The following is a 121896-nucleotide window of genomic DNA, read 5'->3' as shown; positions in this document are numbered from 1 at the left end:
CAGCTGTTAAAGGTCCTACCTCCAAACAGTATCACCTTAGGTTTCAACATATAAATTCGGAGGATGGGGGCAAACACAAACATTTAGTCTACTTAGAAACAAACTTATCAAGAAATGTTTAAAAGCTTCAAGAGAAAACATTTATAACACTCTGAACAAACAGAACAGGCAGGAACAAATAGAAAGGCACCCCATTTTCTTAAGACTAAAAATCATAAAGATATAAAGTTAATTTCTAAATTTAGTATAAGCTAACTAAAAATACCATTTTTTCTTTCTCTGAAACTAGACAAGCTGATTTAGAGTTCAAATGGAAAAATAACAAACAAGCACAACCAGGATATCTCTGAAAAGGAAGAATAATGATGGGGGACTATTGCCACAATAATTCTCTGTAAAAAACCAAAATGAATATTTAGATACCCAAACTTAGACAGAGTCTATGGTCAGCTGAGAGGTTCTGTGCTCTGGGTCAGGCTCTGTTGATGTCACTGCTAGTTCATGTGTTTGCACTAAGTTGGTGGCTTGGCTAGAGGTTGGCTGCTATAGGATGCCTTGGCTGGGAGGCCCAGGTTCATTTCTAAATGTCCCTCACTCTAGTAGGCTAGCCTGGGTATGTTCTTATAGCAATGGTCGGGGGTCCAAGAGAGGAAGCAGAATATGCAAGGGCTTTCTCAGGTCTCTGCTTATATCAAATTTACTACTATTCTGTTGGTTGAAGTAAACTGTATGGCCAAACTCAGTCAGTATGGGAGGGTACTACCAAAGGGTATGGAGGGAGACACATGAAAAATTGGAGTCATTAATCCAATCTATCTCAGAAGTACAAATCAAAATCTAGAATCCATAAAAGAAAACATGGATAAATTTGTTTACATAAAAATAAAGTAAAATTTGCTTGGAAAAAATACAATGGAAAAATCAAAAGAACAACAAACAGGGAAAAAAATATTGACAACTGATATCATTCGCAAAAGTCTAACCTCTCTAATTTAATAAGCTTGTAGAAATCAAGAAAAGGCGAATAACCCAACAGAAAAAAACAGAGCATATAAACACACAACTCACAGAAAAAGACAAAAATGACCCTTAAACATATGAAAAGATGCTCAATGTCACTCATAAAAACTTGAAAATCTTTAACAATGTACACTTTTGAATGAGGTTGTGGTGAAACATAAACTCATACATGAATGGTAAGTGCAAAATGGTTCACCAATGGAGGGAAATTTTGGCAAAGTTACAAATGTGATTCTTACAGCTAATTCTATGGATATATATCTGCATACATATGAAATGTCTATTCATCATGTCACCATTTTTAATACCAAAGGACTAAAATACCCTGAACATCTATAAGTAGGATACTGCAGTCATTAAATGAACTATTATACATCCACATAATGTAATAGTTTGAGGAAGTACTCTATCTTTGCACTTCCATATAGTGTCTATGTACTGGAAACTTTCTAATGCTCTGATATATAAGGACCTGCAGGATGTATCAAGTGAAAAAAGCAACATGTATAACTCTCTCTCTATATATATATTTATATATATGGTATGTTAACTTTTGTGTAAGAAAGAGGGAATAGAACAGGATATATATTTATACTTGCTTGTAAGTACATAAAGAAACATAAAGAAATTGGAAGAATAAAAAAACTGGTAAAAAAAAAAAAAACAAAAAAAAACCTGGTAACCGTAGGCAGTGTGTATGGTGGCAACTGGGTAGAATGCAGAAAGGTTAAGTGACAATCCTCAAATTATAATTGTTACATGTTTGCTTTCAAAATGCATGTGCATTATCTATTCAAAAAGAAATACTCACAATAGTAACAAAAACCAGGGGATAAAGCTACTAGAAATTAAATTAGTAAAATACATAACAATTCTAAAGAAAAAACTTTAAACTCTTAATAAAGAGCACAGCTAAAAGGTGAACTGAACAAATGAGAACATTCCATACTCTTGGATGAGACAAGTAAATATTTTGATGGTATCAACTTCCCTAAATTAATCTATAAATTTAGTGCAATCCTAACAAAAATTACAGTTGATTTTTTGAAGAGCTCAATAAACTTTTTTAAAAATTTATGTGGATAGTTAAGACAACCCAAAAGAAGACTAAAGAGGAGGGACTTGCCCTATCAGATTTAAGATACATTATAAAATATTAAAAACAAGGTGGCATTAGTACAAGAACAGAAACAATCTATTTGTGTACATTTCATAATATATGAAAAAGGTGGTTTGGCAAATCAGTGAAAAGGGAAGGAATGCTTAGTATTTGGTGGTAGGAAATGTGATGTGGAAAAAATAAAATTGCATACCTACCTATCACCACATATGAGATGGATTCTAAATGGATTAAAACCATGGAAGGTAAAACTATAAAGTTAATAGAAAAAAACCAGGAGAATATCTTTGTAACTTAGGAGGAGGGAACTACTTTTTAAGTCCCCCCCGAACCCAAAACCATAAAGCAAAAATGTGATGAATTTGTAAAATTAACAGTTTCTGTTCAAAGATGTCTATTATGGGCAAAGTTAAAACAAGGGAAGAATATTAGCCATTAGCCCCCTGAAACTGACAGAGGACTCATAGCTAGACTATGTATGGAACTCTAGCAAATCAACAGGAAAGATAGGAACCCTAATAGAAAAATGGGCCAACAATACAAGCAGGCAATTTACAGAAGAGGTATTTAACATACATCTAAAGAGATGCTCAAAAATTAATTAGTGGGAATTCCCTAGTGGTATAGTGGTGAGGATTCTCTACTTTCACTGCTGAGGGTGCAGGTTCAATCCCTGGCCAGAAACTAAGATACCACAAGGCGCTCGACAGTAGCCACACCCAAATTAATTAGTAATCAGAGAAATGTAAACTAAAACAAGGTAAGACATTACTTTACACCTATTAGACCAGCAAAAACTAGAAAGGTGGAAAATGTCAAGTGTTAGCGAGGATGGAAGGGTCCAGGAATCTTTGTACACTGATGGTAAAACTGGACTGGTGTAGCCATCCCAGAGAACCATTTAGTAGTATTGGTATTCTTAGTTAAACTAAGTATATGCACACTATGATGCAATCATTCTGTTCCTGAATATATATTTCAAAAGAAATTCTTATACAGGCCAATAAGGAGACATGTACAAGGATGTGCATCACAGTATTATTTGTGGTGTCATGGAGCTGGAGGCAATCTTGCTGTCCATCATTGGGGTAATATTCAAGAAAAATGTGTTGAAGGCACAGTGTGGTTAGATGGTGGTGGTGGTTTAGTTTCAAAGTCACGTCCAGCTCTTTCAACGCCATGGACTGTAGTCTGCCAGGCTCCTCTGTTCATGAGATTCTCCAAGCAAGAATACTGGAGTGGGTTGCCATTTCCTTCTCCAGGGGATCTTCCCAATCCAGGGATTACTGGAGTCTCCTGAATTACAGGCAGATTCTTTACCAACTGAGCTATGAGGGAAGCATGAGCAGTTTCTAATTGTATTAGCATGAGCAGTGGTTAGCACGCACAGTTTCTAATTGCATTAGATGTATATACAGCAATATGGATATTTTAAAAACAAAGGCTGAATGAAAAAAAGTAAGAAACAGAATGAAATGCCATTTATATAAAACAAAAATACATAGACAGAAAGCAGTCTCCACAGTGGGACAACCTGATGCTATGTGCTCCTGAGAAGATACAACATGAAATAAATGAAACCCTCTATGTACTGTTATTGCTGAAATTATTGAACCTGAATCTAATCATGTGGAAAGAGGTGAATCCAGATATTCTGTGGGACACTCTATAAGAAACTGGCCTGAAATTCTGAAAAGTTATCAGTGTAATATCGAATGCACACAAAAAATAGGGGTACTATTCTAGATTAAAAGAGGCTAAAGTGTTACAATAACCAAAAGTAATGCACAAACCTTGATTAGATACTGGGATAAAAAAATCAGAGATGGAGAAGCTCTATACAATCAGCAAAAACAAGACCAGGAGCTGACTGTAGCTCAGATCAAGAACTCCTTATTGCCAAATTCAGACTTAAATTGAAGAAAGTAGGGAAAACCACTAAACCATTCAGGTATGACCTAAACCAAATCCCTTATGATTATACAGGGGAAGTGACAAATAGATCTAATCAAGGTATTAGATCTGATAGACAGAGTGCCTGAAGAACTATGGACGGAGGTTCGGGACAGGAGGCAGTGATCAAGACCATTCCCAAGAAAAAGAAATGCAAAAAGGCAAAATGGTTGTCTGATGAGGCCTTACAAATAGCTGAGAAAAGAAGAGAAGTGAAAGGCAAAGGACAAAAGGAAAGATACACCCATTTGAATACAGAGTTCCAAAGAATAGCAAGGAGAGATGTCCAGCGGCAGACAAATGGATAAGAAAGCTGTGGTACATATACACAATGGAATATTACTCAGCTATTAAAAAGAATGCATTTAAATCAGTTTTAATGAGGTGGATGAAACTGGAGCCTGTTATACAGAGTGAAGTAAGTCAGAGAGAAAAACACCAATACAGTATATTAATGCATATATATGGAACTTAGGAAGATGGTAATGATGATACTATAGGCGAGACAGCAAAAGAGACACAGATGTAAAGAACAGACTTCTGGACTATGTGGGAGAAGGTAAGGGTGGGATGATTTGACAGAACACCACTGGGATGACCCTGAGGGATCGGATGGGGAGGGAGGTGGGAGGGGGGTTCAGGATGGGGAACATATACACCCCTGGCTGATTCGTGTCAGTGTATGAGAAAAACCACCACAATAATGTAAAGTAATTAGCCTCCAATTAAAATAAATTAATTAATTAAAAAAAAGAAGAGGTGGCAAGAATACACAGAAGAACTATACAAAAAAGATCTTCATGACACAGATAACCATGATGGTGTGATCACTCACCTAGAGTCAGACATCCTGGAATGCAAAGTCAAGTGGGTCTTAGGAAGCATCACTACGAACAAAGCTAGTGGAGGTGATGGAATTGCAGTTGAGCTATTTCAAATCCTAAAAGATGATGCTGTGAGATATGCCGTGAATCTGGAAAATTCAGCAGTGGTCACGTAAGTGCTCATAGGTAAGTCAGTTCTCTGACCCTATTTTTTCATAAATGTCTGAAAGATGTCTTAAATGTTACTGCTATTGTGAAATGGATTTTCATGAATAAGCTTCAAGGTTGGTGAAGTACTCCAGAAAAGAAAGAAAGAAAGAAAGCCTTCCTCAGTGATCAATGCAAAGAAATAGAGGAAAACAATAGAATGGGAAAGACTAGGGATCTCTTCAGGGAACATTTCATGCAAAGATGGGCACAATAAAGGACAGAAATGATATGGACCAAACAGAAGCAGAAGATATTAAGAAGAGGTGGCAAGAATACACAGACAAACTAAACAAAAAAGATTTTCATGACCCAGATAATCATGATGGTGTGATCACTCACTTAGAGTCAGACATCCTGGAATGCAAAGTCAAGTGGGCCTTAGCAAGCATCACTATGAACAAAACTAGTAGAGGTGATGGAATTGCAGTTGAGCTATTTCAAATTCTGAAAGATGATGCTGTGCAAGTGCTGCACTCAATATGCCAGCAAATCTGGAAAACTCAGCAGTGGCCACAGGACTGGAAAAGGTCAGTTTTCATTCCAATCTCAAAGAAAGGCAATGCCAAAGAATGCTCAAACTACTGCACAATTGCATTCATCTCACACATTAGCAAAGTAATGCTCAAAATTCTCCAAGCCAGGCTTCAACAGTATGTGAACCAAGAACTTCCAGATGTTCAAGCTGGATTTAGAAAAGGCAGAGGAACCAGAGGTCAAATTGCCAACGTCCACTGGATGATCAAAAAAGCAAGAGAGTTCCAGAGAAACATCTACTTTTGCTTTACAGACTATGCCAAAGCCTTTGACTGTGTGGACCACAACAAACTGTGGAAAATTCTTAAAGAGATGGGAATTCCAGACCACTTGACCTGCCTCCTGAGAAATCTGTATGCAGGTCAGGAAGCAACAGTTAGAACTGGACATGGAAAAACAGACTGGTTCCAAATCCAGAAAGGAGTACGTCAAGGCTGTATATCATCACCTTGCTTATTTAACTTACATGTAGAGTTCATCTTGTGAAATACCAGGCTGGATGAAGCACAAGCTGGAATCAAGATTGCCAGGAAAGATATCAATAACCTCAGATACGCAAATGACACCACCCTTATGGCAGAAAGCGAAGAACTAAAGAGCCTTTTGATGAAAGTGAAAGAGGAGAGTGAAAAAGTTGGCTTAAAACTCAACATTCAGAAAACCAAGATCATGGCATCTGGTCCCATCACTTCATGGCAAATAGATGGGGAAATAGTGGAAACAGTGACAATTTTTTGGGGCTCCAAAATCACTGCAGATGGTGACTGCAGCCATAAAATTAAAAGACACTTGCTCCTGGAAAAGCTATGACCATCCTAGACAGCATATGAAAAAGCAGAGAAATTACATCACCAACATAGGTCTGTCTACTCATGTATGGATGTGAGAGTTGGACTATGAAGGAAGAATGCTGAGTGCTGAAGAATTGATGCTTTTGAACTGTGGTGTTGGAGAAAATTCTTGAGAGTCCCTTGGTGCAAGGAGATCCAACCAGTCACTCCTAAAGGAAATCAGTCCTGAATATTTATTGGAAGGACTGATGCTGAAGCTGAAACTCCAATACTTTGGCCACCTGATATGAAGAACTGACTTATTTGAAAAGACCCTGATGCTGGGAAAAATTGAAGGCAGGAGGAGACGGGTATGACAGAGGATGAGATGGTTGGATGGCATCACTGATATGATGGACAAGAGTTTGAGTAGGCTCCAGGAGTTGGTGATGGACAGAGAAGCCTGGTGTGCTGCAGTCCATGGGGTTACAAAGAGTCGGACACGACTGAGCAACTGAACTGAACTGAAGAATATTTTGGGCTTAACTGGAAAATCTGAGTATAGGGTATCATTTATGATATTATGGAATTAGTAAGTTTTCTTAGGTGTGATAATGGTACTGCAGTTATGTAGGAAAATGTGCTGATGTGCTGAAGTTTTTAGGGGTGAGGAAGTGTTATACTGCCTGCAAGAAAATGTATACATACACATATAAAGAAAAGTAGAGCAAATCTGGCAAAATATTAAGAGTATACTCTTTCACTTCATTCTACTTCTTCAACTGTTCTGAATTTTTAAAAATGGAAAAATGACAATTTGGAGGAAATACATGCATGTAAAACAATATGCATTTTGCAAGAACACATATAAAGAAAGAGATATGCATAAAAGACTTTCAAATGGTTGTCTACATGAGGGAAATAAGAGTGGGAAGTAGAGATGAAAAAGAATGTAAAAAAAACAACAAAACCTCTCCCTATAGTAACATATGCTCTTTGAATACATGAAAAACAGAGAAAAGCACAATGAAGAAAACTAAATTCATTGATAACTTCATTTTCCCTGTCAGTAGTTCTCAAAATGTGGTACCTGGGTTTGCAGCAGCAGCTTCATCATCATCATCATCATCGAGAACTTGTTAGAAATGTAAACTCCTGGACTCTACTACAGATTTAACTAAAATACTATTCTGGGTGTGGGGCCCAACAATTGGTATTTTAATAAGCTTTCCCATGTGATTCTGCTGCTGGCCAAATTTGAGAACCATTTAGACACCATTAATTTTGTTACTGATACAATCTTTCTTAAAAAATATGAACTACTTCAGGCATACAAATAAGTATGAAGAATAACACAACACACACCCACGTGCCTATTACTCAGATAAAATATTAGAGAAACAGTTGCTAAGTCCCTGTCAATTTCTCTCTCTCAAGTTGTTCCCTTGTTTTCTTCCCCAGAAGTAATCTCAGGGCTACTGAGATGCTGTCTCCTGGGCGGGGAGTCCTAAACATCCCTACCAAATAAAACACTCTCTACTTTTAGGTTGTGACAATTTTTTTTTAGTCAACATAATCACCATTCTGCATTTGGTGTTTAATTTCTTTGTTTTAAAAATATTGTTTATGTATCTATATAATAGATAAACAATATAGTGAATTGTTTTCTTGCTTAAAAAAATCCATATAAATGGTCTCACACTTCATGCATCCTTTCCCAACTTGCATTTTATCACAGAATTATGTTTTTGAGATTTATGTGGATTGGTATACCCAACTCTGCTTCGATTTTTTTCACTGCTGTATATAGTACTCTGCTGTGTGGGTGTACAATTATTTACTTATTCGCCTTTTGGTGAACTTTTAGATTGTTCAGTTTTTTTCTCTATTACTAACAGTTCTGCAATGAATACTCTTTTTTTTACTGCTTTAAAAATTTTTATTTTGCAATGAATATTCTTGCACATGCCTCCTTGTGTATATGTGTAAGAATTTCTCTAGGACTTAAGGTATATATGTGCACATTTGTAACAAAATTGTTGGGTTCCAGGGCCATCTTCAACTATTTGGATTACTTTTTATTTTTTTCTGATACTTAATTGTTTTCTGAAGTAGTAATACCAATTTTCTTATCAAAGACTTCATTAGTTTTCCCCCATGGTTTTGTGCATTTAGCACTTTGTTTAAAAAGTCCTTCTACCGTCCTAGGTCACAAAGATATTCTCTACCATCTCATGTGGAAATAAATAGGGATCCAGTTTACTTTTCTCGTTATGGTAAGCCAAATTTTCCAGTGCTATCTACTAAAATGTCCATTTCCCATTGATTTGTGGTGTAGGCCTGTAAACTTACCCATTTAACAAATATTTGCTGAAGCCTGCCTTGTCTTGTGCTGGGTCTTGCAGAGGGCTCAAAAATATAGGCCCCTAGTCTCAGGGAATTTGCTCTCCTGTGGAGATACAGCAACATCAATGATTACCATACTGAGATAAATGCAACAAGGTGCTGAGTTTTTAACCAAGCCGGGAAAGTTCAAAGAAGCGACAAGAGTTAAGTCTTAAAGAATTTGCTAATGCAATGGGGAAGGTGAAGGTGGTCAGGGCTGGTTTGGGGTCCAGAGTTGTGTTTCTCTAGGGAAAAGAGTTTAGATGCCTTCCATGGATATAGTGGCAGTGAGTCCTGGGCATGTAAGGGGTAGGAATAGGCAGAGGGAGTCAGGAACACATCCTTGGCATAGAGAAGGTTGGCCTCACCCCAAAGTTTAGGCTAGAGGAAGAGCCGTCACTCGAACTAAGTTATCAGGAAGGAGACATTTTCAGACTAATAATAACATTTTTACGGGGAGACTTTATTCTCTGGCCAGGTCAGGAGTTCCCCGAGATGGCTTCTTAAGAAACCCTCACTTGCCCCCACTCCAAAGATAAATCCATTCCCTCCAGCAGATGCCGCTCTGGAACCTGAGCGAAGGAGGGAGGAGGAGAAGAAAGCAAATGGGTGGGAGAGACTTCCAGTTGTCCGGTTCCTGGGCCTTGCCGTGGATCTTTGCTAATGCGGAAAGAGCTCCTAGTGGCTCCCTCAGGGTTTGTCTGGGGCTCTGCACGCCGGGATGGTTGCTGGGAGTAGCCAGTCATTTCAGGTGGGTATACGCTGCAAAACATGTGACCCAGGCAGCCATTTTCTCACACCCTGCCCGTCGCCATCTTCCATTGTAGACAAAGACACCGACCCCCACCCTTGTCTGATGCGGCCCTGGAGAAAGCTTGGTCACTAAGATTCGAGAACACACATATACAGGCCCGGGCAGAGGCCCGCAGACAAGAACTTGCCTTACAAGTAGGTTATATGGCCACATCAGCCGATGAAGAACTGCCCCCTCCCTCTTCCCCGCCTCCCCCTCAGCGATAACCTTACCTTACTGCGCAGCCGGGAGGCGGGGCCAGTGGGGCCGCGAGGAAGGGACGGGCGGGCGCGAACCGTCAATCCGAAGCTCCGCCCCCGGGGACGCTCCAAGTACTGAACCGGCTCCGCGAGACCGGGATCCGGAAGTCGAAGACTAGCGGGGCGAGCGCAGCACCTGGGCCAAGAGTGTTGTGCTGTCTTCTCTTCTCAGAGCTCCGCCGGAAGTGTAGGTAAGAAACTACTCTGTTTTTTCGTGATGAGAGCTCACCTAGCCGGCCGTGCGGAAAGGATCAACTGTTTGCGGTGAAACCAGAGGCTCCCTCAGCCCCGGAACAGAGAGGTAAAGAGTCAGGTTCCTTTCAGGGTAGAAGGGCCTGGATGAGAGACAGGGATTGCTCGGCACGTGGACATACGCCCAAACTCATTCTTGGCGTGTAGAGGGGCAAGGACCACGTTATCTAGATAGGCGTGGACCCTTCTGTGTGTGTTAGTCGCTCAGTCGTGTCCGACTCTTTGCGATCCCATAGACTGTAGCCCGCCAGGTTCCTCTGTCCATGGAATTTTCCAGGCAAGAATAGTGGAGTGGGTTGCTATTCCCTTTCCCAGTAGACCCCTGGACACCCTTTGTGGAGAGAGTTACAGACCCCACTTGTGTGGAGAAGCGTGGAGTGCCCTCCTCCTTTAGGGTAGTGAGGCTCCATTCCACACTTTTCCCGTGTAGACGGGCGTGGACACCCCAAAGGTGTGGCGACATCGACACTCCCCCGTAAAGAGATATATCTTCCCTCCTCACGAGGCTGAACCGCGCAGATTTCTACTGGCAGGTCCGCTTCGGCGCACCTTTTCCCTTATGACAGAAGCTTTGATGTATTTACCCCCACCCCTGCTCCACCACTAGAACAGAAGAGCTAATAAACAGTTGAGTGAACCTCTTTCCCTTAGCTTCAAGACCTAGAGACCTTCCTACCTTGCCCCTGTGTAACTAATTGACTGATGCCCTGCGACCATTCCTGCAGAAGTGCGAGACCACCCCTCCCTAAGTGTTTCAAGGCACAGGTCTCAGGCCACAGAGAACCACGCAGATGTACCCCTTCTAGGCTAGAGTGAGTCCCCATTGAGGAAAGTCAGGCCTGATCACCTTCTCCCCAGGCGCTGGCTTACTGAATTTGTTAAGGCTTGACCCACCAAAAATGCCCTGCAGCAAACAGCAGCAGGCCTTAACCAATGAAGAGAGAGAACTGCCTCTTCTGGGTCCCCCGGGGAAGAGGGACTCAGATTTTTTATTCTTTTTAGGTAGACGCAGATCATTCCTTCTTCCCTGCCCTACCAAGGATTTAGAATCACCAACTGTAGGAAAGGAGAGACCCCAAAGGAGCAGAGAGGTGCCTTGCAATATTGAGAGGCAGTGACATCACTGATCACCCCACAGTGCAGTGCATATGGGCTCCCCCTTATCCGAGGTAGAGGAGCTCAGACCTTTTTCTCTCCATCCAGGGGAAAAAAACCCGTAGGAAACCGACCCGCCCCCCAGTGTAAGGGCCATTCCATTGAATTTATAGCTGCATCCCCCCTCCCCATGTAGAGAACCAGAGGTCCTTTTCCTTCAGTATTACTACACTGCTGACTTCAACAGGTATGCAAGATAAGCAGATGATGCCCCTCCCACCTCCCTGGAAAGGTCTAGAATAGCCCACTGCAGGCAAGGTGCAGGCCCTGTTCATGGAAACCTGAATAATTACCCCCTTTGTTAGCATGGCACTAATGAACTAATGTCATCTTGTAGTGGAGGTAGGCATATCAGTCCCATCCCATGGCCCTCCCTAGGTTAAAGAGACTCAAGACACCCCCCCGCCTCGCCCTGCCACACACACAGATGTACAGACCTGTGCTCCTCTTCCATGCAGCAGAGATGCACACAGCCACTGTGCCAATTTTTCCAGTTCCTCTGTATCCTGGAGTAGAGTGACAAAAGGTATCCTGCTCTCCCTACAGTCAAGGAATCTGCCAAGGAACAGACCCTAGCCATATAAACAGGCGCAGATTTTTTCCCCCTCTCCCCCAAGGTTTTTCACTGACCTCAGTCCACATAGACATACAGAAAAGAAGCTCTATTCAGAGGTCCCTTATCCCCTAGGATATGTCTCCCCCCTCACCTCACTCCCAGGATAGATGAGACATAGAACTCCCTATTTGGGGAAAAGAGATGCAGTAAATACTGTGTGTAGAAACAGATGTCCTTGCATACCCCTCTTCCCTTAGAGTAGAGAAGTTTAGTGCTAGTCCCTTACCTAAGGTATATAACACTACAGGGTGGAGGATTGAGGACCCAGGATCCCATCTGATGCATTGAGGCACTGACTCCACCCAGGAAGAGAGGTTTACACCTACCTTCCCTATATTATTATTAATAATTATATTCAGCAATACCAGACACCAGCTCCAGTATAACCCCTTCACTCAAATTCCTCTAATTGTTAGGGCTTCCTTATCTTGTACTTTTGCCTTCAGGGGGCTTAGAAGGGAGCTTGTGGCACTGTGGTTCCCCTTTCTGTCTTCAAATTGGTTCTTCTCCCATTCCGACAGGAAACAAAAGCCTGCAGATTTGAATCTACCTGCTTTCAAGTTAGTCATCGTGATGAAACTTAGACACAGTGAGTTTCTTTTACTGCTCCTTCCCAGTCCTAAGCTTTAATAAATACAGTATTTTAAGGCAGCTTTAAAAATTGCCCAATATAAGCCAGATCATTTAGTCTGTCTTTTATGTATGGTATTATTGTTGTTTTCCCTCATGTTATCCCCCATACACATTTTACAGATAAGGAAACCAAGGCTCAGCAAGGTTAAGTGACTTGATCAAGAGACTGTGGGTGAATAGGGGTAAATACCATATTATACTGCCTATATCCCTAACACAGCTTAGCATTTTTCTTTATTATAAGTTTTACCTATAAGTCGGTATCATGGATTGTGCCAGTGGTTAAGAGTATGGACTCTGGAGCCAGACTGAGTTTGAATCTCAGTTCTTCCACTTACATGTGTGTGGCCTTGGGCAAGTTACTTAACTTCATTCTCCTTATCTACAAAATAGGTGGGAGTGGGGTGGGGGAAGAGGAGAATAATAATAGTTCCTACTTAATAAAGAAATAAAAAGAAATAGTATTTGCCGAATAGTGTTGTGAGGATTTTAGTTCAGTTCATTTGCTCATTCATGTCCGACTCTTTGTGACCCCATGGACTGCAGCACGCCAGGCCTCCCTGTCCATCACCAACTCCCAGAGTTTACTCAAACGCATTTTCATTGAGTCGGTGATGCCATCCAACCGTCTCATCATCTGTCGTCCCCTTCTCCTCCCACCTTCAATCTTTCCCAGCATCAGGGTCTTTTCAGATGAGTCAGCTCTTCACATCAGGTGGCAAAGGATTGGAGTTTCAGCTTCAGCATCAGTCCTTCCGATGAATATTCAGGACTGATTTCCTTTAGGATGGACTGGTTGGATCTTCTTGCAGTTCAAGGGACTCTCAAGAGTCTTCTCCAATACCACAGTTGAAAAGTTTCAATTCTTCAGTGCTCAGCTTTCTTTATAGTCCAACTCTCACACCCATACATGACTATTGGACAAACCAGAGCTTTGACTAGACGGACCTTTGTTGGCAAAGTAATGTCTCTGCTTTTTAATATGCTATCTAGGTTGGTCATAACTTTTCTTCCAAGGAGCAAGCATCTTTTAATTTCATGGCTTAGTCACCATTTGCAGTGATTTTGGAGCCCCAAAAAATAAAGTCTGTCTTTGTTTCCTCGGTTTCCCCGTCTATTTGCCATGAAGCGATAGGACCAGATGCTATGATCTTAGTTTTCTGGATGTTGAGTTTGAAGCGATAGGACCAGATGCCATGATCTTAGTTTTCTGAATGTTGAGTTTTAAGCCAGCTTTTTCAATCTCTTTCACTTTCATCAAGAGGCTCTTTAGTTCTTCACTTTCTGCCATAAGGGTGGTGTCATCTGTATATATGAGGTTATTGATATTTCTCTTGGCAATCTTTATTCCAGCTTGTGATTCATCGAGCCCAGCGCTTCTCATCATGTACTCTGCATATAAGTTAAATAAGCAGGGTGACAATATACAGCCTTGACGTACTCCTTTCCGGATTTGGAATCAGTTTGTTGTTCCCTGTCCAGTTCTAACTGTTGCTTCCTGACCTGCATACATGTTTCTCAAGAGGCACGTCAGGTGGTCTGGTATTCCCATCTCTTTAAGAATTTTACAGAGTTTGTTGTGGTCCACACAGTCAAAGACTTTGGCATAGTCAACAAAGCAGAAGTAGTTGTTTTTCTGGAACTCTCTTGCTTTTTTGATCATCCAGTGGATGTTGGCAATTTGACCTCTGGTTCCTCTGCCTTTTCTAAATCCAGTTTGAACATCTGGAAGTTCTTGGTTCACATACTGTTGAAGCCTGGCTTGGAGAATTTTGAGCATTACTTTACTAATGTGTGAAATGAGTGCAATTGTGCAGTAGTTTGAGCATTCTTTGGCATTGCCTTTCTTTGAGATTGGAGAATGAAAACTGACCTTTTCCAGTCCTGTGGCCACTGCTGAGTTTTCCAGATTTGCTGGCATATTGAGTGCAGCACTTGCACAGCATCATCTTTTAGGATTGAAATAGCTCAACGGCAATTCCATCATCTTAAGTAGCTTTGTTCATAGTGATGCTTGCTAAGGCCCACTTGACTTTGTATTCCAGGATGTCTGGCTCTAGGTGAGTGATCACACCATTATTTGAGTTGTTATCTGATTATCTGAGTCGTTATCTGGGTCGTGAAGATCTTTTTTGTGAGGATTTAATGCATTAAAATAGAAGAACACTTAGAAGGGTTCCTGGCACATAATAAGCACTCTATTAAGTATTGGCTTAAAAGATTCAGCCTTCATTTCTCTTTGGAATTTAACCCTTCAGAGGATGCATACAGTGTTCTGCCACTAAATTGTTCTCTTACATCTCTTGAGCTATGGATTTTTCTTACTGTGAAATAGACAGTGTGGATAAATTGCTGTTGTTTCTGCCTTCAGGACTCCTTTTCCTTCTCATCCTTTAATGGGATAACTCTTGCCTGTTTTTCAGATTTCACCTTATACATAACTTCCTCTGGAAATTGCTCCTGTTAACCTCCTCCCTTGGTTTACACTTGCCTGTGCACCCATAGGAACCAGGGCTATTAACTCTGTAGATTGTGTCTGTCTCTTCTGCTGCTGCTGAGTCACTTCAGTCATGTCCAACCCTTTGCGATCCCATGGACTATAGCCCACCAGGCTCCTCTGTCCATGGGATTCTCCAGGCAAGAATACTGGAGTGGGTTGCCTTGCCCTCCTCCAGGGGATCTTCTGGACTCAGGGATCGAATCCTTGTCTCCTGCGGCTCCTATGTTGCAGGCGGATTCTTTACCACTGAGCCACTGGGGAAGCCCCTGTCTCTTCAACTTCTCACTGACTCCTGGTTTATCTTTTTGTCCCAAGGGTGCAACCATGACCAGGCATAGCTATTGGGCACTTACTGTGTGTCAGGCACTAGAATGTCTCAGTAATGCTAACTCAATTCCCTCTCCTTCCCTCTCCTTCCACCATGATGTTTATAGTCTAGAAGGAGAAGACAAGTATGATACATGGACTTTTTCTTATAAGAGATAAGGCAAGGATGGTAGGACAGACTTTGTGCTTCCCTGCCTTTATCCTGCCATCACCCAAGGAGAAAATAGCATGTGGATAGCACACTGGATAGACTGGATGAAAATTGTGCAACCCAGTGGCCTTGTATTCTGTGTGAATGGTGGCCCTGCCTATGTAGGGCTTGGTTAAAAAAAATTCACTTACTTTATATAATGATAAAAATTTCATCAAGAGTCAGGTTTTGGTTATGTCAGTACCAAAAACGAATAATCATTTCTTCAAGCAACACAAGAAAAGTGAACAAAATTAGTTTATACTCTAAGAACATTAAATACAAGATGATAGAATTTCTATTTTATTTTTTTAAATTAATTTTTATTGGTAACAATTATTGATAGTGATGAAAAAGACAATAATTAGCTGGTTAAATAGAGTATATGCATACAAAGGAACCCTGGCAAGTGAAAGAAGTGAAGTAGTATGGAAAAACAGTTAGATGGAAAGATCTCCAGGATTTGTTAAGTGAAAAAAGCAAGTTACTGACAGGAGTACATAGTATATTACCTTCCTTGGGAGAAAATGGGAAAATAAGAATATATATTTATATTTGCACAAAGAAACTGAATGATGCGTGACAAACTAATAAAGTGGTTTATTGTGGTGAGAGGACTGCAGGGACTAGGGACAAATATGGGAGGGAGACCTCTGAGAATACATGTTTTTATTTATTTTTAATAATTTTTATTGGAGTATAGTTGATTTACAATGTGTTAGTTTCAGACGTATAGCAAAGTGAATCAGTTATACATATATCCACTCTTTTTTAGATTCTTTTCTGATATAGGACATGACAGAGTATTGAGTACAGTTCTTTGTGCTATACTGTTATTACTGTTGTTGAGTAGCTCAGTCATGTCCAACTCTTGTGACCCCATAGACTGTAGCCCACCAGGCTCCTCTGTCCACGGGATTTCCCAGGCAAAAATACTGAAGTGAGTTGCCATTTCTTTCTCCAGGGGATCTTCCTGACTCGGGGATCAGACCTGCATCTCCTGCATTGCAGGTGGATTCTTTATACCATCTGAGTCAGTAGGGAAGCCCTGTGCTATACTGTAGGTCCTTATTAGTTTTCTAGTTTATATCTGAAAGTGAAAGTGTTAGTCACTTAGTTGTGTCCAACTCTTTGCGACCCCATGGACCGTAGCCCGCCAGGATCCTCTGTCCATGGAATTCTCCAGGGTTGAATACTGGAGTGGGTAGCCATTCCCTTCTCCAGAGGATCTTCCTTACCCAGGGATCAAACCTGGGTCTCCTGCATTGCAGGCAGATGTATAGCAGACAGTAAAGACTGTCTGAGCCACCAGAGAAACCCCATTTTTTATAGCAGTGTGTATATGTCAGTCCCAATCTCCCAGTTTATCCCCCCACTTTCCTGCACTGGTGACCGTAAGTTTGTTTTCTGTATCTGACATGGTTTTATTTTGGAACTGTATGACTGTATTACCTGTTAAAGACATTTAAAACATTTACAGCCATCAGTGATTGGTTGCACAGCTATGTAATCCATCATAATGGCAGACTGTGTAAGGTGCACAGGAAGGGAAATGGGGTGGCCATTGAATGAAGAAGCAAGTGGCATCAGTGTTTTGGAAGTCTCTGGGAGGTTGAACAAATGTGCTTGAAGATAGTTGAGAAGGATGTCTTAAGACTACTTTTCTTTTAAACGATGAAACACACTCTCCTTTTTAATAGCCATTCAAAAATGTACAGCAGTTGAAATTGTATTTGAACACTCTCTCTAGGCTTGTCAGTAATCTTCCTAGATTTAATCATTATCATTACCATTTGGGTCCAGGGTATCTCTCTAGCTGAGGATATGGAGAGCTGCACCATGAAGCATCTCCCCTACCTTCTGCTGCTGAATGTCAGTGAGAGTTGGTATATGGCAATATTGGTGCTCAGATTTAGGAAAATTCTTCAAGGTCATATAGGTAGGTACTTATTGAACCAGAACAGGAACCTAGCTCTGGCTGGCTAAAAAATGGTAGCTGTTTTCTCTCTGAAACTATTAAAGAATGATAACAGGGGCTCCTGGGTGTTGCAGTGTTGTGAGTGGTGAATGCACCCCTACCTTCTTCCCTGTTTCTCCTCCCCCTCCTCTCTGAAGCAGATGTTTTTTCCTCTCTCTAAGTGATGTATTTTCTTTCATCGTGGCCCTCATTTTCCAGGGAAGTTAGGCCGATGGAAATTGTTGAGTAAAATGGCCAGACTTGGTTAATTCTAAGCCTCACATTCTTTTCATTGCATTGTGAATATTGTGGAAGAAAAGACTTGGGATCTGATTTTTTTGTTACAGGGAAATTCAGTTCATTTACTTTCATTGTAATAACTAATATGTTTGGTTTGATTTCTACCATCTTATTTTATATTTTTTGTTTGTTTCTTCTTATTCCCTTATTACTTCTAAAAAGTTTAACAAGTTAAAAAAATCCTCCATCAGTACTTAAAATTATGTTGGTAATTGCATTCATATTTAAATCAAGTGTAACTAAATTTCTGTATCACTTTATCAATGTTAAAAAATAACTATTTTTATCCTACTCTTCCAAAGTTGTGAGACCTTTAGCATGGTTTTATGTTTATTTTTTGCTGATATACTTCCTCAAGTCATTTTACCAGAAGGAGAATGCAGGTGGTAATCTTTCCACATCTGAAAATTTCCTTTACCTTCATACAAGAGTGATCTTATTGGTCAGTTGTAGAAATTTAACTTGGAATACTGTCCCTTGTCTCATTACTTTGTAATGATTATTCTTCTGTCTTAGGTGTTCAGAATTGTGGCTTTGAGAAGGCTGTCTGTTTCTCTCTCCTTTGCTGGGAATGTCTTCTATTTGGAAGTTTACAAGATTTTCTCTTTGTCTTTGGGGCTCAGAAATTTCATCAGTATATGTCCAGGGCATATATGTGTCTTTTTTTTGTTAATCTTGATGCTCCATGCACCTTTCTGGCCTGAAGCCTAAATCCTGTTTTCAACTTGGAAAATACTTATCTAGTATTTTAAAAAATAATTGCTTCTCCATTTGTATCTTTTCTCTTTCTGGAACTCTTCTTAATTTAGATACTAGCTGTCTTGAGTCCATTCTCCATTTTCTATTTTATACTTTTCTTTGTATTTTTGCTCTGTTTCAAAGAAGCTCTTCCCTTGATCTTCTGGCTTATTAATTTGGCTGTTAGTGATATTCATTCTGTTTTTCAGTACATTGAATTTTTACTCAATATCAAGTTTTGGGAATCTTTTTCTTATACAGTTCCTTTGAAGTATCTTCTTGAATCTCCTTAAGAATAAGTAATATTTAAATCCTCTGTTTCCTACAGTAACTCTGCTTTGATATGAACCATCTGATGTGATTGGGGAGCCTGTCCTCTGTCTGATAATCTCAAGCTGCTCCTATATTTTTTTGTATATCCTGACCTTCTAGAACCTCTTCTTGTAGGAATTCCTTTAGCCCCTTTGCAAATGGTGAGAATTATGGGACACCATTCTTTCTGAGAGGCCAGTTGTGAAGGAGGTGACAGAAGGGACTTCTAATTGAAGTGGGGAGAGGCCTTTTACTTTCCTAGGCTTGGTTAAGGTGTGATTGTAGAAGGTGAGCTCTCTTCTCCTTAAATCAAAGGGAGGCTACAGTTTGGCTGAGTAGTGTAATTCCCTTGGGAGGCAATGGCATGAACAGGGTCGGCAGGAAAGGACAGTTCTCTCCCCATGGGCTGAGGGCATCTACTCTGGTTTAGCTGTGTGGGACTCCTCAGATCACCTTCTCATGCTGCCAGTCCCCCACTTCAGCCTGGTGCCAAAATTGTTGAGCTGCCTCAGCTAGAAGTTGTAAGAGAGGAGTTATAAGTGCATGTTCCTGTTGCTCTCTTCACAGGATTCCCTTAAGAATTATTTCAGTTTGCACTGGGTATGATGTTTCAGGTATTCACTGAAATATCCAGTACCTCTTCTGACACTGCAGCTGCCAGCTCTATGTCTGTCTTGTGTGCCTAGAGAGACATGGTGTCTGAGGCTTCCTTAGATTCCCAGTATTGCCTGACCTCCATTAAGGTTCAAAGCATGTTGGGTAGGTGGATGATGGCTTTTTTTTTTTTTTTTAGAAAATAAAAAGCCAGGTAAAGGTTCCAAAGGCTACAAGAAGGTAAGTTGGTACCACTCTCAGGTAAGGTATACCCGTTGTTGGGGACAAGGTTGGGAACAGGTTGCCCACTCCAGAAGAGGCCCACAAAACCAAGTAGATATTGGTTGACTCCAAATAGAGCACCACATTGGAATCAGCAGATTTGGCTTTCCCAAAAGCCATTTGGGTGGCTTCAGCATAGAAGCAGCATTTATTAAGTTCCCACCACAAGCCATATACTGCTTTGTGCTTAGTTTACCTTGATATGGATTGTCATTATCTCATTTTTTTTTTAGATGAAGAAACTGACCCTCAATGAGAAAGTTCCTAGGTTCAAGTAGCTCAGCTGGGACTTGAGTCTTAATTCCCAAGCCTCTATTCTTCATGGAGAGGCAGGACTCAAACAGTCTTTGGCCCAGCTCCAGAATCTCCTGGTCCTCCTGGGAAAGTTGTGGACAAAAAAACTTGCATCAGAGCAGCAGTTCTTAAATTTTAGCATGGTTAAAGTTCTCAAACTTTAGCCCTCCAGAATCACCTGGAGAGTTGGTTAAAACACAGATTGCTTGAGTTTCTGATTTAGTGGGTCTGTCTCAGCATCTGATAAGTGCCCAGATGATGCTACTACTGTTCCAAGGGCTATACTTGGAGAGTTATTTAGTATTCCCTTGGCCTTTACTTGGGAAACCTTTCTACTTACTGCCCACCCGCCCCGCCCCGAACTTTCCTGGTATTCTTTACTTAGTCCCTGCCTAGCTAGGGGAAGAAGGGTCTCTCTAGTCATATGGGGACCTCTGGGGACAGAGCCCTTTTTGTTTGCTTCTCTCCTCTTTCCTCCCACAAATCTACTTATGAGCAGCTTTAACACCACCCCCCACCCCGGGAAGGGTGATTTCTATGGGTTCATTAAATCTTCATTTTTTTCTCTCTTGTTTGGTATCCAGCCTGCAAAGCAGAATAGAAAGAAAGCAGCCACCAAAGTGGCCTCCTCTCCCCAGTTTGTTCACTCCAATGATCATGCCAGTCGGAAGGCTGAGTTAAAGAAGAAGAGGGTAAGTCCTTTGCCTTGGGGAAAGAGAGGGCCTGACTTGACCGCCAGGTCCATGGAAATGTTGACAGGCAAAGGCCAGAATTGTTAGGGTTGTTGAGGCTGTTTGTGGAAAGGAAAGAAAGGGCAGTTGCTTTGATACTTGATTTAGTGTCTCCATTTGCTCACCTCCTAGTTCATGGCTGTCTGGTTTTTGTTCTCACTGCTCCACTGGAATGATCCTGCCAGTCTCACCAGCATGTTCTCTGACATCAGACTCATGGATCGCTTTCTTCCCTTATCTTATTCAATTCTCAGCATTTGAGACAATGCTTTTTTAAAAAAATTATTTATTTGTAATTGAAGGATAATTGCTTTACAGTGTTGTGTTGGTTTCTGCCACACATCAGCATGAATTAGCCATAGGTATACATATGTCCCCTCTCTCTTGAACTTCCCTCCCACCTCCCTCCCCATCCCACCCCTCTAGAGCCCTGGTTTGAGTTCCTGAGTCATACAGCGAATTCCCATTAGTTTTCTATTTTACATATGCAGGCTTTTTTTTTTTTTTTGAAGCACTGTCACTTTGGTTTTCCTGTTATCTCTCTCTCCTGGATGTCCTTCCTTTTCTCCAGTTTCTTTTGGTGTTCTTTAAATGATGGAATATCCCAGTCAGTTTAGTTCAGTTCAGTCACTCAGTCATGTGTGACTCTTTCCGACCCCATGGACTGCAGTATGGTAGGCTTCCCTGTCCATCACCAACTCCTGGAACTTGCTCAAACTCATATCCATCGAGTCGGTGATGCCATCCAACCATCTCATCCTCTGTCGTCCCAGGGTCTTGTTTTTTTCCCCCTCTCTGATCCTAAGTGGTTCCCACTGCCTAGGACAATCTCTCTCAGCTTTATATACTTTCCTTGTATTAGTGTCTGCCATGCTTTCCCCTCCTTCATCTCTTTGTCTTTCTTTCCCTCAAACCCCTTATCTCTTTATCTCTTGCTGTCTTGTCTTCTCCCTCCCTGTATCCCTGCTCCTCCCACTTGTGCCAAGTCACACTGTTTTCTCCCTCTGTCACCTACTACCTATTACTCTTGATCTTCCATCCCTCCCTTAGATTGCAGACCTCATCAGCTTCAGCCCTTTTGTATGGTCACTTATTAGGTTGAGGAGATGAGGGAGAAGCAGCAGGCTGCCCGGGAGCAAGAGAGACACCGACGTAGGACCATTGAAAGCTACTGCCAGGATGTCCTGCGACGCCAAGAGGAGTTTGAGCGCAAGGTGAGAGAGCAATCTTTGCCCCTCAGTAGAACTGGTGTGAGCTTGCTCAAAAGCATCTTTTGCCATTGCTCTGTGAAAAGGAAAGAGGAAGGGTGTGAGATTTTTGGAGGGGAAGTAGAAAACCAGTTCAGAGAAGATGGGAAATGGTAGGGACATGGAGGGAGGGTGAGAGGGAGGTGAAGAGCTGTATCTGTGGTTGGAGAGCCCTGATTAGGTCCTTTCTCCCAAGCTGAAACACAAAGACTGGGGATTGGGAGTCGGGAGGACTGGGGGACAGGAGGAGAGAAAGATTGAGAGTGTAAAGTGAAAGTTAAGAGAGCAGTCCACTTCTTTCTGGGACTTCTAACTGCATTTCTGGCATATAATCTCATCTCACAGAATTTACGCTTTCCAGTTCAAAGTTTCTTTTCTAGTATAAAGTACACATTTTGCTTCCTCCATCCCATGTTCCCCATAGATTGTTTTTCTCACTTACACCTCCCTCTTAAATTCCTCCCTTATATACTCAGGTGCATACCCAGTCCTCTAGCTGGTACTCAAACACAAACTTACAAATAGGCACACACATGGACCATGTGGGTCTGTCCTTCTTCTTGATTTTGTTGCTTGTGGTGGGCTGGAATTCACATGACTCTCCCAGTCTCCCATGGTTAACAAAGATGGCTCTCACTCTCCTCCCCTGGACCATCCTCTTTTTTTTCCTTTAGGAGGAAGTTTTGCAAGAATTAAATATGTTTCCTCAACTGGATGATGAGGCTACAAGGAAGGCTTATTACAAGGAGTTCCGTAAGGTATGGGGGCCCATTTCTTAAGGCCCTTTAGGGAGGGCACCAATCCAGTCGTGTCTCCTCTCTGTTTCTGTTTTTCCTAAGATGAAGACCTCTTTTATGGGCCTTTTGATTCCTGCCCAGTTCTTTCCTTGCCTTCTTACCCTCTTCCCTGCCCTGCAGGTGGTGGAATACTCTGATGTGATTCTGGAAGTCCTGGATTCCAGGGACCCATTGGGCTGCCGCTGCTTCCAAATGGAGGAGACTGTCCTACAGGCAGAAGGGAACAAGAAGCTGGTCCTGGTCTTGAACAAGATTGGTAGGTGTTGGACAGGATTGGGTAAGGCAGGGCAGGGGCCAAGCCTTCTTAAAAGACTAGCTTGGACCTAACCTTGAGACACAACAACTCAATGGTATTCAAAATAGTGCAAGGTAGGAATTCTTGTTTGAGTTTTTAAAGCTAGAGATTTGAGAGGTAAAGTCACTTGTTGAAACATACAAGCACACCACACAGTATAACAGAAGTTGAGAATGGTGTTAAAGTCTGTCTGCCTTTCAGTTCTCTGTTTTTGCCATTTTGAGCTTTATTTGTGCCTGGCCAGTGCTAGACAGTTCCTCTTCTCCCTCATGCTGGATCCCAGATGGTGGGGCAGAAGAGCACATGGATGTGCTCAGGAGTCACTCTGGTCTGGATTTCATCCCAGTTTTGATGTCTATTTTCTCTGGAATCTTTGACAAGTCATGTCACCTGAGAGCTTCCATTTTTCTAGGTGTGAAATGGGCTGTGATTGTCCCAATCTCATAGGATCATTGTGAGAATTAATGAAAAAGTGCTTGGTACATACATGGTCAGTACTTCATAAATGTTAGCCATTCTTTTCAAGGTTATTTTTGACATTTGGCCCAACCTAGAATAATCCAGGGAGGGAATGGAAAATAGTCTTTGGGAGGCCTCTGGTACTGGGCCCCAGGTCTGGGAGGAAGGCATCTAGAAATATAGCTGGTTACCCATTGTCCTTGAAGAAACAGGTCTACTTAGAGAGGGCCAACTTGTCCCTGAGACTAGATTGTCCTTTCTGACTAACCTGGGGACTGGACAGGGACTGGCAGGCTAGGGAGATATCTGTTGGCAGAAAGTGGGCTAAGCCTGGGTTGTGGGTGGCTGCATCTTTGGAGTGAGCCATGAGGTGATGTTCTTACCAGTCCTATCCATTCCTATTTTTCCTAGACCTGGTCCCCAAGGAGGTTGTGGAGAAGTGGCTGGAATACCTTCGGAATGAGCTGCCAACTGTGGCTTTCAAGGCCAGTACCCAGCATCAGGTCAAAAACCTGGTAAGCTGGGGCCAGAAACATCTAGCCTCTTACACAGTAGCCTGGGGCTATACTCTTTTTCTAATTATATTATTAACATAGAAATATGTCTTCAATGTCAGACTAAATTAAAATGTACAGAAACATTTGTTGCTTCTAGGGAGAGACAGTGGGTCCTGAGGCACATTTTTTTCAGTTTTGTAAGAAGTGTAAAACTTAATTATTAAAAAAAGTAGAAAAAGTAAAAGCAATTACAGTTGACCCTTGAACTAAACAGGGGTTAGGGACAACCACTTTCTGCACAGTGGAAAATCAATGTATAACTTATAGTTGGACCTCAGTATCTATGGTTCTGCATTTACACCCAACTGCAAATCATGTAGTACCATAGTATTTATTAGTGAAAAAAATTTGCATGTAAGTGGACCTGCACCATTCAAACCTATGTTGTTCAAGGGTCAACTGTATAGATGAAACTTGAATATCCTTTCACTGTTACCCCTGATTCCAATCTCCTTTATCCATACACCAGATTAACCACCATTGTTAGTTTGGTGTATATCCTTCCAGATGTTTTTCTGTGCTTTATATTATATGTGGATTTGTATATAGAGAAAATAGTGCTTGGGTGTATCATATATGTCATCCTGAGGTGTACTTTTTTTCCCTTGAAGATCTTTCTATAGAGTTCTACCTTTTTTACACTAAATAAAGATAGTTTTCAATTTTTTTAATCATTATAAGCAGTACTATAATATATACCCTTACACATCTTTTTGGCTAGTCAGCAAGTGTTTGTGTAGGTTGGGTACTGAGAGGTAGAGTGGCTGGGTCATAGGTACTTTGCATTTTAAATTTTCCTAGATACTGACAAATTGCTCCCCAGCCCCACCTCCCTTCTCTACCCTCCACCCAAGTGGCTATACCAATTTATCTTCCCACTACTGGGACAGATGAATGTGTGAGAGGGCCTAATTCCCTACACCCTTGCCAATATTTGATATCATTAAACATTTAAATCTCTGTTTATCTGGGAGAAACATGGTAGTTCCTTTATAATTTTTTACCTTTTAGATATCAAAAATTTGATAAGCATCCTTTTATAACAGGTTTTTCTTTGATCTGTATTCCACTTTAAGGATATAGCTCCTTAACCTATTTCTTATTAATGGATATTTAAGTCAGTTTCTATTTTGCAGTACTATGGTAGGTAAGTAAGGACAGAGGAAGAGATGAAAGGGCATTCTGGGCAGAGGAGGTGGCATCAGGAATAAAGAGATGGAGGTTGAAATGGTCTTGTCCTGTGTGAAGAATCAAGGGAAGGTAGGCTCTACGTGGGCCAGACAGTATCTCTTCTTTCCCTGGACAGGGAGGCAAATGTCCTCATCATGTAGACAGGGTTCACTGAAGCCCAGAGAATGGAATCAGAATTTGCTGGCAGAGTTGGAAATCAAACCTGGCCTGCTTAGAGGCGAGAAGGCTGTCCTGCTCCTGCTGAGGGAGGCAAGAGATATGTGTTTAGGCAGAGGCTGAGAAAGAAGACTGGAGGTGGAAAAACTGGAAAAAATAGGCCTTGTGGAAGCAGGGAAATGGCAGATGTTCGTTCAGGGCCTGTGTAAGAAGCCCTTTGCTTCATGCTGGCGATGTTGGTGATAACAGGGAGGCAGTCCTGAAATTTGCAAATCTGCGCTCAGACCACAGCTCTCATCTAATACCTCTTCTGTAATACCCCTCATTTTCCAGAATCGCTGCAGTGTGCCAGTGGATCAAGCCTCTGAGTCACTGCTGAAAAGCAAAGCCTGCTTTGGAGCTGAAAACCTCATGAGGGTTCTGGGGAACTATTGCCGCCTTGGTGAAGTGCGCACCCATATCCGTGTGGGCGTTGTGGGTAAGGCCTTGGGGGAGGTTATGAGGCCCAGATTTCTTCCTTGTGCAGGGGCTTCATTGGGGGAAAGGATTCTGGGAACTTCATGTTACTTTTGGCTAGGGAGGAGAGAAGCTGTTCAGGGAGGGTCCTTTTTTTTTTAAGGTATTTATTTTGGCAGCACTGGGTTTTTGTTGCTGCATGGGCTATCTCTCATTGTGGCAAGTGGGGGCTACTCACTAGTTGCAGTGCTTGGGTTTCTCATTATGGTGGGCTCTCTTATTGTGGAGCATGGGCTCTAGGGTGTGCAGGCTTCAGTAGTTGCAGCTCGTGTGGGCTGAGTTGCCATGAGGCATGTGGAATCTTCCTGGATTGGCAGGCAGATTCTTACGCACTGTGCCACCAAGGAAGTCCCAGGAAGGCTCTTGTGATTTGTAATTTGGATTGGTGGACATGGGGAGGCATACTCAGAATCACCACTGTAGTTGGAGTATTAGAACCATGGACTAAATGTGTGGGGCTGGGCTTAGAGTTGACCCATGTCATCCTACCACTCTGGGGAAGGGAATGGTTGCTTCATCCAGTATTCTTGCCTGGGAAATCCCATGGACAGAGGAGCCTGGTGGGCTATATTCCACGGGGTTGCAAAGAGTCAAGACATGACTGAACACATATGCATGCATCCCACCAGAACTGTGGGAGAAAGGGGTGAACATCTCCCTTTCATAGATAAGAACACTAGAGCTCAGAGAAAGGAAAGGGACTTGTAGGGTTCACCCCTGTCTGAGACAAGAGCTGAGGCTCAAACCTGGAACCCAGGGCGTTGAAGGAAAGCTGTTGGGAAAGGAACTGGGAAGTTGAGAGAGGCAGAGATAGACCAGCAGGGAAAAGGAATGAAGCCAAGAGAAAAAAACATTGGAGAAAAAGCTGGAAACAGAAAAAGGTAAAATACCTGAATAGATACAGAAAAATATCTGGAAAACCAAATGGTGGGATTGGTGGGGAGTGGAAAAGGAAGACAGAGTTGAATGACAGAGGCATGCAGACAGAGGGAGATATGATCGCAAAAATGTGTGTAGAGACCTGCAGAGAGAGACATGAGAGGGCTAGAGATCCTCTCATGTGAGTAGGGAGGGAGTCATGTATACCCAAGGAAAGAACAAGTGAGTCAAACTCAGGGATAAAGAGATTCAGAGGGAGATGCACATAGAAAGAAGCAGGAACAAAGTTGCAGACACTGAATAATGTACACCCAGACCTATACACACATATGGATCCACAGACACATGTACAGATCCATACATATGAAGACACATACAGATCCAGAGGCAAAATACATGCAGACCAAGTCCTTCCCACATACTTAGCCAACTCCCCTCCAAGCAGACAGCCATAGAGAGACACGTGTGCCCAGATGCATTCGACCCTCAGACACAATTATGTCAGAGACACAGATACACATCTATGATGAGACAGATATATATGTATATATAGAGAAATAGAGTCAGAGAGAGGACTAGGGAGACACAGAGAAAAAGAAGCACAGTGATTCATGTAGAGAGACAAGCCCACTGAGAGAAGGACCATATACAGAAAGAGCTGAGAGGAGTTGGCATAGAGGGAATTAACAAAGAGGCAGAATTGGTGGGGTGGGGAGAATTTGAGAGAAAGGATAATGGCCATAATGAGAGAAAGTGAGACAAACCGGCAGAGAAAGAGTTGCTTAGATACATAGAGAGAAAGACAGAAATGGGAAAAGCAATGGTATTTAGAATGAGAACAGCTAAGAGAAGATACACAGAGACTTCTACACACAAGGGATATACACACAGGCACATCTATTGGAATAAATAGTACACATGTAAGTTCTAGCACACAGAGAAAGAGAATGGTGGGAATGAGAGACCCAGTGAGTAAGAAATAGACAAGGACATCCATAGACCGAGAGGCGCTTACAGGTGCCCAAACAGAAAAACACACCACAGACAGAAAACTCCTCAAAGACTGACATCTCAAAGGAGCCCCACCTCCCACTCCCTATCCCCTGCCAGGTGAATTATACACCAGGATGGATGGTTCTGTTTTATGACACTTCCCAGTGCCCACCATCCGTTGGATTGTGTCACAGAGGCCTTGCATCCAGCACCTTTCCCAAGCTGGTTGTGAGTGGGAGGTGAGTGTCACATCTAGTGAGAGGAACACATCTAGCCAGGGTGCTCACATGTAGAGGAAAGGGATAGAAAGGCCATGGAGGGGCTTAGTCAGGGCCTTGGACAGAAAGGTAGGAGGCCAGGCTCTGTTTTTGGCTTCCCATGGCCTGGTCACACTGCCCCTGCCTGGGCCTCCCACATGCAGGCTGTCCCAAATATTTCTGAGGACCCTTCCTGCCCTGAGCTATCTGCTGTTTCTTTGTAGGCCTTCCCAATGTTGGGAAGAGCAGCCTGATCAATAGTCTGAAGCGCAGCCGTGCGTGTAGTGTGGGAGCTGTTCCTGGGGTCACCAAGTGAGTACCTGCTTGCTCCCCTACTTCACAGGTCCTTCACTCTACCATTTCCCAACTCCCATGCCTTTAACCCCTGTCCCTTATCTTGGATCACCTTCTGATTCTGCCGTAGGCATGGGAGTTTCATTAATAGCCCTCATTTACCTGGCACATCCTGGGTTTGGGCCAAGCACCCAGCTGGGTGTTCCCCCCCGCCACAGCTCCTTCAAGCCTCCTGACAGTCATGCAAGATTGGGCTCTGAGTAAGCAGTTCTGCTTCCTCGATGAAGCAACAGGCTCAGAGAGTCAGAGGCTTGCCTATGGTCCTGCAGCTCAGTCCCTGGTGGTAGAAGTGAATCAGACTAGAATCAGACCCCGAATTTCTCCACCTTCATCTGTGTGCCATTTGTCACACTCCTTCTCTTCACTGGGTGCTTGGTCTAGAGGATGCCAGACACATCTGGGCTCATCACTGTCCTACGTTCTCTCTTATCTCCCCTCTCCTGACCCAGGTTCATGCAGGAGGTCTACCTGGACAAGTTCATCAGGCTGCTGGATGCCCCGGGCATCGTCCCAGGACCCAACTCAGAGGTGGGCACTATCCTGCGCAATTGCATTCACATGCAGAAGCTGGCGGACCCTGTGACCCCGGTGGAGACCATCCTGCAACGCTGCAACCTGGAGGAGGTATGCAGGGCTCTCACTTATGCCCTGCCTTGCTCCAAGGGCCCTTCTTTATTACTCATGATTTCTTCCTCTCTTTACCAGATTTCCAGCTATTATGGTGTCTCTGGGTTTCAGACCACTGAGCACTTTCTGACTGCAGTGGCCCACCGCTTGGGGAAGAAGAAGAAGGGGGGCGTGTACAGTCAGGAGCAGGCAGCCAAAGCTGTCCTGGCTGACTGGGTGAGGTGAGTAGGGGTAAGGGTGAGGCCTTCTGGGAGTCAGGCTCCACAAGGGGGCCCATCTGTTTTCACTGCAGCAGAGGGGCAGCCTGACTTCCTGGGTAGGGAAGGCCAAGGCATCAGGTCACATCCTTCTCAGCAACTCATGCCTAGTGATTATCCAGCAATTCAACCTCTTGTTCAGAAGTTACTGTCTGGGCTTTCTAGTTGACTCTCACTGTTTCTGACTTGAAAACTCATTCTTTCTTTGACTGGTCATTTGCTTTTTAACATATAATTAAAATTTTTATTTATTCATTTATTTATGTTTGGTTGTGCTGGGTCTTTGTTGCTGTGTGTGGGCTTTCTCTAGTTGTGGTGAGTGGGGCTACTCTCTAGTTGCAGTGTGTGGGCTTCTTATTTCAGTATTTTATTGTGGAACACAGGCTCTAGAGTATATAGGCTTCAGTAGTTGCAGCATGTGAGGCTCAGCTGGTGTGGCGATGGGCTTAGTTGCCCTGTGGCATGTGGAATCTTCCTGGACCAGGGATCGAACCCGTGCCCCCTGAATTAGCAGGTGGATTCTTAACCACTGGACCACCAGCAAAGTCCTCATTTGTCATTTGTTGTCTTAATAACGTCAATTTCTTCCCACCTCCCAATGCAGCGGGAAGATCAGCTTCTATACACTCCCACCCTCCACCCACACTCTGCCTTCCCATCTCAGTGCTGAGATCGTTAAGGAGATGACTGAGGTCTTTGACATTGAGGATACCGAGCAAGCCAATGAAGACACCATGGAATGTAAGTAGGGTTGAGTGGGTTGGCCTGCCCAGCAACTGGTCCTGCCCTAGTGGAGCCACAAACACCTGACAACAGGTCCCATGTTTGACCTCCCCATGCTCTGGCCCTAGTCTGGCTTGGGGAGAACTATTTTAAACATCTTTAAGTTTAATGTCTTTTCCCACAAAGTGAGGAACTGTAATTTGGGTCACAGGAAGATAGGGTGGTGGTGGAGTGGAGAGGGGGGTTGGCTGGTTGTGGGCTCTTAGTAGATATGAAAAAAATCAACAAAGTACCTGGCACATGGTAAGGTGTTTAGGAAGGGTGAGTTTCCTTTCCCCATCTCTTGAGGCCTGGAGTGGACTGAGATACTTCTCTCAAAAACCCTTTCTCTCCACAGACATAGAGAACAGACTGGTGGGAAGGAGATATGGAGGGAAGGAGAGGGTGGGACGGATAGAGAGAGTAGCATTGAAACATATATATTACCATATGTAAAATAGATAGCCAGTGGGAATTTGCTGTATGATACAGGCAGCTGAATCTTGTGCTCTGTGACAATCTAGAGGGATGAGATGGGATGGGAAGTGGGAGGGAAGTTGAGGGAAGGGCATATATATATATACACCTATGACTGATTCACATTGATGTATGGCAGAAACCATCACAACATTGTAAAGCAATTATCCTCCAATTAAAAAAGGAAACAAAAAAGAAAACCCTTCTCATTGTCCCAGGTTTTGTCACAGCCATTGCATGTCCATTCCTGCATTTTTACTCTTGTCCCCATTGGTGGGTGAGGCATCTGAGACACAGAAAGGTGATACTTGCTAAATGGTACATGGTCAGTGACAGGTAGATGTGGCATTCAAACTAGCTCTCTTGCCCTGTTGTTGAAGACTTCCAACTCAGTGTATCTGAGTGGTTAGAAGAATGAACTGCCTGGATTAAAATCTGAGTTTTGTTTGCTGTGTAGTGCTACACAAGTTTCTTAACCTCTCCATGACCAATGACATCATCTGTACAATGGGATGATAGCACATACCTGATAAGACAGTTATGAAGACTTATTTAATATGTAAAACCTAGTGCCTGGCATATAGCACATGCTTGGTAAATATTAGCTGTTCTTAAGATGGTTATTTGTTGGAGTACAAAGGTATGACTTTCAGAAACTCCTGTGGAAAGTTAATTCTCTTCAGCTATTCTACCATCTGCAGCTCCTTCCTCTTCTACCCCACCCAAGAAAGGTACCCGGTGCTCTCTGGGTCTGTCTGTGGACACTCTGGGGTAGTGGAGAAAGTATTGGCTGGCCTGGCTTCCAGTTACTCTGTTTCTCTTGAGGGCCAGTAGTTTTCCTTCTCTGGGCCTTTTAGTGTGCTTGGATTACAAATGAGGACAAGACTCTTGCCTGCTTCAGGATATATTCCCCATGTGGGCTTTGGGCAAGTCAGCCCTCTTTCTGAACTTTACTTTTCTGTCAGGTGAACATTTGGGAGGAATTAGAGCTTACAGTTTTAGGGCTGTATGTGAGGGCAAGTGGGGCTCTGGCAGTGAGAATGCACTTTAGCAAATGATTGAGGTCCCAGAAATTGAGAAGAGGGAGTGGTTAATAATCAGAGTTTCCTAGTTGCCCTAGTGTTGAATCTTGAAGAGTGATTAGAAATTAGAGGCCCAGGGAAGGAGATGGGGCAAAGTTTAGAAGAGGTGCAAGGGTAGTATGGGCCCAGGGCAATGTACACATTTGTAGTCTGCAGTAGAGGCCAGCTCCAGACAAGGCACCAGTGAAATAGGGAGAGAGGCCTGGTCCTGGGAAGGGAATCCTAGTAGCTGCCATTTATAGAGCAGTGTCTCAGGCTAGTGCATTTCAGGCACCCATTGCTGTGATTCACAGCAGCCCTGTGTTACAGGGCTTGTGGCATTCTGCTTTTCAGATGAGGAAGCTAAGACTCTAAGACTCGCAGGCAAGTACCCTAGTGGAAAACCCACACCTTTAATCCTTTGTTATGTGGCCTTCCAGCAGGAATAAAAGAGCCTTCCTTCTTGACTCCCCTGGGCAGTATCCACATATCCTTTCCACTGAGGCCTGACTAGGGGACTGGTAGCAGAAAGGAGCCAGGGCCCTGACAGTGGTATTGATTGTGTTAAAGGCTTGGCCACTGGAGAATCGGATGAGCTGTTGGGTGACATGGACCCGCTCGAAATGGAGATCAAGTGGCTCCATTCTCCGATGGTGAAAATAGCAGATGCCATGGAAAATAAAACCACCGTGTATAAGGTACCTGTCTATTTCTTCATGGCAACCCTCTCGTCTACCCAAGGGCTCTGGGAAATGGTCAGTCCCTTCCACCTGGCTCCCACGAAGTCCACCTATAATAGTGGGGAGGTACAGGTCATTCATTCACTTCCTGTGGGCACTCTGGCTGTAGTCAGGGTATATCCTTTGCTAACCAATGGCAGATCCAAGGAGGAGGCATGCTCTCAGGCAGCTTTCCAAGCCCAGCTTTAGCCCTAGAGAACAGGATCCCCATCTATCCACCCAGCTGTTCAAGTTACAAACCTGGACATCCCTTACTTGTCCTTCCCTCTAACTGGTATCTTGGATCCTATACACAGTCACCAAGTCTGTCTTCTCCCTCCTAAATCTTAATAGATGCTCTTTTAGGTGTCTTTGTGGCCTACCATTCCTGTAACCCTAGCCTAAGCTTCCAGTTGTCTTTGACCTGGACATATGTCCCATATGGCAGGTCCCAAAGGTCACTTGCCCTTTCATGGCTCCCCAGCACCTACAGGATCAAGTTGATATGCTGTGCTGTGATCTCGGAGGCTTTTTCAGCCTTTTCATCTGCCAGTCCCCCCGTCTCTGCCCTTCAAGAGGTCACAGTGTAGTGGTTTAAGCCGTAGATATCCACACTGATGGGAGACACACAGGGATTCAGGGCAGATGGTGGGAAAGCATGAACTTAAGGGCCCTAACCTATACTACTTGTGAGCCAGGGAAGTCTTCCTGGGGGCTCTGATACTTTTGCCACATCTTGAAATTTGAGGAATTCTCTGGGCAAGAGGGGCAGTAGCCCTTGGGCAGGGGCTCAGCCTGTGCATGTGCCAAGACCTGAAAGGGTGAGAGCATGGTATTTTGCAGAAATCACTAGTGGTCTGAGGTGGCTGGAGTCAGGGTAGAGGTAGGGAAGGGTGAATCTGGTGTCAGATCCCTGAAGGCCTTGAGTTTGACTTTAAACCATGAGTAATAGGTAAACACTGAAAGTTGGCAATTTTGTGCAAGAGGAGGAAAGGCAAAGGGTTTAAATTTTTTCCCATTTTGTTTATTTAAAATATTTTGACTAGGTACATGGTATAAAACTGAAAAGGTAGGAAATTCTCTGGTAGTCCAATGGTTAGGACTCTATGCTTTCATTGCCAAGGTCTGGATTCAATCCCTGGGGAACTAAGATCCCACAAGCTGTGCAGGGTGCCCTCCACCCAAAAAAAGGTAGAGAGTATACAATAAAAGTAAATCTCTCCTGCTTCTCTCTTCCAGCCACCCTGCCCTCCTTGGAGGCAGTCACTATTAGACTTGAGTGTCCTTTCAGAGCTATTGCATCTTCAATGCACAAACACATAAAAGCAGATAGCTTTTTTAATCCAAATCTATTTTAATTGGATCTGTTTTAATCCAAATAGTCATATGCTGTTTGTATTTTTCTGCACATTCCTTATTTCACTTACAAATTCATAGTGTAGATTGTTTCATATGATCACTTAACTTCATTTTTGATGGCTCCATAATATCTGGAAGGGTTTCTTAAGCAGGGAAGTGATTTGGTCAAGTTTATATATTAGAACTACCACTCCAGTGACTGCAGTAAGAATCAAGTTTTAAAAAAAGGAGCCAGAGTAGAGGTAGGGAGTCTATGAAGGAAACTCTTGCCTGTGCTCTGTAAGAGATAAGACCTGCCTTAGGGCAGTGGTAGGAATTATGCCCATTCCCATTTTCACATAGTTTCAAAACTCCCCCTAGTGCTTATAGGAAAATCAGTTTAAAGTTGTGAGTTTAAGGCCATCCCCCAAGCACCCAGAACATACCATTTTTCCTCAAAGACCAGCAGTAGTTCCCTGCTCTGTATTACAAGTTCCAGGCTCAGGTTCAGGGCCATGAGAAGGGCCACTCTATTGTCCAACTCTGGGAGATACCATTAAGTGTGCTGTGTTGTGAATGGTGCCCGCCCCCTGTAACCCCAGAGTTGTAGGGTTTGTAGCATTGCTTTTCCCCCGCTGTAGTGTAGTAGGTAGTCATACATATAGAATTCTGATTGCTTGGGTTCTGATTTATTCCACTGCTTACTAGCTGTGTTACCTTGTTTGTCAAAGACATTGTTGCCAGTATTAAATGAGTTAATACATACGTGTGTGTGAGTACATGTATACATATTCATATGTATGTATATGACACACATACATGTATGTGCTTAGAAAGGTACCTGGCACATAGTGAGCTTTCTGTCAATATTATGTTTTACTGACCCTGTGTACCTTCTACTCCAGCCCAGTAGATACCCTTTTGGTTGCCCAGGTATGCTCTGTGCTTTCCAGTGTTCAGTCAGGAATGACCCTTCCATCCACAGTATGTTGACCACCACCATGCCCTCAGCCTCTGTCACTTAGGCTGCAAATCTTTGGTGGGCACTTACCGTATTCTAACTTGTGATGTGGTTGGGTTTTTTCTTCTTTAGCCTGGTTGCTTCCCAAAGATGGGTGTACATGCGAATCATTTCTCCAGCATTTCCCCGTACAGAACTGGGCACAAGATAGATGTTGGAACATATTTGTTAAATTGAGTAAGACCTTAAAAGGTCATTTGAACAAAGAATCATTGTAATACCAATTGTCATTGACAAGTAGTTCTACTTTTTCATTTTATTCTTGTAAAAGCCAGGCAAGCTACCCACTGCCTACCCTTACTTGACAGATGAACAAGTTGTGGCTGAAAGAATAACTAAGCACCTGCCAATCTGTGGTAGAGCCAGACTTGAAGATTAGTTCTTTGTAACTCCAGACTCCTGTTCTTAATGCAAGCCTGTCCCTACCTCCTTTGCAGAACTCTTTGGGGTTATTTTGGGGGCCCAGACCTCACTGTTGTCCTCACTTTCCCCAGATTGGAGATCTTACTGGGTATTGCACCAATCCAAACCGTCATCAGATGGGATGGGCTAAGCGCAATGTGAACCTTCAGCCTAGGAACAATAGCACAGTGGATGTTTGCTCAGTGGACCGCCGCCCAGTGCTACAGAGGATCATGGAGACAGACCCCCTGCAGCAGGGCCAGGCTCTGGCATCTGCCCTGAAGAATAAGAAGATGATCCAGAAGCGTGCAGGTGGGAGGACCTGACCACCCTCCTGTGCTCCAAAAAAGAACCACCTGAGGCCTTAATTAAGGGCTCCTAAATGAGCATCTCCATGTGTCTAACCCTCTGCCAGGATTAAGGGGCAGGGATGGGTTAAGAGGATCACCTGCTAGCAGAGTGGTCCTCAAACTTCAGTAGCTTATTTTAGAAGTGACTTGGAGGTTTATTAAAACAGGATTCTAGGACCTACTCCCAGAGTTTCTAGTTGAGTAGGTTGGCTGTTGGTGATGGCTGAGAATTTATGTTTCTAACTGGTTCCTAGTCAGTGCTGATGTTGCTCCTCTGGGGGCCACACTCGGAGAACCACTGGCCTAGTCTTATGTATCAAATACCCCATTTATTTATCATTGCTTTCTATGTGTTAAGAAACTTTCAGGCTACATACATATGTTTACTTTATCTATAGATAAAACACTCAAAATCCAAAGGGTACAAAAGGGTATACATTAAAGTCTCCTCCAGTCCCCTAGTTCCAGGCCTCCCCCCAGAGGCAACCAGTTAATTTCTTGTGTCTCATTTCCTGGGGTAGGTTTACAGACAAATATCTATATATTCCTTGTTCTGTTTTTTAGACAAATGTTAGTCTCTTGAACATACAATTTGCCACATCATTTTTCCACTCAACATATATTACAGATATCTCCCCATCAATTCACAAAAGAAGTCCCTTTATTTTAATGGTGGTCCATTGTGTGGCCGGTCCACTTAGGTCTTCATGCTATACTAATTTTCACCAACTCATTGCAAGTCTTATTCTCGTTCGGTAAGTGAGGAAACTGGGTCCCAGAAACTCCAGGTATTTGGGCCAAAATGTGAACCTAGGATTGATTGATCCCATAAGCCCTGTTCTTTGAACTAGACTATGTTCATAACCATTTGCTCTTGGCCTGATTCTACACTGAGTCCTGGGAATACAGAGGTTAATTGCTCTTTAACTGCTGGTCTTATTGGAGTGAGGAGGAGATAAGAAAACAGACATTGGGAACACAAAGTGATCACCATGAAGACAGAAAACAAAATGAGGGAACCTAACCTAGCTTGAAGGTTGTGGTGGGATAGAGGTGATCAGAGAAGGCTTCCTGAAGGAGGTTATGTCTGAGGAAAATCCCAAGGAATAATAGGGTGTGGCTGAAGGCTGGAGGTGAGCATTCAGGTTCAAAGCCCCTACTGCCATCCTGCTGGTTTGCTGTAAGAGCTTTGGGGGTCTTAACAAAGCACTGCTGATGGCAGAGTGCTGAGTTCAACACAGTAAAAGAAAAGAGCTGTTTTGATACTAGGAAGAGATAAAAATACTTGAAGCTCAGTAGTGTGACTCTGAGATACAAGCTATTTTGGGGTGATCATTTCACAGGTAGACAAATGCATCTTTCTGTGAGATTCAGTAGTGGGCTGCCAGTAGCCCACCAGTTGTTTTGTTCAGTGTTGTTGGTGGGCGGTTAGGGAGCCAGTTTGGGAGTTTGGTACGGACAAAGATAAATGTAGCCTAGCTCCTGCAAGCCTTCTGTTGGCAAGCCAACCACCAAATGACTTCCTCTTTTTCTCCATCTGCAGATAAACTTGCCAGCAAGCTGTCTGATTCCATGATGTCCGCTCTTGACCTCTCTGGCAATGCTGATGACAGTGCTGGTGACTGATCCATTGATCTCACCTCCCTCTCCAACTCCAGTTCCAATGGAAATAGCAGATGAAATGGTTTGCTTCTCCCTGAAGCACCTGCATATTAAAAGAACCCCTCACTCACTTCCCTCCTTTCTCCAGGAAAAAAAAAAAGTCCCAAGTGTCTGAAGTTGACAAACCTAATACCTTTATTTAACCCCTACTCTGTTTACAAGAGAAATAAAAAAATAATCAGAAGATCCCTTACGCCAACAATTTATCCTCCACCTTATAGGTTGGATTGGTTGGAGGGCCGACCCCTCACAAAACACTCTTGGAGACTGCAACTAGAGGCTAGGCTGCTGTATATCTGGGGATTCCTTGGCCGGTGTGTGTGTGTGTGTATGTGTGTGTCTGATGGTTTGTCTACCAGTCCACAACGGAGCTCAGCAGTAAGACATCCCTACAATAGGCTGCAGGCCACACATCTTCCTCCCACCCAAGTCCACAGATCCTTGCTGTGGCAATGGGAGTAAAGGGAACAGTGATGAGCCTTCTGAGACTCTGGAAGGATCTAGGGATAGGATAGAGGAAAGAAAACACAGAAGCCTGGCTGGTTTGAGGTGTGGTAAGCACTGCTTGTTCACCAAGGGAAAATAAGGCACCTGTTGGTAGGTGCTTGTTATGGGGCATTTCTGGGCAGACTGAGTTGGAATCCCTTGAACTGATTGATTGTACTCTGGCTGGGCCCGTCCTTGTGTCACCATGTCTCACCCAGCACCAGCATTTGATTCAAAAGAGTTCTGGTGTCATTTATTCATAGGCTGGATCCTCAAGAGCTACCAACTCCTTTCTCAGTGTTTTCTAAACATTATACCGCCTAAAACTATTAGCTACCTCTTCTGGAGGAGGCTGCCCTATCAGACAAAGACCCAGGCAGTGTCAACATTCCTCAGTAAGGGACTTGGGTAAATGATGGCAACAGAAACACAAATCTTGCTTTACCAGAGCTTGTTTGAGTCATGCTTAGAACCTCAGTTCCCAGCAGTCTACCAGAGACTAGACACATTTGAAGGGAATGGGTCTTAGACTGCAGTCTGCCCCTCATCCCCAAACTTCCACATCCTCGTCTTTGGAACCACATTCACAGCTTAGCCTTGCCTCTTGCTGACATCCCCTAATTTACCTATTCAAATCCTAGAAGCATGTAGTGGACTGATGAGCCCTTGGCTGCAGGATGATTGGCAGGGAAGTGTAGACCGCTCCTGCATTCTGGGACAGCCAGAGTAGAGAATTACATATTGCTTGAGCACAGTACCCTGATTCCTCCCTTAACCTTCAATGCAATTTGCCAGTAAGAGGTTAGTCTCTCCATTTAGCCGTCAGGGAAGTCTCTATATGAAAGATAAGTAGGCTCAAAGTTGTCAGGAAGTACGCAAGACAACATACATGTATATTGGAACCTAGGTGTGATCAAAACTATGCCAGGCCCTTTGCATTGTACTGCCTCCTTAACATTGATTAAGTACTTATGGTGTGCCAGCCTCTGTTAATCAAATTTTAAATATATTCTCTTTTTTGGCTTTAAAAATAGTCTTGCTAAAATTCAGCTCTGAATATCCTTTAATGGGGGCCAACTTACTTCACACTACCTTAGCAAACTCTCCTGAAAGATAATAGTGCTTCAGTAAAAAATTGGGTACCAGGACAGTTAAGGTCATTTAATAACCATATGACAATTCATAGTTTAACTTCGTAAATTTTTCTAGTGCTCCTGAGAGATACTGGTAACTAAGTACTAGAAATAGGTGTCTTGATAAGGAAGAAACAGTAAGGGAACAAAATTTGGTCCAAGTCAAACAGAAGAACTAAAGTACTCATGCCAGGATAAGAATGTGGGATTCCAGATTTTCTACAGCATATCACAATTCTTTAAATAATTTCTAACTTTAAAAAATACAATTTTTGGCTGCACTGGGTCTTCATTGCTTTGCTCATGCTTTCTCTAGTTGTGGCCAGTGAGGTGTACTCTTCATTGCAGTGGCTTCTCAGGCTCTAGGCTTGTGGGCTTCAGTAGTTGCAGAACAGTCTCGGTGGTTCTGGTGCACAGGCTTAGTTGCTCTGTGACATGTGGAATTTTACTAGACCAGGGATCAAACCCATGTTCCCTGAAATGCTAGGCAGATTTCTATCCACTGTACTACCAGGGAGATCCCCACAGGTTTTTTAAAATGTCTCTCGAGTCTTTTCCCTCTTGCCTTAATAGTATAATTTATATATAAAGTTTACCCTTTATAGTGTAAGTTCTGTGAGTTTGCACAAATATATACAGTAGTGAACTACCATGACTATCAAGATATGTGACAGTTTGCATCCCCTCCAAACTCTCGGAACCCTTTGTAGTCAATCCCTACCCCCACCTTCAGATCCACTGATCCTTTTTTTCCTGCTCCTATGGTTTTGCCTTAATATGAATGTCATGTAAAAAGAATTATACAGCATGCAGGCATTTATTTTATGCCACTGCCACAGTGTGTGTGTGTGTGCTCAGTCGTGTTCAATTGTTTTCGACTCTGTGGATTGTAGCCTGCCAGACTCTTCTGTTCATGGGATTATCCAGGCAAGAATACTGGAGTGGGTGGCCATTTCCTTCTCCAGGGGATATTCCCAACCCAGGGATCAAACCCATGTCTTCTGCATCTCCTGCATTGGTAGGCAGAGTCTTTACCATTGAGCCACCTGGGAGGCTCTTTTATGCTTTATGTTTTAAACTTTTTTATTTAAAAAATTTACATAGAATAACTAATGTCTGGTGTACAGTTCGATAAGCATTGACAAATGCATAGAGTTGTGTAACCAACACAGTTAAGGTACAGAACTGTTCCATTACCCTCTGCCCTCCCCTGTCAAATTCGTACTGGCTACTTTATAGTAAAAACTTCCCTACTTCTGATTCATGGCAACCCTGATCTGTTCTTTCTCCTTATAGTTTTATCTTTTGGAGAATGTCATATAAATGGAATTATACAATATGGAGCCTTTGGAGACAGGATTCTTTCACTAAGCATAATACATTTGAGATTAATCTACGTTGTTGGGTTTAATAGTTCCTTACCCGAGTTATACTCCATTGCATGAATGTACCATTATTAGCTTATCCATTCCCCAGTTGAAGAGACATTGGGTTGATCCCAGGTTTGAGCAATTATACAAATACAACTGGAGAACAATTATACCAAAGAAGTTCATACACTGTTGTGAAAGCTCTAGGCCCCACAAGACTTTCCAACCTAGGGATCCAGCAAATGGACTGAGAATTCCCAGGGACTCTAACTTTGAAGGTCAGCAGGATTTGATTATAGAACTTCCACAGGACTAGGGAAACAGAAATTCTTGGAGGGCACAAACAAAACTTCGCACATATCATGACCCAAGGGAAAGGAGCAGTGATGCTACAAGAGACTGAGCGAGACTTGTCTGTGAGTGTTTGGGAGTCTCCAGCAGAGGCATGGATCAACAGTGACCTGCTGCTGGTCAGGAGCACTGACAGCAGCAGTCCTGGGAGGCACAGAGTGCTGGCATAAGTCCCTTTGGAAGAGGTCACCATTACCCCTACCATGGTTTGTCATCAAGGCCAAACTACAGGGAGGGAACACAGTCCCACCCATCTGCAGAAAATTGGATTAAAGATTTAATGAACATGGCCTTGCCCACCAAAGTAAGACCCAGTTTTCTCCACAGCCAGTCCCTCCCATCAGGAAACTTGCACAAGCCTCTTATCCTAATCTATCAGAGGGCAGACAGAATGAAAACCACAATCACAGAAAACTAACCAAAATGATCATATGGATCACAACTTTGTTTAACTTAATAAATTGTGAGCAATGCTATGTAGGGTCACTCAAGACAGGTGGGTCATGGTGGAAAGTTCTGACAAGACATGGTCTATTGAAGAAGGGAATAGCAAGCCACTTCAATATTCTTGCCTTGAGAGCCCTATGAACAGGATGAAAAGGCAAAAAGATATGACACTGAAAGATGAATCCCCTCCAGGTCAGTGGGTGTCCAATATGTTACGGGAGAAGAGCAGAGAAATAGCTCCAGAAGGAAGGAAGAGGCTGAGCCAATCAGAAACTACACCCAGTTGTGGATGTGTCTGGTGGTGAAAGTAAAGTCTGATGCTATAAAGAACAATATTGTATAGGAACCTGGAATGTTAGGTCCATTAATCAAGGTAAATTGGAAGTGGTCAAACAGGAGATGGCAAGAGTGAATATCGACATTTTAGGAATTAGTGAACTAAAATGGACTGGGATGGGTGAATTTAATTCAGATGACCATATATCTACTACTGTGGGCAAGAATTCCTTAGAAGAAATGGAGTAGCCCTCACAAGTCAACAAGAGTCTGAACTGCAGTACTTAGATGCAAACTCAAAAACAACAGAATTACTTCGACTCGTTACCAAGGCAAACTATTCAAAATCACAGCAGTCCAAGTCTATGTCCCAACCATTAACGCCAAAGAAACCGAACGGTTCTATGCAGACCTCTAGAACTAACACTAAAAAAGATGTCTTTCTCATCAGTGTTGTTTTTCAGTCACTTAGTCATGTCCAACTCTGTGTGACCCCATGGACTGCAGCATGCCAGGTCTCCCTGTCCTTCACCATCTCCTAGAGTTTGCTCACTCATGTCCCCTGAGTTGATGATGCCATCCAACCATCTCATCCTCTGCTGTCCCCTTCTCCTCTGCCTTCAACCTTTCCCAGTATCAGGGTGTTTTCCAGTGAGTCAACTCTTTGCATCCATCAGGTGGCCACAGTATTGGAGCTTCAGCTTTAGCATCAGTTCTTCCAATGAATATTCAGAATTCCTTTCCTTTAGGATTTATTGGTTTGATCTCCTTACTGTCAAAGGAACTCTCAAGAGTCTTCTCCAGCATCACAGATTGAAAGCATCAACTCCTCGGTGCTCAGCCTTACTTATAGTCCAACTCTCACATCCATACATGACTACTGGAAGAACCATAGCTTTGAATTTATGGACCTTTGTCAGCAAAGTAATGTCTGCTTATTTATTTATTTACCAACTTTTTGGCTGTACCGGATCTTAGCTGGGGTATGTGAACTCTTAGTTGTGGCATGTGGGATCTAGTTCCCTAACCAGGGATTGAACCCAGGTCCCCTGCATTGGGAGGATGGAGTCTCAGCCACTGGACCACCAGGGAAGTCCCCTCTCCCAGCAATCTTGATTCAAGCTTGTGCTTCATCCAACCCGGCCTTCTGCATTATGTACTCTGCATATAAGTTGAATAAACAAGGTGACAATATACAGCTTGGTCATACTCCTTTCCCAATTTTGATCCAGTCAGTTGTTCCATGTCCTGTTCTAACTGTTGCTTCTTGACCTGCATACACGTTTTTCAGGAGGCATGTAAGGTGGTCTGGTATTCCTATCTCTTTAAGAATTTTCCACAGTTTGTTGTGATCCACACAGTCAAAGTCTTTAGCATAGTCAATGAAGCAGAAGTAGACGGTTTTTTTTTTTTTTTTAATTTCCTTGCTTTTTCCATGATCTGACAGATGTTGGCAATTTGATCTCTGGTTCCTCTGCCTTTTCTAAATCCAGCTTGTACATCTGGAAGGTCTTGGTTCACATAATATTGAAGCCTGGCTTGAAAGATTTTGAGCATTGCCTTGCTAGCATGTGAAATGAGTGCGATTGTGCAGTAATTGGAGCAACCTTTGGCATTGTCTTTATTTGGATTTGGAATGAAAACTGACCTTTGCCAGTCCTGTGGCTACTGCTGATTTTTCCAAATTTGGTGGCATATTAAGTGCAGCACTTTAACAGCATCATCTTTTAGGATTTGAAATAGCTCGCCTGGAATCCCGTAACCTCCAGTAGTTTTGTTTGTAGTGATGCTTCCTAAGGCCCACTTGACTTCGCACTCCAGGATGTCTAGCTCTAGGTGAGTGATCACATCATCATGGTTATCTAGGTTATTAAGACCTTTTTCTATAGTTCTTCTGTGTATGTTTGCCACCTCTTCTTAATATTTCTGCTTCTGTTAGGTTCTTACCGTTTCTGTCCTTTATTGTGCCCATCTTTGCATTAAATGTACCCTTGATATCTCTACTTTTCTTGAAGAGATCTCTAGTCTTTCCCATTCTGTTGTTTTCCTCTATTTCTTTGCATTGATCACTGAGGAAGTCTTTCTTATCTCTCCTTGTTATTCTTTGGAACTCTGAAATCAGATGCGAATATCTTGGAATTTTCTATGTAGATTATTTTGCCTTCTGCAAATTTAGACAGTTTAATTTCTATATTTTCAATATATATGATTTTTATTTTGTTTTCTTGCCCACTGTACTGGTGAGAACTTCCAGGATAGTGTTTAATTGAAGTGATGAAAGTGCAATTCTTGCCGTGTTCCTTATCTCAGGAGAAAACATTGTCTTTCACCATTTTGTGTAATATTAGTTGTAGTTTTCTTTTCAGATGCTGTTGGTCAAATCAAGAAAATTTCTGTCATTATTATTCTGAGTATTTTTTTAAATTTATTTTTTAATTTGGCCCATGCTGCATCTTCATTGTGGTGTGGGCTTTTCTCTAGTTGTGGCTAGTCTCTAGTTGAGGTCTAGAGCTTCTCATTGCAGAAGCTTCTCTTGCTACACAGCACAGGCTCTAGGATGTGTGGGCTTCAGTAGTTGTGGCACGTGGGCTCAGTAGTTGAAATTCCTGGGCTGTAGAGCATAGGCTCAATAGTTGTGATATACACGTTTAGTTACTCTCTGGCATCTTCCCAGAAGAGGGATTGAACCTGTGGCTCTTGCATTGGCAGGCGGGTTCTTTAACTCTGAGCCACCAGGGAAGCCTGAGCACTATCTTTTTTTAAAATGTATTAATGGATGGTGAAATTTTGTCAAATACTTTTCTGTATCAGTTGATATAATTATATGTTAATTTTTTTTCAGTCTGTTGATGTGATGAATTACATTGGTTGATTACAAATGTGGAGCCAGCCATGTTAGCACTGCTTTAGCTTTGTTCCTCAAATTTTCATATGATTTATTTTCATTTCCATCCAGTTGAATCCAATTCAATGTATTAAAATTTTTTTTAAATTATTGAGATACAGTGCCATATCCTCTTTATTCATTCATCTGTTGATGGACCCTTAGGTTGCTTTACTATCTTGGGTATTGCAAATAATGCTGCAGTAAACATTGAAGTACACATATCTTTTCAAATCAGTTTCTTCATTTTCATTGGATAAATACTCTGAAGTGGAATTGCTGAATCTTATGACAGTTATATTTTTAAATTTGGGGGAAGTTCCATACTGTTTTCCATATTGGCTGCACCAATTTGCATTCCCACCAACAGTGCTAGAGTGTTCAATTTTCTCCACATCCTCACCAACATTTGTGTTTTGTAGTCTTTTTGATAATAATCATTCTGACAGATGTAAGGTGATATCTCACTGTGGTTTTGATTTGCATTTCCCTGATGATTAATGATGTTTTTGTGCCAGTAACATACTGTTTTGATTAGTGTAGCTTTTTAGTATAGTATGAAATCAGCATGTGTGATAATTCCAGCTTTTTCTTCTTTCTCAGACTGTTTTAAGTACTCAAGCTTGTATGTGTTTCTGTGATGCCATAGAAAATTTAGGATTCTTTGTTCCAGTTTAGTGAAATATGCTATTGGTACTTCAATAAGGATTGCATCAGATCTTTAGATCATCTTGGGTTATACAGTCGTTTTCACAATATTAATTCTTCCAATCCATGAACATATATATCTTTCCATCTGTTTGTCATCTTCAATTTCTTTCATCAATGTATTCATTTTCCAAGTATGAATATTTTACCTTATTGATTAGGTTCATTCCAAGGTAATTTAATTTTGTTTGATGCAATTTGTAAATAGAATTGTTTTATTCATTTCTAGAAAAACATCTACTTCTGCTTTATTAACTATGCCAAATCCTTTAGCTGTGTGGCTCACAACAAACTGGAAAATTCCTTTTTTTTAAGTTTTTTTTTCATTTATTTTTATTAGTTGGAGGCTAATTACTTTACAATATTTTAGTGGTTTTTGCCATACATTGACATGAATCAGCCATGGATTTACATGTGTTCCCCATCCCGATCCCCCCTCCCACTTCCATCTCCATCCCATCCCTCTGGGTCTTCCCAGTGCATCAGCCCCAAGCACTTGTCTCATGCATCCAACCTGGGCTGGTGATCTGTTTCACTCTTGATAGTATACTTGTTTCGATGCTGTTCTCTCTGAACATCCCACCCTCGCCTTCTCCCAGAGTCTAAAAGTCTGTTCTGTACATCTATGTCTTTTTCTGTTTTGCGTATAGGGTTATCGTTACCATCTTTTAAAATTCCATGTATATGCATTAGTATACTGTATTGGTCTTTATCTTTCTGGCTTACTTCACTCTGTATAATGGCCTCCAGTTTCATCCATCTCATTAGAACTGATTCAAATGAATTCTTTTTAATGGTTGAATAATATTCCATAGTGTATATGTACCACAGCTTCCTTATCCATTCATCTGCTGATGGGCATCTAGGTTGCTTCCATGTCCTGGCTATTATAAACAGTGCTGCGATGAACATTGGGGTGCATGTGTCTCTTTCAGATCTGGTTTCCTTGGTGTGTATGCCCAGGAGTGGGATTGTTGGGTCATAAGGCAATTCTATTTCCAGATTTTTAAGGAATCTCCACACTGTTCTCCATAGTGGCTCTACTAGTTTGCATTCTGACCCACAGTGTAAGAGGGTTCCCTTTTCTCCACACCCTCTCCAGCATTTATTGCTTGTAGACTTTTGGATAGCAGCCATTCTGACTGGCGTGTAGTGGTACCTCATTGTGGTTTTGATTTGTATTTCTCTGATAATGAGTGATGTTGGGCATCTTTTCATGTGTTTGTTAGCCATCTGTATGTCTTCTTTGGAGAAATGTCTGTTTAGTTCTTTGACCCATTTTTTGATTGGGTCATTTATTTTTCTGGAATTGAGCAACAAACTGGAAAACTCTTAAAGAGATGGAAATTCCAGACCACCTGACCTGCCCCTTGAGAAACATGTATGCAGGTCAGGAAGCAACATTTAGTACTGGACATGGAAGAACCGACTGGTTCCTTATCAGGAAGGGAGTACGTCTGTGCAGAGTACATCATGAGAAACGCTGGGCTGGATGGAGCACAAGCGGGAACCAAGAGTGCTGGGAGAAATATCTATAACCTCAGATATGCAGATAACACCACCCTTATGGCAGAAAGTGAAGAAGAACCAAAGAGCCTCTTGATGAAAGTGAAAGAGGAGAGTGGAAAAAGTTGGCTTAAAACTCAACGTTCAGAAAATGAAGATCATGGCATCTGGTCCCATCACTTCGTGGCAAGTAGATGGGTGAACAATGGAAACAGTGACAGACTTTATTTTTTGGGACTCCAAAAATCACTGCAGATGGTGACTGTAGCCATGAAATTAAAAGACGCTTACTCCTTGGAAGGAAAGTTATGACTAACCTGGACAGCATATTAAAAAGCAGAGACATTACTTTGCCAGCAAAGGTCCATCTAGTCAAAGCTATGGTTTTTTCAGCAGTCATGTATGGATGTGAGAGTTGGACTATAAAGAAAGTTGAGTGCCGAAGAATTGATGCTTTTGAACTGTGGTGTTGAAGAAGACCCTTGAGAGTCCCTTGCACAGCAAGATCCAACCAGTCAATCCTAAAGGAAATCAGTCCTGAATATTCATTGGAAGGACTGATGCTGAAGCTGAAGCTTCAAAACTTTGGCCCCCTGATGCGAAGAACTGACTCATGGGATAAGACCCTGATGCTGGGAAAGATCAAAGGCAGGGGGAGAAGGGGACGACAGAGGATGAGATGGTTGGATGGCATCACCGACTCAATAGACTTGAGTTTGAGTAAACTTTGGGAGTTGGTGATGGACAGGGAGTCCTGGTTTGCTGCAGTCCATGTGGTTGCAAAGGCTCAGACATGATTGAGCGACTGAACTGAACTGAACTTTCAAATAATATATTATTAGTATATACAAAGGCAACTGATTTTTTAAATTAATTTACTTTTAATTGAAGGATTGCTTCACAATATTATGTTGGTTTCTGTCATACATCAACATGAATCAGCCAAAGGTACACATATATCCCCTCCCTTTTGAAATTTCCTCCTACCTTCCACCCCAAGACACCCTCCTAGGTTGTCAGAGGGGCCTGGTTTGTGTTCCCCGATTCATACAGCAAATTCCCACTGGCTATCTATTTTGCTATCTATATGATAGTGTATATGGTTCCATACTGCTCTCTCCACTTGTCCCACACTCCATCCCTAACTTGTGTCTACAAGTTTTTTCTCTATGTCTGCCTTTCCATTGGTTCCCTGCAAATAGGTTCATCACTACCATCTTTCTAGATTCCATATATATACATTAATATACAGTGCTTGTTTTTCTCTTTCTGAATTACTTCACTCTGTATAATATGCTCTAGGTTCATCCACCTCATTAGAACTGAATCAAATGCATTCCTTTTTCTGGCTGAATAGTATTCCATTGTATATATGTACCACAGCTTCTTTTTCCATTTATCTGTCAGTGGACATCTAGGGTGCTTCCATGATCTAGCTATTGTAAACAGTACTGCAATGAGCACTGGGGGTACATTGGCCATTTTCAATTTTGGTTTCCTTGGGGTATATGCCTAGGAGTGGGATTGCTGGGTCATAAGGTGGTTTTACTCCTAGTTTTTAAAGGAATCTCCATACTGTCTTCCATAGTGGCTGTATCAATTTACATTCCCACCAACAGTGCAAGAGTGTTTCCTTTTCTCCACACCCTCTTCAGCATTTATTGTTTGTAGACTTTTTGATGAGGACCATTCTGATCAGTGTGAGGTGATATCTCATTGTAGTTTTGATATGCATTTCTCTAATAATGAGAAATGTTGAGCATATTTTCATGTGTTTATGAGTCATTTGCATGTCTTCTTTGGAGAAATGTCTGTTTAGGTCTCCTACCCAATTTTTGATTGTTGTTCAGTTGCTCACTTGTGTCCAAATCTTTGCAATCCCATGAACTGTAGCCTGCCAGGCTCCACTGTCCATGGGATTTTCCCAGCAAGAATACTGGAGTGGGTGGCCATTTCCTTCTCCAGGGCCTCTTTCCAACCTAGGGATTCAACCTGCATCTCTTTAATTTTCTAAATTGGCTGGTGAGTTCTTTACCAGCTTAGTCACTGGGGAAGCCCCATATATGCATTAATGTATTAATTAATGCATTATAATGTGTTAATATACAATATTTCTCTCTTTCTGACTTATTTTACTCTGTATAATAGGCTTTAGGTTCATTCACCTTATTAGCAATGACTCAAAAGTGTTCCTTTTAATGGCTGACTAATAGTCCATTGTATATATACACTATAGCTTCTTTATCCATTCATCTGTTGATGGATATGTAGGTTGCTTCCATGTCCTAGCTATTGTAAATAGTGCCGCATTGAACATTGGGGTGCATGTGTGCATGCTAGGTCACTTCACTCATGTCTAACTCTTTGCGACCCTGTTGACTGTGGCCCACCAAGTTCTTCTGTCCATGGGATTCTCCAGGCAAGAATACTGGAGCAGGTTGCCATGCACTCAGGAGATCTTCCCCACCTAGGGATCAAACCCAGGTGTTCTGCAGCTTCTGCATTGCAGGCGGATTCTTTACCTCTGAGTCACCAGGGAAGCCTGAACACTGGAGTACATATATCTTTTTCTAATTTTAAAAAATAATTTATTTTTTATTGAAAGATAATTCCTTTACAGAATTTTGCTATTTTTTGTCAAACCTCAACATGAATCAGCCATAAGTATACACATATCCCCTCCCCTTTGAACCTCCCTGCATCTCCCTTCCCATCCCACCCTTCTAGGATGATACAGAGCCCATGTTTGAATTTCCTGAGCCATACAGTAAATTCCTGTTGGCTATCTATTTTACATATGGTAGTTTAAGTTTCCATGCTACTCTTTCCATACATCTCACCTTCTCCTCCTTTCTCCCCATGTCCATATGCCTATTCTCTATATCTTTTTCTCCATTCTTGCCCTGTAAATAAATTCTTCAGTACCACTTTTCTAGATTCTGAATATGGTATTTATCTTTCCCTTTCTGACTCACTTCGCTCTGTATAATAGGTTCTAGGTTCATCTACCTCATTAGAACTGACTCAAATGTGTTCCTTTTTAAGGCTGAGTAATATTCCATTGTGTATATATACCACAACTTCTTTATCCATTCATCTGTCGATGGAAATTTAGGTTGCTCCCATGTTCTAGCTATTGTAAATAGTGTTGCAATGAACAATGGGATACATGTGTCTCTTTCAATTTTGGTTTCTTCAGGGTATATGCCTAGGAGTGGGATTGCTGGGTCATATGGTGGTTTTATTCCTAGTTTTTAAAGGAATCTCCATACTGTCTTCCATAGTAGCTGTATCAATTTACATTCCCACCAACAGTGCAAGAGTGTTTCCTTTTCTCCACACCCTCTCCAGCATTTATTGTTTGTAGACTTTTTGATGAGGGCCATTCTGACCAGTGTGAGATATCTCACTGTAGTTTTGATTTACATTTCTCTAATAATGAGCAATGTTGAGCATCTTTTCATGTGTTAGCCATCTATATGTCTTCTTTGCAGAAATGTCTGCTAAGGTCTTTTTCCCACTTTTTGACTGGGTTGTTTGTTATTCTGGTATTGAGTTGTATGAGCTGCTTGTATACATTTGAAATTAATCCTTTGTCACTTGTTACTTTGTAGCAGATTAATCATTTGCTATTATTTTCTCCCTTTCTGAGGGTTGTCTTTTCTCCTTGCTTATGGTTTCCTTTGCTGTGCAAAAGATTTAAGTTTAATCAGGTCTCACTTGTATACTTTTGTTTTTGTTTCCATTACTCTAGGAGGTGAGTCATAGAGAATCTTGCTTTGACTTTTGTCAAAGAGTGTTTTGCCTATGTTTTCCTCTAGGAGTTTTATAGTTTCTGGTCTTACCTTTAGATCTTTAATCCATTTTGAGTTTATTTTTGTGTATGGTGTTAGAAAGTGTTCTGGTCTTTACAAGTGGTTGACCAGTTTTCCCAGCACCATTTGTTGATTCCAGGGAACATTAATCATAAGAACTCATCTAAAAGCCTCCATACCTACACTGAAATCAAGCAATACCCAAGAGCCAACAAGTTCCAGAGCAAGACATACCATGCAAATTCTCCAGCAACACAGGAACATAGCCCTGAGCTTCAATATACAGGCTGCCCAAAGTCACACCAAACCCAATGACATCTCAAAACTCACTACTGGGCACTTCATTGCACTCCAGACAGAAGAAATGCAGATCCACCCACCAGAACACCGATGCAAGCTTCCCTAACCAGGAAACCTTGACAAGCTACCCATCCAACCCCACTCACAGGGAGGAACCTCCAAAGTAAAGAGGAACCACAAACTGCCAGAATACAGAAAGGTCACCCCAAACACAGCAATCTAAACAAGATGAAAAGGCAGAGAAATATTCAGCAGGTAAAGGAACATGATAAATGCCCACCAAACCAAAGAGAAGGAGATAGGGAGTTTACCCGAAAAAGTATTTGTTAGCATTTGTCTTACATATTGCAGTGCTTCTATGTTGGGTGCTTATATATTTATAATTGCTATATTTTCTTCTTGGATTGATCCTTTGATCATTATGTAGTGTCCTTCTTTGTCTCTTTTCACAGCCTTTATTTTAAAGTGTTTTTTATCTGATATGAGTATTGGTCCTCCTGCTTTCTTTTGGTCTCCATTTGGGTGAAATATCGTTCCCAAGCCCTTCACTTTCAGTCTGTATGTGTCCCTTGTTTTGAGGTAGGTCTCTTGTAGACAGCATATATAGGGGTCTTGTTTTTGCATCCATTCAGTCAGTCTTTGTCTTTTGGTTGGGGCATTCAACCCATTTACAGTTAAGGTAGTTATTGATCCTGTTGCCATTTACTTTGTTGTTTTGGGTTCGAGTTTATATACCCTTTCTGTGTTTCCTGTCTAGAGAAGATCCTTTACTATTTCATAGAGAGCTAATTTGGTGGTGCTTAATTCTCTCAGCTTTTGCTTGTCTGTAAAACTTTTGATTTCCCCTTCATAATTGAATGAGGTCCTTGCTGGTTACAGTAATCTGGGTTGTAGATTTTTCTCTTACATCACTTTAAGTATGTTCTGCCATTCCCTTCTGGCCTGAAGAGTTTCTATTGATAGATCAGCTGTTATCCTTATGGGAATCCCCTTGTGTGTTATTTGTTGTTTCCCCCTTGCTGCTTTTCATATTTTTTCTTTGTGCTTGATCTTTGTTAATTTGATTAACATGTTTCTTGGGGTGTTTCATCTTGGGTTTATCCTGTTTGGGACTCTCTGGGTTTCTTGGACTTTGGTGACTATTTCCTTCCCCATTTTAGGGAAGTTTTCAACTATTGTGTCCTCAAGTATTTTCTCATGACCTTTCTTTTTGTTGTCTTTTTCTGGGACTCCTATGATTCGAATGTTGGGGCATTTAACATTGTCCCAGAGGTCCCTGAGGTTGTCATTATTTCTCTTAATTCTTTTTTTCTTTTTTCCTCTCTGCTTCATTTATTTTTACCATTATATCTTTTACCTCACTTATCCTATCTTCTACCTCTGTTATTGTACTGTTGGTTCCTTCCAGAGTGTTTTTGATCTCATTTATTGCATTATTCATTATTAATTGACTCTTTTTTATTTCTTCTAGGTCCTTGTTAAACATTTCTTGCATCTTTTCAATCCTTGTCTCTAGGCTATTTATCTGTAACTCCATTTTCCCCCCAAGATTTTGGATCATTTTTACTATCATTATTTTATCAGAGTTCTATGGTGTCCTCAGGTTTTGGGCTTAAGCCTCTTTCCTCTGGTTTTCAGTCTTATTCTTACAGTAGCCTCAAGACTTCTCCATCCATACAGCACCGATGGTAAAACATCTAGGTTAATGGTGAAAAGATTCTCCACAGTGAGGGAAACCCAGAGAGGTTCACAGAGTTACATGGAGAAGAGAAGAGGGAGGAGGGAAATAGAAGTGAACAGGATGAGAAGAGGGGGAGTCAAAAGGGGAGAGAGCAGTCTAGCCAGTAATCGATTCCCTATGTGCTTTCCACAGTCTGAACCCCTCAGAGAGGTTCATGGATTTACACAGAGAAGAGAAGAGGGAGGAAGGAAACAGAGGTTACCAGAAGGAGAAAAGCGGGAATCAAAAGGAGAGAGACAGATCTAGGCAGTAATCAGTTCCCTAAGTGTTCTCCACAACCTGGAACACAAGCAGAGATTCACAGAGTCGGGTAGAGAAAAGAAGGTGGAGGGAGGAGATAGAGGTGACCTGGGGGAGAAGAATGAGGGTTAAAAAGGAGAGACAGCAATCAAGCCAGTAATCACATTCCTAAGTAAAAATGGGTACTGAAGATTGGATTCTTAAAGGTACAAAATTGATAAGAAATACCAAAAAGCAAAGATTAAAAATCTAGAGTCGAGGTTAGACTCTCAGAAATTCAATGTTAAAAAAGCAAAACAAAATCACAAAAATTATAAAATATATATACGAAGTTTGCTTTAAAAATAGGGCCTTTTTCCCTGCAAGGTAGTAGTAGGTTATAAAAAATGAAAATTAAAGGACTTAATAGAGTACTTAAAAATAAAAAAAATTAAATTACAAAAAATGATAATAATAAAAATATATCTAGGAATTTCTCTGGAGCTCTTGTGGGCAGTGTGGGCTCAGTTCAGTTTCAGATGATTCCTTGTTCCAGCTTATACTTCTCAAGATCTACAGGCCCCTTCCAATGTAGTCGGTGTTAACTCCAAGGTTTTAATCTGCTGCACCTGTCACTTCCAAAGCGGTTCCTTCTGTTTATTTTGACTTCTTCTGTTTGCAGGTCTCTTCAGTGTCTAATTTCCGCCCTGACACAAGGGGGCGAAGGTGGTCACTTATTTAGGCTCACTTGTTCAGTCGTGCTGTGGGGAGGGAGGAACACTGCAAACAAATATCACTGGCGTGTGTGGGGAGTGCTCGCAGTGTCTTGGCCACAATGGGTTTGCCCCCGCTCAAGGTGTGTGTGCTTTCCCAGTCTACGCTTCTCAGGCTCCAGGTTGCTCTGCAGGGGAATTGTCTTAAGTGGGCCCTGGGTTGCCTGCACTTCCCAGGTCTAAGCCGCTCAGGTTCAGGTTCTCAGGTACTCCACAAAGGTGCAGACTCAGTTGGGCCTGCGTTTTGTGCCCTTCCCAGGCCTGAGCAGCTCAGGTGACAAGGTGCTTGGTGAGCACACTCTCCCCAGGTCGGGGGTGTGTGTCATATCACCTTCCCAATCCTAGTCCCTGGGTTTCCTGGATAGCAGCGGGTGCACCGTCTCAGGTGTGCCATGTTTCTCTTCTGGGGAGCTGATCTCTGGCTGCAGCCCTTCTGGTGGATGTCAGTCATCCAGAATCCCAGGAAATCTTGGTTAGCAAGAGGAAGCCTGCTTGCAGTTTGGTAGGGGATGCTGTCTCTGGGGCTGAGTTTGCCCCTTTCCAGCTCTGGCTGCCACCCGCCTGCCTCCCTACCTCCAGCGGGGGATGGGCCGGTCCACAACCGGCTAGCTCTCCTCTGGTATTGGCTCAGTTCTTTGCTCTGTGAGAGGGCCCGGCAGTGCCTTAGGTTAGGGCTTTTTGTGGCATAGCTCTCTCTCTCTCTCTGTTCTTTTTCCTCTCTCTCTCTGGCTGTCCCACAGTTTGAGTTGCTGTCTCAGGTTAGCTCCCTCAGATTGCCCTCAGGGCATTCAGGCCCGGTCCTTACCCTAAGGAATGCAGCCTGCTCCTCCCTGTTCAGCCTTCACTTGCTGGTGGTGGATGTGAGCATCTGGGCTACTTTTCTGCTGGGAGTTGCTGTTAGGCATGTAATCTGTAGGGTTTATTTATTTATTTTTCCTCCAGGTTACATTGCCCTCTGAGATTCCAGACTCCCCACAAACCCGCTGGTGAGAGGGTTTCCTGGTGTTTGGAAACTTCTCCTCTTTTAAGACTCCCTTCCTGGGATGGGTCTCCATCCCTACCTCTTTTGTCTCTCTTTTTATCGTTTATATTTTGTCCTACCTCCTTTCAAAGACAATGGGCTGCCTTTCTGGGTGCCTGATGTTCTCTGCCAGCATTCAGAAGTTGTTTTGTGGAATTTGCTCAGCGTTCAAATGTTATTTTGATGAATTTGTGGGGGAGAAAGTGGTCTCCCCATCCTATTCCTCCACCATCTTAGGACTGCCCCCTTTCAGAGAAGTTTTCTTCCCCTTTCTCTCTTTCTTTTCCTTCTGGGATCCCTATAATGCAAATGTTAGTATGCCCATTGTTTCCCAGAGGTCCCTTAATCTATCCTCATTTCAAAGAATTTTGTTTTGCTTTTGCTGTTATTTTTGGGTGATTTCCACTACCCTGCCTTCTGGATTATTGATCTTTTCTTCTTCATTATCTAACCTGTTGTTGATAACTTCTAGTGTATTTTCACTTCAGTTATGCATTTTTTTAAACCTCTGATTGGTTTTTATATTTTATAAACATTTGTGAAGCTCTCACTGTGTTCATCCTGTTCTTCTCCAAGTTAAATCAGAATCTTTATGACCATTAGTTTGAATTATTTATACATTATATTACTTATCACAGCATTGTGTGTGCATGTGTGTTAAGCCACTTTAGTTGTGTCAGACTTTTTGTGACCCTATGGTATGTAGAGCCCTAGGCTCCTCTTTTCATGGGATTCTCCAGGCAAGAATACTGGAGTGGGTACTGGTGAGTTCAAAAGAGTGGAGTAGAAGGATGTGTACTCATCTCTGCCTGTGAGACTCCCAAAATTGCAACTAACTTTTGAACAACCATTGACAGGAGGACAGTGGAACCCACCAAAAAAGACAGACCTCATCCAAAGAAAAAGAAGCCACAATGAGATGGTAGGAGGGGTACAATCATGATAAAGTCAAATCCCATACCTGCCAGGAGGGTGACCCACAAACTGGAGAACAATAATACCAAAGAAGTTCTCCCACTGTTGTGATGGTTCTGAACCCCATGTCAGGTTTCCCAGCCTGGGCTCCAACAGAGGGAAAGGGAATCCCTAGGGGATCTGACTTGGAAGGCCAATGGGATTTGATTATAGGATTTCCATAGGAGTGGAGGAAATAGATTTCGCTCTTGGAGAACACATCAGGAGATGGCAAGAGTGAACATTGACGTTTGAAGAATCAGCAAACTAAAATGGACTGGAATGGGTGAATTTTACTTAGATGACCATTATATCTACTACTGTGGCAAGAATTCCTTAGAAAAAATGGAGTAGCCGTCATAGTGAACAAAAGAGTCCGAAATGCAGTACTTGGATGCAATCTCAAAAATGACAGAATGATCTCTGTTCATTTCCAAGGCAAACTGTTCAATATCACGGTCTATCACGGTATCAAGTCTATACCCCAACCAGTAATGCTGAAGAAGCTGAAGTTGAATGGTTCTATTAAGACTTACAAGACCTTTTAGAACTAATACCCGAAAAAGATCTTTTCATTGTAGGGGACTGGAATGCAAAAGGAGGAAGTCAAGAAATACCTGGAGTAACAGGCAAATTTGGCCTTGCAGTACAGAATGAAGCAGGGCAAAGACTAATAGAGTTTTGCCAAAAGAATTCACTGATCATAGCAAACACCCTCTTCCAAAAACATTAGAGAAGACTCTACACATGGACATCACCAGATGGTCAGTACCAAAATCATATTGATTATATTCTTTGCAGTCAAAGATGGAGAACCTATTTACAGCCAGCAAAAACAAGACCAGGAGCTGACTGTGGCTCAGATCATGAACTCCTTGTTGTCAGACTTAAACTGAAGAAAGTAGGGAAAACCACTAAATCATTCTGGTATGACCTAAATCAAATCATTTATGATTATACAGTGGAAGTGACAAATAGATGTAAGGGATTAGATCTGATAGCAGAGTGCCTGAAGAATTATGGATGGAGGTTCATGACATTGTACAGGAGGCAGGGATCAAGACCATCCCCAAGAAAAAGAAATGCAAAAAGGCAAAATGGTTGTCTGACGAGGCCTGTGAAAAAGAAGAGAAGTGAAAGGCAAAGGAGAAAAGGAAGGTTATACCCATTTGAATGCAGAGTTCCAAAGAATAGCAAGGAGAGATAAGGAAGTCTTCCTCTGTGATCAGTGCAAAGAAATAGAGGAAAACAATAGAATGGGAAAGACTAGAGATCTCTTCAAGAAAATTCGAGATACCAAGGGAAATTTTCATGAAAAATGGGCACATTAAAGAACAGAAATGTCATGGACCTAACAGAAGCAGAAGATATTAAGAAGAAGTGGCAAGAATACACAGAAGAACTATATAAAAAAGATCTTCATGACCCAGATAACCAGGATGGTGTGTTCACTCACCTAGAGCCAGACATCCTGGAATGCGAAGTCAAGTGGGCCTTAGGAAGCATCACTATGAACAAAGTTAGTGGACATGATATAATTCCAGTTGAGGTATTTCAAATCCTAAAAGACGATGATGTAAAAGTGCTGCAGTCAATATGCCAGCACATTTGGAAAGTTTAGCAGTGACCAGAGGACTGGAAAATGTCAGCTTTCATTCTAATCCCAAAGAAAGGCAATGCCAAAGAATGCTCAAACTACCACACAATTGCACTCATCTCACACGCTAGCAAAATAAATTTCAAAATGCTCCAAGTCAGGCTTCAACAGTACATGAAAGGTGAACTTCCAGGTGTTCAAGCTGGATTTAGAAAAGGCAGAGGAACCAGACATCAAATTGCCAACCTCCACTGGATCATTGAAAAAGCAAGAGCGTTCCAGAAAAACACCTATTTCTGCTTTATTGACTATGCCAAAGCCTTTGACTGTGTGGATCATGATAAATTGTGGCAAATTCTTAAAGAGATGGGAATACCAGACCACCTGACCTGCCTCCTGAGAAATTTGGATGCAGGTCAGAAAGCAACAGTTAGAACTGGACATGAAACAACAGACTGATTCCAAATTGGGAAAAGAGTATGTCAAGTCTGTATATTGTCACCTTGCTTATTTAACTTATATGCAGAGTACATCATGAGAAATGCTGGGCTGGATGAAGCACAAGCTGGAATCAAGATTGCTGGGAGAACTATCAATAACCTCAGATATGCAGATGACACCACCCTTATGGCAGAAAATGAAGAAGAATTAAAGAGCCTCTTGATGAAAGTGAAAGAGGACAGTGAAAAAACTGGCTTAAAGCTCAATATTCAAAAAACTAAGATCATGGCATCCGGTCCTGTCAACTTCATGGCAAATAGATGGGGAAACAACAGAAACAGTGACAGACTATTTTCTTGGGCTCCAAAATCACTGCAGATGGTGACTGCAGCCATGAAACTAAAAGCCCCTTGCTCCTTGGAAGAAAAGCTATGACCAACCTAGAAAACATATTAAAAAGCAGAGACATTACTTTGTCAACAAAGGTCTGTCTAGTCAAAGCTATGGTTTGTCCAGTAGTCATGTATGGATGTGAGAGTTGGACTATAAAGTAAGCTGCACACTGAAGAATTGGAGCTTTTGAACTGTGGTGTTGGAGAAGACTCTTGAGAGTCCTTTGGACTGCAAGGAGATCAAACTAGTCCATCCTAAAGGAAATCAGTCCTGAATGTTCATTTTCAGGACTGATGCTGAAGCTGAGTCTCCAATACTTTGGCCACCTGATAGGAAGAACTGACTCAATGGAAAACACCCTGATGCTGAGAAAGATTGAAGGCAGGAGGAGAAGGGGACAACAGAGAATGAGATGGTTGGATGGCATCACCAACTCGATGTACATGAGTTTGAGCAAGCTCCAGCAGTTGGTGATGAACATGGAGGCCTGGTGTGTTGCAGTCCTTGGGGTTGCAAAGAGTTGGACATGACTGAACGACTGAAGTGAGCATAGAGATGCTTTCAGTGCAAACAAAGGTGTAAGGCTTATACTTGTTCACACATGGGTCCTTGCAAAATATTTTTTCCTTTAGAGCAAAGGTTCTTTTTTTTTTTTTTTGAAGATTAGCATTTTAAGATTTTTTTTTTGAACTCACCTAATATTTTTTTTCATTTATTTTTATTAGCTGGAGGCTTATTACTTCACAACATTGCAGTGGGTTTTGTCATACATTGACATGAATCAGCCATGGAGTTACATGTGTTCCCCATCCCGATCCCCCCCTCCAACCTCCCTCTCCACCCGATTCCTCTGGGTCTTCCCAGTGCACCAGGCCCGAGCACTTGTCTCATGCATCCAGCCTGGGCTGGTGATCTGTTTCCCTATAGATAATATACATGCTGTTCTCTCGAAACATCCCATCCTCGCCTTCTCCCACAGAATCCAAAAGTCTGTTCTGTACATCTGTGTCTCTTTTTCTGTTTTGCGTATAGGGTTATCATTACCATCTTTCTAAATTCCATATATATGTGTTAGTATGCTGTAATGTTCTTTATCTTTCTGGCTTACTTCACTCTGTATAATGGGCTCCAGTTTCATCCATCTCATTAGAACTGATTCAAATGAATTCTTTTTAACAACTGAGTAATATTCCATGGTGTATATGTACCACAGCTTCCTTATCCATTCATCTGCTGATGGGCATCTAGGTTGCTTCCATGTCCTGGCTATTATAAAGCAGTGCTGCGATGAACATTGGGGTGCACATGTCTCTTTCAGATCTGGTTTCCTCAGTGTGTATGCCCAGAAGTGGTATTGCTGGGTCATATGGCAGTTCTATTTCCAGTTTTTTAAGAAATCTCCACACTGTTCTCCATAGTAGCTGTACTAGTTCGCATTCCCACCAACAAGAGTAAAGGTTCTTGAAGTGTTGTCACTGAATCAGTTAGCATCGGCATTACTCAGAACTTGTTAGAAATGCAAATTTCAGGCCGGATCCCAAACCTACTGAAGCAGAAACTCTGATATTGGGTGCTTCTCAACAGCCTGCATTTTATCAAGCCCACTAGGTGATTCTGATGCACTGCTCTAGAAGTCTTGGGTGAATAGAAGGAAATGGAATTGCTGAGCCAATAGGATACATGCATTTAAAAATTTTAACAGACACTGTTAAAAAAAGACGCCACCACCACAACCACGTAACTTCCACTTTAGAATGCAGGAAGAGGCCTTTCCAATGCCGGCTCCCATGTCATCTCACCTGCCCAGGTTTGACTGTCTTGCAGCAGCCTCCTGTGAGCCCCGTCCTGGCTACTACAGATTCAAGGGCAGTTGGAGTATCTCCCCCGCTTTGAGAAAGTAGGTGGAAGGAGTCAATAAGCCACGGTATGTATCTTGGGAGTGGGTGGGACAAAGGCAGAGTAAGGCGTAGCGAACTGTAGGGTTCACAGATTTTCTTGGATCCCGCTCTTAGATCCACCAGTTTGCTTGCACTTCTCTCATACGAGTAGGGTGTTGTCACTTGTTAAAGCTTTGGAAAGGGGAAAAGAGAGAATTTAGGAGCCTGAAGTTTGGCCCCATCTGCTGCAGCGGCCTGCCGATTGGCCAGTGGCGGGAGCACATGTGAACGGATGAGAATGACATCATCTTGCAGATCTCAGCGGATTGAGGTTTTTGGGCAGGGATGAGCTCAGATGAGAGTAGCAGGGTGGGATAACCCTGGGTCAGTGCCAAACCGAAGCGCCTACTAAGAGATCTAGAGCCCCAGAAGCGGGGAGAGAGAGGAGTGTTGGAGGCGCCACTGGCTAGGCTGGGGCTGGACTCCAGAGGGTGTAAGCCACTGCCCTGGAGGAGGTTAGAACCACCCAAAGACAGGTAGTTGAGTGATCGCCAGAGGGTGACTGTGCCTGCATACATCCACAAATGGTTCTGCACAGACTGGCCCATATATTTTGAAACCATTTATTTTTGTATCTCTTGCCTCTTCTGCCCTAATTCCTGAGACAAAGAACCGTGGGTGGTTCATTGAATACCCAGCACCCAGTGGAAGGCCTTGGACAAGGAAATGGCAACCCACTCCAGTATTCTTGCCTGGAGAATTTCATGGGCAGAGGAGCCTGGTGGGCTACAGTCCCTGGGGTTGCAAAGAGTCGAATGCAACTGAGTGACTAACTCCCTATGAGAGGCCTGGTAACAAATAAGGCACGTTATTAAGATGTTTGACTGATTGAATGAAAAGGGGGGGAAAAGAGAAAAAGCTCAGAGGTTCATAATTTACATAAGGAAAATTTAGGACTTTTCCCTCTGTAGATGAGACATTTTAAATGTCTACCTGCAGAACCTCAGCCCACACAGCTTTTAAGTTGTCACAATCAAAGTGTACACATAACCCTGTGTCCCAAGTTGCAGCATAATAATTTTCCCCTGTTGCTATAGAATCTCCACAGCCATCATCCCTTGGTAATGGTTATAGAATATTCCATCAGACAGCTGTGCCATGAATCCTTAACCCTTCCCCTCTTGTTGGATGTTAACACTACTTCTCTGTTTGACCATCAGAAGATAGCCTTGTGAGGAATAGTATTGTGCTCAGAGATTTTCCTGTTTTGGAGTAGGGGTGGGTAGATATTGAGGAGCAGAATTAGTGGGAAAAAGGCATGAACCTTTTAGGCTCTTGTTGACCCACTTTACTGAAATGGATTGTACCCATTGACGCTAGAGGTCAAATCCAAAATCAACCCTAGTGAATTGCAGAGCTTGTCTGTCTCCCTGGTGGTTTAAAATTCTCCCTCCTGAAGCAGTGCTCAAGTTTATTATTAGTTCTGACCTTTGGGACAAGACAAACACACACTAAGAGTTCAGGGACAACTTTAGCAACTACAACAGCTGACATTGTGAGAGGATGTAGCTCAGGTTTCAAGCTTGGGCAAGTGGTGTGGATGAGCTTGCCTCAGGGAAACAGGGAATCTGAGAAGAGGAACAGGTTTGGGAAGGGGCGGATGAGATCAATTTTAAGTATGCTTAATAGGAGATGCCTTTGGGACGTCTAAGGGGATGTATCCAGGAGACACATATACATATGTATAAATAACAATCTTTTCCCTTCCTTGAACTCCCAGAACTCTGTATCTGTGGCTCTCTCACGGCTTAGGCTACTTTTTCTCTTGTACTACCATGGGAGCTCCTTGAGGCCAGGATAAGGGCCTGATTCATTTGTGTATCCCTCCTCCCAGTGCTTTACACCTATGAGGCTTTTAAAGTCTGTCCTAGATGAAGAAGAAATTTCAATGATTTCTTAATTGGACAATTCCTGCAGTAGGATTTCTGTTCTGGGGGGAAAGTTTGAGAAACTTGAAAGTTCTGGGAAGGCTTCCTGTAAGAGGTAGCATAATGTTACTGTTAATAATTGTGGCCATTTGTTGAACACCTACCACATGCCAGTTACTCTGCTACACACATGCATTAGAAAAGCCACTTTTTGCCTGCCATCAATATACCTCTACTTCTGGGAGAATTTGTTCTACTAACATCTCCTAAAGTCAGGCGTGTCTATGTACTATATCCTTCCTTCCCTTAAGGTACAGCTGACTGCATCTGGTCCAAGGCCAGCCACACAACCTGAGAGTTTTATGGCCCAGCTTGAAATGATGATGTGGGCCAATCAGATTGTACTTTTGAGAATGTGAAATAAGAGATCCAGAGGGGAGTTGCCAGTTAGTTGTTGAGGGGTCAGGTCTAGCAGACCAAGATGCTGGTGGGGGGGTGGTGAACATTATGGATCAAGTTGAGTGTCATATGCATTTCTGAGTTGAGCAAGGAGCATGGGAGAAGTGTGCAAAGAGAAGCAGACATGTAATGTAGATGAGTCATATTAGTGACAAAGCTCTGGAGCAGAGGCCCGGGCTTTCCAGGTGACTCAGTGGTAAAGAATTCGTCTGTCAAGCAGGAGACACCAGTTCAATCCCTGGGTCAGGAAGATCGCCCAGGGAAGGAAATGACAACCCACTCTAGTATTCTTGCTTGGGAAATCCCATGGACAGAGGAGCCTGGTGGACTATCGTCCATGGGGTCGCAAAGAGTTGGACACAACTGAGCAACTAAATAAGAGCAGAGGACCATGCCTCATCCAGAATTTTCCTACAGCTCCAGGCTTAATGAACTCTGTGCTCAACTTCCTGCCCTTGGATTTTCTGATCCTTGATCTAGCTTGACTGAGTTTCTCTTCCTTGTGTCCAGAAGAGCCCTAACCAAAACGTCCCTTTACATAGGTTTGTATTTTGGCCCTCTGAGGTGAGTGTATTTTTCCTCACTCTACAAATGAAGAAACAGATTAACTTGACTAGGGTTAACTCAGTCAGGAGGTGATGGATTCTCTTATTTTATTTTAAAAGTGTTAATGTGTTACTATTATTTAAAAAATTACCACAAACTTGTTATAAAGAAGAAAAGCAATCAATACAGACATGATGTATCTGACCCTCAGTCAGCTTCTCCAACTCTCCCTCTTTCTGGAACACATCAAGGTTGTTATTGTCTTTGGGCCTTTGCACTGAGTCATCTTTCTACTTGGAATGATTTTTTTTGGTTTTCTGGTGGCTGGCTCCTCTTATCATTTAGGTCTTAGCTCAGTTGTCACTTCCTCAAAGAAGCCCTGCCAAGCCATGCAGTGTGAGATAACCCATCCAACCCTTTCTGTCCACTTCTATCCATCATATCACCCCATTTTTTTTCTGCATAGACCTTAATGTGTTGAAATTGTGTCTGAAATTTATGTAATTTTTTGTCATCTTCCTCTCCTTCAACACAGAGCAGAGGCCTCATTTGTATTCCCATGGCTGCCACATAGTAGTTCAGTCAGTATTTGCTGAACCAGTGAATGAACGTATAAACTAAAAAAGAAATCTTATGCAACTCTTTTCTTTCCCAATACCAATTTCCAGAGACAGTAACTCAGTTTGTTCTACATCTTCCCAGAAATTTTCTGTGCATATACAAACATTTACCTCTCTTATGTAAAAAATAGATGTGCATATATTCTTTCTTTCACAGCAATGAAAGTTCTGCAACCTGCTTTTCCACATAACAATTTGTCATTAACATATTTCCATGTCAGTACTTAATTACTTCATTAAAAAAGCCCAAATAAATTGTATTACATTGAATGGATGTACCAGAATTTATTTAACTAGGCCCCTCTTTTTAAAACAAATTTTATTTTATTTTGTATGGCATTGGCAGTCTGAGGTGCATCTGACTAAAGCGATCCCAGCTTCAAGCCTGAGTGCTCACATGGAGTTAATTCTCCTAATTCACCTAATAAGGTGAATTCAGCCGACCAGAGGTTCTTTTGTTTTTTAATTAATGGATTATAGTTGATTAACACATTGTGTTAGTTTCAGGTGTACAGCAAAGTGATTCAGTTACATATATATATACACATGTATCTATTCTTTTTCTCTTTTCCCATTTATATTGTTATATAATATTGAGCAGCGTTCCCCGTGCCAGTAGGTCCTTGCTGGTTTTTCATTTTATTTATATTTTTAACTTTTTATTTTATATTGGAGTATAGCTGATTAACAGTGTTGTGATAGTTTCAGTTGAACAGCAAGGAGACTCAGCCATACATGTATCCACTCTCCCCCAAACTGCCATATAACACTGAGAAGAGTTTCCTGTGTTATACAGTAGGCCCTTGTTGGGTATTCAAATTAAATATAGCAGTGTATACATGTCAGTCCCCAACTCCCTGAATATCCCTACCCTGCCTCACTCCCAGTTACCATAAGTTCCTTCTCTAAGTCTGTGAGTCTGTTTCTGTTTTGTAAATTAGTTCATTTTTATCATTTATTTTAGATTCTGCATATAAGCAATATCATATGATACTTCTCTTTCTCTGACTTACTTCACTCAGTATGACAGTACTTCATTGTTTTTAATGGCTGAGTTATATTCCATTGTATATAGGTACCACATTTTCTTTATCCATTCCCCTGTTGATGGATATTTAAGTTGTTTCCATATCCTGGCTATTGTAAATACTGCTGCAGTGAACACTGGGGTGCATGTGTCTTTTCTTTTTTTTGTGTGTGTGTCTTTTCGAATTATGCTTTTTTCTGGGTATATGCCCAGTAGTGGGATTGCTTGGTCACATGGTAGTTCTACTTTTAGTTTTTTAAGGAACCTTCATACTCTTCTCCACAATGGCTCTATCAATTTATATTCCCACTAACAGTGTGAGAGGGATACTTCTCTACACACCTTCTTCAATGTTTACTATGTATAGGTTTTTTTTAAGATGACCATTCTGACTGGTGTGAGGTGATACCTCATTGTAGTTTTGATTTTCATTTCCCTAATAATGAGTAGTGTTGAGCATCTTTTCATATTTGTTGACCATCTGCATGTATTCTGTGGAGAAATGTCTATTTAGGTCTTCTGTCCATTTCTTGATTGTTTTTTCTTTCTCATTTATTTTTCATTAGTTGGAGGCTAATTACTTTACAATATTTTAGTGGTTTTTTCATACGCTGACATGAATCAGCCATGGATTTACATGTATTCCCCATCCTGATCCCCCCCTCCCACCTCGCTCTCTACCCGATCCCTCTGGGTCTTCCCAGTGCACCAGGCCCGAGCACTTGTCTCATGCATCCAACCTGGGCTGGTGATCTGTTTCACCCTAGATAATATACATGTTTCAATGCTATTCTCTTGAAACATCCCACCCTCGCCTTCTCCCACAGAGTTTAAAAGTCTGTCCTGTACTTCTGTGTCTCTTTTTCTGTTTTGCATATAGGGTTATCGTTACCATCTTTCTAAATTCCATATATATGTGTTAGTATGCTGTAATGGTCTTTATCTTTCTGGCTTACTTCACTCTGTATAATGGGCTCCAGTTTCATCCATCTCCTTAGAACTGATTCAAATGAATTCTTTTTAATGGCTGAGTAATATTCCATGGTGTATATGTACCACAGCTTCCTTATCCATTCATCTGCTGATGGGCATCTAGGTTGCTTCCATGTCCTGGCTATTATAAACAGTGCTGCGATGAACATTGGGGTGCACATGTCTCTTTCAGATCTGGTTTCCTCAGTGTGTATGCCCAGAAGTGGGATTGCTGGGTCATATGGCAGTTCTATTTCCAGTTTTTTAAGAGATCCCCACACTGTTCTCCATAGTGGCTGTACTAGTTTGCATTCCCACCAACAGTGTAAGAGGGTTCCCTTTTCTCCACACCCTCTCCAGCATTTATTGCTTGTAGACTTTTGGATAGCAGCCATTGGTGCTCGACCTTCTTTATGGTCCAACTCTCACATCTATACACGACTACTGGAAAAGTCATAGCTTTGACTATACGGTCTAGGTTTGTAATAGCTTTTCTTATAAGGAGCAAGTGTCTTTCCATTTCGTGGCTGCAGTCACCATCTGCATTGATTTTGGGGCCAAGATATGAAATCTGACACTGTTTCCACATTTCCCTCATCTATATGCCATGAAGTGATAGGATCAGATGCCATGATTTTTGTTCTTTGAATCTTAAGTTTTAAGCTGGCCTTTTCACTCTCCTCTTTCACCTTCATCAAGAGGCTCTTTAGGTCCTCTTAGCTTTCTGCCATTAGAGTGGTATCATCTGCATATCTGAGGTTATTGATATTTCTCCCAGCTATTTGTCTGACCCTTTGCGACCCCTTGGAGTATAGCCTGCCAGGCTCCCCCGCCCTTGGAATTTTCCAGGTAAGAATACTGGAGTGGGTTGCCATTTCCTTCTCCAGGGTATCTTCCCAACCCAGGGATCAAACCCTGGTCTTCTGCATTGCAGGCAGACTTTTTACCATCTGAGCCACCGGGGAATCTACCTAGTCAAAGCTATGGTTTTTCCAATAGTCATGTACAAATGTGAGAGTTGGACTATAAAGAAAGCTGAGTGCCAAAGAATTGATGCTTTTGAAATGTGATGTTTTAGAAGACTCTTGAGAGTCCCTTGGACTGCAAGGAGATCAAACCAGTCAATCTTAAAGGAAACCAGTCCTGAATATTCATTGGAAGAACTGATGCTGAAGCTGAAATTCCAATACTTTGGCCACCTGATGTGAAGAACTGACGCTTTGCAAACGACCCTGATCCTGGCAGGAGGAGACCCTGATTGAAGGCAGAAGGAGAAAGAGACGACAGAGGATGTGATGGTTAGATGGGATCACCGACTCAATGGACATGTGTGAGTGTAAGTTCTGGGAGTTGGTGATGGACAGGGAAGCCTGGCATGCTGCAGTCCATAGGGTTGCGAAGAGTTGGACAGGATGGAGCGACTGAACTGAACTGGGCACATGTTGGCAATTTGATATCTGGTTCCTCTGCCTTTTCAAAATCCAGCTTATACATCTGGAAGTTCTTGGTTCATGTATTGCTGAAACCTAGTTTGAAGAATTTTGAGCATAATCTCACTACCGTGTGAAATGAGTGCAAGTGTACCGTAATTTGATCACTCTTTGGCAATGGCTTTCTTTGGGATTACAGTGAAAACTGAAGTTTTCCAGTCCTCTGGCCACTGTTGAGTTTTCCAAATTTGCTGGAATAATGAATGAAGCACTTTCACAGCATCATCTTTTAGGATTTGAAGTGTTTCAGCTGGAATTCTGTCACCTTCACTAGCTTTGTGTGTAGTAATGTTTCCTAGTGCCCACTTGCCTTCACACTTCATTCAGGATGTCTGGCCCTGGGTGAGTGATCACACCATCATGGTTGTCTGGGTAATGCAGAGTTTTTTTGTACAGTTCATCTGTGTATTCCTGCCATCTCTTCTTAATCTGTTTTGCTTTTGTTAGGACCTTGCCGTTTTTGTCCTTTATTGTGCCGATCTTTGCATGAAATGTTCCCTTGGTATCTCCAATTTTGTTAAAGAGATTTCTAATCTTTCCCATTCTGTTATTTTCCTCTTTTTCTTTCCATTGTCCACTTAAGAAGGCTTTCTTATCTCTGCTTGCTATTCTCTGGGACCCTGCATTCTGTTGTGTATATCTTTCCTTTCTCCTTTGCCTTTCACTTTTCTTCTTTTCTCAGCCATTTGTAAGGCCTCCTTAGTCAACCTCTTTGCCTTCTTGCATTTGTTTGGGATCTTTTGGGTCACCACCTCATGTACAGTGTTACAAACCTCTGTCCATAGTTCTTCAGGCACTCTGTCTACCAGATCTAATCCCTTGAATCTATTCATCACCTCCACTGTATAATACTAAGGGATTTGATTTAGGTCATACCTGAATGAGTTAGTGGTTTTCCCTACTTTCTTTAATTTGAGCCTGAACTTTGCAATACGGAGCTAATGATCTGAGTCAGAGTCGGCTCCAGCTGACTGTGTAGAGCTTCTCCATCTTCAGCTGCAAAGAATATAATCAATCTGATTTCAGTACTGACCATCTGGTGATATCCATGTATACTTTCTGGTCTTTACTTTCACCACCAGATATAACCACAACTGGGCATCGTTTCCACTTTGGCTTATCCTCTTCATTCTTTCTGTAGCTATTTCTATGCTCTTCCCCAGTAGTATATTGGACACCTACCGACCTGGGGGTTCATCTTTCAGTGACACATCTTATTGCCTTTTCATACTGTTCATGGGGTTTTCAAGGCAAGAATATTGAAGTGGTTTACCATTCCCTTTTCCAGTCGACCACATTTTGTCAGGCCCTAACTAGCAGGGACATGCCCTTCAGCTGTTCAGCGTAGCTGGATAACATTCCTAGTGCCCTGGTTGTCCAATGCTGGTCCTTGTTGAGCATGTAAACTTTCACTAGTCTCTGGGTGTCAGTCAACTTGTGGCTGGGGGTAGTGGCAAAGGCCTTGGTGGAGTGACTGGAAGGGGAGTCTGGGTAAGGCTGGAGCTGATGTTGGAGGACACCCAGAGTTGAGGGCACCCTGGCCTGTCCACTACTACTGGCCATCCTGAAGCCAATCTGCCACCCAGGAGTTGAACTATGGCATGTAAACTCTTAATTGTGGCATGAAAACTCTTAGTTGCTGTGGGATGTGGGATCTTGTTCCCTGACCAAGGATCAAACCCAGACCCCTTGCATTGGGAATACAGAGTCTTCACCACTGGACCACCATGGAAGTCCTTGTTTGGAGTTTTTAAATCACAGTTCCAATTTCAGAACTTGTGGTTGTTTTTTTTTTTTCATATTTTCTATTTCTTCTTGGTTCAGTTTTGGGAGATTGTACCTTTCTAAGAATTTATCCATTCCTACTCCCCTCCCCAGATTGTCCATTTTATTGGCATATAGTTGCTTGTAGTAGTCTCTTACAGTCCTTTCTATTTCTGTGGTGTCAGGTGTAACTTCCCCCTTTTCCTTTCTAATTTTATTGACTTGAGTCCTCTCTTTTTTTCCTTGATTAATCTGGCTGAAGTTTTATAAATTTTGTTCATCTTTTCAAAGAACCAGCTTTTAGTTTCATTGATCTTCGCTTTGTTTTCTTTGTCTCTATTTCATTTAGTTCAGCACTGATCTTTATAATTTCTTTCCTTCTACTAACATTAGGTTTTCTTTGTTCTTATTTCTCTAGTTGCTGATATATGTAAGGTTAGGTTGTTAATTTGACATTTCTCTTGTTTCTTGAGGTAGGATTATATTGCTATAAACTTCCCTCTTAGAACTTTTGCTGCATCCCATGGTTTTGGATCACTGTGCTTCCATTTTCACTTGTCTCTAGGTATTTTTTCATTCTTCAGTGATCCATTTGTTGTTTAGTAGCATATTGTTTAGCCTCCATGTGCTTGTATTTTCGCAGTTTTTTTCCCTTGTAGTTTATTTCTAATTTTATAGTGTCGTGGTCAGAAAAGATGCTTGATGTGATTTCAATTTTCTTAAATTTACTGAGGCTCATTCTGTGGACCAGCATGTGGTTAATCCTGGAGAATATTCCATGTGCACATGAGAAGAATATGTATTCTGCTGCTGCTAGATGAATGCTCTATAAATATCAATTAAATCCTTCTAGCCTAATGTGTCATTTAAGGCTAGTGTTTCCTTAATAATTTTCTCTCTGAATGATATGTCCATTGAGGAAAGTGGGATGTTAACTTTCTCTACTTTTATTGTGTTGCTGTTGATTTCTCCCTGTATTACTGTTAGTATTTGCCTTGTGTTTTGAGGTACTCCTATGTTGGGTGCATATATATTTACAATTATTATATCTTCTTCTTGCATCATTCCTTGATCATTACTTAGTGTCCTTCTTTGTCTCATATAAGAGTCTTTATTTTAAAGTCTATTTTGTCTGATATGCATATTTCTACTCCAGCTTTCTTTTGATTTCCATTTTCAGAGAATACCTTCTTCCATCCCCTCACTTTCAGTCTGTATGTGTCCCTAGGTCTGAACTATATCTCTTGTTGACAGCATATATACAGATCTTGTTTTGTATCCATTCAGCCAGTTTGTATCTTTTGTTTGGAGCACATAATCCATTTACATTTAAAGTAATTATCAAGGTGTATGCTCCTATTACCATTTTCTTAATTGTTTTGAATTTGTTTTTGTAGTTCTCTTTCTTCTTTTTGTTTCTCACCTGGAGTAGTTCCATTAGCATTTGTTGTAAAGCTGGTTTGATGGTGCTGAATTCTCTTAATTTTTGCTTGTCGTAAAGACTTTTGATTTCTCTGTTAAATCTGAACGAGATCCTTTCTGGATAAACTTCACTGTAGGTTTTTCCCTTTCATTACTGTAAATATATATTGTCACTCCCTTCTGGACTGCAGAGTTTCTGCTGAAAAATCAGCTGTTAACCATATGGGGTTCTCTTGAATGTTACCTGTTGCTTTTCACTTGCTGCTTTTATTATTTTTTCTTTGAATTTAATTCTTGTTAGTTTGATTTACATGTGTCTCAGCATATTTCTCCTTAGTTTATTCTGCATTGGGCTCTCTGCACTTCTTGGACTTGATTATTTCCTTTCCCATGTTAGGGAGGTTTTCTAATGTAATCTTTCAAATCTTTTCTTAGACCCTTTCTCTTTCTCTCCTTCTGGGACTCCTATAACTTGAATATTAGTGTGTTTATTGTTGTCCCAGAGGTTTCTGAGGCTGTCCTTATTTCATTTTTCTTATTCTGCTGCTCAGTAGTTATTTCCACTATTCTGTCTTTCAGCTCGGAGTTTCCCTGGTGGTTTGGCGGTAAAGAATCTGCTTGCCAATGCAGGAGATTCCTGTTTGATCCCTGCATTAGAAAGATCCCCTGGAGAAGGAAATGGCAAACTATTCCAGTTTTCTTGCCTGGGAAATCCCATGGACAGAGGGACCTGATGGAATACATACAGTCCATGGGGTTGCATAGAGTCAGACATGACTTAGTGACTAAACAACAGCAACAACAACTGTCTTTCAGCTCATTTATTCATTCTTCTGCCTCAGTTATTCTGCTATTGATTCCTTCTAATGTATTTTTCATTTCAGTTATTGTGTTGTTCATCACTGTTTGTTTGTTCTATAGTTCTTCTAGTTCCTTTAAACATTTCTTGTCTTGATTCATGCCTCCATTTTGTTTCTGAAATTTTGGGTCATCTTTACTATCCTTACTCTGAATTTTTTTTCAGGCAGATTACCTATTTCCTTCTTATCCATTTGATTTTGCAGGTTTTTGCCTTGCTGTTTTTGTCTGTAATCTATTTCTCTCTTCTCATTTTTGTTGATGGATGCAGCTGTGTTCCTGTCTTGCTGGTAGTTTGACCTGAGGACTCCAGCATTGGATCTTGCTGGCAGTTGGGTGGAGCAGGGTCTTGGTCCTGAGATGAGGACCTCTGAGAGAGCTCACATCAATTAATATTTCTTGGAGCCTGAATTTCTCTGGTAGTCCAGCAGTTTGGACTCAGCACTCTCACTGCAGGAGCTCAGCCCAACCTCTGGCCTGGCATTGAAGACCCAAACATGATGCAGCAAAGAAAAGAAAATGAAACAAAAACAGGCAAACAAAACCCAAGGCAAATAATAAGAACAAAACCAAACATACAAACAAAAAAGGATAACAAACAGACAAATAAAACCTTAGATAAATAACAAAAACAAATCCAAACAAACAAAAAAATAAACCAACCACCACCAATAAGAATCCTAGGAAGAAAAAGAACAAGAAGACACCCAAACAAACAAACGTGCCCTAAAACCCAAAACCAATAATAAAAGCAAAACTAACCTAATCAGAAAGCAAGGAAGGAAACAGAATAAAAAAACAAACTGAGATTTCCCCAGTGGTCCAGTGTTTAAGACTTCACCTTCCAATGCAGGGGATGTGAGTTTGATTCCTAGTCAGGGACCTAAGATTCCATATGCTCATGCCCCAAAAATCAAAACATAAAACACGAGCAATATTGTAACAAACTCAAAAAAGATGTAAAAAAAAAAAAGAATAGAAGATAAACACAAAAATTACAATGAGAAAAACAAAAATAAAAAAGAATATAGAAAAAAATAAAAAAACAAAATGAAACAGAATATCACAAAATACCTAAACAGGAAACCAACAACTATAATAAAAACAAAACAGAGACAATGAACAAAAAAGAGAAGCATAACAAAGAATAAAAAGTAAAATAATATTAGGAGAATTCAGTTCACTTCAGTTCAGTCACTCAGTCGTGTCCGACTCTTTGTGACCCCATGAATCATAGCGCGCCAGACACCCCTGTCCATCACCAACTCCCAGAGTCCACTCAAACTCATGCCCATCGAGTTGGTGATAGCAGCCAGCCATCTCATCCTCTGTCGTCCCCTTCTCCTCCTGCCCCCAATCCCTCCCAGGGTCAGGGTCTTTTCCAATGAGTCAACTCTTCGCACGAGGTGGCCAAAGTATTGGAGTTGCAGCTTCAGCATCAGTCCTTCCAATGAATATTCAGGACTGATTTCCTTTAGGATGGACTGGTTGGATCTCCTTGCAGTCCAAGGGACTCTCAAGAGTCTTCTCCAACACCACAGTTCAAAAGCATCAATTTTTCGGTGCTCAACTTTCTTCACAGTCCAACTCTCACATTCATACATGACCACTGGGAAAACCATAGCCTTGACCAGACAGACCTTTGTTGGCAAAGTAATGTCTCTGCTTTTTAATGTGCTTTCTAGGTTCGTCATAACTTTCCTTCCAAGGAGTAAGCGTCTTTTAATTTCATGGCTGCAGTCACCATCTGCAGTGACTTTGGAGCCCCCCAAAATGAAGTCTGACACTGTTTCCATTGTCTCCCCATCTATTTCCCATGAGGTGATGGGGCCAGATGCCATGATCTTAGTTTTCTGAATGTTAAGTTTTAAGCCAACTTTTTCACTCTCCTCTTTCACTTTCGTCAAAAGGCTTTTTTGTTCCTCTTCACTCTCTGCCATATGGGTGGTGTCATCTGCATATCTGAGGTGATTGCTATTTCTCCTGGCAATCTTGATTCCAGCTTGTGCTTCTTCCAGCCCAGAGTTTCTCATGATGTACTCTGCATATAAGTTAAATATGCAGGGTGACAATATACAGCCTTGACATACTCCTTTTGCTATTTGGAACCAGTCTGTTTCATGTCCAGTTCTAACTGTTGCTTTCTGACCTGCATATAGGTTTCTCAAGAGGCAGGTCAGGTGGTCTGGTATTCCCATCTCTGTAAGAATTTTCCACAGTTTATTGTGATCCACACAGTCGAAGGCTTTGGAGTAGTCAATAAAGCAGAAATAGATGTTTTCTGGAACTCTCCTGCTTTTTCGATGATCCAGCGGATATTGGCAATTTGATCTCTGGTTCCTCGGCCTTTTCTAAAACCAACTTGAACATCTGGAAGTTCACGGTTCACGTATTGCTGAAGCCTGGCTTGTAGAATTTTGAGCATTACTTTACTAGCGTGTGAGATGAGTGCAATTGTGCGGTAGTTTGAGCATTCTTTGGGATTGCCTTTCTTAGGGATTGGAATGGAAAGTGACATTTTCCAGTCCTGTGGCCACTGCTGAGTTTTCCAAATGTGCTGACATATTGAGTGCAGCACTTTCACAGCATCATCTTTCAAGAGTTGAAATAGCTCAACTGGAATTCCATCACGTCCACTAGCTTTGTTTGTAGTGATGCTTTCTAAGGCCCACTTGACTTCACATTCCAGGATGTCTGGCTCTAGGTGAGTGACCACACCATTGTGATTATCTGGATCGTGAAGATCTTTTTTGTACAGTTCTTCTGTGTATTCTTGCCACCTCTTCTTAATATCTTCTGCTTCTGTTAGGTCCATACCATTTCTGTCCTTTTTTGAACCAATCTTTGCCTGAAATATTCCCTTGATATCTCTAATTTTCTTGAATAGATCTCTAGTCTTTCCCATTCTGTTGTTTCCCTCTATTTCTTTGCATTGATCACTGAGGAAGGCTTTCTTATCTCTCCTGGCTATTCTTTGGAACTCTGCATTCAAATGGGAATATCTTTCCTTTTCTCCTTTGCTTTTTGCTTCTCTTCTTTTCACAGCTATTTGTAATGCCTCCTTAGACAACCATTTTGCCTTTTTGCATTTCTTTTCCTTGGGGATGGTCTTGATGCCTGTCTCCTGTACAATGTCGCAAACCCCCGTCCATAGTTCATCAGTCTCTCTGTCTATCAGATCTAGTCCCTTAAATCTATTTCTCACTTCCACTGTATAGTCATAAGGGATTTGATTTAGGTCATACCTGAATGGTCTAGTGGTTTTCCCTACTCTCTTCAATTTAAGTCTGAATTTGGCAATCAGGAGTTCATGATCTGAGCCACAGTCAGCTCCTGGTCTTGTTTTTGCTGACTGTATAGAGCTTCTCCATCTTTGGCTGCAAAGAATATAATCAATCTGATTTCAGATTTGACCATCTGGTGATGTCCATGTGTAGAGTCTTCTCTTGTGTTGTTGGAAGAGGGTGTTTGCTATGACCAGTGCATTCTCTTGGCAAAACTCTATTAGCCTTTGCCTTTCTTCATTCCCTACTCCAAGGCCAAATTTGCCTGTTACTCCAGGTGTTTCTTGACTTCCTACTTTTGCATTCCAGTTCCCTATAATGAAAAGGACATCTTTTTTTAGGTGTTAGTTCTAAAAGATCCTGTAGGTCTTCATAGAACCGTTCAACTTCAGCTTCTTCAGTGTTACTGGTTGGGGCATAGGCTTGGATTACTGTGATATTGAAGCTTTGCCTTTAAAATGAACAGAGATCATTCTGTCATTTTTGAGATTGCATCCAAGTACTGCATTTCGGACTCTCTTGTTGACCATGATGGCTAGTCCATTTCTTCTAAGGGATTCCTGCCCACAGTAGTAGATATAATGGTCATCTGAGTTAAATTCACCCATTCCTGTCCATTTTAGTTCACTGATTCCTAGAATGTGAACATTCACTCTTGCCATCTCATGTTTGACCACTTCCAATTTGCCTTGATTCATGGACCTAACATTCCAGGTTCCTATGCAATAGTGCTCTTTACAGCATCAGACCTTGCTTCTATCACCAGTCCTGTCCACAACTGGGTATTGTTTTTGCTTTGGCTCCATCCTTTCATTATTTCTGGAGTTATTTCTCCACTGATCTCCAGTAGCATATTGGGCACCTACTGACCTGGGGAGTTCCTCCTTCAGTATCCTATCATCTTGCCTTCTCATACTGTTCATGGGGTTCTCAAGGCAAGAATACTGAAGTGGTTTGCCATTCCCTTCTCCAGTGGACCACATTCTGTCAGACCTCTCCACCATGACCCTACTGTCTTGGGTGGCCCCACACGGCACGGCTTAGTTTTAAAAAATAAAAATGAAATGAAAACAAAACACAATAGCAAAAATTGAAATAACATAAAAATAAAAGAACTGATGCTGAAGCTGAAACTCCAATACTTTGGTCACCTAATGCGAAGAACTGACTCATTGGAAAAGACCCTGATGATGGGAAAGATTGAAGGCGGGAAGAGGAGGGGATGACAGAGAATGAGATGGTTAGATGGAATCACCGACATGATGGACATGAGTTTGAGTAGGCTCCGGGTGTTGGTGGTGGACAGGGAAGCCTGGCATGCTGCAGTCCATGGGATCGCAAAGAGTCAGTCATGACTGACTGAACTGAACTGAACTGAAAAATAAGAAATAAAGAATAACCAAAATACAAAAACAAAAAGAAAGAAATTCCCTTGGGCCTCTTGTATTGGTGTCCTTTCCCTGCCACAGCAAGCTACATCCAACCCCTGCTGTCACAGGAGGCCCTCCAAGACCTCTAGGTAGGCCTCTTTACTCTGTCAGTCCCACCTCTATAGGTGTTCCTTTCACTACATATGCTCCTGAAGGTGGCCTGGAGTACACGTGCTTGCATAGACCAGCTGGGGTGCAGGATTCCACAGGCATGTCTTCAGTGGCTGGCACAGCTGGAGAAGGTTTTGGAGGGGAGTAATGCTTGGACTGCCTGGAACTGTATGTACAGACGTGGCCCTGTTAGGGGTGGCACATGGGCTGCCAGGACCCGTGTGTCCTGTGGTGGCTTTGGTGGGAATGGGCCTCAGATCTGGGACCCATGCAGCCAGATGAGGCTTTGAAGGAGGCAGTGCTGGCCTATTTATACAGTGGATTAAATGTGCTGCTTAATGTCAAATCATTTTTGCACTCATAATGGATCACATGGTTTTCAGTCTTTCAGTTTGCTACTGGATTTGTTATGTTAGTATTTATTATTTTGTATCAATATTGCTAAGTGAGATTGGTTTGTGGTTTTCTTACATGTGAGCTTTTTTGGGAGCTCATGCATTTCCCAAACTGTTTCATGAAGTCCCTGACCATTCAGGGATACACTAATATTGGAGGAGGACTCCATTTAGTGCCAACTCCCCCTTCCTTCTTTGTGACACTGGATGGTTTCTGAGAGATTCTATATACTCTGCATATCTGTGGGAGCATGCTGTGCTGTGCTTAGTCACTCAGTCGTGTCTGACTTACTGTGACCCCATGGACTGTAGCCCTCCAGGCTCCTCTGTCCATGGGGATTCTCCAACAAGAATACTGAAATGGGTTGTCATGCCCTCCTCCAGGGGATCTTTTCAGCTCAGGGATCGAACCAGGTCTCCTGCATTGCCGGCAGATTCTTTACCAGCTTAGCACCCTGGAAAACCTTAACTGTGGGAATAAGCACTGTTAATTGTAAATGTGGAGATATTAGCACAGGGTCCTCAATCCAGATTGACTATTTATATAAACTGCAGAGTAATTTACTAGGAAATGATAAGTGATGGGGCTATCCTGTGATTTTACATTTGTCCTTTAAAACATCAATTATATTATTTATAAAAGTAATACTTTATATTAAGTAATTATTATATTATTAAGTCCTGATAATAAAAACCCCTTCACTTTACCATTTCATATCCCCCACTCTTCCTTCCAAAGTCAACAATTCTAGTTCTAAATCCTTCCCCACATATTATATCCATATTTTTATAAATGTGCTTATATTGCTGTTTATTTGTATATCTATTTAAAAATTTATAAGTGTCTTAAAAGGGCAGCTTGAGGTTTATATAATATAGAGTGAAAAGTATAGAGAGTTCTCATACACCCTCACTCCTCACTCCTGTCCTCCTCCCCTTAGTTTTCCCCATTATTCACATCTTGTATAGGTGTGGTATATTTCCTATAATTGACCAGCCAATATTGATACATTATTATTAGTTAAAGTCTGTAGACTACATTATACATTAGGGTGCATTCTTTGTTTTATATATTTTAACCTTAACACTATCATTCAAAATATTTTCATTGCCTCCTAAATCCCATGTGCTCCACCTAGTCATTCCTCCTTCTACTCCAACCCTGCCACTCCTTGCAACCATTGATCTTTTTACTTTCTCCCTAGTTTTGCCTGTTTCAGAATGTCATATATTTGGAAACATCTGGTATGTAGCCTTTATATATTGGCTTCTTTCACTTAGCAATATGCATTTGTTTCTTCCTGTCTTTTTGTAGCTTGAGAGATCATTTCTTTTTATTGATGGATAATAACCCAGTCTATGGTTGTACCAGACTTTATCCCTTCACCTACTGAAGCACATCTTGATTGCATCCAAGTTTTAGTAATTATGAATAAAGCTGCCACAAATATTTGAGTGCATATTTTCTGTATAGACATAAGTTTTAAGCTCATTTGGGTAAATACCAAGAGACATATTTATTGGGGATGAGTGTCCAAGATGGTGGAGTAGAAAGACCCTGAGCTCACTTCCTCCTGTGGGCACACCAAAGTTACAACTATTCAGAGACCAGCTATCAATGAGAACAACATGAAGACTAGCTGGAAAGATCTTCTACAAGTAAAGATATAAAGAAGGAACCCAAACAAGATAGGTGGGAGAGGCAGAGATGCAATATAGTCAAGACCTATACCCCCCATAAGCAGCCCCCAAATGGCAGGATAATTCTCCCCAACGAGTGAGGAGTCTGAGCTCCATAATGGGCTCCCCAGTCCAGGGCTCCTACACAGGGAAGATGAGCCTCCAGAACATTTGAATTTGAAAGCCAGTGGGGCTTACTTTTGGGAGAGTCAGAGGACTGTGGGAAATAGAGACTCCATTCTTGAAGGGCTCACACAAATCCATGCTCTCCAAAATCCAGGGCAAAAGCAGTAATTTGAAAAGAACCACTTGTCTCATGCTGGAAACAAATGATTGAAAGAGCCATTCTAGGGAGCTCATTCTATCATGAGGACATTGGTATTTGCAAGTAACATTTTGGAATCCTCCCTTTTTCTTATCAGTGCTGAGAGCTGGCCCTGCTCACTAGATAGTCAGCACCAGTTCTGGGATACCCCAGACCAAGCAGCTAGTCAGGCAGGGACACGGCCTCACTCACCAGCAGGCCAGCTACCATTGGATCCCCTTAACCTCCAGTCGCTCCAGGGACCAGCCCTGCCCACCAGAGGGTTCAGAATCCAACTCCACACACCAGTGGGCTGGTACTAGCTCTGGGACACCTGGGACTTATAGCCAGCTATTGGGACATGACTCTGCACACCAGCAGGCTGACATCAGCTCCAGGACCCCTGGGCCCTGCAGCCAGAGAGCCCAGGATCTGGGTCCACCCATGGGTAGGCTGGCACAACCTGAGGACCCGGGCTTACCTACGAAAGAGTGAGCATCAACACCTGGTACTCTATGGGCACCCATCCTGCTTATCAGCAGGTGGACACCAGCCCAGGGACCACTGTATCTGCAACCAGCAGTGCCAAGACCCAGTCCATCCACCAGCAGGCTAGCACCAGCCCCAAGACAATCTGGGCTTTAGCCCCACCAATCAGTAGGCTGACAATGGCTCTGGGACACCCCAAGCCCCACAGCCAGCCATATCAGAAACCAACTTCACCAAACAACAGGCAAACACTGACTCTGGGATCCTTAACTCCACAGCCTCATGACCTGGCTCTGCAAGCTAGTGGGCCAGCACTAGCCCCAGGAACCCTGGGGCATTGCAACCAGTCATCTGGTGAAAAAGATCATGCCTACCAGCAAGCCATCTCCAACACTAGGAGTTCCTGGGTCACAGAGCTAGCCATGCCAGAACTTGGTCCTACCCACAAGTGGCCAGCAGCCTTCACACTAGGCAACCAACTGGACTGGAATGGGGCCAGCCATACATAGCTGCATGCAAACATAGACAGCCTGCCAAAACAGAAAGGCCCACACAGCTTACATAGAGGGCAGTACCAGAGCAAATATCTCTGGTGATGAGAGGGTTGTGTACTGCTGGGTCTTACAGGACATATCTACATATAGTCACTTTTCCAGATCACAGAAATAACTAACCTACTAAATACATAGAAAATTCTCTATAAAAATAGAAGGTTAGGCTAAACAAGGTCACAGAGGAATATGTTCCAAACAAAGGAACAAGATAAAACCCCAGAAGAACTAAGTGAAGTAGAGATAAGCAATCTACTGTATAAAGAGTTCAAGGTAATGACCATAAAGAGACTCAAAGAAGTCAGGAGAGGAATAAAGGTACACAGAAGTCAGAAGTTTCTATCAAAGACTTAGAAAATATAACGAAGAACAAAACAGAGATGAAGAATACAATATAATTGAAATAAAAAATATATTAGAAGGAATCAATAGTAGGTAAACAGGAATACATCAGCAGCTTGAAGACAGGGTATTGGAAATAAACTGAATAGAAAAATAAAAAAAACCCCAAAATTTTATGCCCATTTAGGAGAACTCTGGGACAGCATTAGGCATACTGACATTCACATTACAGGGGTCTGAGAAAGAGAAGAGAGAGTGAAATGGACAGATAACATATTTGAAGACATAGTAGCTGGAAACTTGCCCAACCGGGGAAAGGAAAGAGACATTCAAGTCTAGGGAATCACAGAGTTGCAAATAAGATGAACCCAAAGAGGACCACACCAAGACATATTGTGAATAAAAAATAAAGAATATTGAAATCAGACTTCCGGTTATAAAATAAAGTTATAGGTATGAAATGTACAGCGTGGGGAATATAGTCAATAATTTGGGATATTTTGTATGATGACAGATGGTAACTATGCTTGCTTTGGTGATACTTTTGAAATGTATAGAAATATTGAATCACCATTTTGTGTAATAGGAACTACATAGTATTGTGGGTCAATTATATTTCAAAAACAAGCAAACAAACTAGTATGAAAAGAGATCAGAATTCTGGTTACCAAAGGTGGGAGATGGGGAAGGGGGGACTGGATGAAGGCAGTCAAAAGCTACAAAATTATAAATAGGTTTTAGAGATTTAATAAACAATATGATAAATATAATTAACACAGCTGTATGTTTTATATGAAAATTGTCTAGAGAGTAAACCCTGAGGGTTTTTGACACAAGGAAAAGCTTTTCTTCTATTTTTCAAATTTTGTATCTATATGAGAATATGGATAGTAACTAAACTTATTTGTGATAATCATTTCATGATGTATGTAAGTAAAATCATCGTACTCTATACCCTAAATGTATACAGAACTATTGTTTTTGTTCAGTTGCTCAGTTGTGCCCAACTCTTCAAGACCCCATGGACTGAAGCATGTCAGCCTTCCCTATCCCTCACCATCTCCTGGAGTCTGCTCAAACTGATGTCCATTGGATGGTGATGCCATCCAAACATCTCATCCTCTGTCATCCCCTTCTCCTCCTGATTTCAATCTTTCTCAGCATCAGGGTCTTTTCCAATGAGTCAGCTCTTCACATCAGGTGGCCAAAGTATTGGAGTTTCAGCTTCAGCATCAGTCCTTCCAATGAATATTCAAGATTGATTTCCTTTAGGATTGACTGGTTTGATCTCTTTGCAGTCAAGGGACTCTCAAGAGTCTTCTCCAACATCACAGTTTATATGTCAATTATATCTTAATAGAACTGGAAACCCCTAAAAAAGAAATAAAGAAAAAGCATTAATGTATATTAGAATAAAACATAAAACACAAAAGAAACACATTTGCTGGGTTGCATAAAAAGACTATGTTTAATTTTGTAAGAAATTGCTGAACTATCCTCCAAAAAGGCTGTACCATTTTAAATTCCTACTGGCATGAATGTGACATTACTGGCAATGAATGTGACATTGTGTCATTTGTATTTTAATTGGTAATTCTCTAATGATAAATGATGACATTTGATGTTGAGCACCGTTTCATATACTTAATTTGCCATCTGTATATCTTCTTTGATGTTGTCTTTTCATATCTTTCTCCAATTTTTAATTGGATTGTTTGTTTCTTTATTAAGTTTTAAGGTTCTTCGTACCTTGGGTACAAGTCCTTTATTAGATATAGATTAAAAATATTTTCTCCTACTCTGTAACTTTTCTCTTCACAGAGCCTTCCTGGAATAATTTTGGAAAATTCTGAGTCATCATTACTCCAAATATTTCTTCTATTTCTTTCTCTCTCTCTTCTCCTTCCAGTATTCCTATAATGCATGTATTACATTTCTGTAATAGCTCCACAGTTCTCGGATATTTTGTTCTAACTTTTCAATTTTTCTCTTTTTATTTCCATTTTGAAAGTGTCTATTGATATACTGGCTTAAACTCAACATTCAGAAAACTAAGATCATGGCATTCAGTCCCATCACTTCATGGCAAATAGATGGGGAAACAATGGAAACAGTGACAGACTTTGTTTTTTGGGGGCTCCAAAATTACTGCAGATGGTGATTGCAGCCATGAGATTTCTTTCCATTTATTTTTATTAGTTGGAGGCTAATTACTTTACAATATTTTCATGGTTTTTGCCATACATTGACATGAATCAGCCATGGATTGACATGTGTTCCCCATCCCCATCCCCTCTCCCGCCTCCCTCTCCATTCCATCCCTCTGGGTCTTCCCAGTGCACCAGCCCTGAGCATTTGTCTTATGCATCCAACCTGGGCTGGTGATCTGTTTCACTCTTGATAGTATACTTGTTTCAATGCTGTTCTCTCTGAAAATCCCACCCTCACCTTCTCCCACAGAGTCTAAAAGTCTGTTCTGTACATCTGTGTTTCTTTTTCTGTTTTGCATATAGGGTTATCATTACCATCTTTTAAAATTCCATATATATGCATTAGTATACTGTATTGGTCTTTATCTTTCTGGCTTACTTCACTCTGTATAATGGGCTCCAGTTTCATCCGTCTCATTAGGACTGATTCAAATGAATTCTTTTTAATGGCTGAGTAATATTCCATAGTGTATATGTACCACAGCTTCCTTATCCATTCATCTGCTGATGGGCATCTAGGCTGCTTCCATGTCCTGGCTACTATAAACAGTGCTGCGGTGAACATTGGGGTGCATGTGTCCCTTTCAGATCTGGTTTCCTCGGTGTGTATGCCCAGCAGTAGGATTGCTGGGTCATATGGCAGTTCTATTTCCAGGTTTTTAAGTAATCTCCACACTGTTCTCCATAGTGGTTGTACTAGTTTGCATTCCCACCAACAGTGTAAGAGGGTTCCCTTTTCTCCACACCCTCTCCAGCATTTATTGCTTGTAGACTTTTGGATAGCAGCCATTCCGACTGGCGTGTAATGGTACCTCATTGAGGTTTTGATTTGCATTTCTCTGATAATGAGTGATGTTGGGCATCTTTTCATGTGTTTGTTAGTCATCTGTATGTCTTCTTTGGAGATATGTCTGTTTAGTTCTTTGGCCCATTTTTTGATTGGGTCATTTATTTTTCTGGAATTGAGCTGCAGGAGTTATTTATATATTTTTGGGATTAATCCTTTGACTGTTGCTTCATTTGCTATTATTTTCTCCCAATCTGAGGGCTGTCTTTTCACCTTTCTTAAAGTTTCCTTTGTTGTGCAAAAGCTTTTAAGTTTCATTAGGTCCCATTTGTTTATTTTTGCTTTTATTTCCAGTATTCTGGGAGGTGAGTCATAGAGGATCCTGCTGTGATTTATGTTGGAGAGTGTTTTGCCTATGTTCCCCTCTAGGAGTTTTATAGTTTCTGGTCTTACATTTAGATCTTTAATCCATTTTGAGTTTATTTTTGTGTATGGTGTTAGAAAGTGTTCTAGTTTCATTCTTTTACAAGTGGTTGACCAGTTTTCTCAGCACCACTTGTTAAAGAGGTTGTCTTTTTTCCATTGTATATTTTTGCCTCCTTTGTTGAAGATAAGGTGTCTGTAGGTTCGTGGATTTATCTCTGGGCTTTCTATTCTGTTCCATTGATCTATATTTCTGTCTTTGTGCCAGTACCATGCTGTCTTGATGACTGTGGCAGCCATGAGATTAAAAGACACTTGCTCCTTGGAAGAAAAGCTGTGATCAGTCTAGACAGTATATTAAAAACCAGAGACATTACTTTGCCAGAAAAGGTCCCTCTAGTCAAAGCTATGATTTTTTCAGTAGTAATGTATGGATGTGAGAGTTGGACTATAAACAAAGCTGAGTGCTGAAGAACTGATGCTTTGGAATTGTGGTATTGGAGAAGACTCTTGAGAGTCCCTTGGGGTACATGGAGATCCAGTCAGTCCATCTTAAAGGAAATAATTCCTGAATGTTCATTGGAAGGACTGAAGCTGAAGCTGAAACTCCAATAATTTGGCCAGCTGATGCAAAGATCTGACTTATTGGTAAAGACCCTGATGCTGGGAAAGATTGAAGGCAGGAAGAAAAGGGGAGAACAGAGGATAAGATGATTGGCTGGCATCACCTACTTGATGGACACGAGTTTGAGCAAGCTCTGGGTGTTGGTGATGGACAGGGAAGCCTGGCGTGCTACAGTCCATGGGGTTATGAAGAGTTGGACATGAGTGAGTGACTGAACTGAACTGATTGACATGCATTCAAGCTCACTAATTCTTTAATCAGCTGTATCCAGTTTATTGATAAGCTCAAAATAGTCATCCTTCATTTTTCTTGCAGTGTTTATAATAGCTACTATTTTTTAGTTTAAAAAATTAATTTTTTATTTTAATTAGAGGATAATTATTTTACAATATTGTGATGGTTTTTGACATCCATCAACATGAATTGGCCATAGGTATACATGTGTCCCTCCATCCTGAACCCCTATCCCACCTCCCTCCCACCCTAGTCCATTTGGGTTGTCCTAGAGCACCAGCTCGGAGAAGACAATGGCACACCACTCCAGTACTCTTGCCTGGAAACTCCCATGGACGGAGGAGCCTGGTAGGCTATACAGTCCATGGGGTCGCTAAGAGTCGGACACGACTGAGCGACTTCACTTTCACTTTTCACTTTCATGCATTGGAGAAGGAAATGGCAACCCACTCCAGTGTTCTTGCCTGGAGAATCACAGGGACAGGGGAGCCTGGTGGACTGCTGTTTATGGGTCGCACAGAGTCAGACACGACTGAAGTGACTTAGCAGCAGCAGAGTACCAGCTTTGGGTGTCCTGCTTCATGAGTCAAACTTGCACTGTTCATCTATTTTACACTTGGTGATGTATATGTTTCAGTGTTATCCTCTCAAATCATCCCACCCTCTCTTTCTCCAACTTAAATTTCTTTCTTTAAGTCTATGTTTCCTTTGCTGCCCTACATGTAGGATCATCTGTACCATCTTTCTAAATTTCATATATATATGCATTAATATAAAGTATTTGTCTTGCTCTTTCTGATTTACTTCAGTCTGTATAATAGGCTGTAGGCTCATCCACTTCATTAGAACTGACTCAAATGTGTTCCTTTTTATAGCTGAGTAATATTCCTTGTGTATATGTACCTCAGCATTCTTATCCATTCATCTGTGGATGGACATCTATGTTGCTTCCATGTCCTAGCTATTGTAAATGGTGCTGCAATGAACACGGGTACATGTGTCTTTTCAATTCTGCTTTTCCTGGGATATGTACTCAGCAGTGGGATTGCTGGCTTGTATGGCAGTTCTATTTCCAGTTTTCTAAGGAATCTAAGCACTGTTCTCCACAGTGGCTGTACCAGTTTGCATTCTCACCAACAGTGTATGAGGGTTCCCTTTTCTCCATACCCTCACCATCATTTATTGTTTGTATATTTTTGATGATGGCCTTTTTGACCAGTGTGAGATGATACCTCATTGTGGTTTTGATTTGCATTTCTCTAATAATGAGTGTTTTTGAAATTCTTTTCATGTGTTTATTAGCTAACTGTATGTCTTCTCTGGAGAAATGTCTGTTTAGGGCTTTTGTCAACTTTTTGATTGGGTTGTTCGTTTTTCTGATATTGAACTGCATGAGCTGCTTGTATATTTTGTATATTAATTCTTTGTCAGTTATTTCGTTTGCTATTATTTTCTCCCATTCCGAGGGTTGTCTTTTTATCTTCCTTATAGTTTCCTTTGTTATGCAAAAGTTTTTAAGTTTAATTAGGTCCCACTTGTTTATTTTTGTTTTTATTTCCATTATTGTAGGAGGAGGGTCATAGAAGAGATTGTTTTGATTTATGTCAGAGAATGTTCTCCCTAGTGTTTTTCTCTAAGAGTTTTATAGTCTGGTTTTACATTTAGGTCTTTAATCCATTTTGAGTTTATTTTTGTGTATGATGTTAGAAAGTGCTCTAGTTTCGTTCTTTTACATATTGTTCAGTCACTCAGTTGTGTCTGATTCCTTGTGACCCCATGGACTGCAGCACACAAAGCTTCCCTGTCCTTAACCATCTCCTGGAGCTTGCTCAAACTCAGGTCCATTGAATTGGCAATGCCATTAAAGCATCTTGTCCTCTGTCATCCCATTCTCCTCCTGCCTTTAATTTTTCCCAGCATCAGGGCCTTTTCTAATGAGCTGGCTCTTCACATCAGGTGGCCAAAGTATTGGAGTTCAGTCCTTCCAGTGAGTATTCAGGATTGACTGGTTTGATTTCCTTGCAGTCCAAGGGACTCTCAAGAGTCTTCTCCAACACTACATTTTGAAATCATCAATTCTTCAGTGCTCAGCCCTATTTATGGTCCAAACTCACATCTTTACATGACTACTGGAAAAACCATAGGTTTGACTAGATGAACCCTTATCAGAAAAGTAATGTCTCTGCTTTTTAATGGGCTTCACTGAGAGCTCAGTAGGTAAAGAATCTGCTTGCAATGCAGGAGACCCTGGATCAATCTCTGCATTGGGAAGATCCTCTGGGGAAGAGAAAGGCTACCCACTCCAATATTCTGGCCTGGAGAGTTCCATGGACTGTAGGGGTTGCAAAGAGTCGGACACGATTTCCTTGCAGTCCAAGAGACTCTCAAGAGTCTTCTCCAACACCACAGTTTAAAAGCATCAATTCTTTGGCGCTCAGCCTTATTTATGGTTCAACTCTCACATCTATACATGACTACTCGGAAAACCAGAGCTTTGACTAGACAGACCTTTGTTGGAAAAGTAATGTCTCTGCTTTTTAATATGCTTTCTAGGTTTGTCATTGCTCTTCTTCTAAGGAGTAAGAGTCTTTTTAATTTCATGGCTGCAGTCACAGTCCACAGTGATTTTGGAGCCCAAGGAAATAAAGTCTGTCACTGTTTCTGTTGTTTCCCCATCTATTTGCCATGAAGTGATGGGACAGGATGCCACGTGATTTGTTTTTTGAATATTGAGTTTTAAGCCAATTTTTTCACTCTCGTCTTTCACTTTCATCAAGAGGATCTTTAGTTCCTCTTTGCTCTCTGCCACAAGGGTGGTGTTATCTGAATATCTGAAATTATTGATATTTCACCCTGCAATCTTGATTCCAGCTTGTGCTTCATCCAACCCGGCATTTTGCATGATGTACTCTGCATATAAGTTAAATAGGCAAGGTGACAATACACATACAGCCTTGACATACTCCTTTCCCAGTTTGGCACCAGTCTGTTGTTCCATGTCCAGTTCTAACTTTTGCTTCTTGAACTGCATACAGTTTTCTCAGGAGGCAGGTAAGGTGGTCTGGTATTCCCATCTCTTGTAGAATATTCCACAGTTTGTTGTGATCCACACAGTCAAAGGCTTTAGTGTAGTCAATGAAGGAGAAGTAGATGTTATTCTGAAATTCTCTACCTTTTTCTATTATGTAATGGACTTTGCCAATCTGATATCTGGTTCCTCTGCCTTTTCTAAATCTAACTTGAACATCTGGATTTTTTCTGTTCACGTACTGTTGAAGCCTAGCTTGCACAATTTTGTGCATTACTTTGCTAGCATATGAAATGAGTGCAATTGTGTGGTAGTTTGAACATTCTTTGTCATTGCCCTTCTTTGGGATTGGAATAAAAACTGACCTTTTGTAATCCTGTGGCCACTGCTGAGTTTTCCAAATTTGCTGGCATATTGACTGCAGTACTTTAATAACATCATCTTTTAGGATACTAAATAGCTCAGTTGGAATTCCATCTCCTGCAATAGCTTGGTAGTTTGATAGAGATTGCACTGAATCTATAGATTTCTTTGGATAGTATACTCATTTTCACTATATTGGTTCATTCAATCTAAGAACATGGGACCTGGTATATTTCTTCATCTATTTATGTTATCTTTGATTTCTTTCATCAGGGTTTTATAGTTTTCTGTATACAGATCTTTTGTTTCTCTAAGTAAATTTATTCCTAAGTATTTTGTTCTTTTTGTTGTAATGATGAATGTGATTGTTTCCTTAATTTCTCTTTCTGATTTTTCACTGTTAGCATATAGGAATGCTAGGGATGTCTGTGTATTAATTTTATGTTCTGCAGCATTACTATATTCATTGATTATGCTCTAGTAATCTTCTGGTGGCATCTTTAGGGTGTTCTATCTAGAAGATTCTGTCATTTGCAAATGGTTAGAGTTTCACTTCTTTTTTTCTCGTTCAGATTCCTTAATTTCTTTTTCTTCTCTGATTGCTGTGGCTATGACTTTCAAAACTATGTTGAATAGTATTGATGAGAGTGAGCACCCTTGTCGTGTTTCTGAATTTAGAGGAAATGCTTTCAATTTTCCACCACTGAGAATAATATTTGCTGTGGGTTTGTCATATATCGCTTTTATTATGTTGAGGTGTGTTTCTTAAATGCCTACTTTACGGACAGTTTTCATCATAAGTGCGTGCTGAATTTTGTCAAAGTCTTCCTCTGAATCTATTGATATAATCATATGATTTTTATCTTTCAATTTGCTAATATGGTGTATCACGTTGATCAATTTGTGAATATTGAATAATCCTTGCATTCCTGATCACTCGATCATGATGTATCATCTTTTTCATATGCTGTTGGATTCTGTTTGCTAGATTTTTTTAAAGGATTTTTGCATCTATGGTCATCAATTATGTTCACTTGTATTTTTCTTTTCTTTTTTTTTTGTGGAAACTTTGGTTTTGGTATCAGGGTGATGATGGCCTTGAAGAATGACTTTGGGAGTTTTCCTTCTTCTGAAATTTTCTTCAAGTTTTTGAGTAAGATATGTGTTAGCTCTTCTCTAAATTTTTGGTAGAATTCAACTGTGAAGCTATCTGGTTCTGGGCTTTCGTTTGTTGGAAGATTTTCCATTTCCATTTCAGTTTCCATGCTTGTCATGGTATATTCAAGTTTTCTATTTCCTTCTGGTTCAATTTTGGAAAGTTACACTTTTCTAAGAATTTGTCGATTTCTTCCAAGTTGTCCATTTTATTGGCATATAGTTGCTCTTGATAATATCTTATGATCATTTGTATTTCTGTGTTGTCTGTTGTAATTTCTTCATTTTCATTTCTAAGTTTATTGACTTGAGTCATCTCCCGTTTTTTCTTGATAAGTCTGGCTAACTGGTGTCTATTTTGTTTATTGTCTCAAAGAACGAGCTTTTAATTTTACTGGTCTTTGCTATAGTCTCCTTCATTTCTTTTTCACTTATTTCTGCTTTGATTTTTATGATTCCTTTCCTTCTACTAACTTTGAAGGTTTTTTCGTTGTTCCTTTTCTAGTTGTTCTAGGTGTAAGGTTAGCTTGATTATTTGATGTTTCTCTTGTTTCTTGAGGTAGGCTTCTGTTGCTGTGAGCTTCCTCCTAGCACTGCTTTTACTGAATCCCATAGGTTTTCTGTTGTATTTTCATTACTATTTATCTCCGTGTATATTTTGATTTCCTCTTTGATTTATTCAGTGTTCTGTTGCTTATTTAGGAGTCTGTTGTTTAGCCTCCATATATTTGTGGTTTTTAAAGTATTTTCCCCCTGTAGTTTATATCTAATCTTAGGGTATTGTGATCAGAAAAATTGCTGGAAAAGAATTCAATTTTTAAAAATTTACCAAGGCTTGACTTGTGGCCCAGGGTGTCATCTATCCTGGAGAACATTCCACGTGCACTTGAGAAAAAGTTGAAATCCATTGCTTTTGGGTGAAATGTCTTGTAGATATTAAGTCCAACTGCTCCAATGTATCATTTAAAGCTTTTGTTTCCTTGTTAATATTCTGTCTGGATTATCTGTTCATTGGTGTAAATGGGGTATTAAAGTCCCCCACTATTATTGTGTTAGTATCAGTTTCCCCTTTAATAGTTGTTAGCATTTGCATTATGTTTTGAGGTGCTCTTATTTTGGGTGCATAAGAAGAGGTGGCAAGAATACACAGAAGAACTGTACAAAAAAGATCTTCACTACCCAGATAATCATGATGGTGTGATCACTCACACTCACCTAGAGCCAGACATCCTGGAAAGTGAAGTCAAGTGAGCCTTAGGAAGAATCAGTACAAACAAGGCTAGTGGAGGTGATGGAATTCCAGTTGAACTATTTCAAATCCTGAAAGATGATGCTGTTAAAGTGCTTCACTCAATATGCCAGCAAATTTGGAAAACTCAGCAGTGGCCACAGGACTGGAAAAGATCAGTTTTCATTCCAATCCTTAAGAGAGGCAATGCCAAAGAATGCTCAAACTACTGCACAATTGCACTCATCTCACATGCTAGTAAAGTAATGCTCAAAATTCTCCAAGCCAGGCTTCAGCAATACATGAACCATGAACTTCCAGATGTTCAAGCTGGTTTTAGAAAAGGCCAAGGAACCAGAGATCAAATTGCCAACATCCGCTGGATAATTGAAAAAGCAAGAGAGTTCCAGAAAAATATCTATTTCTGTTTTATTGACTATGCCAAAGTCTTTGACTATGTGGATCACAATAAACTGTGGAAAATTCTGAAGGATATGGGAATACCAGGCCACAAGACCCGCCTCTTGAGAAACCTGTATGCAGGTCAGGAAGCAACAGTTAGAACTGGACATGGAACAACAGACTGGTTCCAAATAGGAAAAGAAGTACATCAAGGCTGTATATTGTCACCCTGCTTGTTTAACTTATATGCAGAGTACATCATGAGAAACGCTAGGTTGGAGGAAGCACAAGCTGGAATCAAGATTGCCAGGAGAAATATCAATCACCTCAGATATGCAGATGACACCACCCTTATGGCAGAAAGTGAAGAAGAACTGATGAAAGTGAAAGAGGAGAGTGAAAAAGTTGGCTTAAAGCTCAACATTCAGAAAACTAAGATCATGGGATCCGGTTCCATCACTTCATGGCAAATAGATGGGGAAACAGTGGAAGCAGTGGCTGACTTGATTTTCCTGGGCTCCAAAATCACTGCAGATGGTGACTGCAGCCATGAAATTAAAAGATGCTTGCTCCTTGGAAGGAAAGTTATGACCAACCTAGACAGCATAGTAAAAAGCAGAGACATTACTTTGTCAGCAAAGGTCCATCTAGTCAAGGCTATGGTTTTTCCAGCAGTCATGTATGGATGTGAGAGTTGGACTGTAAAGAAAGCTGAATACTGAAGAATTAATGCTTTTGAACTGTGGTGTTGGAGCAGATTCTTGAGAGTTCCTTGGACTGTGAAGAGATCCAATCAGTCCATCCTAAAGGAGATCAGTCCTGGGTTTTCATTGGAAGGACTGATGTTGAAGCTGAAACTCCAATGCTTGGCCACCTGATGTGAAGATCTGACTCATCGGAAAAGACCCTGATGCTGGGAAAGATTGAGGGCAAGAGGAGAAGGGGACAACAGAGGATGAGATGGTTGGATGGTATCACCGACTCAGTAGACATGGGTTTGGGTAGTCTCTGGCAGTTGGTGATGGGTAGGGACGCCTGGCATGCTGCGGTTCATGGGGTCACAAAGAATCAGACACGACTGAGCAACTGAACTGAACTGAACTGAATATATTTATAATTGTTATCTCTTCTTGGATTAATGCCTTGATCATTATGTATTGCCGTTTGTCTCTTTTAATGGTCTTTATTTTAAAGTCTATTTTATCTGATATGAGGATTGCTACTCCTGCTTTCTTTTGGTCTCCATTTGCATGAAATATCTATTTCCAGGCCTTCACTTGCAGTCTGTATGTATCCCTAAGTTCGAGCTTGATCTATTGTAGACAGCATATAGAGTGATCTTTTTTTGATATCCATTTGGTCAGTCTTTGTCTTTTGATTGGATCATTTAACCTATTTATGTTTAAGGTAATTATTGATAATTATGATCCTGTTACCATTTGCTTTATTGTTTTGGCTTTGTTTTTATAAACCTTTTCTCTTTTCCTGTCTAGAGAAGATCCTTCAACATTTGTTGAAGAGCTGGTTTGGAGGTGATGAGTTCTCTTAACTTTCGCTTGTCTGTAAAGCTTTTGATTTCTCTTTCAAATCTGAATGATATCCTTGTTGGGTAGAGTAGTCTTGGTTGTAGATTTTCCCCTTTCATCACTTTAAGTATTCCCTCTGGCCTGCAGAGTTTTTGTTGACAGATCAGCTGTTATCTTTATGGGGATCCCCTCGTATGTTATTTGTTGCTTTTCCCTTGATGCTTTTATTTGTTCTTTGTGTTTAATTTTTGTTAGTCTGATTAATATGTCCTGGTGTGTTTTTCGTTGGGTGTATCCTGTATGGGACCCTCTGGGCTTCTTGGACTTGGGTGGCTAATTCCATCCCCATTTTAGAGATGTTCTTAACTATTATCTCCTCAAATATTTCCTCATGCTCTTTCCTCTTGTCTTCTTCTGGGATGCCTATGATTTGAATGTTGGGGCACTTAATATTGTCCCAGACATCTCTGAGGCTGTCATCATTTCTTCTCCTTATTTTTTTCTTTTTTCCACTCTGCTTCATTTATTTCCACTGTTCTATCTTCCAGCTTACTTATCCTTTCTTCTATCTTGGTTACTCTACTGTTGGTCCCCTCCAGAGTATGTTTAATCTCAGTTATTGCATTGTTCATTACTGATTGATTATTCTTTATTTCTTCTAGGTCCTTGTTAAACAGTTCTTGCATCTTCTCAATCCGTGTCTCTTGTCTATTTATCTGCACCTCCATTTTGTTTTCAGGCTTTGTATCATCTTTGCTATTATTATTCTGAATTATTTTTTAGGTAGACTCCCTATCTCCTCCTCTTTTGTTTAGTTTGGTGGGTTTTTATCATGTTCCTTCACTTGCTGGATATTTCTCTGCCTTTTCATTTTGTTTAGTTTGCTGTGTTTGGGGTCTCCTTTCTGCAGGCTTGTAGGTTGTATTTCCTCTTAATTGTGGAGTCTGCTCCCTGTGAGTGGGGTTGGACCAGTGACTTGAGAAAGTTTCCTGGTTGGGGGAACTTGTGTCTGTGTTCTGGTAGATGGAGGTGGATCTTGTTTCTCTGGAAGGCAGTGCAGTTTCCAGTAGTAAGTTTTGGGGTGTCTATGGGTTTGGTATGGCGTTAGGCAGCCTGTATTTTAGTGTTCAGGATTGTGTTCCTATTTTGCTGGAAGATTAGTGTGGGATGTCTTGCTGGAGTTTGCTGGTTCTTAAGTGGAGCTGGTCTCAGTGTAGATATGGAGATTTTTGGGTCGGCTTGCATCTATTAATGTTCCTGGGGTTAGGAGTTCTCTAATGGTCTAAAGTTCTGGAGTTGAGCCTTCTGTCTCTAGGTTTCAGTCTTGACTTCTTACAGCAGCATCAAGACTTTGCCATTCACATAGCACAGAAGACAAAACTCTTAGGTCAATGGTGAAACAACTCTCCACAGCCAGGAACACCCAAAGGGATTCACAGAGTTTACAGAGAATAGAAGCAGGAGGAAGAATAAAGAGGTGACTAGGAGGAGAAAAGGAGAGTCAAAAAGGGAGAGAGCAATCAAACCCCAAAATAAGCAAATCCCTAAGTGAAAATGGGTACTAAAAATTAGACTCTTAAAGATACAAAATGAATAACAAAAGATCAAAAAGCAAAAATTATAAAAACTTAGAATAAAAATTAGACCATCAAAAGTACAGTGTAAAAAACAAAATGGACACAAAAATAGAAACACAGAATTTATTGAAAAAATAGTTTTTTTAAGAAACTCAAAAGTAGGCTATAAAAAAAAGTTAAAGGAGTAATAAAGAACCATATTAGGACAGTATAAGGGAAAAAAGAAAAAGAAGAGGGGAAGAAAGGGAAAAAAGAAAATTAAAAGAAATTTTTTAAAATAATAAAATTTTAAGAAAATTAAAAAATAATAAAGAAAAAATTTTATTAAAAAATTTAATGGGAGGCATGGGGCTATATATGTTGGTAGTGGGATGAATGTTCTTGTGGTTCCTCTGTTTTCCTACTCCAGTCGAATTGCCTACTCAGAAGGTCCTCCAATATATTTAGGAATGTCTCGAGCTTCTGTGGGCTCTGTGGAGTCGTTCAGTGTCAGATATTCCCTTCTTCTGGCTTGTACTTGTTGTAAAAGTCCAGAATGTCCCCTCAAATGCACAGTCTCTGTTTAGCTGCAAGATTTTAATCTGTTCCTCCTTCCACTTCTGGGGTAGTTCCCCCTTCTTTGCTTAGGTTGATCTCCTCTGCTTGCAAGTCTCTCTCCAGCATTTGATCTCCACCCTAACATGAAGGGGTGAAAGTGACCACTTATTCAGGCTCATGTGCTCAGTTGTGCTGGGGAGAAGGAGGGACACTGCAAATAAATATCACTAGCTTGTGTGGGAGCACTCGCAGGGGATGGACCCCATGGGGATTGCCACAGCTCAAGGTGCTATGTACCTCCCAGGTCCAAGCTGCTTGGGCTCCTGGTGCACCATGAGGGCACAGTCCCAGATGGGACTTACATCTCCTCAGAGGAGCTGGTCTCAGGTTGTGACACTCTCAGCAGATATGAACCATCCAGGATCCCAGGAAGACATGGGTAGCCACCGGAGGCCCGCTCATAGCTTGGAGGGAGAAGTGGTCTCTGGGGCCAAGATTACAGCGGACCCTTGCCTTCTGCCTCTAGCTGTTGTACACCAGCCTCTCTGCTTCCAGGGAGGGTTGTCAATGGCAGCTGGCTCACCCTCCTTTGATATTCTCTAGGGCGCAATCCTTTGTTCTGTGAATGTGCCAGGGGTCAGGGTTTGGTGTTAAAGCCTTCCCACAGGAAAGGTCTTTTGTTTTTCTTTGTTTCTCTGGCTCTCCCACGGTTTGGATTTTCCCCATTCTGTCTGTGCTATGTCACATTAGTCCCTTCAGAGTGTCCTCTCAGCATTCAACCTCAGTCCTTTCCCTAGGGACAGATGACACAGCCCATGCCTCTACACCCAGCCTCCACTTGCTGTGGGCGGACAAGGGTGTGTGAGCCGCTTCTTGGCTGGTAATTGCCATTCAGTGTGATTTCTGTGGTGAATGTTTTTGGTTATGCTGCCTTCTGAGATTCCTAAGCTTCCCACTGACCCCACCTGTGAGAGGATTTCCTATGATGTGGAAACTTCTCCTCCTTCAAAACCCCCTACCCAGGATGGGTGTCTGTCTTGAAATCCTTTATCTCCCTTTTTGTCTTGTCCTTTGTCCTACCTCATTCTGAAGAGATTAGTTTGCCTTTCTGGGTATCTGGGGTCCTCCACCAGCATTCACAAGTTGTTTTGTGGGAGTCACTCCACATGCAGATCTTTTGATATATTTGTGTGGGAGAAAGTTGTCTTTCTGTCCTATTCCTCCTCCACCCTCCCTTTCAGTAATTTTTTTAAAAGTCTTCATCTCTCTGCTTCTATCATGCATTAGTCCTTCCCCGTTGTCCACTTTTTCCATTACAGTTCTTAGCATATTAGTCACAGATGTTTTAAATACCTAGTCTGATAATTTCAAGATCTCTGTCATATCTTAGTCAGGTTCTGATGCTTGCTCTGTCCCTTCAAACTGTGTTTTGCTTTTAGTATGCTTTGTAATATTTTTTAAACCTGAGCATGATATACTGTGGTATACTGGGTGAAAAGAATCTGGTACTGGCTTTAGTGGTGGGCTTCTGCTCCAGTAAGCTGTGATTCTCTGTATTTGCCTCTCTCCAACTTAGGGGGTAGTGTTTAACCTTAATTCTCCAATGAATCTAAGAAAAAATGTTGACTTTCCATTTGTTCATACTTGTTCTGTGGACAGGAATTACAACTTCCAAGTTCCTTCCATATTGGATTGGAAACTGGAGGTTCCTATTCATTTATTTATGGTCACACTGCAAGGTTTGTAGGATCTTAGCTCCCCAACCAGGGATCTAACTCAGGTCCTCAGCAGTGAAAGAGTGGAATCCTAATCACTGGACTGCCAGGGATTTCCCTTTATTTATTTTTTATTTAATATTCTTTATTTTAAAAACAACTTTATGGAGCATAATTAATATACATGAAAATTAACACATTTAATGAGTACAATTTCATAAAAGTTAATGTGTGTATATGCCATGACACCATCACCACACTTAAATTAATGAACATACCTGCCATGCCATTTCTCTTTGTAACTTTTTCCTTCTGGTCTACTACACTTTCCCAAGGTTTAATAACTTGTTTTCTGTTATGACAGATGAGTTTGCACTTTTTGGAGTTAAAAAGTTTTTCACTCAGCATAAGTATTTTGAGACTACTCCAGGTTGTATTGTGTATGAATGACTCATTCCTACCTATTGCTGAATAGTATTTCATTGTATGGCTATATCATAATTTGTTTACCCATTCACTTGTTGATGGATATTTACATTGTCTGCTGGTTTTCGTTGTTAAAATAGAGCTGCTTTGAATAAGTCCTTTTGTCAGTATTTGCTTCCCTGGTGTCTCAGATGGTAAAGAATTTGCCTGCAATACAGGAGACCCAGGTTTGATCCCCTGGAGAATGGAATGACTACCCACTCCAGTATTCTTGCCTGGAGAATTCCATGGACAGAGAGGCCTGGGAGGCTACAGTCCATGGAGTCACAAAGAGTCAGACACAACTGAGCGACTAACACTTTTATTTTTTATTTTTTTTATTGAATGAATACCAAGGAGTAAAAAATGTGTATATGGTTGGTGTATGTTTCATTTACTGTGAGACATCAAACTGTTTATCAAAGTTGTTGCGCCATTTTATATTCCCATCAGCAGCATTCAGTTGAGTTCAGTTCAGTTGCTTAGTCGTGTCCGACCCTTTGCGACCCCATGGACTGCAGCACGCCAGGCCTCCCTGTTCATCATCAACTCCCAGAGTTTACTCAAACTCATGTCCATTGAGTCAGTGATGCCATCCACCCATCTCCTCCTCTGTTGTCCATTTCTCCTCCCGCCTTCAATCTTTCCCATCATCAGGGTCTTTTCAAACGAGTCAGCTCTCTGCATCAGGTGGCCAAATTATTGGAGTTTCAGCTTCAACATCAGTCCTTTATAGGGAAGTTCCAATTGCTCCACATACTCACTGGCATGTGATAAAACCTAGCAACTAATTTAAAAAATTTTAGACATTCTACTGGGTGTGTAGTTGTATCTTATACTTTTTATTTTTTATTTTATTAAAATTAAAAAATTATACAAACTGAAAGGTTACCTTCCATTTACAGTTACAAAATATTTGCTATATTCCCCATGTTGTACCATATATCCTTGATCCTATCTTACATGCAATAGTTTGTGCCTGCCACCCTAATACCCCTATATTTCCCCTCCCCCTACACTGGTAACTACTAGTTTTTTCTCTATATCTATGAGATCACTTCATTTTTTGCTATATTCACTAGTTGGTTAAATTTTTTAGATTCCACATATAAGTGATATTATATAGTATTTGTCTTTCTCTATTTCACTTAGCATAATGCCCTCAAAGTCCATTCATATTGCTGCAAATGGGAAAAAATTTTTTCTTTTATAAGGCTCAGTAGTATTTCACACACACACACACACACACACATGTATGTATGTATGTATATATGTATACCACATCTTCTTTATTGTTCTGTTGAGGAACACTTAAGTTCCTTCAATGTATTGTTCAATGTATTGACAATTATAATAATGTTGTTATAAATATTGGGGTGCATATATATCTTTTTGAATTGGCATTTTTGTTTTTTTCAGATATAAGTCCAAGAGTGGAACTGTGGGTTGTATGATATTTCTATGAGCTTCCTGGGTAGCACTAGTGGTAAAGAGACCACCTGCCAATGCAGGAGACATTAGAGACATGGGTTTGCTCCCTGAGTGGGGAAGATTCCCTGGAAGAGGACATGGAAACCCATTCCAGTATTCTTGCTAGAGTATCCCATGGACAGAGGAGCCTAGTGGGTCACAGTCCATAGGGTTGCAAAGAGTCAAACATGACTTCGGGGACTTAGCTGCTGCTGCTGCTGCTAAGTCACTTCAGTCGTCTCCGACTCTGTGCGACCCCATAGACAGCAGCCCACCAGGCTCCCCCATCCCTGTGATTCTCCAGGCAAGAACACTGGAGTGGGTTGCCATTTCCTTCTCCAATGCATGAAAGTGAAAAGTGAAAGTGAAGTCCCTCAGTCGTGTCTGACTCGTAGCGACCGGATGGACTGCAGCCTACCAGGCTCCTCCGTCCATGGGATTTTCCAGGCAAGAGTACTGGGGTGGTGTGCCATTGCCTTCTCCAAAGTGACTTAGCACATGCATTCTATTCTTGATTTTCTGCAGTGGCTGCACCAATACTATACAAGGATTCTCTTTTGTCCACATCCTTGACAATATTTGTTATTCAGGTCTTTTTGATGGTAGCCATTATGACATGTAGGAGGTGATATCTCATTGTGTGTTTTAAATTTTTATTTATTTTTACTGTAATTTTATTGGTTTGCATATGCTAGTTTCAGGTGTACAGCAAAATGAATCAGTTATACATATACATATATACACTCTTTTTTAGATTATTTTTCCATATAGGTCATTGCAGAGTATTGAGTAGAATTCCCCATGTTCTTCAGTAGGTTCTTCTCAGTTATCAGTTTTATATACAGTAGTGTGTATATGTTAATCCCAATCTTCCAATTTATTTCACCCCCTCCTCTTGGTAACCATGAGTTTTTTTCCCCCCTACATCCGTGATTCTATCTTGTAAATAAATTAATTTGTACTTTTTAAGATTCTGCATATAAGCAATATTATATGATATCTTTCTCTGACTTCACTCAGTACCACAAACTCTAAGTCCATCCATATTGCCGCAAATGGCATTATTTTGTTCTGTTTTTAAATAGTTGGATAATATACAAGTATACACATAGTAGTGTATGTATGTCAACCCCAGTCTCCCAGTTCATTTTACCCCCTTCCCCCTTTGATATCCATAAATTTGTGATTTACATCTCTGTCTCTATGTCTTCTGTGCAAATAAGTTTATAACATTTTTCTAAATTTCACACATAAGTGATATTATATTATGCTTGTTATTCTCTTTCTGACTTACTTCTCTCTGTATGACAGTCTTTAGGTCCATCCACATCTCTGCAAATGGCACAATTTTGTTCTTTTTTATGGCTCAGTAATATTGCACTGTAGATGTGTACCACATCTTCTTTATCCATTCCTATGCTGATGGACATTTAGATTTCTTCCACATCCTGACTATTGTAAAGAGTGCTGAAATGAATATTGGAGTGCATGTATCTTTTCAAATTATGTTTTTCTGTAGACATGTGCCCAGGAGTGGGATTGCTGGATCATATGGTTGTTCTGTTTTAATTTTTAAAAAACATCTGTGATGTTCTCCATAGTGGCTGTTCCAATTTAAATTACCACCAACAGCATAGGAGGGTTCTCTTCTCTCCACACTCTTTCCAGAATTTTTTCTTTGTAGGCTTTTTGATGATGGCTATTAAAGATCAGTGAGAGGTGATACCTCATTTTAATTTTGAGTTGCATTTTTCTAGTAATTAGTGATGTTGAGCATATTTTCATGTGCTTTTGGGCCATCTCTGTGTGTGTGTGTGTGTGTGTGTGTGTGTGTGTGTGTGTTTTGAGAAATGTCTATTTAGGTCTTCTGCCCATTTTTTGATTGGGTTTATTTATTTTTTTACATAGAACTGCATGACCTGTTCACATATTTTAGAGATTAATCCATTGTTGATCTCTTCAATTGCAAATATTTTCTCCCATTCTGTGGATTGCCTTTTCATTTTGTTTATGTTTTCCTTTGATGTGCAAAGGCTTTTGTTTAATATAGTCCCATTTTTTTTTTTATTATTCTAGGAGGTCAATCAAAAAAAGATATTGCTGAAATGTATAACAAAGAGTGTTCTGTCTACATTTTCCTCTAAGAGTTTTATAGTATCCAGCCTTACATTTAGCTCTTTAATTCATTTTGAGTTTGTTTTTGTGTATGGTGGTAGGGAGTATTCTAATTTCATTCTTTTACATGTAGCTGTCCAGTATTCCCAGCACCACTGTGAGTTGAGAAGAGTGTGTCTCAATACAATCCCTCAATACAATGGAGGGATTTCCTCCATTGTATCAATATATTCTTTCCTCCTTTGTTGAAGATTAACTGACCGTAGTTGCATGGGGTTATGTTTTGGCATTCTATCCTACTCCATTGTTCTATATTTCTGTCCTGGCACCAGAACCATATGTTCTTATTACTGTAACTTTGTAGTATAGTCAGAAGCCAGGGAGTCTGATCCCTCCAGTTCCATTTTTCTTTCTCAAGATCACTTTGACTCCTTAGGATCTTTTGTGTTTCTTTGTGAATTTTAAAATTAATTGTTCCAATTCTGTGAAAAATGCCACTTGTAATTTGTTAGGGATTGCATTGAATCTGTAGGTTGCTTGGATAGTATAGTTGTTTTCACAATATTGATTCTTCCAATCCAAGAACAAAATCTTCCCATCTGTGTAATTTTTGATTTCTTTCATCAGCTTCTTATAGTTTCCAGATTATAGGTCTTTTGTCTCCTTAGGCAGGTTTATTTCTAGGTATTTTATTCCTTTTGATGTGATGGTAAATGAGATTATTTCCTTAATTTCTCTTTCTGATGTTTCATTGTTAGTGTACAGAAATGCAAGAGACTTTCGTCTATTAATTTTGTAACCTCCAACTTTACTAAATTCATTGATGAGCTCTGGTAGTTTTCTGGTAGCATCTTTAGGATTTACTAAGTATAGTATCATGTCATCTGCAAATAATGACAGTTTTATTTTGCAATTGGAATTTCCTTTTTCCCTTTTCTGATTATTGTGGCTAGGACTTCCAAAACTATGTTGGAAAAAAAATGACATTGGATATCAAAATGTGACATTGGATATCCTTGCCTTGTTCCTCATCTGAGAGGGAATTATTTCAGGTTTTCATCATTCAGAACAATGATAGCTATGGGTTTGTTATATGTGGCCTTTATTATGTTGAGGTAAGTTCCCTCTATGCCCACTTTCTGGAGAGTTTTAAAATCATAAATGAGTTGAATTTTGTCAAAAGCTTTTTCTGCATCTGTTGAAATGATTGTAGACCTTTCATTCTTCAGCTTGTTAATGTGGTGTATCACACTGATTGATTTGCAAACATTGAAAAATCTTTGTATCCCCAGATAAATCTCAGTTGATAATGGTGTATGATCCTTTTAATGTGTTGTTGGATTCTGTTTACTAATATTTTCTTGAGTATTTTTACATCTATGTTCATTAGTGATATTTGCCTGTAATTTTCTTTCTTTGTGGTATCTTTGTCTGATTTTGGTGTCAGAGTGATGGTGGCCTCATAGAAAGAGCTTGAGAGTGTTTCTTCTTCTGTAGTTTTTTGGAAGAGTTTTAGAAGGTTAGGTGTTAACTCTTCTCTAAATGTTTGATAGAAATCGCCTATGAAGTCATCTTGTCCTGCACTTTTGTTGGAAGTTATTAAATCACTGTTTCAGTTTCAGTACTCGTGACTGGTTTGTTCATATTTTCTAGTTCTTCATGGTTCATTCTTTTTTTTGGGGGGGGGGTTGTACAGTCTTGCTTATAAAGACATCTGGCATATATGATTTGGGATGCGGTTTGGGAACAGGAAGGGGCAGCACATGGGGCAGGTGGTAGAGAGGGGAGCCCCAGGGCTGGGGAAGACCAGGGAGGTTGGACACAGATTCCACCTGTCCAGCTTCCCATCCAGAGAGGCTGCTCTACCCTTTGGGGTGGTGGAGGAGGCCCCATCCATCATCTCAGGCCACTGATAGCCTCATTTTGGTTCCACAAGTGCTTCCTGGAAGGTCCCTTAAACTGGCTCTTATTCATGTTGCAAAGACAAGAGCGTGTCCATGATCAGCTGAGGACCCCCAGACTGGGGCCTCTCCCACGTGACTGCAGTGTGGCACTTCTGCCCTAGGGAGGAGCACAGGCCTGAAGAATGGAGGATGGGATTGATGAGAGCCACGTGCAGACACTTTTGCCCACAAGTGCATCCTGTAGGAACACCCACCACCCACACATCTTAAGTCTCCTGGAAGGAGCAGGAAGCCCCCATGCCATCCTCTGGGGTGTCCTAGGGACAGTGTGAATTCAGTGGCCAGTCCAGGGTGGTACTGGGACAGCATATGCTGGCTGGGATCCTCTGGAGGAGGGCTTCTGGCTCTCTGGGACCTCAAACGCTCCCCACTTTCTCACTAGTCTCAGTGGGTACGAGACCATGGGGCAGAGTGTCTATTTCGGGTCTGAGATGACCCCACCTCTCCCCGGTCCACAGATCAGGCACATAGACCAATACCTTCTTCATGGTTCATTCTTGAAAGGGTGTATCTTTCTAAGAATTTTCCCATTTCCTCTAGGTTTTTTCTTTTTATTGACATATAGCTTTTTGTAGTAGTCTCTTATAATCCTCTGTATTTCTGTGTTGTCAGTTGTAACTTCTCTTTCTCATTTATAGTCTTATTGATTTGAATCCTCTTCTTTTTTTTCTCTGTGAGTCTGGCTAAAAATTTATCAATCCCCGCCCCCCTCAAAGAACCAGCTTTTAGTTTCTGTAGGAGACAGTAGGAATAAAAGAAAAGCAGACTCCAGCAAGGGCCACAAAAGAAATTTATAATTATTGATACACTGGATGCTATAAGGCATGAGACTCTTGGAACAAGTCAGAGGGAACAGCTCATAATCTTGAAAACAAGAAATGATTCTGGGGTTGGAAAACCGACCCCAGACTGTTTCTCAACTGGCCTCTCAGAGTCACACGTTTTACGTAACTGGTGGAAAATCTATAGCTAAGAATATTAGTCTTAAAGGAACAAACAACAACAACAACAACAACAACAACAAAAGAATATTAGTCTTAGTTACTGATTTGTTATTGATTACTGTTTCCTAATTACTCAATGGTTAATGATCATTTTGTTCTTTGGCCCTGAAGGCCACATGAGTTATAGTTTTACTCCCCGCATATTCTTTCATTCACGGCTGAAAGTATAATAAAGCTGGCTTGGATTCAGTTTCGGCACTTTCACTTTGGAGCGGTGTTTGTCCCCTGATCCTCGCTTTTCTCTGAATTCTTGTGTTTCTTTTCTCATTCTCTCGCTGTATCGCACTTTTGGAAACCCTGCTTGTCAAGCTGGTCTCAACAAGTTTCATTGATTTTTGTTATTGTTTTCTTTGTATTTCATTAATTTTTGTTGTGACCTTTATTGTTTCTCTTTCTTCCACTAACTTTGGGTTTTGTTTGTTGTCCCTCTTTCTATAGTTGCTTTTAGGTGTAAGGTTAGGTTTCTGAGATTTTTCTTGTTTCCCGAGGTATCATTGTATTGCTATAAATGTCCCTCTTAGAATTGCTTTTGCTCTGTTCCATAGATTTTGGACTATTTTTTTTTTTCATCTGTCTCTAGATTTTTAAAAATTTCCTCTTTGATTTCTTCAGTGATCCACTGGTTATTTAGTAACATATTAGCTTCCACATTGGGGTTCCCAGATGGCGCTAGTGGTAAAGAACCTGCCTGCCAGTGTAGGAGATGTAAGAGACGTGGATTTGATCCCTGGGCCAGAAAGATTCTCTGGATGAGGGCATGGCAGACCACTCCAGTATTCTTTCCTGGAGAACCCCAAGTGCAGAGGAACCTGTCAGACTACAGTCCATAGAGCTGCAAAGAGTCAGACATGGCAAACTTCACATTATTTTTTTAAATAGTTTTTTCCCCCTGTAATTGATTTCTAATCTCACAGCATTGTGGTCAGAAAAGACACTTTCATGGTTTCAGTTTTCTTAAGCACACTGAGGTTTCCTTTGTGGCCCAGTATATGGTCAGTCTTGGAGAATGTTCCATGTGTACATAAGAATGTGTATTTTGCTGCTTTTGGATGTGCACGCTAAGTTGCTTCAGTCATGTCTGACTCTTTGCAACCCTCTGGACTGTTGCCTGCCAGGCTCCTCTGTTCATGGGATTCTCCAGGGAAGAACACTAGAGTGGTTTGCCATGCCCTCCTCCAAGGAATCTTCTTTACCCAGGGATCAAACCCACATCTCCTGCATCTCAGGCAAATTTTTTACTGCTGAGCCACCAACAGAAGTCACTATTGAGTGCATATATATTTTTGATTGTTATATCTTCTTTTTAGATTGAGCCCTTAATCATTCTGTACTGTCTTTCATTGTCTATTGTAAAGTCTTTATTTGAAAGTCTGTTTTGATTTTCATTTTCATGGGATGCCTTTTTTCATCTCCTCATGTTCAGTTTGTATGTGTCTAGACCTGAAAACACAAGACTGGGAGCTGACTGTGGCTCAGATCATGAGCTCCTTATTGCCAAATTCAGACTTAAATTGAAGAAAGTAGGGAAAACCACTAGACCATTCAGGTATGACCTAAATCAAATCCCTTATGATTATACAGTGGAAGTGAGAAATAGATTTAAGGGACTAGATCTCATAGGCAGAGCGCTTGATGAACTATGGACGGAGGTGCGGGGAGCCGGCCTGAACGTACAGGCCCCTTACGGCCCTAAGAGAGAACAAAGGGTGGTCTCTCTTTGTCCTGCCACCCCTTCTTGTTAAAGTATAGACTGGCATTTATCTCCTTCAGGGAAAAAACACCCCGGTGACCTTTTGCCTGTTTTTCTGGTGCTGATAAACTCATCATGCTCAAAACCTGTTTTCCATCTAGATGATGTTCTATTGATGAAGCCTGTTTTCTATCTAATGTTCTATTGATCTTAATCATGTTGGGCGCTAGGGTAATTAGTGCTTTACTGATCTTGAGTGTGGGAATTTAAAACATCTGTAGCTCTGCACATATGCAAACCCTCGATCTATTCTTAGTAACTCCTGTTAGCGTATATATAGCCGTGGTATCCTTCAATAAAGTTGGCAGAGTCAGACGCAAGCAGACTCCGTCCCTCTCAACCCCATCTTTCTGAGTCTTATTTTTCCTAGGTACTCTGGTAATTGCGTTCTCCACCAGTTCGTTTGCCGGCAGGCTCCGGCACGGAGGTTCGTGACATTGTACAGGAGACAGGGATCAAGACCATCCCCATGAAAAATAAATGCAAAAAAGCAAAATGGCTGCCTGAGGAGGCCTTACAAATAGCTGTGAAAAGAAGAGAAGTGAAAAGCAAAGGAGAAAAGGAAAGATATTCCCATTTGAATGCAGAGATCCAAAGAATAGCAAGGAGAGATAAGAAAGCCTTCCTCAGCGATCAATGCAAAGAAATAGAGGAAACAACAGAATGGGAAAGACTAGAGATCTCTTCAAGAAAATTAGAGATGCCAATGGAACATTTCATGCAAAGATGGGTTCGATAAAGTTCAGAAATGGTATGGACCTAACAGAAGCAGAAGCTACTAAGAAGTGTTGGCAAGAATATGCAGAAGAACTGCACAAAAAAGATCTTCTCGACCCAGATAATCATGATGGTGTGATCACTCACCTAGAACCAGACATCCTGGAATGTGAAGTCAAGTGGTCCTTAGAAAGCATCACTACGAACAAAGCTAGTGGACGTGATGGAATTCCAGTTGAGCTATTTCACCAATCCTGAAAGATGATGCTGTTAAAGTGCTGCACTCAATATGCCAGCAAATCTGGAAAACTCAGCAGTGGCCACAGGACTGGAAAAGGGCAGTTTTCATTCCAACCCCAAAGAAAGGCATTCCCAAAGAATGCTCAAACTACTGCATAGTTGCACTCATCTCACACGCTAGTAAAGTAATGCTCAAAATTCTCCAAGCCAGGCTTCAGCAATACGTGAACGGTGAACTTCCAGATGTTCAAGCTGGATTTAGAAAAGGCAGAGGAACAAGAGATCAAATTGCCAACATCTGCTGCATCATCGAAAAAGCAGGAGAGTTCCAGAAAAACATCTATTTCTGCTTTTGACTATGCCAACGCCTTTGACTGTGTGGATCACAATAAACTGTAGAAAATTCTTACAGAGATGGGAATACCAGACCACCTGATCTGCCTCTTGAGAAACCTACATGCAGGTCAGGAAGTAATAGTTAGAACTGGACATGGAAGAACAGACTGGTTCCAAATTTGAAAAGGAGTACGTCAAGGCTGTATATTGTCATCCTACTTATTTAACTTATATGCAGAGTACATCATGAGAAACACTGGGCTGGAAGAAGCACAAGCTGGAATCAAGATTGCCAGGAGAAATATCAATCACCTCAGATATGCAGATGACACCACCCTTAACGGCAGAAAGTGAAGAGGAACTAAAAAGCCTCTTGATGAAAGTCAAAGAGGAGAGTGAAAAAGTTGGCTTAAAGCTTAACAATCAGGAAACTAAGATCATGGCATCTGGTCCCATCACTTCGTGGGAAATAGATGGGGAGACAGTGGAAACAGTGTCAGACTTTATTTTTTTGGGCTGCAAAATCACTGCAAATGGTGACTGCAGCCATGAAATTAAAAGATGCTTACTCTTTGGAAGGAAAATTATGACCAACCTAGATAGCATATTAAAAGGCAGAGACATTACTTTGCCAACAAAGGTCCATCTGATCAAGGCTATGGGTTTTCCAGTGGTCATGTATGGATGTGAGAGTTGGGTTGTGGATAAAGCTGAGTGCTGAAGAATTGATGCTTTTGAACTGTGGTGTTGGAGAAGACTCTTGAGAGTCCCTTGGGCTGCAAGGAGATCCCGCCAGTCCATCCTGAGGACAAAAGTTTCAAAATTTTACTGAGCACAGCCCTGCCCACCAGAAGGACAGGACCTAGCTCTATCCACCACCAGTCCCTACCATCAGGAAACTTGCAGAAGCCTCTTAATAACCTCATCCACCAGAGGGCAGAAAGCAGAAGCAAGAATAACTACAATCTTGCAGCCCACGGAATGAAAACTGCAGTCACAGAAAATTACACAATGTCATATGGCAGAAGAATATGTCCCAGATGAAGGAAAAAAATAAAACACCAGAAAAACAACTAAATAAAGTTGAGATCAGAAACATTCTGGAAAGATAATTCAGGATAATGAGACTGAAGGCCAATCAAGATCTCAGAAAAAGAATAGAGATGAGGATTGAGAAGATGCAAGAAATGTTTAACAGACCTAAAAGAACCAAAGAGCAAACAGATGAACAATACAATAATGGAAATGAAACTACACTGGAAGGAATCAATAGCAGAATAACTGAAATAGAAAAACAGATAAATGACCTGAAAGACAGAATGGTGAAAATCACTACTGCATAATAGAATAAAGAAAAGTCTGAAAAGAAATGAAAACAGTCTCTGAGACCTCTGAAAAGTGTTTGTTGCTCAGTTGTGTCTGACTCTGTGACCCTATGAACTATGGCCCACCAGATTCTTCTGACCATGGAATTCTCTAGGCAAGAGTATTGGAGTGGGTTGCCATTTCTTTCTCCAGAGGATCTTCCTGACCCAGGGATCAAACCTGGGTCTCCCACATTGTTGGCAGATTCTTTACTGTCTGAGCCACCAGGCAAGCCCCTCAGAGACCTCTAGGACAACATTAAATCCATCATTTGCATTATGAATCCCAGAAGGAGAAGAGAAAGATAAGGGACCTGAGAAATATTTGAAGAGGTAATACGTGAAAACTTCCCTAACATGGGAAAGGAAATAGTCATCTATGACCAGGAAGCACCAAGTCTGAGGCAGGATAAGACCAAGGAGGAACATACCATGACACATATGTAATCAAATTGACAAAAATTAAAGACGAACAAAAAATATTAAAAAGAACAATGGAAAAATGACAAATAACATACAAGGGAATTGCAATAAGGTTATTAGCTGATTTCTCAGCAGAAAATCTGCAGTCCAGCAGGAGTGGCACAATAGAAGGCAGAAACTACAACCAAAAATGCTCTACCCAGCTAGGCTCTTATTCAGATTTGACAGAGAAATCAAAATCTTTATGGAAAAGCAAAAGCTAAGAGAATTCAGCACCACCAGACGAGCTTTGCAACAAATGCTGAAGGACCTACTTTAGGTGGGAAAGAGAATAGCACAACCTTGCACATACATAAACTGCTATATCAAAACCTCATGCAAATAGCAAATGCAAAAACTAAAATAGATATACACACACAAAAGAAAGAGCAATCCAAAGATAACACTAAAGAGGGCGAACAAACCAGAAGAGAAAAGAGCAAGAGAGGAAGGGAAGAAAAAGCCTACAAAAACAGATAAGACAAATTAAAAAATGACAATAAGAACATAGATATTCACAATTACCTTAAATGCTCCAACCAGAAGACATAGACTGGCTGATGGATACAAAAACAAGATTCATATATATGTATATATTCTGTCTACAAGAGACTCACTTCAGACTTACTTCAGACATAAGGACACATACAGACTGAAAGTGAGGGGATAAAGAAAGGTATTCCATGAAAGTGGAAATCAAAAGAACATTGGAGTAGCAGTAGTCATATCAGACAAAATAGACTTTTAAATAAAGACTGTTACAAGAGACAAAGAAAGATACTACATCATTATCAAGGGATCAACCCTAGAAATGTAATGTAAATGTATATTTACACTTGTAAATGTATATTCACCCAACATAGGAGCACCTCAATATATAAAGCAAATACTAACAGCCATAGAGGAATAAATCAACAGTAACACAATAATAGTGGGGGACTTTAACACCCACTTTCATAAAAGGACAGATCACTGAGACAGAAAATCAATAAGGAAACACAGGCCCCAAATAACACATTAGACTCTAGGGACTTAAATGAAATTTATAGAGCATTCTATCCAAAAGCAGTAGAATACATATTCTTCTCAAGTGCACATGGAACACTCTCCAGAACTGACATGCTGGGCCATGAAGTGAGCCTAAGAAAATTTGAGAAAACTGAAATCATATCAAGCATTTTTTTCTGGTCAGAGCACTATGAAATTAGAAAAAAACTGCAAAAAGCACAAACACATGGAGGCTTAACAATATGCTACTGAACAAAAGAAGAAATCAAAGAGGGAATAAAAAATTACTTAGAGACAAATAAAAATGGAAGCACATGATCCAAAATCTATGGGGTGCAAGAAAAGAAGTTCTAAGAGGGAAGTTTGTAGCAATACAATCATACCTCAGGAAACAAGAGAAATCTCAAATTAACAACTGAACCTCACACCTAAATAGCTAGAGAAGAGGAGAACATAGGAAAAACACTCTCTGACATAAAGCACAGCAGGATTCTCTATGACCCACCGCCCAGAATATTGGAAATAAAAGCAAAAATAAACAAATGGGACCTAATTAAACTTAAAAGCTTTTGCACAACAAAGGAAACTTTAAGAAAGGTGAAAAGACAGCCCTCAGATTGGGAGAAAATAATAGCAAATCAAGAAACAGACAAAGGATTAATCTCAAAAATATACAAGCAACTCCTGCAGCTCAATTCCAGAAAAATAAATGACCCAATCAAACAATGGGCCAAAGAACTAAACGGACATTTCTCCAAAGAAGACATTCAGATGGCTAACAAACACATGAAAAGATGCTCAACATCACTCATTATCAGAGAAATGCAAATCAAAACCACAATGAGGTACCATTACACGCCAGTCAGGATGGCTGCCATCCAAAAGTCTACAAGCAATAAATGCTGGAGAGGGTGTGGAGAAAAGGGAACCCTCTTACACTGTTGGTGGGAATGCAAACTAGTACAGCCGCTATGGAGAACAGTGTGGAGATTTCTTAAAAACTGGAAATAGAACCGCCCTATGACCCAGCAATCTCACTTCTGGGCATACACACTGAGGAAACCAGATCTGAAAGAGACACGTGCACCCCAATGTTCATCGCAGAACTGTTTATAATAGCCAGGACATGGAAGCAACCTAGATGCCCATCAGCAGATGAATGGGTAAGGAAGCTGTGGTATATATACACCATGGAATATTACTCAGCCATTAAAAAGAATTCATTTGAATCAGTTCTAATGAGATGGATGAAACTGTAGCCCATTACACAGAGTGAAGTAAGCCAGAAAGATAAAGAACATTACAGCATACTAACACATATATATGGAATTTAGAAAGATGGTAATGATAACCCTATATGCAAAACAGAAAAATAGACACAGATGTACAGAACAGACTTTTGGACTCTGTAGGAGAAGGCAAGGTGGAATGTTTCAAGAGAACAGCATTGAAACATGTATATTATCTATAGTGAAACAGATCACCAGCCCAGGTTGGATGCATGAGACAAGTGCTCAGGCCTGGTGCACTGGGAAGACCCAGAGGGATTGGGTGGAGAGGGAGGTGGGAGGGGGGATCAGGATGGGGAATACATGTAAATCCATGGGTGATTCATGTCAATGTATGACAAAACCTACTACAATATTGTAAAGTAATTAGCCTCCAACTAATAAAAATAAATGAAAAATAAGAGCTAGAGAATGATGAAGAAACAAAACCTAATGTTAGTAGAAGGAAAGAAATCATAAATATCAGAGTGGAAAAAAATGAAATATAGACAAAGAAAAAAGAGCAAAGATTAATGAAACTAAAAACTGGTTTTTTGAAAAGATAAAACTGATAAATATTTAGCCAGACTTATCAAGGGAAAAAAAGGAAAGGACTCAAATCAATAAAATTAGAAAGTAAAAAGGAGACATTACAACTGACACCACAGAAATACAAAGGATCATGAGACTACTACAAGCATCTATATGCCAATAAAATGGAAAACTTGGAAGAAATGAACAAATTCTTAGAAAGGTACAATCTCCCAAGACTTAACCATGAAGAAATAGAAAATATGAATGGACCAATCATAAGTACTGAAACTGAAATTGTCATTTAAAAACTCCCAACATGGACTTCCCTGGTGGTCCACTGGCTAAGACTCTGCACTCCCAATGCAGGGGGTCCAGGTTAGATCCCTGGTCAGGGAACGAGATCCCACAAGCCACAACTAAGAGAATGATGTCCCAACTAAGTTTCTGCATGCCCCAAGTAAAAGATTGTCCATGTTGCAACTAAAAGATCTCACATGCCAAAACTAATGATTCTGTATGTTGTAATGAAAATTAAAGAACCTACGTGTTGCAACTAAGACCCAGCACAACCAAATAAATAAAACTAAATAAATAAGTAAATAGAAATTAACAAATAAAAAAGCTCTCAACAAACAAAACTCCAGGATCAGATGTTCCATGTTCAGAAATACAAAGGATCATGTTTTTGTTCAGTTGCTAAGTCTTGTCTGACTCTTTGCAACCCCGTGAATTGCAGCACGCCATGCTCCCCTGTTCTTCACTGTCTCCCAGTATTTGCTCAGATTCATGTCCATTGAGTCAGTGATGCTATCTAACCGTCTTATCCTCTGTCACCCTCTTCTCCTTTTGCATTTGATCTTTCCCAGCATCAGGATCTTTTCTAATGAATCAGCTCTTTGCATCCGGTGGCCAAAGAACTGGAGCTTCAGCTTCAACATCAGTCCTTCCAATAAATATTCAGGCTTGATTTCCTTTAGGATTTACTGGTTTGATTTCCTTGCAGTCCAAGGGACTCTCAATAATCTTTTCCAGCACCACAATTCGAAAGCATCAGTTCTTTGGCTCTCAGTCTTCTATATGGTCCAACTCTCACATCCATACTTGACTACTGGAAAAACCATAGCTTTGACCATCGGGACATTTCTTGGCAAAGTGATGTCTCTGCTTTTTAACACACTGTCTAGGTTTGTATTGATAAAGGAATGGCAAACCACTTCAGTATTCTTGCCTTGAGAACCACATGAACATTATAAAAGGAACAAATATATGAAACTACAAGATGAGCTCCCCAGGTCTGTAGGTGTCCAATATGCTACTGGGGAAGAGTAGAGAAACAGCTCCAGAAAGAATGAAGAGGCTGAGTCAAAGTGGAGATGACTTCCAGTTGTGGATGTGTCTGGTATTGAAAGAAAAATATGATGCTGTAAAGAACAATACTGCACAGAAACCTGGAATGGTAGGTTTATGAATCAATGTAAATTGGATGTGGTCAAACAGAAGATGGCAAGAGTGAACACTGACATTTTAGGAATCAGTGAACTAAAACGGACTGGAATGGACAAATTTAATTCAGATGACCATTACATCTACTACTGTGGGCAAGAATTCCTTAGAAGGAATGGAGTAGCTTTCATAGTCAACAAAAGTGTCTGAAACTCAGTACTTGGGTGCAGTCTCAAAAATGACAGAATTATCTCATTTCGTTTCCAAGGCAAATCATTCAACATCACAGTAATCCAAGTCTATGCCTCAACCACTAATGCCGAAGAAACTGAAGTCGAAAGGGTCTATGAAGACCTATAAGACCTTCTAGAACTAACACCAAAAAAGATGTCCTTTTCATCATATAGGATTGGAATGGAAAAGGTCAGTTTTCACTCCAATCCCTAAGAAAGGCAATGTCAAAGAATGCTCAAACTATCGCATAGTTGCACTTATCTCACACGCTAGCAAAGTAATGCTCAAAATTCTCCAATCCAGGCTTCAACAATACGTGAACTGTGAACTTCCTGATGTTTAAGCTGGTTTTAGAAAAGGCAGAGGGACCAGAGATCAAATTACCAACATTCGTTGGATCATCGAAAAAGCAAGAGAGTTCCAGGAAAATATCTATTTTTGTCTTATTGACTATGGCAAAGCCTTTGACTGTGTGGACCACAATAAACTGTGGAAAATTCTGAAAGAGATGAAAATACCAGACCACCTGACTTGCCTCTTGAGAAATCTGTATGCAGGTCAGGAAACAACAGTTAGAACTGGACGTGGAACAACAGACTGGTTCCAAATCGGGAAAGGAGTACATCAAGGCTGTACATTGTCACCTTGCTTATTTAACTTATGGGCAGAATACATCATGAGAAACGCTGGGCTGGATGAAGCACAAGCTGAAATCAAGGTTGCTGGGAGAAATATCAATAACCTCAGATATGTAGATGACACCACCCTTATGGCAGAAAGTGAAGAAGAACTGAAGAGCCTCTTGATGAAAGTGAAAGAGGAGAGTGAAAAAGTTGGCTTAAAGCTCAACAGTCAGAAAACTAAGATCATGGCATCCGGTCCCATCACTTCATGGCAAATAGATGGAAAAACAGTGGAAACAGTGGCAGACTTCATTTGGGGGGGGGGGGCTCCAAAATCACTTTAAATGGTGACTGCAGCCATAAATTAAAAGACGTTTACTCCTTGGAAGAAAAGTTATGACCAACCTAGACAGCATATTAAAAAGCAGAAACATTACTTTGCCAACAAAGTTCTGTCTAGTCAAGGCTATGGTTTTTCCAGTGGTCATGTATGGATGTGAGAGTTGGACTGTAAAGAAAGCTGAGTGCGAAAAAATTGATGCTTTTGAACTGTGGTGTTGGAGAAGACTCCTGAGAGTCCCTTGGACTGCAAGGAGATCTAACCAGTCCATCCTAAAGGAAATCAGTCTTGAATGTTCCTTGGAAGTACTTATGTTGAATCTGAAACGGCAATATTTTGGCCACCTCATGCGAAGAGCTGACTCATTTGAAAAGACCCTGATGCTGGGACAGATTGAAGGCAGGAGAAGGGGATGACAGAGGATGAGACGGTTGGATGGCATCACCGATTCAATGGACATGAGTTTGAGTAAACTGGGAGTTGGTGGCCTGGCGTGCTGCAGTCCATGGGGTCTCAAAGAGTCAGACACGACTGAGGGACTGAACTGAACTGAACTGAACTGATGTTCTTCCTTTTTATAAATCACACTGCTTATTCCCCAATATATTTCCACCATCACATTAGCTTTTTGTGATGCTGTGGACTTTTCCTCTTTGCTTTCCTTGTTAAAAAAAATTCATTTTACGATTTTTTCTCTTTTTTTCTTATGTCACATGGTTTATTCCCCTTACATATTTCCACCTCCATATTAGCCTTTTGCAATGTAGTGGAGTTTTCCTCTTTGTGTTTCTGGTCCAAAAAAAGCAAGAAAAATCATTTTAGTTTTTTTTTTCTCCTCAGTTAAAAAATTTTTTTCTTAATGAGTTTTTTGGATTTTGTTTTGGATATATTCAACTGCTTTTCCTACTATTCTTTACTGGCTGTCGGTATTCCTGAATATATATAAATCTTTTCCATACACGTCTATTCATCTTTGCTTTTCTATTTTTTCTTTTTTCTCTCTCTCTTTTTATTTTTGAATCCTCTTCTCCACCTCCCTTTTCTCTTTTCCCTCACTTTCTCTCTTTCTTTTTTTTCTCTCTCTTTTTTCTTCTCCCCTTTTCCCTTCACTGTTTCTTCTTTCACCAAGTAAGTTAAATTGTTGAACTGTCTAGGCTATATTTCCCAGTTGGCTTTCTGATCATACTCAGATTTACAAATTGAGAATTAACTAACTCTGCTTTCAATTGGTTGATATCACCTCTTGTTTTCCTTGCTCACCAAGTCAGTCTCCTATATTCTTTTCTTTAGAATGCTTTGGTTATAACTGTATGTGTGGAAGTGTGTGTGTATATGTCCCAGTATTTCTGTAATTATCTACTTGATCTCCTCCCACTAGAGCACAGGCACAAGTAACCCCAAACAAGAAATCAACACAAACCACCCAACCAACATTTCCCTTCAAGGGCAAAAATTAAAAGGAAGAAGTAGTACAACTCTAAAGACTGGGAAAAGAAGACCTCAAGTGGAGCAAGTTAGAAAAAAAAGATGATGAAAAGACAGAAAAAAACAACACAAATGAAAGAGCAAGGTAGAAATTCATAAGACCAAACAAACAAAGTGGAAATAAGTTATCTCCCTGAATGAGATTTAGACTAATGATAGTAAAGATGCTCCAAAGACTTGAAAATAGAATGGAGAAAATGCAAGAAGCATTTAACATAGTTAACACAATCACCAAGGACATAGAAGAAATAAAGAATAAGCAAACAGAATAACATAACTACAAAATTAAAAATACTCTAGAAAGAACCCAGAATGGAATAACTGAGGCAGAGGAACAGATAAGTGAGCTGGAGGATATAATAGTGGAAATAACTGCTGAAAAGCAGAATAGAGGGAAAGGAATGAAAAGAATTGATGAAAGCCTCAGAGACCTTTGGGACAATATTAAACACTCCAATATTCGAGTTATAGGGGTCCCAGAAGAAGAAGAAAAAAAGAAAGGCACTGAGAAATTTTTTGAAGAAATTATAGTTGAAAACTTCCCCAAGATGGAAAAGGAAATAGTCAATCAAGTCCAAGAAGCACAAAGAGTCCCCTACAGGTTAAACCCAAGGAGAAACACATGGAGACACATATTAATCAAGCTAACAGAGATCAAGCACAAAGCAAGAATATTAAAAGCAGCAAGGGAAAAGCAACAAGTAACATACAAGGGAAACCCCATATGATTAACAGCGGATCTTTCAGCAGAAACTCTATAGGCTAGAAGGGAATGGCAGGATATGTTTAAAGTACTGAAAGAGAAAGATCTACAACCATGATTACTATACCCAGCAAAGATCTCATTCAAAAATTTGACAGAGAAATCAAAAGCTTTACAGACAAGCAGAAACTGAGAGAATTTAGTACCACCAAATCAGCCTTGCAACAAATGCTAAAGGGATTTACATAGCCAGTAAACACAAGAGAAAGGAATGGCCTACAAAAACAAACCCAAAACAATCAAGAAAATTCCAATAGGAACATATATATCAATAATTACCTTAAATGTAAATGGATTAAATGTACCAACCAAAAGATACAGACTGACAAAATGAATACAAAACCAAGACCCATATATATGCTGCCTACAGGAGACCCACTTCAGAACTAGAGACACATACAGAGTGAAAGTAAAAAGATGGAAAAAGATATTCCACGCAAATGGAAACCCAAAGAAAGTTGGAGTGGCAATCCTTACTTCAGACAAAATGGACTTTAAAATAAAGAATATCATAAGAGACTAAGAAGGACATTACATAATGATCAAAGGATCAATTCAAGAAGAAGACAGAACAATTGTAAATGTCTGTGCACCCAACATAGGAGCACCTCAATACATAAGGCAAACACTAACAGGCATAAGAGGAGAAATCGACAGCAACACAGTAATACTAGCGGACTTTAACACCCCACTGTCATCAATGGACAGATCATCACAATAAAGAATCAATAAGGAAACACAAACCTTAAATGAAACATTAGACCAAATGGACTTATTTGATAACCTCAGGACTTTGCATTCAAATGCAGAGGAATACACTTTCTTCTCAAGTGCACATGGAACATTCTCCAGGATAGACCACATCTTGGGCCACAAATCAAGACTCATTAAATTTAAGAAAATTGAAATTGTATCAAGTACCTTCTCTGACCACAGTGCTATGAGACTAGATATCAACTACAGAAAAAAAAAAAACCACAGCAAAAAACACAAACTCATGGAGATTAAACAACACATTACTAAATAACCAAAAGGTTACTGAAGAAATAAAAAAAGAAATCAAAAGATTCCTAGAAACAAGTGACAATGAAAACACGACGACCCAAAACCTATGGAACTCAGCAAAAGCAGTTCTAAGAGGGACGTTTATAGTGATACAATCATACCACAGGAAGCAAGAAAAGCATTGAACAGACAGCCTAACTCTACATCTAAAGCAGCTGGCAAAAGAACAAAAATCTCCAAAGTCAACAGAAGGAAGGATATCATAAAAATCAGAGCAAAAATAAACAAAAAAGAAATGAAGAAAACAATAGCAAAGATAAATAAAACTAAAAGCTGGTTCTTTGAGACGATTAACAAAATTGACAAACCACTAGTCAGGCTCAGCCAAAAAAAAAAAAAAAAAAAAAAAAAAAAAGGAGAAAAATCATATCAATAAAATTAAAAATGAAAAAAGGAGAGGTTACAACAGACAGCACAGAGATACATAGGATCATAAGAGAATATTATTAGCAACTATATATTAATAAAATGGACAACATAGAGAAAATGGACAGATACTTGGAAAAGTATCTGCCTCCCAAGACTGAACCAAGAAGAAATAGAAATTATTAACAACCCAATTACAAACACTGAAATTGAAACAGTGATAAAAAAATTCTCCCCCAAAACAAAAGCCCAGGGCCAGATGGCTTCATAGGGGAGTTCTATCAAACATTCACAGAACAGTTAATGCCTATTTTTCTGAAACTATTCCAAAAAATTGCAGAGGAAGGAACACTTCCACTCATTCTATGAGGCCACAATCACCCTGATACCAGAACCAGGGAAAGATACCACGAAAAAAGAAAATTACAGGCCAATGTCACTGATGAACATAGATGCAAAAATCCTCAACAAAATTCTAGCAAACAGAATCCAACAACACATTAAAAAGCTCATGCGCCATGATCAAGTCAAGTTTATTTCAGGGATGCAAGGATTATTCAAGATATGCAAGTCATTCAACATGATACACCATATCAACAAATTGAAAGATAAAAACCACATGATCATCTCAATAGATGCAGAAAAAGCTTTTGGCAAAATCCAGCATCGATTTATGGCAAAAACGCTTCAAATAATGGGCAGAGAAGGAACCTATCTCAACAAAGTAAAGGCCATATATGAAAAGCCCACAGCAAACATTATTCTCAATGGTGAAAATCTAAAAGCTTTCTCTCTAAGACCAGGAACAAGACAAGGGTGTGCACTATCTCCACTATTTTTCAACATGGTTTTGGAAGTCCTAGCTACAGCAATTAGAGAAGAAAAAGCAATAAAAGGAATCCAGATAGGAAAAGAAGATGTAAAACTCTCACTGTTTGCAGATGACATGATACTATACATAGAAAACCCAAAAGAAACTATCAGAAAATTACTAGAGCTAATCAGTGAATTCAGCAAGGTCGCGGGATACTAGGTCAATACACAGAAATCACTTGCACTCCTATAAACTAACAATGAAAAACCAGAAAGAGAAATTAAGGAGTGAACACCATTCACCATTGCAACAAAAAGAATAAAATATCTAGGAATATATCTACCTAAGGAAACAAAAGCCTGTATACGGAAAACTATAAGACACTGATGAAAGAAATTAAAGATGACATAAACAGACGAGAGACATTCCATGTTCCTGGGTGGGAAGAATCAATATTGTGAAAATGACTACACTACCAAATGCAGTCTACAGATTCAATGTGGTCCCTATCAATTTACTAATGGTTTTTTTTTCACAGAACTAGAACAAAAAATTTCACAATTCATATGGAAACCCAAAAGACCCTGAAGAGCCAAAGCAGTCTTGAGAAAGAAGAATGAAGCTGGAGGAATCAATCAACCAGACTTCAGACTTCAGACTGTACTACAAAACTACAGTCATCAAGACAATATGTTACTGGTACAAAAACATAAATATAGATCAATGGAACAAGATAGAGAACTCAGAGATAAACCCACACACCTGTGGGGTACCTTATTTTTGGCAAAGGAGGCAAGAATATACACTGGGGCAAAGACAGCGTCTTCAATAAGTGGTGCTTTGAAAACTGTACAGTTGCATGCAAAAGAATGAAATTAGATCACTACCTAATGCCATACACAAAGATAAACTCAAAATGGATTAAAGACCTAAATGGAAGACCATAAACTATTAAATTCTTAGAGGGGAACATAGGCAGAACACTCAATGACATAAATCAAAGCAGGATCTTCTGTGATCTACCCCTAGAGTAATGGAAATGAAAACAAAAGTAAGCAAGTGGGACCTAATTAAACTTAAAATCTTTTGGACAACAAAGGAAACAACAAACAAGGTGAAAAGACATCCCTCAGAATGGGAGAAAATAATAGCAAAGGAAACAACTGATGAAGAATTAATTTCCAAAATATACAAGCAGCATACACAACTCAATACCAAAAAAGCAAACAACCCAATCTAAAAGTGGGAAAGGGACCTGAAGAGACATTTCTCAAAAGAAGACATACAGATGGCTAACAAGCACATGAAAAGATGCTTAATATCACTCATTATCAGGAAAATGTAAATCAAAACTATAATGATATACCACCTCACACCAGTCAGAATGGCCATCATCAAAAAGTCTACAGCCAATAAATGCTGGAGAGGGTGTAGAGAAAAGGGAACACTCTTGCATTGCTGGTGGGAAATGTAAACTGATACAGCCACTATGGAAGACGGTATGGAGAGTCCTTAAAAAGCTAGGAATAAAACCACCATATGACCCAGCAATCCCACTCCTAGGCATATACCCTGAGGAAATCAAAACTGAAAAAGACACATGTACCCCAATGTTCACTGAAGCTCTATTTACAATAGCTAGAACATGGAAGGAACCTAGATGTCTATAGAAAGATGAATGGATAAAGAATCTGTGGTACATATATACAATGGAATACTATTCAGCCATAAAAAAGAATGCACTTGTATCTGTTCTAATGAGGTGGATGAAACTAGAGCCCGTTATACAGAGTGAAGTAAGTCAGAAAGAGAAATATAAATATCATATACTGACACAATATATGGAACCTGAAGACATGGCACTGATGAATTTATTTTCAGGGCAGCAATGGTGAAACAGACATAGAGAACAGACCTATGGACAAGGTGGGAGGAAAGGAGGGAGAAGGGGAGATGTATGGAGACAGTAACATAGAAATTTACTATTCCATGTGTAAAACAGATAGCCAATGGGAATTTGCTGTAAGACCTGGGGAACTCAAACAGGGCCTCTGTGACAGGCTAAAGGGTGAGGCGTGAAGGGGGATAGGAGGGGGATCTTGGAGGGAGGGGACATGAGTATACATATGGCTGATTCTTGTTGGTGTATGACAGAAAACCACAAAATTCTATAAAGCAATTATCCTTCAATAAAAAATTAAATAAAATAAATTGTTGATATAAAAGACTTCAGGGAGAAATGTCAATAACCTCAGATGTGCAGTTGACTCCACCCTTTTGGCAGAAAGCAAAGGGGAACTAAAGAGCCTCTTGATGAAGGTGAAAGATGAGAGTGAAAAATCCAGTTTAAAACTTGAGATTCAAAAAACTAAAACCATGGCATCCATTCCTACCACTTCACAGCAAATAGATGGTGATAAAGAGGAAACAGTAACAGACTTTATTTTCTTGGGCTCCAAAATCACTGCAAATGGAAACGGCAGCCTTGAAATTAAAAGCTGCTTGGTCCTTGGAAGAAAAACTATGACAAACCTAGACAGCATCTTAAAAAGCAGAGACATCACTTTGCTGACAAATGTCTCTATGGTCAAAGCTATGGTTTTTCCAGCAGTCATGTATGGATGTGAGAGTTGCACCATATAGAAGTTTGAGTGCCAAAGAGTTCATGATTTCGAACTGTGGTGCTGGAGAAGACACTTAAGAGCCTCTTGGACAGACAGTAAGGAGATCAAACCAGTCAATCCGAAAGGAAATCATTCATTGGAAGGACTGATGCTGAAGTTGAAGCTCCAATACTTACTTTGGCCAACTCTTCGGAAGAGCCAGTTCAGTTCAGTCGCTTAGTCATGTCCACCTCTTTGCGACCCTATGGATTGCAGCACACCAGGCTTCCCTGTCCATCACAAACTCCTGGAGCTTACTCAAACTCATGTCCATCAAGTCAGTGATGCCATCCAACCATCTCATCCTCTATTGTCCCCTTTTCCCACCTTCAGTCTTTCCTAGCATTAGGGTCTTTTCCTATGAGTCAGTTCTTCTTTATCAGGTGGGCAAAGTGTTGAAGTTTCAGCTTCAGCATCAGTCCTTACAATGAATATTCAGGGCTGATTTCCTTTAGGATTGACTGGTTGGATCTCTTTGCAGTCGAATCACAGTTCAAAAGTATCAATTCTTCAGCACTCAGCTTCCTTTATAGTCCAACCCTTACATCCATACATGACTACTGGAAAAACCACAGCCTTGACTAGATGGACCTTTGTTGGCAAAGTAATGTCTCTGCTTTTTAATCTGCTGTCTATGTTGGTCATAGCTTTTCTTCCAAGGAGCAAGTGTCTTATAATTTCATGGCTGCAGTCACCATCTTCAGTGATTTGGGAGCCCCTCCGCCGCCCCCAGATAGGGTCTGTCACTGTTTCCATTGTTTCCCCATCTATTTGCCATGAAGTGATGGGACCGGATGCCATGATCTTAGTTTTCTGAATGCTGAGCTTTAAGCCAGCTTTTTCACTCTCCTCTTTCACTTTCATCAAGAGGCTCTTTGGTTCTTCTTCACTTTCTGCCATAAGAGTGGTGTCATCTGCATATCTGAGGTTATTGATATTTCTCCCAGCAATCTTGATTCCAGCTTGTGCTTCATCTAGCATAGCATTTTGCTTGATGTATTCTGCATATAAGTTAAATAAGCAGGGTGACAATATACAGCCTTGACGTACACCTTTCCCGATTTGGAACCAGTCTATTGTTCCATGTTCGGTTCTAAACTGTTGCTTCTTGACCTGCATACAGATTTCTCAGGAGGCAGGTAAGGTGGTCTGGTATTCCCATCTCTGTAAGAATTTTCCAGAGTTTATTGTGATCCACACAGGCAAAGGCTTTGGCATAATCAATAAAGCAGAAGTAGATGTTTTTCTGGTATTCTCTTGCCTTTTTGATGATCCAATGGATGTTGGCAATTTCATCTCTGGTTCCTCTGCCTTTTCTAAATCTAGCTTGAACATCTGGAAGTGCACAGTTCATGTATTGTTGAAGCCTGGCTTGGAGAATTTTGAGCATTACTTTACTAGTGTGTGTGAAGAGGGCAATTGTGTGGTAGTTTGAATATTCTTTGACTTTGCCTTTCTTTGGATTGGAATGAAAAATGACCTTTTTCCAGTCCTGTGCCCACTGCTGCATTTTCCAAATTTTCACTGGTCATAGCAAATGAAGAGCCAACTCACTGGAAAAGACCATCATGCTGGGAAAGATTGAGGGCAGGAAGAGGAGGGGATGACAAAGAATGAGAAGGTTGGATGTCATCATTGACTCCATGGACATGAGTTTGATCATACTCTGGGATTTGGTGAAGGATTGGGAGCCTGGTGTCTGCAGTCCATGGCGTCGAAAAGAGTCAGACAGAACTTAGAGGTTGAACAACAGGAAAGATTTGTCATAGCTTTCCTTCCAAGGAGTAAGCACTGTTTAATTTCATAGGAGATTACTGCAAGCAACTCTCTGCCAATAACATGGACAACCTGGAAGAAATGGCCAAATTCTTAGAAAGGTGGCTCCAAGATGGAGCCAGGAAGAGAGAAAAACTGAACAGACCAATAACAAGCATTGAAACTGAAATGGTGATTAAAAAACTCCCAGCAACCAAAAGTCCAGGGCCTGATGGCTTCTCAGGTTAATTCTATCAAATATTTAGAGAAGGCTTAACATCAGTACTCCTGAAACTGTTCCAAAAAAAAAAAAAAAAAAGGAAGAAAAGGAAAACATCTAAATTCATTCTATGAGGTCATCATCAAACATACCACAAAAAAGAAAATTATAGTCTAATATCACTGATGAACATAGTGGCAAAAATAATTAGCAAAGTACTAGCAATCCTTATCCAGTGATACATTAAAGGGATCATAAACCATGATATAGTGAGATTTATCTCATGGATGCAAGGATTTTTCAATATCCACATATCAGTAAGTGTGAGATACCACATAAACAAATTGAAGAATATAAACCATATGATCATCTTTTAAACATAGAAAAAGTTTTTCAAAAAATTCAACAGCCATTTATGGCAAAATTGTCCAGAAATTCAGCACAGTGGGAACCTACCGCAACATAATAAGGACAGATACAACAAATGTACACCTACATCATACTCAATGATTAAAAGCTGAAACTAT

At 40.9% G+C, this 121896-nt stretch overlaps 1 protein-coding gene across 2 annotated transcripts; it reads left to right on the top strand.

Moving 5' to 3' along the window:
• Positions 1-9522: 9522 nt before the first annotated feature.
• GNL3L (G protein nucleolar 3 like) lies at positions 9523-37305 on the top strand. 2 transcript variants are annotated; one of them, XM_065915715.1, is made up of 17 exons: positions 9523-9567; positions 9855-10060; positions 12414-12481; positions 19643-19683; positions 20604-20711; positions 21848-21964; positions 22672-22755; positions 22915-23050; positions 23960-24063; positions 25786-25930; positions 28322-28409; positions 28901-29075; positions 29157-29299; positions 29940-30076; positions 32206-32333; positions 35208-35427; positions 37009-37305. In XM_065915715.1, the coding sequence occupies exons 1-17, from the start codon at positions 9538-9540 to the stop codon at positions 37089-37091; spliced, it is 2013 nt and encodes a 670-aa protein (XP_065771787.1). In that variant the 5' UTR covers positions 9523-9537; the 3' UTR covers positions 37092-37305. The 2 variants fall into 2 exon arrangements, with proteins under 2 accessions (XP_065771787.1, XP_065771788.1); XM_065915716.1 differs by lacking the exon at positions 9523-9567 and having other exon boundaries at positions 9974-10170.
• The last annotated feature ends 84591 nt before the right edge of the window (positions 37306-121896 follow it).

The sequence above is a fragment of the Muntiacus reevesi genome, chromosome X (assembly GCF_963930625.1).
Source record: "Muntiacus reevesi chromosome X, mMunRee1.1, whole genome shotgun sequence".
Lineage (NCBI taxonomy): Eukaryota > Metazoa > Chordata > Mammalia > Artiodactyla > Cervidae > Muntiacus > Muntiacus reevesi.
Note: the sequence above shows the minus strand (reverse complement) of the source record. Positions and strands in the feature narration are given on the sequence as shown.

Coding starts and splice junctions, on each gene's coding strand:
- GNL3L (XM_065915715.1), top strand. CDS start 9,538: ATGGTTGCTGGGAGTAGCCAGTCATTTCAG. Junction 12,482..19,642: donor CGTGATGAAACTTAGACACA/GTGAGTTTCTTT, acceptor TTTTTTTTTTAG/AAAATAAAAAGCCAGGTAAA. Junction 22,756..22,914: donor ATTACAAGGAGTTCCGTAAG/GTATGGGGGCCC, acceptor CCTGCCCTGCAG/GTGGTGGAATACTCTGATGT.